The 137,999-nt window shown below is 35.4% G+C and overlaps 2 protein-coding genes across 5 annotated transcripts; one reads left to right on the top strand and one right to left on the bottom strand.

The window, feature by feature from the left end:
• The first annotated feature begins 25,253 nt into the window (after positions 1-25,253).
• Positions 25,254-64,518, top strand: LOC145669602 (uncharacterized). Its single transcript, XM_081737826.1, has 4 exons — positions 25,254-26,140; positions 41,200-41,311; positions 44,960-45,031; positions 62,794-64,518. The coding sequence occupies exons 1-4, from the start codon at positions 25,776-25,778 to the stop codon at positions 62,863-62,865; spliced, it is 621 nt and encodes a 206-aa protein (XP_081593952.1). The 5' UTR covers positions 25,254-25,775; the 3' UTR covers positions 62,866-64,518.
• Positions 64,519-75,785: 11,267 nt separating this feature from the next.
• On the bottom strand, positions 75,786-109,249 carry RpL27A (ribosomal protein L27A). 4 transcript variants are annotated; one of them, XM_081737824.1, is made up of 5 exons: positions 109,168-109,249; positions 97,287-97,350; positions 86,771-86,868; positions 84,407-84,559; positions 75,786-75,957 (listed from the first exon to the last, which is right to left on the bottom strand). In XM_081737824.1, exons 1-5 carry the CDS (start codon positions 109,168-109,170, stop codon positions 75,829-75,831), a joined length of 447 nt encoding a protein of 148 aa, XP_081593950.1. In that variant the 5' UTR covers positions 109,171-109,249; the 3' UTR covers positions 75,786-75,828. The 4 variants fall into 4 exon arrangements, with proteins under 4 accessions (XP_081593950.1, XP_081593951.1, XP_081593949.1 ...); XM_081737825.1 differs by lacking the exon at positions 109,168-109,249 and adding an exon at positions 109,051-109,107; XM_081737823.1 differs by lacking the exon at positions 109,168-109,249 and adding an exon at positions 108,975-109,001.
• Between the last annotated feature and the right edge of the window lie 28,750 nt (positions 109,250-137,999).

The raw sequence follows: 137,999 nt of genomic DNA, 5'->3' as shown, positions 1-137,999 counted from the left end.
CATTCAAAAAAAATAATTAGATAAAAACAGGATTTAAAATCGTTTCTTTATGAATAGGTTATCACATACTATGGAAAAAACATTTCGCAATTATTATGCCTGGCGGAATACGCAATTCCTTTTGTTTCCGTACGTGCATGGTACAAAAATTTGTTTAGGTGATCATACTGTATGAAGTTGCAACACAGTTACATGCGTAATATCGTTGAGTGTACACGACTAGGCGCCACAAGGACAAGTAGCCAGATGAGGAGTGTACTCCGAGAAAACAGTAAATCTCCTAATCAAGTTGGCGGGAATCATCATGACTGATACGGCAACTAAAGGTGTGGTGAAGTAACAAAACGCCTGGGACACTGATGTGGAAAGCAACGTGTAACTACCACACATTTGTTTGCCGCAAACGGGAGGTAAAAAAAAAAAAAAATGTTCGCAAGATAAAAGTATTTTGAAGTTAAAATGACTAGTCGGATCTCTGTGAAAGGGATACCTTGCAAAAAAAAAAAAAAAAAAAAAAAAGACGAGAGCATATACGAGGGGAAGCTATAAATAAGTAGCAGGATTTGTAAGCGTAAAATATGAGGATGGAATCATGATATCATGTACAATTTATAGGAAGGATAAAAAGAAACACGAAAGAAGAGGTGAAGCAGAAAATTAAGTAGATTTGGTGGTGGTGGGACGATAGAGAGGGGAAGCCCGAAGTAAAAATAATAGAATGGTCCATTAAGTAACAAAAAATAGAAAGAAAAAGAAAAGAATGGGCTAAAGATGAGGAAAGACTCTGCGATAGCAAATGGAGGAGGAAAATGATAGTTATGATGTTCAAACTTCCGGCAAATGGTTAGATGCGCAACCAGCTATGAGCTCGGTGCGCCCAGGCCCCCTCCAAAACTAACCTTTTCTATCTTATACAGCAGCGCTGCAGATGAATTTTGGTGGTTTCAAAAAAAATCATCATTCCTTGTCATTTGTCAAGTATCTATTTTTAAAAAATGCAAAGACATAATCACCGTGCGTGAAGAGTGCTCTTAATCTGCATTGAGATATGAGACATCACGTACGAAATATCGTTTTGCGATAGTTTACTGCTGTCCTTTTCGAATAACTGCCTCACCTCTCTAGCCAATAACCCTCTACAGACAAAATGCAGTGTTTTTATGTTTCTCGATTTCTGAACATTTTTGTGAGTAGCTACTGGTTTTGTGCTATGATCCTTCCCTCTACTTAGGTGTGTTCGGGTAAGTGGTAAGCAGTAAGCAATAAAAGTTATTCCGTTTTGTAAAATTTATTTTGGGTATAACTGTGGTATACCTGGAACGTATAGAAAATTGAATTCTTTTTAATTTACTGTAAACTGTACTCAAATTGCCCTTTCATCCTGAAGTTATTACGAAACTAATTTCATCAAACAGAAAGAACTTTTGTCGCTGACTGACCAAACCCACTTTCGGCTTCGGCATGCCGACTTTGTCCCATTAGCATCCTTATAAAACTGTGAAAATTTTAATGCCGTATTATCCATTTAATGGTAAAGACATACCGAAGATACCTCGTGGTCGAGGTCAAGGTTAAAGTCGCGGTCGCTACTTCGATACTGGCATAAACACATGGATTCAAATGGGTAAGCACATCCGAAGATCTACGCTACATCGCGACCTAGAGGTCGAACGACGATAAACAACCGGGTTTGTTTGTACACCGATGGTCAGCGGACGCATCGCTGTGGCTCATATTCTTATTGGTTCTCCCTGAAGCACTGCATGGAATAAAGTCTTCATTTGTTTAGAATTTCGTCTGCAGAGAATTGTGTGTGTCTATGCTCGAGAGGTTTAGCTGCATTATTAAAGTTGATTTTGAAAGACATATTAATAGAAGTAGTGAGGAATGTTCCAGCAATATGGGATAAGAAACACAAACATCATTATAGACACATTTTAAATAGAGGATAGAAGAAAATAGCAACTGAAATGGGAATGTCAGATAAGTTATTCATATTTATTTGAGAATTATACTGTAGCTTATTATTACATAAGGCAGTAGCGGTTACAGGGAGGGAGCTTTCGAACTGAAGTCCGTAAATTGTGGGAATTTCTAAAGGAGAAAAGAAGCTACTGTTAATCATATGCATGCGTAGAAACTCCACGTCTCCCCTCCCAATTCCGAGATTAATAAAAAAAAGGTTTCTTCTAAATTCACTACTATATACGTTAAAGGACCTGTAAAGTCAGGTACGTTTCCATATGGAGGTAACGTCGAATAATGGAATTGCAGTGACGAAACTATTTGGTGCAGCCTCTGCACCTCGAAACCTGAAGACTAAGGATATGCACGAGACGAGTCGAGACAGAATTTTTCTGACAAAATTCGAATCGAGACAAAGCTCTTCTAATAGAGCAATATACATTTTTTGAGTCGAGACATCGCTTTTACAGCACATTTTCGAGACGAGACAGCCTCAAACCTTGTCTCGTGCGCATCCCTACTGAAGACATACCTGTATTTTATTTTCCTGGGAAATGATTTCTCGCCTGAGTGCTGAAAGAGGGCATTTTTTCACAGAAAATTGAGAAAAGGTAAAAGTATTTGATTTATTGATAGAGATGGACAAGAGATGAAACTCAAATATTTTTCCGAAACAAGAGACGAGACTTTCGCATTTCTCATGTCTTGTCTCGCGTCTATCCCTATTTATAAACTGTTTGGTCCTTTCAATTTCAAAATGTGTTTTCGCAGTGATTTTTATGCAGTTGAGGGAATAATTTCACTCGCGTCATAATAATGTTTCTCCTTAAACTGTGAACTTACAGCGAGAGTACGACCTCTTCGCTATGTGCACCCTTCCGAGGAAGCGACCGGGACCTAAATCTCGACCTCGATCCAAGGTATCTTCGGTATGTCTTTACCCTAAGTGTTCTGTTACGGCCCTGATGAACCAGAGAATGCTACAAACCACTCTTGGATTTAAAATCTAAGAAGAACAAGAATCTCAGTTTCAAATTCTTTCATATATGAAGAGCATGGGACAAAACAATGATAACCCTTCATTTAAAAAAAGAATGAGTTAATACAAAAAAAAAAAAAAAAAAACAATAATAACACTCATGTAAGCCGAACAGTGGAAACAGTTCAAGTCGGAGACAATAGTGTAGTGAATATGCTGATGTTTAGAACTTGAACTCTTTTCTACAGTTCAATAATTTACATGAGTGTTATCAGTATTTTTCTGTACACAACTGACTAATTTTTAAAATGAGAGTTACCATTGCTTTCTCCTGTGCTCTTCATACGTCAATTAAAATTAAATGAAATCATTCCGTTTAACGTACCACTACTATGCCCAGGGACGTACGCAGCGGGTGGGTCCTGGGGGTCCGGACTCTCCCCAAATTTCGACTTATGTGTAAATTTAGCCTAATTTCAGGGGCAATTTTAGGAATTTTAATATAAAATACCCTCATATTCAGTTTGGACCCATTCCGAAATAAATTCCTGGGTATGCTACTGATTTATGCCCTTTAGGCTAAGGAACACGATGATTAAGGCAACTGAATGATGATGAAAAATGATGGAATCAGAATGTGGTAGGAAACGGGAATACTGCGAGAAAACCCAGAGACACGTTATTGTTCACTACAAACTTACTTGGTCGGGGGTCGAACTATGGAACCCATGCACCAGAGATAAGCGTTCTACCACTGAACCACCGTGCCCCCTATTTACAATTTAATATGCATATATATAAGCATATTGCAAAATAAGTGTTACAGTTCTTGAGAGGTGACTCCTGCCACTGAGACAAGAAAAAAAGTTCTCTTGAACTTTCGGCTATCGGACATAGTTTCGTATCTACAAGGTGCCGAAAGCGTAAGAAAATGACTTTCGGACGCCAGTAGTTCGGAAACTATCCAACGTAAAGAGGGCGGGTAAAAAATTCACTGAAGAAGTCATGCCTGCTGTATTGAATTTTGCATGTTTCACAATCCTATCATGCACGCGCAAGGGATTCTCCAAAGGAACGTAGGGAGTCCCGCATAATCTGCCAAATGAAATTGGTTTAAATGGATTTGAATTGATAGAGTTTCTACCAGGTAACAATAATTCGTTTGTATTAAGTCGATATCTGAAACAAATACAAAATGGCGGACAACTTCATGCCCGTTGTGTGTGGTTGCATAATCGCCAGGTACGGATGCTGGCCAACAGTGACGTTCTGAGTATTAAGTGTAGAGAATTTGTACTCAAATGTTCTAGAAAGACATCTGGAGTGTCGGTAGAGCACAACAGATGAAGCAGGGTGATTCACATGTGTGGAAACACGTAATGAAAAATGCCAAGAAAAAACGCACTCATACTTAGTAAACGTGAGTTCAAAGCGTCGGAAATGTAAGAATTAGGTCAAGAACATGAAAACCATTTCCAATTCACCAATAATATTCCATGAATCTTATGGAATATGATGTGCACGGTTGCATACCAATAAGGATGCAAAAACTGAGGCCAAGTTGAAATTGTGCAAAGGGACTCACTAAGAAACTGGGTAAACTAAAGGAAAGTCACTAGTGGGATCGCATGATCGATATTGAAATGTGGCCAATGTGTGTGTTTATATCAACATGTAGCTAATGGACAAATGTCAACATGTCCCACCACTGCTGGGATACCGTCCCACGTGCGAACAATAGAAAATAACTACTCGGGCCTTGAATCTGAGGCCGTGGGCTCCCAGTAGGATTGGAAACTGCGACGACGCGAGCGAAAGCGAGCGCTCTAACCCTGAGGCTCGAGGGAGCCTCACTTTCTCTGTATTCATTTCTATGACAAGTACCCACTTTGTTTCGCAAGCACTCTTGTACAGCCTCCCGATATGCTTGTGCGTTTCATTTTGTTACTCCTACTGCACAGTTGTAAACAATCAGAGCTTTAAGACGTTTCTTCCTATTTCTCATGTCGTTTTATTTTCCATATGTATGGTGTTCCAGCTGTAGTGTTACATGTGCCAAATTGGTTCATTTTCGTCTTTGTCTTGGCATGTGTACTGTGTGTAAGATACGAAGTTCTGGAGATATTTTCCTATATTTCGAGTACGTCATATGTCCCAAAAGACGTGGGACATGACACAAGTTTGTTATTTTCACGCTCTATCAGAATTTGAACCATGGATTAAGAGATTTCTTTTCATATGTGTCTACTGTGGGAAAATGTCCCAAACAAAGAGGGATATTGATACAATCATGTTCTAGTTACGTTCTACCGAAAAGTGCACCAGATGTAATAGCAGAATATACAATGTTATTTTCCTAGTTTCCGCACGTGAGACGGTGTCCCAGCAATAGTGTGACATGTTGACATTTGTCCATTAGCTACATGTTGATATAAACACACACATTGGCCACATTTCAATATCGGTCATGCGATCCCACTAGTGACATTCCTTTAGTTTACCCAGTTTCTTAGTGAGTCCCTTTGCACAATTTCAACTTGGCCTCAGTTTTTGCATCCTTATTGGTGTGAACCGTGCACATCATATTGCATAGGATTCATGGAATATTATTGGTAAATTGGCAATGGTTTTCATGTTCTTGACGCTAATCCTTACATTTCCGACGCTTTGAACTCACGTTTACTGAGTATGAGTGCACTTTTTCTTGGCATTTTTCATTACGTGTTTCCACACATGTGAATCACCCTGCTTCATCTGTTATGCTCTACCGACACTCCAGATGTCTTTCTACAACATTTGAGTACAAATTCTCTACACTTAATACTCAGAACGTCACTGTTGGCCAGCATGAAGGTGTCCGCCATTTTGTATTTGTTTTAGATATCGACTTAATACAAACGAATTATTGTTACCTGGTAGAAACTCTATCAATTCAAATCCATTTAAACCAATTTCATTTGGCAGATTATGCGGGACTCCCTACGTTCCTTTGGGGAATCCCTTGCGCGTGCATGATAGGATTGTGAAACATGCAAAATTCAATACAGCAGGCATGACTTCTTCAGTGAATTTTTTACCCGCCCTCTTTACGTTGGATAGTTTCCGAACTACTGGCGTCCGAAAGTCATTTTCTCACGCTTTCGGCACCTTGTAGATACGAAACTATGTCCGATAGCCGAAAGTTCAAGAGAACTTTTTTTCTTGTCTCAGTGGCAGGAGTCACCTCCCAAGAGCTGTAACACTTATTTTGCAACATCCTATATATATATATATATATATATATATAAAAGAGAACGTACAAATCCTTTGTTAGCTCATCACGCTAATACGGCTGAACCAATTTCTTTCATTTTTGGGGGGTTATTAAGATTTGGACCCTAGATGGTTTTTATCATATCACTTTAATTTTCAATTACCAGTGTCTTGAGATAATTGACCATTCAAGTGTCCATAACGTACAAATCCTTTGTTAGCTCATCATAGCTAAATCTAACCGTATTTATATGCAACCCACATGACCGTGTCACTCGGCGGGTTAACATAAATGACAGGCGATATAATGTTAACATTTACTCCAATCTTCTATGGTTTTTATCATATCACTTGAAAGCGAAAAAGTAAAAATTATCTAAGTAACAAAGTTTATTGCGTTCCGGGGTGACCCCAGCAAAGCGGGGTGAACGCTGCTAGTATATATATATATATATATATATATATATATATATATATATATATATATATATATATATATAGAGAGAGAGAGAGAGAGAGAGAGAGAGAGAGAGAGAGAGAGAGAGAGAGGAAGGTTACCAAAGAGCACGCACTTAATATTCATTTTCAAATAGCTTCGAAAGTAATGAAGCAAAAATTATATAAATTGTACAAAATTTTAATTGAAGTTTAGGCTACATTGTAAGAAATAGAAAAGTTTACTAATTGATGTAGAAATGGAGATATACGTTAAAAAGTTAAAAAACTCAAATGCGTACTCTTAAGGACCAGTGTCCCAAAGAGTACGTTTTGCGGTCCCTAAGAGGGCGCACTCAACACCTATCATACTTGAAACCTAAACCCCTTCGTAAACTTTAATTTACCCTAAGGTTTGCTTCCAATTGTTCGTATACAGGCAATTCTAAACTATTTTGCTTTCAACAATTTCTTCATTACACGTCCATGTGGTTTTAAAGAATTTATTATGAACGTACACGAAATTTAAAACATTAGAGAAAATCTTCGTTTAGTTTCACCCACAAATTATGATTTTTATGAGTAAAATTCATGATGATTTTTTAAATTCTTAGTTCGTGGTTTCATTACATTATCCCACCAACTGGAAAAAATCCTGAACAACACCTTTAGTGTATGTCTTTTTTAATTCTTAGTTTGTGGTTTCATTACAATCGTAATCGAAGCCATATTTCACTCAGCATCTTCCTCCAGAACACTTCCGGAATCTTTATTTTGATCATTTCCTCACTACTTAGGACATCATCATCATACCATGGAAGGCAATGGCAAACTATCATGGACCAAAGGCCTACCTTCGGGCAGAACACCACATCATCATTGTAATTTAAGAAATTTTGTGAATTTAAAATACTTCTTATATATGATTTACAGTTGGTGCTTGAATCGAAGACAAACAATTACAAATAATTCTACAATCCATTCAAACATCATATTACACTCCGAGAGTAACTGATGAAAATAACCATAGTCTGTAATATGAATGCCGCTACCCACACACGCTATCAAAGAAATTCTCCCAAAGAGTACGTGCGCGTTCTTTGGTAACTCACTAACGCGCACTCTTTGGGAAACAGCAGTCAACTCGAGTAAAATTCATCCATGTGGCTGCATATGCAAGACCCCCGAAACAAAGCCATGGTAAACAATTCTTCTGCATTCATGTTTCCTACCATGCAACAAAAGTACTGTAGTTAGCTGCTATATCAGAATAATTTCTTAACTAAGAGTATTAAAATATTACATCAAGAATTCAAAAAAGTTATATTTAGCTGTATTTTCTGTTTGCAGCGATCCGTTAACTTCCCTTTTCTTCGTATCAACTCTCACACAAAGGCGCATCAAACAGCGTAGCAATAGCAATTCTGTGTGTTACCACTTCAGTGTAATTGGCACTGCACGCTCTTAGGGCGTGCGTACTCTTTGGTAACCCTCCTCTCTCTCTCTCTCTCTTTCTATATATATATATATATATATATATATATATATATATATATACTGTCTATATGAGTATACAGATGATGTATATCGTATATACATAGTGCAACCACCTCAAAATATATTATGAAATTACTGTATATTGAAAAATCTTGAAGAATCCAGGTAGACTTGAAAACAGGAAGATTATGATAATGATGATGAAAGATTATAGCTGCTGTCTCAATTCGCAGCAAATTCGAAGGTAAATGGGAGGATAAGCCCAGCTGCTACTTCTTAAAACAGTTATTGTTTTATATATATATTTTAGATGTATATATGTAGGGAGAAAAAAATCGTGAAGCTAAAGTTCTTTCCAGACCGGTAGGGGTTTTACTTAAATCAGTGTTTCTAACTACGTGAACAAATAAAGAATTATGGTAATATAAACTTCAAGCAATCCGAATACCAAACGGCAGACATCTTACTCTGTACGTCATGACAATCCCAAATATAAAATGTCACTACTTGCGCTATAGCTTACTTGCTTAACGCTAATATCTGTCGCTACCTGTGCTGTTACCTGTACTCAATGATTTAAATCAATATAATGTTATGTATAACGATGTCCAGCAATAATTGCACAAATACTCTATTATGCATATAATTGCAAAAATATCCTCTTATGCATATAATTGTATAAATACCCTATTATGCATATAATTGTACAAATACCCTATTTATCCATACGATGGCACAAATACCCTATTATGCATATAACTACACAAATACCCTGTTATGCATATAATTGCACATATATCCTATTACGAGGTCTGCGCGGTTATAAAATATCGCATCCGCATCCGTACCGCATCCGCAATATCTCTATCCGCATCCGCAACATCTCTATCCGCACCCCGCATCCGCAGGTAATGGGGTAGTAAATATATACAACTTTCATACTCTATAATAGTCATAATTTCGAAAATATTTTTAAACACATTTTAAAGCCGTACTTGAGGAGTAGCGAAGGGGCCTGTCGTTTCGTTCTGTTTAGGTCAGAGATGTCATTCACTTGCAAAACGGCTGCCAAAAATATTGAAAAGAGCAATAAAAGGACAACTTTCTCGTGTCATTTCTTGACCTTTTGTTGTCACTGAGTCACAAGTTTCAAACACACTTATTTTGATTTTAGTTATTTTTCAACCAGTTTTAAAACTTTAATTCAAAACAAACGTTTCTTAGTGCTCTTTCCATCATTATCACAAATTTCATAGTTTTTTTTTTTTTTTTAAGGTAGGGAAAAGATGTAGGAAACCATATCCGCAACTTTATCCGCTATCCGCAAGGAAAAGAAATATATATCCGCAGATACCCATTATTATGTGGATATCCGCGGATATCCGCATCCGCGCAGATCTCTACCTATTACGTATATAATTGCACAAATACCCTGTTATGCATATATACTAATGGCACAAATACCCTGTTTACATATAATGGCACAAATATCCTATTATTCATATAATTGCACAAATACCCTATTATTCGTATAATTGCCCAAATAGCCTATTATTCAAATAATTGCCCAAATACCCTATTATGCATATAATCGTACAAATACCCTATTATGCATATAATTGCACAAATATGATATACAGTTTGAGGTGTTGGTGGACCAATTCAAATAAATAAATAAATAAATTTGTTAAAAATAAACAATTAACGCTTTTAATTATAAACGAGGCTTGTGGGAATCTGTTGTTATTATTATTATTATTATTATTATTATTATTATTATTATTATTATTATTATTATTATTATTATTATTATTATTATTATTATTATTATTATAAGACTCTTAGCTTTGGGCATACTCAACCTCTTAAAAATGAAAACCTGTGACAAACTGAAGAAGAAAATCAGGCCAGAACATGGAGCTGGTATCACTTGCATGAATGTCAAAGTCAAGGAAGTGTTTAGCCTTTCTGTCCTTAGCTAACTGGATCCAGTTTCTACTTTGTATTTCCATTTCTGTAAGATTCATCTTAATATTGCTTTCCCATCTTTCCCTAAGTCTTCCTAATAGTCAGTGTCATGCCATGGGGGGAAAAGCGGGTCGACGGCCCCGGGCGCCGAAGGGAGAGCGCCCAAAATTCGGGAGGAATATATAATGGAAGGGAAAAAGTAATAAAGAGTACTCAAAATCAAGAAAAGCAGGGTTTATTTTTGAAAATTTTCTTACGCTTCGCGCTAACCAGGGTAGCGCTTTGTGGCTGGTCTGTCGACCTCACTCATATGTACGGGGGCGGCGGCGTTGATTTTCCACGGCACGGCACCGCTAATGGTCTTTCTCTGGTTGGTTTTCCTCTTAAAATTTTGAAAGTGTTTTTACTGTTTTCCATTCTAGCTGCATGATTTGCTTACCTGAGCCTCCTAGATTTAAATAATAAATGTAAATGAAATTTAAAAAAAAATAAATGTAGGTAAGTGAAAAAGCACTTGTATCAAGCAATTCCTCCCAATAATACGGATAAATTCGTTGTTTTAAGCTTTTACAACGAGGGTTTAACATTGCTCCCTGTCTGATTTTTAAGTGATAAAACGTGGTGTATATTATATATTTAACCGACGATCGTTTCACTGGTCTTATCGCTAGCCTCCTCAGAGTCAGACTAGGGATATCAGCATTAGTATTTAGAAATACTGCGCATTATTATTTAGAAAAAACTGAGCATTAGAATTTAGAAATATTGAGCATTAAAATTTAGAAATACTGAACATTAGTATGTAGAAATACTGAGGGCTGGCGTTAGGACCAGTGAAACGATCGTCGGTTAAATACCTAATTATACATGATGTTTATCGCCTGAACGTTACAGAAAGCAATACCAATAAATGTTGTACTCATGTTCAATGGTGGATCATGTCCGGGGCCTAGAAGGTCTATTCCCTTAGATCAGCGTTTCCCAACCTTTTTCAACTTGAGGCACACTACGGGTGTAACTTGAATTCTCGTGGCACACTCATAGATATTATTATTATTTTTATTTGCAAATATAAAATACCATGGTAATTTTTTTTTTCTGTGATTACTGATCATCTTCTCACAGAGATGAAAACTCGATCACTGGTTTTCCCCTATGCTAACTCATTAGGCTTATTTTTTATTCTAATTATAAAATAGAAAACAATTGGAATGAAATATAGGACTCAGATTTTTTAAAAATACGCTTTCTTTTTCAAAAACTGTATCCAACCTTTCACTAAGAACGAAGATCACTAAATAACGAACGAACAAACAAATGTCTTGTAGTTTTAATTTTGCTGTTTTAACCAAAACCGGTGCATATTATTGCAATCACACAGCTTGCGATGCGTCGAAGTCAAAACACAGCTGTTGAACAAAGTGTTGTTTTGTCATTCACGTGCGAATGAGTGTTTTACGAATGTTCACTTGACGCGTACAGTACAAGTGCTTCCATTTCTCGGTGTTAATATGACTCAATTGAAGCGTAACATAGCAGCTAACCGTGGAAATGTGTACGAGCCGAAATACTGTCTGCTACACAGCAATAGATATAGAATAATATATTACAATTACAGTAATTTTTCCATGGTAGAAATTCATAGTAATGTGAAATACAAAAATATACATTTTTTTCCCTATGTCTTGCAATTTGGTTTTGTAGAATTAATAATTTTGTTTCTATTTCCTCGCGGCACACCGGTTGGGAAACGCTTCTTTAGATTTTTGAAGCTATCCATTTATATATTTTTGAAAGTTTATAGTAAGTTTTGCCGTTCATTCTTAACTGGATTTTTTTTTTTTTTTAATAGTTTCAGTTGCAGTTTTTCTGTTACGCAATGTGTAGAATAATACTTGAGGTCCACAGTCAAGTTAAGTTGAAAACTTCTGCAGTTCCCATGAAAATTGTAAATTCATGATATACTAAAAATAGTCTGGGTTCTGGCTGTACCCCAGTTTTACCTTCTGGATCCGCCACTGTTCATATTTGATTTGAATGTTTAATGTCTACTTTTTATGTTATTTATATAATCCGATACTCATATTTTAAAACAGCACTAAACTATTAAGAAACTGATATTTACGTGTAGCTAGATAAAGCCTAGGAACGAAAGGATTAAAAATGATGCTGATTGACGCCTGAGAAAGCCAAATTTACTTAAAAAGTTAGTTACATGATATAATGTATTACGGTTGGCAATATTGTTGAGTCTAAGCAGATGATTTTTCTTTTGCGTAAAGAAAACTATGGGTTATGGATGATTGTGGAAGAACAACGCCCCTTAGGGGATCCCTACTACCACCCGCACGTGCCTCCCACGTGACTAGCATCAACAATCTTCTGGTAGACCGGTGCGAGCTGTCAAAGAGTTAACTAACCACCAGGTAACAACGACCTACACCGGGCCTCCGTAGAGTCTTCGTTTGCGTTGAATGAAAAATGAAAAAAACGTAGACACTATATTCTTTTTTCAGCATCATTATTATTGTTATTGTTATTTTTATTATTATTTACACCGAGCTGTAATAACCAAACCAACCAAGTATTTACGTGTTTTCAGGAGCTCCTCATTATCACTCTTCTTCTTCTAATTATTATTATTATTATTATTATTATTATTATTATTATTATTATTATTATTATTATTATTATTATTATTATTATTATTATTATTATTATTATCATTAGCAGCAGCAGTAGTAGTAGTAGTAGTAATAATAATAATAGTAGTAATATTACATATCGCTTTTCAAAAATTCAGTCACCGATAATCCGGTTCTTTCAGATTTACCCATTTTCAAATTTACCGCATTGACGTGCCGTTGTTTTGTCAGAATTAAAATTCTGAGGATATATTTTTTAAAATTAAAATTCTGAAGAACTATTTTATTTTATTTTATTAAAATTCTGTAAAACTAAATTGTTGAACTAAAATTCTGTACAATTATTTTACTTAATTGGTGAATATTAAAATTCCAGTTGTTCTTTCTTGTTTAGTGTTTATTTTTATTTTTTATTTTTTAATGAAAGGATTATCAGGTAGTTATTTCCTATTCTCGTAAACATATAAGGCCTCATCCAGAATTCGGCATTTCTCAGGTACGGAGGTTGCCGAATTTTTAAATATCAATCTGTAGTAGTAGCAGGGTGCGAAATCATAACAGTAGAAAATTATATATATATATATAATATTTGAACATTATTTGAACATCCATAACTACTGAACTATGTAAGATCAAGGATACAGCTAACCAGTGCCGCCGATTGGACGTTGAAAGTGGGGGGGGGCAAGACATGATCTGAATATTTATATATCAACGTTAGTTTTAGTTTTCTTGGTTGTTTCTAACACTTTCTTTGACGAAAGGTTGTATAACTAATAGAATACTATATTTCTCAGTTAAAATACCGTATATCGTATTTCATATTTTATTAAGTAAATTGCCAAGAGTAACACAAGTAGGTACTAACCCTTTGTACTCTTAAACAACGAAAGTGTAAGAAGAAACTTGATTCCATGCTTATGAAAACCTTAAAATTCTGTTTGGAAAATTGTGTGATCAGATTATTTAATAACAAATTTACAAAACAAATAAATAGAAAGGATAATATTAATCATAGTAATGAATAATGAGGCTTGTTTTGTAGAAGTTATATTGAAAATGAAGATTAAAGAACAACTTATATTTTTAATTTTACATATGCCATTAAATGTATTTTATTACTCTTATAAAATGAAAGACAGTAAATACTACAAGCATATGCTACGACATTTAAAGAAATACGCAATTGCAATATTAATTGCTTTTTCTATAGCAATACCTGTTAGCTTTCTTAACTCCATGGGAAGACAACCAATACATACTCATGCGACGGCAATTATTACATGATACCATTTTTTTCTATTATACATACAAATATTTTACATTTTCTAATGAAACTATATACATTAAGAGGTCACTTCAAAAGAAGTTGGGGGCAACTACCCCTCTTGCTCCCTAATCGCCGCCCCTGCAGCTAACCATAGTTCACCTATTAGTTACATCTGAATTACTGTAATTAATTTGCAAACAATTCAATAGTATATATTTCTATAGTGCTTTTGACAATAGTATTACTTTATTAGTGGGGAATTTTCTTCCAAAAATATTAAGTAGGGGCCCCTCCAAAATTCCCAGGATTTCGCACCCTGAGTAGTAGTAGTAGTAGCGGAGTTAGTAGCTCTGGGGTCTACTTTTCAAAACACCTAGTCTACTAATACTAGAGTGAAACTTTTCAAAATAAAACATTTTACAATTTCATACACAATGGTTCTCAACCTTTTTTGACTGACGACACATCTTTACTGAATATTCAGTGACTTCTATCCTTAGCTAATTTGATCCAGTTTGTACTTTGTATTCCTATTTCTGCGAGATCCATCTTAATATTGTCCTTCCATCTGCGTGTAGGTCTTCCTAATAGTCGTTTTCCTATTGGTTTTCCAGTCAAGATTTTGAAAGTGTTTCTACTTTCTTCCATCATAGCTACATTACCTGCCCACCTAAGCCTCCTAGACTTGATGACTCTTTACAATGTTGGGTAAACCGTATAAATTATGTAGTTCCTCGTTATGAAGTTTCCGCCATTCCCCATTCCCGTTTCTCTTGGGTCTGAATATTTGTCTCAGGATCTTGTTCTCAAATACTTTTAGTCTATTTTCTTCACTCACAATAAGCGACCATGTTTCGCAATCGATTAACGTGGAATCCGAACTACCTGAGCTCGCGCCGGAAATCGAATCCGGGTCTCCCACGCCAAAGGCGCGTACGCTAACCGCTTAGCCACGAAGGAGCTCAACATTCGTTTCATGTCATACGTGTCCATATATGGTACGGAAGAACCAGATTCGATTACCGGTAAGTCCAGTACGAATACTCTACATGTTTCTCGTGTTTTATGCAGGGGTAAAAATGCGGAGAAACGCGGGGGGACGCCATCCTCCCGGGTGACATCCAGAAGTCCTAAAGTGCAGAAGTCCTAAAAGGCAGAAGTCCTAAAAATATGGGCACTAGACCTAAATTTTAGGACTTCTGCACTTTAGGACTTCTGCATTTTAGGACTTCTGCACTTTAGGACTTCTGCCTTTTAGGACTTCTGCCATTTAGGACTTGTGCCTTTATCATTCACTTGCTTTAGTTCTGAAATTCGCCACCACCACACGAAATTGGGACGATGCAGCAACTAGTTGGCAATAATGTTACGAACGTATCTAATTCCAACAGTAACAGCTATATTTGTACTACTAAGATCGTTATTATCACTATCTGTTCTGCACTTATACACGAATTACATAATACAACCTATTTCATTCTAAGAATTAATTACATAATTTGTTAAGAAATTCGTTTCTTTCGAATGGAGATACGAGAATCCCAAGACAAATTCCTAAAACAAAAATAAATAAATAAATAAATAAATAATAAAAAATGTTTAAAAAGCATATTTTACCAGACTTCTGAAACCAAGCAAACATTCAGAATTGCAATATATACTGTGCGGAGCGTATTTTATTAAGAGTAGGACAAAAATCCACCAAAGTTTACTTAATTAGGACAAAAGCTCACTAGACATTTCACGAGTTAACATTAAATACCAACTGTATACATAAAGAACGCAGTAAATTTAAAATTGAGCAAAGAACATTTATTATGCAATACAGTGGGTGACATTAATAAGTCTTAAATGGCACAAGTCCTAAAAATATAGGCATTAGACCTAAATTTTAGGTCCTGTGCCATTTTTGTAGAAATTACTACATAGTCATTTAGGGGTGTAGCCTGCAATTTTTTCTAGGGGAGCATGATTTTTATATATTAAAAGCAAATCAAAAGTTTATTTCCAGATTACGAAAGCTTCAATAAGACAATAAATTTATACATATTACACATGTACACAAATACATAATATTATTATATTTCCAGTTAGTTCCTTTTTGAAACCTGGACCTTGACAGAGCGTAAATTTAAAATCACAGCTTGTGGGAAATGTACGAATCAGGTAGTTATAAGAAATCGGAAACTGTTCATGGAAATCCATTTGTTTGACTGTATTTATCTTCTGTACTCTTATATAAAAGAGTAAAGATGAGTGATTTTTTGGGCATACTACTACAAGTAGAATCGTTAAACTTTAATTATAAAATATAATTTTCTTATGAAAGCAGGACATAAGAAAGAATTTTTGGAAATAAGTATCGTAAAACGGGTGGGGCAAGATTTTTTTAAAGGGTAGTGTATCTCGCAAGTTTCTGAAGCTAGTAAAATGAAACTTGGCATATAATCTTTCCTGTTTAAAAAAAACTGAAAATTGAACACATAAAAAGGAAAGAGCAAAGAGAGCACTTTTTTATGTTCGAATTCCCCATTACTTGCTCAGAAAATATGTAAATAAATTAAGGAAGGATTTGTTTTAGCTAGATGCGTGAAACTCGGTATTTGAACTTTTAACTAAAAGTAATAAAATACTATATGTTTCAGTATCTTGAAAATTACACTTCTAAGGGGAAGGAGGGTCAATTTCTATAATATTAAAATATCCCACTGCTTATAAGATTTGGGCAGAAAACTCTTTTCCTTTAGGCCTCGGTTATTCCAGTTAAGCAAATGAGAGTACAAAGTGGCTAATTAATTAGGTTCTTTTAATTATTTTAACATGTTGACGTAGTTTAATTCTTTTAAAACTGTATTCTTTCACATTCTATTATAAACATCCTTCATTTGCTGTAATTGTTAAACACGTTTAGTAAACATAAAACAGACTAACCCCCGGTCCCGGCCAGGAATGTGTTTTTGGTGTTAAGGCATCATTTGCCGTCCGTAACATAACCTTTGATTTTAACTTGACGTACTCTCAAGACTCAAGTTTCAGAAATGTAGCATATATGAAATATACTACTATTACTACTACTACTACTACTACTACTACTACTACTACTACTACTACTACTACTACTACTAATAATAATAATAATAATAATAATAATAATAATAATAATAATAATAATAATAATCATATGCACTTCTGAAATACGTATGTATATATGCGTTATTAATTGTTTCATAATTTTGAAAGAAACTTTAGATTTGTTTTTAGTTTGTAAAAATCAAGGCCTTCTAGAATAACTTGCTGGCTACTCCCTGAATGACTATGTATTGGTTTCTGTACACGTATTGTGTTATCACTTGCTAGTCTAGTGTTATTTGTAGAACAAGACAATGGTTCTTGTCTTGGAATATTACTAGTTTGGTGTGGTAGTACAGTGATAGAGTGTGACCTATAATTTAATTTCCCTGTAGGGTATGCTATCTGCAATGCAATAAACTGTACATGCTTCTTCTTCCTAACAAGGATGGGCGATAAGCCCCTGCAATTCCATCAAATAAGGACGAAATTATTTTATAAACTACTTGGTGAACCTTTGTTAATATAACGCTATTAGTTCTTACAAACTTTTGGTAATCTTATTTAACAATTGCAAAATGGAATAAGGGAGAAAATATATAATGATGATGATTGTTTATTTACATAAGATATACATACAACGAAAGGGAATCTGTTGGTCACTACTGCGTATCTGCTAAACCAGGGTCAAACTCTGTGTGTCACAAAAGTTAGTTTAACAGAGTTTAAAATAATATATATTTTGTTTGACTTACAAAGATTATCATATTAGCAAAATGATTTGAAATAACACGCCAGGCATAATATAAGCCTTGGGCTATATCGCTTAGAACTGTTTTAAGAGTGAATCTATCATTTATGCATTAAATTTCATTACTGGCTACTTACACGTTTCGGCCTCGTATTGGAAGTCAGCTTCTCGTGTTCTTTTTATATCCCACGATAACTGTTTTAATTGCATACTAATTATAGGCACTACAATTCACTAGATGCGTCACGTCTTTCTCTTCCAAGCCTAGAGTAGCGATCAGGTTTGAGCCCACTACAAACCTCTTTGTATGGCTACGTAGTCGGGATCGAACTTTTGACCTCTAAAGAGAGCATCAGTGGTAGTCCACAGCAAACCTCTTTGCGTAGCTATATAGAACGGTATGGATCTCAGGACCTCTGAGGTAGGCAACAGTCACAGCCCACAGCAAACTCTTTGCGTGGCTTATGGAGCTGAATAAAACTGAATTGAACTCTGGGCCTCTCTCTTCCGAAATTGAGGCAGCTTGTTAATCAAGAACTCCTCGGCAAACGTGCAGTAGGACCCTCCGAGAAAGACCTCCGTGACCTCAAAACCCGAAGTTTAAATACTCCTTACTGTTCTTGGTTTTTCAGGTCACGAACTACTTTCTGTAACTAAATTTTACTTGGGAAGTTAATTTTTAGCTTGTGTTCCATGTCTTAATGCAGCCACGGAAACTTTTCCAACGGTTTCTTGTTAACTTGTAGGAAAACACAGCTTTATTTTGTTTAATATTGGATTTTTTTTTCATTCTCACATTGTATACTGTCCTGATCGTAGGTGATCGTTACATATGTTTATTTTTTCCGCTTATACATCGGGCTTCGGCGGCTCAGTGATAGAGAGTTCACCTCTGGTGCATTGGGCCCGGGTTCGATCTCGACTCCTGCCATGTGAACTTTGTGGTGGACAAACACCGTGTGCGTGGGTTTCCTCGGGGTTCTTCTGTTTCCCCCCACTTACTTCATTTTCTTCATTTCTCATCATCACCGTCTCCTTTAGCCTATCCGGCATAACCTTGGGACGTCAAACTCAAAGATTTAATTTCATTTTTACGCTTTTACATATCAACTAGTAATTATACTGAATAACTTAATTGTCCTTTCAATTTTAAATTTATTGAGCTTTTAATGTATACATCGTTTTCGTACATAAAGTGTGTATTTAATGTTTAATCATAAAATATGTATCTAGTAGACTTTTGTTCTTTAATGTCTAGACATTAAAGCTTTTGGGTGGGTTTTGTCTGCGACCGAATGTATTGCCAGGTGACCATTAACCCTTTTGGGATCTTGTGTTTTTGGGTTATTTTTTAGACTTTCAGTCAAGCAGCTACTGCATCGTCACTATTTATGCTAGGATCATGGTTCATACCTCATTCTCTTCAGAATAGAGCTGGCTTTCAAGTGGTACCACTTACATGCTCATACCATATACCAGAAGCGGGAAAAAATGTCAAAGTGAAAATTCGGAGGGAAATTTTTTCTCGAACTTTGGGCCTCCCTGGACCCCCCCCCCTGTGTGAACGTAGCCATCTAAAAAAATCCGCCTACAAGTTGCGGGGATGCATTTGGATTTAAAGTGCATCGGAAGTGTTACTGTTCATTTCACCGACTCTAAAAACTATGGATTCGACACTAATATCGGTCATTTTCGATCATTTTTATATATCTCTCCGCCTCCAAGTTGCGGAGATGAATTTGGATGTAAACGGCATCGGAAGTGTTACTGTTCATCAAAGCAACCCCGAAAACGATGTATTCGACTATAATATCGGTCACACACACACACACACACACACACACACACACATATATATATATATATATATATATATATATATATACCCCTCACATACTATTTCATATATATACCCCTCTCCTCTGTCCCCAGGTCACGGCGCTTAATTTGGGTTTAAACGGCATTAGAAGTGTCACTGCTCATCTCAGCAATCCCAAAAACTATAGATTCAACACTAATATCAGTCATTTTTGATCATTTTTTTATATATCACCCCTTCCCCCTCCCTAAAGTTTCGGCGTTGAATTTGGATTTAAACTGCATCGGAAATGTTACTATTTATCTCAGTGGCCCTGAAAACTATGGATTCACACTAATATCGATTATTTTCCAACATTTTGATATACCACCCCCTCCCTCAATTTGCGGGGACAAATTAAAATTTTTTAAACAGCATCGAAAGTGTCACTGTTCACCTCAGCGACCTCGAAAACTATGGATTCACACTAATATCGATTATTTTCCAACATTTTGATATACCACCCCCTCCCTCAATTTGCGGGGACAAATTAAAATTTTTTAAACGGCATCGAAAGTGTAACTGTTCACCTCAGCGACCCCAAAAACTATGGATTCGACACTTATAGCGGTCATTTTCGATCATTTTATACATCTTCCTCTCCTTCCTCCAAGTTGCAGTGTTGAATTAGAATTTAAGCTTCATCGGAGATGTCAGTGTTCATCTCAGCAACCCCGAAAACTATGGGTTCGACACTAAGATCGATAATTTTTAATATATATCCGCACTTCCTTCCTCCAAGTTGCACCTTCAAAGTGAAATGATAAAACCATCTCAGGCCCGAACCTCATCTATGTTGAAAGTTTTTGTCGAGATCAGTCTGGTGGTTCAAGTGTTGTTAAGTTACAAATATAGTTACTTTCATTTATATATATATATATATATATATATATATATATATATATATATATATATATATATATATATATATATATATATATATATATATATATATATATATAGAGAGAGAGAGAGAGAGAGAGAGAGAGAGAGAGTTACGTTCTTTCATTTCCAGTCTAGTTAGTTACATTCTAGTATACTTTCATTTATATATATGTTTATAAAAAAACTCAGCTATTGCTTCTGCACTATTTCAATGGTTCGTACTTTAAGACATCCCTTCCTCAACCATGGTTGCGGAATTGATTAAACGTAATGTTCTTGTATTAAATAAATGTATTTTAAATATATATTTCTCATTAATTTCAATTAAGTTGCTTTTCAAAGATCCTCTAAAATTTCAGTGAGGCAATATGGGCTATAAGCCATTAACTTCTATGGCCACCCTGCTACAAACTACAGACTTAAATATTCGATAAAGCATTTCAGTACTAAGTAGTTGCCACAATACCAATATGAACGTATTTAATTCCAACGGTAACAACTGTGTTAGTAACACTAAAATTATTATTAATAATGATAACGAGTAAGAGTTTAGGATATTTCGGTGTAGGACGTTTCGGTGTAGGATGTTTCGCTGTAGGATGTTTCGGTGTAGGACGTTTCGGTGTACGGATGTTTCGGTGTACGGACGCTACGGTGTAAGGACGGTTTGGTGTAAGGACACTTGCTGTAAAGGACGTTTCGGTGTATAGCCTAATATTTGATTGCATTAATCATATACTTGTAATGAACAGGCATAAAGTGTCATAGTGTAGCCACTCTGGAATAGTGTAAACTGATTAACATTGTTATTGAGTCTCATTGTTATTGAGACAGGATGATAATACAACACCAATCCATTCGCAACAATAATTTCTATTCAGAGATGTCCATAGGCGAGTTTTATAGAATAATATCAAATTTACTGCAAAATATTCAGCATTATTTCTAAATTGAAATAAATATATTGTACAAAGTTCCTGAGACACAGTAATAATATATACAAACTGAATAATACCTCAAAGGAATTTTTGGCGTGGGAGACCCGGGTTCGATTTCCGGTGAGAGCTCATGTGGTTCGGATTCCACGTTAATCAGTATGTGGACGTCTCATATAGCCTCACTCCTGAACGAGACGTTAAACTCAGAATCAACTCATCTCAACTCAAAGGAATTTTGTTGAAAAAAATATAATTACATAGAATCACTCAACTAAGAATCTAAAATTGTACACAATTCCTTTTAAGACTGTAATCACATCGTCAGATTTGTAATTTTCACAAACGTTGTTCAGTCTCTTCGTAACACCGGCGTATTTTTTCTTTGTTCTGACTTCATATCCGCCAATTAACTTATTTTTTCCATTTGAACAGCACTAACAAGGAGACTTATGGAAGTGTAATTTACTGATTTGAATGAAACTTTGCATACTTGTAGAATATCAAAAAATAATCGTCACTTTTTTTTAATTTTATTTTTGGCAATGGTGCGGATTTAAGGGTAGAAACCACTCTTTGAACGTTAGAGGTGGCCTCCAAGCATAAACAGAAAGCAATCATTAAAATAGAAGATTAAATGATACGACCAGCTTACTGTCAAGGAGGTTTTAGGACAGGTGATTCAGAACCTGACGTTGAAATTACAAAATTCAAATTGGCGGATCCAATATGATGATTACAATTACAAAGTCTTCTGGTTTGAAATGTTCTGCATTTAGCCAAGAACAATTATAATTGGCAGTGGCTACTGAGAGAAGGTGCAGACTGATTTGAAACCCCTTTTTGTACTTATTTTAACAGGACGTTTGATTAAATCTATAGCCAAAAAGCTAGAAGCCAATGCCAATGCACTTATCGCGAATGTGAAGCAACACATATTGGAAAATTAAATATTTATAACTCTGATCAATAGGTTTAATTTTTAAATGCAGACGGGACGTACTCTAGTGTTTACAGGGACACAAACAGTAGAAAGGGTGGTACAGTCAGTAAATTCTATGGGCCTTATGCAGAGTCGTTTTGATGCGCGATTAGTGCCACACTAAAGAGTACGACTAACATAAGTCTCCTGCAGTAGTCAGTATTTTAGTATGACGCTAATCATACTTCGAAACGACTCTGCATAAGGCGGTATGACTCGTAGCTACATCATACAGCCTTCAATTTCTGCAAATAGTGTTTTGTTATCACCACTTTTAATTGTTTTGTAGGAAAACAATGGAACATTTGGTCTTATAGTCCAACACAACCTCTTTAAATTTGAAGATATCCTTGTAAAAGCATCAAATCCGGAAAAATTAACATCAAGTCTTGTGAGATCATGGTTCCAAGAGATTTTTCTTCAAGCGTCTAATGCAAAGTCCATTTTGTTATTAGTTTCGTGGAGTGGTCACAATTCAACTTTGACCTATTTTAAGAACAAAAGAGTAACTCATAATAGAAACAATTTCTGCAGGAACAACTGGTAGGATTCAGCCTCTTGTTGTGTTCTTTAGGCCGTTAAAAATTTTCTTGAGACATTTTTCTGACACTGTCCTTCTCTACAACTATAACATGAATTTACATCTCCGTAATAATATAATTAAGATCTCATCACTGATTCATAATCAGTTTTCTTTTCCTAGATTTGCTAATCTTATTGGGTATGCATGATATAAAAGCGGTTATTGGAAGAAAAACTATCTGTGTTTGAAAATTTTCTTTCAAAGATTGTGCAGCATTTTGCGGTTTGTGCACAGTTATTGCCGTAATAAGGTGTGTGTGGTGTACACAATGTTTATGCATCACACACTTTTTTACTATATATCATTACCGTAAAACGTTTTCCCAATCAATTAATAATTATAACATTTGAGGATATAAGAAGTTCTGACATAGAGTGAAGCGAGGGGACTCACTATAAATAAGTAACCCTTGCCAATTACAGAAACATTTAATTTTTATTTTATTTATTAATTTATATATTCTACTTCGTGAATTTATTTCTCCCTAACGAATAATTTTCATTTTGAAGAGTGGACGTTTCGGTGTAAACATTAGGACTTTTACACCGAACCAGCCTCACACCTAAACGTCCTTACACCGAGCAATCCGTACACCGAAACGCCCTGCACCAAAACGTCCTACACCGAACCGAAACAGCCGTATCCCAGGAGTAGTTAATTACGAATATGACAATTATTTGCTACAGAAAGACTTCTGTACAAGAAATATATGTGTAAAAATAATTTACTTCAAAACAACACAAGGAAAGCAAAATTTATGACGTACACAACTAAAACACAATATTATGTTACCTATATGAAGTCAATGGTGTGGAAATAGAGAAAAACAGACATTATGAAAGATCTGGAAATCACATTTGGTAGAAAGTTAAAATTTTGTCAACATAGAAATATATCATGGAAAGAGTAAGAAAGGACAATAGGCTTCATTTATTTATTTATTTATTTATTATTTCAGAACGATAGAATATGTATTTATACAAATAACTTGTAAGAACTAAGGCTCTGTAATATGAAACAGTATATCTAAAACTTTGACTAACAGATTGACAGTATTCTTCTTACGGACGCGATGGTAGCGCCACAAGAGATTTTTAGGACTTCTGCCTCGGTATGATTTTTAGGACTTCTGCCTCGGTATGATTTTTAGGACTTCTGCCTTTTAGGACTTCTGCATTTTAGGACTTCTGCACTTTAGGACTTCTGCATTTTAGGACTTCTGCATTTTAGGACTTCTGCACTTTAGGACTTCTGCCATTTAGGACTTGTGCCGCGAAATAATTTTTAGGACTTGTGCATTTTAGGTCTAATGCCGTTTAGGACTTCTGCATTTTAGGACTTCTGCCATTTAGGACTTCTGCCGCCTTCCCGTCCTCCCAACTCCAAAAAAATATTTACAGAGTCCCCCCAGTTCCTAAAAAATTACAATGGGCAAGGATAGGCAGGAGGACGGCGTGACGTCATGCCGCTAGCCACCGTCCCCCCACCTTTTCAAACCCACTTTTACCCCTGGTTTTATGTTATCTTTGAAGTGTACATCTCGTAAGGATCAGCGCTGAAAAAGAGTATTAAACCACAAAGAAAAGGAAATAAACATACGTGGTATGAAATACATGCACCACGCATTGTCTGATTGCCATTTAATATTAAGCATAGAATTTTTACACAAACGCAATATGAAATTGTTATGTTCTTTTATTAGCTGTGTATAATTTAGCTGAAAGTTTAAGATGTTGCTAGTCACAGATTTTTTTTTTTTTTGGTTATATACAAGAGACATTAAGACGTCATTATGTATACTTTTAAGTTTGAAACAACCAACATACACGTTGTATTAAAAAAAAAAAAAAAAAAAGTGCTGCAGCTGCCGATTCAAGTGAAGGTGTTGAACATCGATCAAGAAGTCCTTCTGCAGTTCATTAGTTTCATTTATATGAAGCGCTGCATTATCATCGAAAAGTGATTAGGCTTAACTCATGTTGGCTACAATGTGAGCACAAAGCCCTTGTATCAACCTTCATTTTCTTTTATTTTTTATGCTTGCAGCCTGCCGACCCTTTTCTCACCACCTTTGAATCCCATATCCCTTCCACTGACGCAAGCCAGGTAGAAGAAGAAGAAAACTCAGCAGGCCAGGTGAACATCGGAAATGATTGCTTGACATGACGAAGATATACATTATGCGGGTCACCGATTATCCTATAAAGCAGATCAGATTGGTTTCGCATGCGCCACTTCTGTTTAGTTCTTGTGCGAACGTATTATGGTACATCCATTGTTTAAATCGGGAAAAGAGATTATATTTTTTAACAACCTGCAAAAACAAATAATTTGCATACCTATTTACGAATTGTGTATTTAACGTGCACAAGAAATCAAAAGTGTTTTGTAGTAAATTTCGAAGCAGTTTAATTACGAATTTATTTTTATTTTAATAGTTCAATTTACAGGTGACAGAGTAAAGCATACACAAGATTAACAGTTTAGTCCTGCAACTTCGGTGAATTGTTGCAATGTTGCAAAGTAATACAACTGTGATTTTCTAGAAATTATTGCTTGAATTACCTATAATCATCTTATAAACATTGTGAAAATAAAAACAATACTTCATAATGCTACATAAAAAGAAAAGGACCATCAGGATCTGAACATTTTGTGAGTTAAGTGGTTAGTTTGTGTTTTCAAAAAATTAGGAACTAAAATGACAAATCCGGATGACATTGTTCTGCTCTCATCATGCATGTTCGACCACGGATCGTCAAACGTTTCCTCTCATGTGGATGATAATACATACTCGTCTTGGGATATTACAAGAGTTCCTAATGGTAACTCTGATTGCTGGAAAGTATCTACACCAACGACGTTAAGTTCAAACCGTGGAGTATCTGGAACGACTAGGAGTAAATCGGGAAGAAATCGTAAAGGGAGACCAGTGTACAAGCACGTTCCTCATCGAGAAAAGCCTCCACAAATAGTTGCTCGAAGAAATGCTCGCGAAAGGAGAAGAGTTCAAGCTGTTAACACAGCCTTTTCTCGTCTTAGAAAGGTTGTACCTATTGAGAACAGGTAACGCATTTTGCTACAGTAGTTAATTTATACTTTTTTTAATTTTTTTTTTAACTTTGTAAAGGTCTTTGCTAGTTAATTTTTAGAATATCAATTAAATGGGTTTGAAAGACACACCAGGAATTTCGAAACGATCCTACATTCTTCCTTAAGTTAAAAAAAAAAAAGTGCATTTTATCAAAATAATACAAAATATTTCACAAATAAATTATGAGTGCTGTAAATAGTGGTGGAATTTCTAAATTTTAAAACAGGGCTAAAGTCGAATTTATAAAAGCAGAAGGTTATAATTTCTTTTGTTATTGATATTGTTCTGTGATGTTTCCCCGTCGTGGTGATTGCCCGAACATTAATTTCGTAGGCTTTCCCCGAAAAAAGAATATCGTGGTTTTCTCCCGAAAAGAACCAGTCCGAAAGAACCGAAAAAGAATCAATCGCAGGAGATACTTTCTAATGCACAACATTAATTATCACTGCATTTAAATCTTTACTATTAACAGGAATCTGAATATAGACCGCTCGTTAACTATATAAATCACTACTAACGTAAATGCACAAGCTATTCAGTAAACTTGAAAGATGTAAGCAAATGCTTCTTTTTGATTCGTCAAAGGTGGAAAATGTAAACAAATCCTTACATCTAATTGGCTGAACGCTTGTCCATGGAATTTAAGGGAAACATCAATACCCTATTCCCTTCTATGCGATATTTTCTTTGTTTTCTGAACAGTTTTCCAATAAGGCAACCGTTACATAGATTTAAAACATAATATTCTTCATAATATTCATAGTAACACATTGAGATACAGTACAACCCCTCAAATTCGAACCCCGGAAATCCGAAAACCCGGCAAATCCGAACACGTTCTCAGGAAAAAAAAAATAACTACAGCTGGAAAATGAAAAAAAGCTTTTTTTTTTAGGTTTTACATTTTTAGACTTAATGCTTATTCAAAACGTTATAAAATACAGTTAAGTTTAGATAAAATAGGAAATGGTTTACGTCTACTTATGTATTTCAAAAAATCCAAAACAATGAAATCATTTTAGGTTAACTGGATTACGATTCACATGAAAAATTGCAACACAAGATTAAAAAAACACTGATTTTTCACTTGAAGTCAGTTATCTTTAGCTATCGAAGATTAGAAAATAAGTACGTAATATTATTTCCCGGGTAATCCAAACGCCCCGAAATCCGAACATGCTTCAGCCCCAATTAGTTCGGATTTGAGGGGTTGTACTGTATTTTTAATTAAGGATTATGAAATTAATCAAAGTGCAACTTGACAACGGAGCAATTTGTAAAAAAATCACTAATTTTAGTTACCCATTTTGTTTTCGATTCAGATAGATGCACAGGAGTTCAACTTTAGACTCGGGCTCGTGACATTCGGGGAATAACTACGAGTAGAAAATCATTTAGGGCAAAACCCACGATGGGAAACGCCACTTTGGGCAATACGCACGCAACCTATTAGGCAGTACGTAAGAGAGCACATATTATTATTATTATTATTATTATTATTATTATTATTATTATTATTATTATTATTATTATTATTATTATTATTATTATTATTATTATTATTAAGTTGATCAAAAATTAATATCACTCTTAAATTTCAGAACATTTGACTTTGTCAAAATATTAAATACTATGATAACTAAATCGGAGATTCTCGAAGACCAAAATACAATCGTCCATGATTGGACAAACCCTTCCCAGCTGGTCTACTGGCTAACGCGTGCGCCTTTTATGAACGGAATTTCGGGTTTGATACCCGTGGGAGAATATTGAATTTTGAACGCATTATGGTAGTTCGGATTCCACCTTAAGCTATAGGCCCACCTCTCATCCAGCCTTGGTGCTGTAAAGTGACGCTTAAGTTCAACAAACAGCAATAACAACCATGATTCTACAAGAATGAGAGCTTAATAGACCAAGTAATCATTTTTAATTTTTTAATTATTCAGTTTGCAATGTAACTCAATGTCAAATCAATTCATATTAAACGTTAATCAGGGGTAAAAGTGGATCTGAAAAGGTAGGGGACGTCAGTGCAGTGCCGTGGAAAATCAGCGCCCGCGGCGAGAGTATACAACGGCGCCTCCGTACATACAGGTGAGATCGATAGGCCAGCTGCGAAGCGCAGCACGGCTGGCGCGAAGCATAAGAAAGTTTTCAAAAATAAAAACCCGGCCTTTCCTTAATTTTTGAGACTTTTTATTACCTTTCTCCTACCATTATATGTGCACCTGGATTTTATTCCCGAATTTTGCACCTCCCTTACTTCGGCGCTCGGCGACGGCACGGCACTGGGGGACGCATGACGTCACGCCGTCTCCCGTGCCCAACTTTGCCCATTGCAATATTTTAGGAAGTGGAGGAACGCCATAGATATTTTTTGGAAGTGAAGGGCGTTCCTTCCTCACTTTTACTCCTGTTGTTAATTATACGTCACAGAGGCATTTCATTTCTGTCCTTTAGTAAGAACTACAAGTCATATACCATCTGTCTCTTGTAATGAACTCCAAACCATATTTAAAAAATATACATGACTTTAAATCCTTTTTTTCCCACTTATTGGGGAAAAGTGGAATTTTGTATATGATATACATATTAAATCTATATATATAAAAGAGAACGTACAAAATTTTGTCCGCTCATCACGCTAATACGGCTGAACCAATTTCTTTCATTTTTGGGGGGTTATTAGGATTTGGACCCTAGATGGTTTTTATCATATCACTTTAATTTTTAATTACCAGTGTCTTGAGATAATTGACCATTCAAGTGTCCATAACGTACAAATCCTTTGTTATTAGTTCATCATAGGTAAAAATAAACGTATTTATATGCAACCCGCATGACCATGTCACTCAGCGGGTTAACATAAATGACAGGCGATATACAGCGGAAAATAGCTTGAATCTTCTGTTTAAAATTTTTTAATTGATTTGCTTATTTTTACAGACACTTTTACAATATGCCAGCACCGGGATGACCGCAGCGAAGCGGGGCGGGTTAACATAAATGACAGGCGATATAATGTTAAGATTTACTGCAATCTTCTATGGTTTTTATCATATCACTTGAAAGCGAAAAAGTAAAAATTATCTAAGTAACAAAGTTTATTGCGTTCCGGGGTGACCGCAGCGAAGCGGGGTGAACGCTGCTAGTACAGTATATTTGTAATAGACAATTGTCAATTTTGCACAAACATATTAAAGACATTAAATCTTTTTCTAGATGCATGTAACTAGTGTTGCTTACGAGATTCTTGAAATTTCTCGTCTCGAAAACGAACCGACAAGTGATTCTTTAAATTTCAACGACACGAAAATTTTCAAGAATCTCGTAGGCGATCCTACGATAGATAACACAAGTCTTAGATCTCGAACATTGTTTAAGTGTTATGTGGTTCATAGTAAAAAAAAAAAAAATATATAAATTAATAAAATGATTCTACGAACACTATGAAGAGCATTCATCTGTGTTTTAAAGATACACAATATACCGAACTCTAATAATAAATTTGATTTATATCATGTTATACCACTCCCTTCGTGGACCTGTCGTTGTGAGGAAGAATTCTGATAACTTCTAGATGAAATTAAGAAAAAAGAAGGCATAAAGTTTTTACATATTTAAAAAAAAGCGAGACGAGATAAGCTTTCCGAGAATTAAGACGATACAAGATAAGCTTTACTAAACTTGAGATGAGACGAGATAAGCTTTACAAGAATTGACACGAGACGAGATAACTTTTTCGAGAATTGAGACGATTCGAGATAAGATTTTTCTAGAATTGAGAGGATACTAGATAAGAGTTTTCGAAAATTGAGACGATACAAGATAAGCTTTATCGAGAATTGAGACGATACGAGATCAGCTTTATCGAGAATTGAGACGATACGAGATAAGCTTTTTAGAGAATTGAGACGATACGAGATAAGATTTTTCGAGAATTGAGACGACACGAGATAAGTTTTTCGAGAATTGAGACAATACGAAATGAGCTTTTTGAGAATTGAAACGATACGAGATAAGCTTTTTCCAGAATTGAGACGATACAAGATAAGCTTTATCGAGAATTGAGACGATATGAGATAAGTTTTTCGGGAATTGAGATGATACGAGATCAGTTTTATCGAGAATTGAGACGATACGAGATAAGCTTTTTCGAGAATTGAGACGATACGAGATAAGTTTTTCGAGAATTGAGACGATACGAGATATGATTTTTCGAGAATTGAGACGATACGAGATAAAAATTTTCGAGAATTGAGACGATACGAGATAAGTTTTTCGAGAATTGGGACGATTCAAGATAAGCTTTTTCGAGAATTGAGACGATATAATATAAACTTTTTCGAGAATTGAGACGATACGAGATAAGTTTTTCGAGAATTGAGACGATACAAGATAAGCATTTCGAGGAATTGAGACGATACAAGATAAGTTTTTCGAGAATTGAGACGATACAAGATAAGCATTTCGAGAATTGAGACGAGACGAGAAAACATTTATTTTTGTCTCGACTCGTCGGCAACACTGCATGCAATTGGTCTGTTTTTGATCCAAGGGCATAGACTATTAAATGAAGTATGTTTCATTTTCCAGTGGTTTCGTTATTATGCAGCAGGACTGATACATTTAGTTAGTTGGTTAATATATTGAATAGAGACATTTCAGTTATTTCTTCGTAGTCGTATTATCCAGGGTAACCTTACAACTGGAGTCACAACTCGTCATCATCATCATAAATATTCAACTACCAGCATGGGCGCCCGAAATATAATCTAGGGGGGGCATCTCTATGGTTGCTATATTAGGTCTGGTATATAATTATGGTTTACTATAACCTATACATTTTCGTGAGCAAGGGGGACTGCTTCCCCTTTGGGCGCCCATGACTACCAGGTCAGTTGTTGGAAATTCCATGAACTATAGCCTTTCCCCCGCCCTAAAAAATACATATGTATTGGTTTGGCATTAATATTAACTAGATTTTACAGTAGAGAGAGTACCCGTGCCATCTTTAGTTTATAGTCATTGATCTATACGAAGAATTATTTTTCTGTTTTCAACATGATTTGATTTTACTGATTTATTCTTCAAATCAATTTAAATGTCCCCTTGTTCGTGAAGATTAAATCGTGTTATATAGGGTGCAGCAGTGAATCTTAAAAACGTTATTACTAGGAAATGAAATTTATTTGGAGTTGTTGAGTTGATTTTAGTTTAGTGTCCCGTTTAGCAGCGAGGCTATATGAGACGTGGACCTACTGATTAACGTGGAATCCGAACCACATAAGCTTCTGCTGGGAATTGAACCCGGGTCTCTCGCGCCAAAGGCGCGTACGGTAACCGCTTAGCCACGAGGGAGCTCTGAAATTTATTTGCGTGTAACAAGATGGAATACAAACTAGATATGAAAGTATTTATTTATTTGTGAAATGAAATCACCAAACAGAAACCAGTGTTGCACATAATAATAATAATAATAATAATAATAATAATAATAATAATAATAATAATAATAATAATAATAATAATAATAATAATAATAATAATAATAATAATAATAATAATAATGTACCACAAAAGAAAATTATCACAATGATTTGTTTTTCAAAGATAGATTTTTCTTGTCTGTATGTCAATTCCAGAACTGAAACGTCGCATTCACGTAGAATTTCCAAGAATTCTCTTAGATATACTGCAAAGAGTAAAAATGAAATAAGATCTACGTCCTAGGGTTATGCCGGCTAGGCTAAAGGAGATGGTGGTAATGAGAAACGAATGAAATGGTGAAATGAAGAAAGTGGGAGGAAATTGGAGAACCGCTCACAGAGTGTTTGTCCATCGCAAAGCTCACTCACTTGACGCAAGCTCGGATTCCAATGCATCAAGGGGCCGCGGTGGCTCAGTGGTAGAGCGTTCACCTCTGGTGCTTGGGGTCCCGGGTTCGATCCCAGCCCCCGCCAAGTGAACTTTGTGGTGGACAAACACCGTGTGCGTTGGTTTTCTCGGGGTTCTCCCGTTTCCTCCCACTTCCTTCATTCCACCATTTCATTCATTACTCATCATCACCGTCTCCTTTAGCCTAACCGGCATAATCGTGGGACGTAAAACTCAAAGATTTCATTTCATTTTTCCAATGCACCAATGAACCACGCTCTATTACTGAGCCACCGCGGCCCCTACTGCAAAGAGTAATGGGAGTCTTTAGCAAAAGAGTTACTGACTATGTACAGCGAAATGGCGGTCATCTCTAAGATGTCATTTTTGGACAGTTACGTTTTCGGTGAAACAAACATTATTTCCTTTATTTTGTGCCACACAATTTTCTTTATTTTTGGTGATTTACGTTCACGAATAACTAAGTTCTTTCATAACTAGTTTGTATTCCAACTTGTTACACTCAAATAAATTTTATCATTTCCTAGAAATAACGTTTTTAAAATCGTCCGATTCATTGCCGCGCCCTGTATATAATGTTTGTACTGTATATAAAAGAAGAAGTTCTGAGTGGCTGAATGATTGATCAACCGCTTATTCCAGAAACTTGAAATTTGGACAGAGGATAGGATTTGTGATGTAAGATTCCACTGTGGGAAGATTTTTGGAAATTCGATGGGGAACTGGTAATTATTATCTTAAAATGGCTATATCTCGGAATTTCTGGTAAGAGATATAAAATTTGATATATGGACTTCTCATTTAACATAATTAGACACAAGTTTCAGGATTTTTGAGAATTTGACCTAAAAGGGAAGAAAAGGGTGAGAAGGAAAAAGGGGCGGTAATTACAATTATTATAATAAGATGTCCATGTTTCGGAATCTCTTGTGTTCACGGATATGAAATTCAGTATTTGGACTTCTTATTTAAAATAATTAGGTATATATATACCCTAGAAAGGAAGAAAGGGGGAGGGGAAAAGGGTGGGGTTACAATTGTTATAATTGGATGCCATATTTCGAAATTCGTTAAGGTTGGAGACATGAAATTTGGTATTTTGATATTTCATTTTAATAAGCTTTTCTGTAAATAGGGATGCGCACGAGACAAGATATGGGCTGTCTCGTCTCGAAAATGTGCTATAAAAGTGATGTCTCGACTCGAAAAAGTATATTTCTCTATTGGAAGAGCCGTGTCTCGACTCGAATTTTGTCAAGAAAATCCTATCTCGACTCGTCTCGTGCGTATCCCTATGTGTAAATAATTTCTACAAAAATATTTTGTTTGGAACAAACGAAAAGTTTTTTATTGTTTCTTTACAAAAGTAAGATTTTGTTACGACTTTACGGCTATTATGAATTAATGATATGAGGTGAAATTTAATATATTTTATAACACAAACAGCTATAAAGTGATTGGTGAGCATAGTAGTTCTTAATTTAAGCTATATACTCAGTACTGTAGGCCTAAAATTTTCACAGGATATACGCTATTTTGTGAACATCTATGATTATCATAGAGAAGACATTTTTGAAAATGAACAATGTAAAACGCATGTATTAATAATTCCGTTAAAATATAAAGGCTGTAATACAGTTTTATATAAGTATAAAGCATTTCATGCTTTCTTTTTTTCTTCTTGATACTTCTGAGATAAATCACTCCATTAATAACATAAATTGGTGTAGGTAGGCAGAAGGAACTAACCTACTACGAGAAGCAACAGAGAAAATCGCACTCGATCTACCAGAAGAAATTAAGAAAACTGTAGTGAGGAGTAGAGTGGAAATAACAATATCATAGTTAAACAAAGCTTGTATTGATATTCACTGATCATAGTTATATTGATATTCACTGATCAACATAATATGAATTTCACCGGAGACAGAGCTAACGTAATTTTTACATTTTTCCTTTCTCTCCCTACTTCCTTTCCCCCCCCCCCTCTCTCTCTTTTGTGATTGCAGAGTAGTCAAGTTTTTTTTTTCTTTGCCATGATCGATATATTTGAACAGCGTCTAAGAATAGGTTAGAACAGAAAGTGATATAGCCACTTTATCATTGTAGACATGACCCGGTTAAATAAATAAACGAAGAAATAACTGATAAATGAAACTAAACTACCATACCCCTTGAAGTAAAAGATATACTGTAATGATTAAGCAAAGGGTATATAGGGTATACCGCTGTACACTCTCAATCACAGCCCTGACTGTGTTAATTAAATCTGTGCAAAGAGAGATATGCTTTACATCGATTATTTTTTAATAGGATTAATCAACTAGGATTACTCGCATTGGAATCGGTAGTACACGATGGGGCACCACCGCGACGGGACACCAACTTAACCACCGCGGGCTAATTCTCCGGCTCACTAAAGTACGTTTGTTTTATCTTGGCACGCTTCCCGCATGAAGGATGGATCTGTCTGCAAAGCGTTCTTGCCACGCCACGGTTAAGTTTTGAGTTCCAATACACTAGGAAGCAGCAAAACGCCACACCACTCACAAAACACTGTAACACACTTGTTCGCGTGTGCCAACTAAGCACTTCAAATACCTGCCAAATAGCAATGACTTCATTTGATGGACTGGCTGGCAACTAACGTCACCTACGACAAAGACAATAAGACATCTATTGGATTAAAACGTTCACGTGAGTGCTAGCAGAAAATCTTTAAAAGCTAACCAAATGCACTGGTGGGAAGTGTGCAAGATAGAACAAACGTACTCTAGTAGGCCGCGATCGACGCGTTGGCCACCTCTGCTGTATACGATTGTTGAAGTCAGAGATGATTACAAGAGGGTGTACGCAAGTCCATATATCCTATCATTCTCAATGTAGATTCTCAGTATTTTCGTAATACTTTTCACCCTCAGTGTATTGAAATTTCCTTCTATCCCGAAAAAAAAAATTCTGAAATCTTCACTGGTTGAAGTTATTGTTGTTATCCAAAGAGGGAAATGGAAACGAAAAAAAAAAAGAAGCTACATAAAATAATTCGGTCCGATATTGAAAAAAAAAAACTATAAAGTTTGAAATTCTGTAAATAAAAACCTAAATTGTAGACATACTAATGTTTACTATGTAGACATACTAATGTAGCAGCCATCTAGATTGTTTAATCTTTGATCACATGTTGGATAGTTTTACATATTGGACGCAAAATAACTTAAAAGTAATACAGTCCTGCTCTCACACAAATTTGAGTACGCACAAATTCTTTTTTTTTTTTTTTAAAAAAAAAAGCAAGAATTTCATATAAAATACTGCCATATGACTGACGTCACTTGTAAAGAATTGAAATTAGTTGACAATTTTGTCATCTGTACAAATATTTCACACGCATCATACTTAAAACTGAGTTTACTCACCTCTTCGTGATTCTCTTACATTTTTTTTAATCTTAATTTCACAGTCTTCATATCTTCTGACATCTTGTTTACTTTTCTCTTGAGGGATTAAATACTGTACTCAATATAATCACTAAACCGAACCGATAAATATATCCTAATTTTACGTAGTATTGTAATTATCATATGATACATATTGGTGCACCAAATTTTTGTTTGATGAACAGTGGGTTCTAAATGTGATGATTATTAATCCAAAATATCTCAATAACTATTATAAATTGGATTGAATTTGAGTTTAACGTCCCTTTCAGTAGCTACGCTATATGAAACGTGGACCAACAGTCTAAAGTGCGATAAAGAACCACATGAGCTCCCACAGGGAATCGAACCGGAGTCTACTGTGCCGAAAGTGAACACGTTAACTTTACAGCCGTGATGGGGCTCTCAACTACCTTGTGTTAGAATTGCTCCGACAATCGTGACTTGACTATGATGCAGTTGGTGGGCACGCTAACCATCAATCAAGATTAACCCTCACTATTTAGGCCCTTTCTTACTACATTATATCGCCCCAAGCGAGCTGGATTGGATTCAACTCCATCTGCCCTATGAAAATGGGCATTTTGTTCGGGTACGCGGCACTAGTCCTAAACGGCACAAGACCTAAAAATCATTTCGCGGCACAAGTCCTAAACGGCGTAAGTCCTAAAAAGCACGTGGCGCTACCACTGCGTCCGTGCCAAGAATACTGTCAATCTGTGAGCCAAAGTTTTAGATACACTGTTTCATACTACAGAACCAGATTCTAGCTTAGTTCTTACAAGTAATTTGTATAAATACATATTCTATTGTTCTGAAATAAATAAATAAAGCCTATTGTTCTTTCTTTGCTGTTTGCATGATAACATTTGTGTGGTGACAAAATATTAACCACCTATCAAATGTGATTCCCAGATCTTTCATAATGTCTGTTTTTTTTTTCTATTCCCACACCATTGACCTCGTATTAATGTTGTGTTTTAGTTATATACGTCATATTCAAGTCTTTCCGTAGCAAATAGTTGTTATACTCGTAATTAACTACTCTTACTCTTTACTCGTTACCATTATTAACATCAAATTTAGTATTACTAACATAGCTGTTACCGTTGGAATTAACTATTATATTATTATTATTATTATTATTATTATTATTATTATTATTATTATTATTATTATTATTATAATAATAATAATAATAATAATAATAATAATAATAATAATAATAATAATAATAATAATAATAATAATAATAATAATAATAATAATATGTGTACTTATGTATTTGTGTAATATGTATGTATTTATTGCCTTATTGAAGCTTTCGTAATTTGGAAATATACGTTTGGTATGCTTTTAATATGTTAAAAAGCCAACTTCCCTAGAAAAGTTTGCAGGCTACGCTCCTAAATGACTATGTATTGGTTTCTTCAAACGTATTGTGTTGCACATTACATTAGTAATTTAGCATTATTTGTTGATTTTTTCTGGCTTATACATATCAACTCTATCAAAACACACTGTAAAAACTAGTAACTCCATAGTCGTTATTTAGAGTTCACTTGTGAAATATCTAGTGGGCTTTTGTCCTAATTACAGTGGCGTAACTAAAGGCTTGATCCCCCCGCAGACAGCGTGGTGTGGGGCCCTTTCTCTAGGTCCTACTTCACGATTTGGGGCCCCATAATGGCTTGGCCCTCCCCGCAATGCGGGGTCTGCGGGGCCCTTATTTACGCCTCTGCCTAATTAAGCAAATTTTAGTGGGCTTTTGTCCTACCGTTCGAAAGTTAGAGTGGGCTTTTGTCCTACTCTTAAATTAGATACACTCCACATATATCTTATTACTAGAGAACGGATGTTAGGCAAAACGCCTATTCTTTAGTATTAAAGATATGATCAAAAATAACGTTTTAAAGTTTATATAAGAGGTTATAGTTTCGATTTAAGCCAATTTTATTTTGCCTATTTTGCCTATTTCGACCTTTACTGCCTAAATAATTCCTTTAGTGCCTAATGTTGCCTATTCTATGCATTTTCTTCAAAATAAGCCTTCATTGGGAAAATATATAATTTATATAACATAAATAATACATACATATATACGTATATTAGGTGTTTGTAAACACAAGCACGTGGTACGTTACAATATACACACAGGGTGAACTTCAAAGATGTGCACATACTTCCGAGGTGATTAATGATATCAAAAGAAGACAAAAAAAAGTTATCTTGTAGTTTGTCGAATTCCGTGTCGTGTGCGAGTGATAGTGATGCCAACATGGAATCGAAAATCGAATCTTGACAATTGGAATGGAACAAAAAGATGTGCACACACATTGGGAGGTGAGTCGTGACATGAAAAGAAGACAAAAAGTCCTGTTGCATATGGAATTCCACGTCGTGTACGAGTGACAGGGGTGCCAACTTGGAATCGAAAATCCGATCCTGACAATTGGAGCGAGACATAAAAGTGTGTACATACTTTGGAAGGTGATTCGTGAATTCAAGAGGACTTTTTGTCTTCTTTTCATGTCACGAATCACCTCCCAACGTATGTGCACATCTATCTGTTCAGTTCCAATTGCCAGGATTCGATTTTCGATTCCAAGTTGGCACCCCTGTCACTCGTATACGACGTGGAATTCCACACCATGCAAGAGGACTTTTTGTATTCTATTGATGTCACGAATCACCTCCCGAAGTATGTGCACATCTTCCAGGTTCACCCAGTATATATGGAATGCATAGCAAGCTTCGCTTTTATATATGCAATAAAAGAAGATATTGACAAAGAAGTATGTTTCTATATTCTTTGAGCATTATTTATGACTAGAATCTATTTTTTAATGGTATAGAGTATTTAACTTCATTATTTCGAGCTACATTTTAGTGCCTATTTTACTGCCTATTTTTTAAATTTTTAGTGCCTATTTGCCTGCCTATTTTCTAGGTTTTTAGTGCCTAAACATCCGGTCTCTACTTATTACAATTCTGAGTACTTACTTGGCTTCAGAAAAGTCTGGTAAAATATGCTTTTTAAACATTTTTATTTATTTATTTAGGAATTTGTCATGGGGTTCTCGTATCTCTATTTGAAAGAAACGAATTTCTTAATCAATTACATAATTAATTCTGAGAATGAAATTGGTTATATAATGTAATTCATGAATAACTGCAGAACAGATAATAATAATAATAATTTTAGTAGTACAAATATGACTGTTACCGTCAGAATTAGCTACGTTCGTAACATTATTGCCAGCTAGTTACTGCATCGTCGTAAATTCATGTAGTGGGGGCGAATTTCAGAACTAAAGCAGGTGAATGAAAAAGGCACAAGACCTAAACGACACAAGTCCTAAACGGCATAAGACCTAAACGGTACAAGACCTAAAAATCATTTTGCGACACTAGTCCTAAAGGGCACAAGACCTAAAATTTAGATTCAGTGCCTATACTTTTAGGACATGCCGTTTAGGTCTTGTGTCGTTTAGGACTTATGAATGTTAGCCACTGTGAAGTTTTTGAGTTATACTCGCAATTTGCTTTTCGTTGTTCGAGCAATTATATTTGTTTATACGTTAATATCTTAAAATAGAGTTGATATTCTCGAAGTTCTTTCTTTGAAATCGGGAAATTCAGGCTTTGCATACTAAGTCCAGCCATTCTGATTGAGTTTTTTTTTTTTTTTTTTTTTTTTAAGGTTTTTCTTAGTATCACTAGTTAGTTTCCGATATAGTACTCCTTATGATGCAACACTTGGCCAAGTCCCCGCTCTATATTTTATTGGATTAAAAGATCCAATATATTTCACTGAAAAATTTTCTTGTATGCCTTAGGCCTACATCTGAAGAACTACATACAATGTAGCCAAACCCAAACTATCACTTAACTCAGTATGATGTGTGCTTATTCCTTAGAAAATACGAAAACTCAAGTTAGGGCCGTTCAAATATTTTGTGGCCCCTGATCTAGAAACTAATTATTGGCCAAGATCGCAACCTATTGATGCATTTTTTTCGGGGGGGGGGGGTCGTTTCTAAAATTCTTGGGCAAGATTCAATCTTTTGATCCATTTTTTTTAATCATTTCTAAAATTCTTGTCTTTTCCTTGTTAACAGTTTGTTACTCTGTAATGTTCGTTTTTTCAAATACCATAATTGTTGGAACAATTACTGTAGTTTGTTTGAGTTAATGAGTGTTCGAAAACATTTCTTATTCGAGTATTCGAACTTGTATAGATTATTACAATAATACTATTAATAATACTAGTAATAAAAACAAACATACAAGTAAACATATTGTTCAGTGAAGAAACGAGAAGGTTAAGAATACCTAAAATTTGAGATTAAACAATTTATTATTTAAATTAAACCTTATTGGATATTTAATATCGAATTCTCACGAGTAATCGAACTCGAGGTTAGTCTACATACATTGATCATTTGCAACCATAACAGCAACAACAATAATAAAGTTAATTTTGATAAAAATAATTATAAATTCTCCAGCTTCTTTCTCTCTCTCTCTCTCTCTCACTCACTCACTCGCTGTGTGTGTGTGTGTGTGTGTGTGTGTGTGTACATACTTATACAATAAAAAGTAAATCATACTCAGTGGTGTACCAGTAATTTTTATTAAAAATAATTTTTATGAAGTTTTACGTTTTACCAGTTCTTGGTATATTGTATTTAAATGTTTTACTAGCGTTTATACCTATAAGGCCATTTTACACTGAAGAAAATTAATAACGAAGTCCAAGGCTTTATGAATATTAGAGGTATCATCCCGACAATCATTTGTGCAATTAAAATTGCCTGAAAAATCCTCTGCCAGACGCGGCATTCGAACCCAGAATCTTGGAGTCAAGAACGATATCTATGTATACTTGTTCATGTTTTGTTGTTGTTTGTTTTGTTATATTTCTCAGTTAACCAGTCTTATTATATACTTGTGAAAGCGAATCGCAATAGAATCTAGAGAAACATGCTTTTTTTAAAACGGACTTCTCTATTCTTTTCTCAAAATAATGCAAATTCACGTACCTCGAATCAATGATGCCAACCTGAAACAATGTGAAATCCCACGTTGAGAGGCAAAAAATCCCATTTTACGTGTGAATTTTTCACGTTATACTATTTAAAAGTATGCTATAATATTAAAAATTAAATTTCTTTGTGTTAGTCATTTTTCACAATATCTAAATGAATAAGCCGTAAATTTCGATCTTCTCGAAAAATCCCATATATGCTGCTTATTATCTCTTTCCGAGAAAATAAGGTCAAAAACTCCCACGATATGGGATTTTCCCCACCGATTGACATCACTGCCTCGATGAAGAAGCAATGATGCCAGATGCCTCAATTTCTTACAACTGATAGCTTCTGGGTCAGAAAAATCGGTGAAAGAACTGATTGAAAGAAATGAAAAAACGGGGAAGAATAAAATAAGGAAACAGAAATCAAGGAGGGGAAAAACATAATAGCATAAACTGTTTCTGCAGGAGTTTTTAAATGGCTTTATCCATCTACTCACGAATAACATTATATATAGATAAAATTTAGCTTCTGAAATAGGATAACGGTAAGAAATTGTATGCAGTACATAGTACGGAGCGAACAAGATATTGATTTAGCAAAGATATGTATTGTCTAACAGTATTTCTTATTTTTATTTATTTTATTTATTTGTAGGGGCAAACGTGTTAGCAAGGTGAAAACATTACACAAAGCCATAGAATATATCGCATATTTGAAGAATCTTTTACAAGAAGTTGATAGCTTTTCTCATTCTTGTCATCAACAGGTGAGTGTACGTAAGTTAGTTTCTCAACTTTTTTTTAAGGAAAAAAATCTTTAAAGTGATACTAAGTGTATTACAGTAGAGTTGATGGGAATGACGGTTTGGTTAAAAAATAAAACATATTTGATGTACGGTATATTTTTACGAGGCCAATCCGAAAAAAGAAAAAACGCCTTTGGTTGTCAATGACACATACTCACAGATACAGATTTTTTTATTATACATATTAGAAAAGTACAACATTACATTACTTTTCAACATATTCACCATTCACATTGAGGCACTTGTTATAACGTTTTTCAATGTTTGAAATTGCTTCTTTAAAAAAAAAAAAAAAAAAAAAAAAAAACTCCCGCCTGGGAATAAAGCCACCTGTTAACAGCGTTGTGAAGCGCATTGTCATTGTCGAAGCAGTTGGACACAAGTCATAGTTTCATGTGCCTTCTCAAGAAGTGGTTGTCGCTCGGCGCCAAATCTAGGCTATAGGAAGGACGATCAAAAGCATCCCATTGGAACTGATTCAAAAGTTTCTAAAGTACGTTTAGTTGTCTACTTAAAACATGTAACTCCGTTGATTTATGAGATCTTCACTCATCTCATCACTATGTCGTTTGGTCCGTAAACGCCACACAGTTCGCAATGGATCGCAGCTGCCGGAAGTATTTTTGCACTCAGAAATCGTGATACCGCACACACCACATTTGGCAGGTTTTTCTATTGGAATGTTCAGTTTCAATTGTTATAGCAGACGAGTGAACTGCAACTTAAACCTTCTCCTTTCAATGCTCACTGTCTATTGAACTACTGCACACAGCGCCACAGAACTGGCGTCGCTCTTCCCGGCCATTTCTCGCGCATGCGCAGACCGGAGGTTTTTCGAATTACCCTCGTATATATAAAGGCAGGTATCTGTATAATTGGCAAGTATCTCTTGACCTTTACCTTGAATGTTTATAAAAGACATTTTAAGCCACATCAACAAGTTAGAACAATTAAAACAAATTAATCATCCACTTTGTTATCATCATTTGCGTAACTAGAAGTACACGGATGCAAAATTATTACCTGTACTATTGTATAACAATGTCTGAGTTTGACTTTATTTTTTTCCCAGTTTCTTTCTTTCTTTTTAGCCATTTATAAATCTAAAAAAATCTAAAATGAAACAAATGGACTTCCATAAGTAATATTTCCTTGTGAATAGTATATTGGTACATTTCCCACAACCTGTGATTTCTACTTCAAACACTGTCAAAACTCACGTTTCAATAAGATATCATACTGAAAATATAATAATAATAATAATAATAATAATAATAATAATAATAATAATAATAATAATAATAATAATAATAATAATAATAATAATAATAATAATAATAATAATAATATGTAAGCAGCGTCGGACTGGTACATTCACAGGGGCCCTCGGCTACTATCTGTCACGATCTCCTTCAAGGAAACCCTGGTGTCAAGGTATCTATAACATAACACTAATGCCAATGACAAACAATTTTCATGTAATTAAGTGTGAAGTCGGTTAAGATTTTTTTTAAAAAAAGAAAAAAGTTTTATTACATTTTACAAAAAGAAAACCGTGGTACAGCTTTAAACTCTGAATATCATATCTTCATGGCAGTATAGTATTTCGAATTGTTATTCCTATAAAAGAAAGAAAAAAAAATTACAAGGAAAATTTTCATAATTATAACATTTTCTTTGGTGTACATATTTAATGCAATAGTTGTAGTGTACTATGTTTAAAGATAACACAAAATTACAAATTGATAAGTTGAAACTAGTCACACGATCAACATGAATCTAGAAGTGAGGCAGTGTTCGTAGGTTTCCTTAAGAAAATTTCCCTCGATTGACACGAATTTTACCTTTTCTAATCAAATTATCCCTAGTTTGTTGAGTGTGTTCAATTCCTATGACGAAAATCGTGGTAAGATTAATTTAACTATATTAAACGAAATACCAACCAAATTTGTTTTATTCATTTACTTTTTGCTTCTATTTTCTTTTTTCTTGGGGGGCGCGGTGGCTCAGTGGTAGAGCGTTCACCTCTGGTCCTTTAGGTCCCGGGTTCGATCCCAGCCCCCGCCAAGTGAACTTTGTGGTGGACAAACACCGTACTCGTGGGTTTTCTCGGGGTTCTCCCGTTTCCTCCCACTTTCTTCATTCCACCGTTTCACTCATCTCTCATCATCACCGTCTCCTTTAGCCTAACCGGCATAAGCGTGGGACGTAAATCTTAAAGATTTCATTTCATTTCATTTTTTCTTTTTTCTTTTACCTTCACTTTTTCAACAACAAAAAATCACACAATACAAAGGCACCCAACCAACAATGGATATAAATTATGCTACTTTGAACATGCATATACAAACAACACACACACACACACACACACAAACACACCATATGCGGAACTAGGAATTGTATGCTGGAGGGTTAGTGGGGGGGGGGGACAGAATTTTTGGTCGGTCTCGGAGGTCTTGCTAGGTGGCCATTTTATTTTTTCAAAAAGTTGGGGGCATTGTCCCCCAAGCCATCCCGTAACTCCGCCCATGACACACACACACATACAAAACACAAGCTATTGCTATTGTATTGATTCGTTTCTGAAGAACAAAGAAAAAAATTTGAAAACAAAGAAAAGCATTTATATTAATCAATTACAGTCAGTGCGAGAATTTCCCCTGATTTTCAGGTTTTATCGAAAAAAATCATTTTTTGCTAAATTTACCTAGGAATTTCCCTAGATTTAGGAAATTTCCCTCAAACTACGAACACTGAGGTAAGATTGGAAGGAACATAACATTATATTTTCTTCATATAATATAAAGCTTTAAATATTATAACAGTTCGCGGTGGTTTAGTGGTATACCAAAGTTCAACCATCTTTCTTCTGTCCTATCACCGATCGAAAACGAATATGTAGGACATGAGCCGGGTAGTATTTTCAAAATTGTAATACAATAACCAATATCATTTTCCAAACCTTTTCTTATAAATCAGAAAGGCTGCGCAATTTATGACGTCAGAATTGTTGGAGATCAAAATTTATACACTATCATGAAAACAATAATTCGTGTAACAGCGTTTTGCATAAACTATCTTGCTCAACTTTTAGAGTTTTGATTTTCCTCACTCTCTTTGTTATAAAATAAAAGTCAACAATACAACTAACAAGTGCGCTGTGCTTAGTCAAAAGCTTTAAACATATCAATAATTAATGTAAATATCATAAATAGAAATGCATGTAAGTATGTAATGCAGCCTATGAAAAGAGACTTAAAAGTAAGATACAGTATATTATTATTATTATTATTATTATTATTATTATTATTATTATTATTATTATTATTATTATTATTATTATTATTATTATTATTATTATTATTATTAATCGCCGGACAAGATACATAGTGATTAATAGCCGGCAATATTCAGAGAAGGGAAGAAACCTACATTTTTTGTCTGGTCTCGTTTACGACGAGACTTCAGATATCTTTGCGATATGAGATCGCGCTTTAAATTTTATGTCCATAATATAAGAAAATCTTATTACGAAATTATAGAACCAAGTGAATGGGAACAAGGATTACAGGAGCATGTTTTATTTTACATAATGTTTTCTTACAGGTCAGCCGTGTGGATCCAAGTTTAAACAAAGAAAATAGCGAGGGAAATATTCAATGGACAACATCAGAATCCGTAAGTATTGATATTAGATACTGTAGTAGAATAGTAGATCTTCACGCCAAGAAAAAAACTGTCTATGTTGACTTTGTTGCATTATATGCTCAAAATATAGTTTTGCTATAATCAATGAAAGACGAATTTTTCTCGCTTACAATAAAATTAAGTGGATTTGTGACATGGATCGTGAGCATCTTTGCAGAACTTGACGGAAAATATCCTCCAAATTGCCCACGAAAACAGAAGTACAGTACTTTCTCATATTCGAGACAAGACAAAGTACCTGACAATTCCCGTCTTGTTTACGAGAAATTTCACGAGTCTTGAGGGCAACTAGTTCACCCAAGTCTTACATAGATCTCAAATGCTGTTCTAGTGTTACAAGACTCATACTATAAAAGCTATAAATTGATAAAGGGATTGTAAGAACACAACGAAGAGCATTTAACAACGTTTAAAGATAAGTAAATCATTATACAATATAACCCTGCTCCAATAATAAACATGGTTTAAATATTGTTATACCACTTTTTAAACATAAATTGAGAGCTGAGAAAATTTTCGAAACGAAGCAAGCTTTCCTAGAATCAAAACGAGACAAAATTTCTACAAAATTGATGAGACAGGACGAGAGAACCTTTCTCGTCCCGTGGGAACACTAGCCAAAATGTGAATCTAATGTAACAAATCCTCCGAGACTTTGAAACCGATAAACACAAAATTATGTTCTTTTAATAATTTATTTTTGAAGTTTATATGAACTGACCCTATACAGGGTGGGTCATAAATCGCTTGAGACTATCCTACTAGTTATTCAGTTCTCAATTGACTAGAGTAGCAGTAGCTATTAACGTAAACAATACGTTATGGTGTGGTTTGTGACGATACGTTGTAATAAGTGACTTTACTAAGGATTTATATCTTGTTATATTTGAATTGGGTAAGTTCACAATGACTAGAAAGTTATCAAAAGATGAACATGTGTTCGTACTTCAAAACTGATTGTTACAAGGTCCCCAATCAGCCACAGAAATTAAGAGGCATAAATATGTTAGGGCGCGCAAGTCTTTAAAAGATTTAAGCCGCTCTATATCTATAATCACTGAGATATTGTACGCGTGGTAACCATAATTTTAATTATATAGAGCTTTTCTATTTCTATAGATGTCTTCTGGCGCTGTTATAGATGTGTGCTTTCCCATACCTCCCTCGAAAGAGGAGGGACAAGTTGCTGCAGTCGAGATCTTTCAATTGTTGGATGCGGAAGTGTTACCACTATGCATTATTTCACGGATTTCGCTGTGCTCTGTCTTGTTCGCCACTCTAAGTAACCTACAATCTTCATTCGTTTAGACCAAACGACTGAATGACAAATTGGCAGCACAGCTGAGGTCATTAACTTCTTTTCCCTAAGCAAAAGGACAGTATCCTCCATCAGAGGATGTCGGGGGTGGGTCCGAAGAATGTTTCGCATATTTTTTGATGACACACCTCAAATAGACAGGCTCTACCTTTACCCAGGCTACCTATTATTACTATTACTACTACTACTACTACTAAATAATAATAATAATAATAATAATAATAATAATAATAATAATAATAATAATTCCTTACAAAAAGAAACACTCCTGTCATGCGTAGATTCCTGAGAGACTTCCTGTAATGAAATTCTATTTATTGAAGTATATTGTGTGTATTTCAGGATTTTAGTAGCGCAATGAAACCATTAATTTTCTTTATCAATCTTTAAAGTTTTTTTTTCTTTTTTCAAGATTTCTTTCATCCCAAGTATCAATTTACTGTTCTATCCTTAATCTGGGCAAGGTAACTGTAAGAGACTCTTAATACGAACTAATTGTGTGGCTTATGGAACCCGAACGTTCAATCTCGCATTCATAAAAGCTCTCCATTGACTTCCATCGTTAGACAACTAGATCCAGTTTCTACTTTGTATTCTTATTTCTGCGAGATGCATCTTAATATTGTCTTCCTATCTGCTTCTAGGTTTTTCTAATGGAAGTTTTCCGATTAGCTTTCCAGTCAAAACTTTGAAAACGTTACTACTTCTATTCTTGCTACATGATCTGCCCACCTTAGTCTCCTAGACTTGATAACCCTACCAATATTTGGTAAACCATATAAATTATACAATTCCTCGTTATGAAGTTTCCGCCATTCTCCATTCCCGTCCCTCTTGGATCCAAATATTAGACTTAGGATTTTATTCTCAAATACTTTCAATCTGAGTTCCTTATAGCGTATTCAAGAATTAGAATTAAATAAGGGACATAATGCATCTCCTTGTTTCAGGCCGTTCTCGATGAAAGCTTGTGGACAAGTATTTCCCTATTTGGACTTTGCTTTGGGATTAATTTAAACAAATCTCAATTAATCTAGTTTTTTCGGTATTCCAAATTCAATAAGAATACTGTACAATGTTTTCCTCCTAATCGAGTCGTAGGGCTTTCTGAAATCAATAAATAATTGATATAGTGGAGTACTATGTTCCCACTTCTTTTCTAATATATAATGAATGGAATTCTTTGTACACTGTAAAAACTTTCGAATTTGATAAATTATCATAGTAGTTAGGGGTGGTTACTTCTAGCGCATTTCCTCCTCCCGCCCTAACTAACAAAAACTATGAAGCCGCCACTGTGCACTTTAACACAGAGGGATACCCCAAAGTGAGATTGAATATGCTTTTATGACATTTAAAATCATAAAAACTTACATCTAAAAACTTACAATCTATAATCTTACATCTAAAACTACAACTCTTCTAACTTATAATGACCCCATGGTAGGGTATTGATTCCATCCTTTAAAACACATCTCTTATCATCTACACAACTTAAAGCTAACTTATTTACTTCTATACTGTACAAATCGTGCTTATAACTTCTAATCAAATTCATCTTCTTATAATATTCTTTTTGGCTAATCAAACAGTCCTTATATTCGTTAAATGAAAGTTCTTTATACACAACACACTTCTTAACACCTTTAGCTTTCTTACAACACTTTTCTTTATCGAACTTACCTTTAAAGTCTTTATCTGTTAAATCTATTTGAGGTGCTTTTATACTGTACATCTTACTTCTTAAACCCACAAACTCTTCTATGATTGCACCTTTAATTTCATCCTTCATCTTACCAAGTATTTTCTTATTGATTTGTGGTATCCTATATTTGTTATCTTTAGGGTAATCACTCGTATCGAAGTAATCAATGTAATTTTTCATGTCTTTGTACACATCTTCTGTTTGAATATGGTATATACACTCTGTAAAGAAAAAATAGCGACACCTCAATTCTCAAACTAACTTACACAGAAAACCATAGTTGCAGCCCATTAGAAGAGGAATAGAAGGAAATGAAGAGTGGGATAATTCATTTGCGTTATCTGTGACACCTGTGGTGTAGGACATCGCTTGTCAATTGTTTGTGTATCAGTAGTATTTTCGATAGATGGCACTGAGTGCGTCTCGTAAATTATTGTAGTAAGAATTCTGTATTGAATTTGTGATGTGTAGGCTGAGGTAAATAGCATTTTATGATTGTTCTTTGCTTTCTCATTGTTTGGACAGTGTGTCAAGTGGTGCAGTGTTGTTTGTATGTGATATTGTTGCTACATGTGGACTGTAAACAAATAAGATGGGTAAGAAATGTGAGTTGTGGCAAATCTCTAAAGAAATAGATGGAATTCTGAAAATCCTTCATTCTACGGCAGGAAGAGTAATTCAGAAGTGGAAACAGCATAACAAATCGTCCCTTCGTCAACAGTGTGAAAGAAAAAAACAAAGCATCACCCAGAGCAGACTGCTAAATAAAATCAATTGCACCGCAGATTTAATGAGTGATTTCCCCAAAAATCGCTTTTGTAGTTTGACATGATCTTGGAACTGCAGTTACTTGTACAACTGTATTGTCTTGACTGTATGAAGAGGATATTATAAAGAAAAACCGCGTAGAAAGTCGAAACTGACAAAACACAGAGGACTTCAACATGTAGTTTTGTGAGTCGATATGCAACTTGGACTTATGACAACTGAAAGCATGTCGTTTTCTTCATTGAAAAGAAGTTTAGAATAGTGGGAAACGATAGTGGTGTGAAGTTGTGGATACGAACAAGCAAGGAACTTGACAAGGATTTTGTTTAAGAGATTCAAATATTCAGTTACTGAGTGATGATATGGGCATGGTTCACCGTTAAAGACGTCAGAACGACGGATATATGTGAAGGATCGTTTGATGCACGAAAATATCTTCAAATTCTGGTACGTAAAGTTCTTACAACAGCTAAAGATGACTTTTCTGAAGAAAATATGGACTACTTCCTTTCCCAGGACGATAATGCTTCATGTCACCGAGCCAAAATTGTTAATACGTGGTTCAAGAATATGACTATTTAGAGACTCGTGTGGCCTACAAACTCACCCGACATGAATCCAGTTGAAAATTTGTGGATCAATAGGAGTAGAAATTTCAATAGACAACTATCTCAAATAGAATGGAATTCAAGGAACAGATAATGCGGGTGTTATTCCGTGATATCGAGGTTGCATTTTGCAATAGCTTTGTTACCAATGCGGGAAGCCCATGGTGCACATACAAAATACTAGTTTGGTGTATCGTACTTCTCGATGTTTGCACACAATATGTCTTACCCTAAAGAAATTCCATTTCTTGTTTTCTGCTATTGTTGTTGATCTTTTTCAGTTCTATGAATTACTCTTCCTACAAACGATTTTGCTCAAAACACACATAGATACTTATATATGCATATAAATTCACTAAATTCATGTCAAAAGCCTGAAATTCTGGCGCAAGTATTAAGAATAAACTGCTCATTAGGAATCTGCATTGTAATATTGTCAGGAATTCATGTAAAAATTCATATTGATTAAAGTATGTTGAGAAAACCATATTAGAGCAAGTGTCGCTATTTTTTCTTTACAGAGTGTATAACTATCGGTATCTGTATAACATACTTCTATTTTGTCTTGATATTTTGGTTTCATCACATTATAATGAAAATCGTACATTAAATATTTTGACAAATCTAGAATTGACATACCAACATAAATCGGTTTGTTAAATTGCACTTTGACCTTGTTCATATGAACTGCTACTAAATTTTCCGTAAAAACTGTAGTACTCTTATAATTCGGTTTTGCTACAAGTTTCTCGTATTTTTTCTCATCACTTACAAGTTTGGTATTAACTCTCTTTCTAATATTCTCCATAGTCTTTCCATGGCTCGTTATCCGGATAACATTCTTTACAACCCATAACTTTATGTAACAAACATTCAAAATCAGCATAAATCACAAATGGCATTTTCATTATGTATTGGTAGTTTTTAAATTCAACACATTTACCTTCTTCAGGCATTATTATTTTTACTGGCTCATTTAACGAACAATCTTGCTCATGTTTATTTAAAGCGTTTTGAGAGTAAAAGTATAACAAACATCTATCACATAAATATTTTCGAGCTCTCTTTTTAGTTAACTGTGTACATACTAGTCTGCTTAAATCTTTAATCCAACAATAGTGTGTTTTAACTTGGTCTTCATTTTGTTCTTTTACATATAATAAATTGACATGATTTTCTTGCTTGTTTTGTGTGTGATGTAGTATATAGATTGAATAGTCTTTATCATATGCATAAACATTTATAGAAATATTAAGTAATTTTTCAGCTCTTGGAATATCGCATAGTTTTACAGGAAAATGAATATTTTTTAATTTTTCTTGTAAGTATTTGACGGCTTGCTTGTACTTGGAAGGTCGTTGTGGATCTTTATTAACTGGGTATAGTGCAGAACAAATTGAATATAAGAAACATTTCTCATCTTCATTCTTTACATTAATTACTGCCTTTTTGTTTCGAATTTGTTTAGGTAATTCTATATATGTTGATCCTCTATATGGTGTATATTTGGCGATTGCTAGTTGTAAAAAGTTAATGTTTATAAGAGCCCAACCAGAACCTCTGGCTTGGAACTCATCCATTCTTGTTCTTAATCTTTGTTTCATCTTAGTTATTTCTTCCTTTAGATTACTTGATCGGTATATTTCCTGGTTTTCAGTGTTAAAATAGAAGTTTTGAGTTTCTTCACCTTTTTTATATGTACAACTTATATAAAGATTAGCTTTTAATGAACTATGTTTACTTAAGCTAATTTGTAATCTGTTTGATATGGCTTTAGATGTTGCAGTAATATATTGTTCAAGTGGATCTTGTGGTTTGTAATCTGTTGTAAATCTCCATGTTTCTAATCTTGATTTTAATGCAATGTTCTGGCGTTTTACATCGATTGGTTGTGGTTCAACTTTGATTCTTGGTTCTTCAAATACTTCTTGTTTAAAGGGGAATATATTTCTAATCTGCCTTCTGCTTTGTTCATCGTCATATTGTTTAAGGTCTATCAGTTCTGCTTTTCTTAATCGGGAATATCTTCTGATTCCCCTCTCTTTACATTGTCGTCTTAACTCTACTACGGTAAATCTACTATAATTACTCATCTTATTTATTATATAGAAAATCTTCAATTTTTATCTTCACCGGATTATTTCAGTTCATTTTCATTTGTCCTAGTACAACGCTTAACATTGTACACCCCTGCCATTGTCTACATATTACGCGTTGTATTAGAACACGGCTTTCATGGGAATAACCCATCAAAGTCACATATACACATTAAAATTAAATCATTTTTGTAAACTTACTCATCATCATCATAATCATCACTACCATATTTATATTCATCATCACTACTCAAATCAGATGTTTTTTGTTGCATTATTAATAATTCTTTTTCCTTTAACAGTATTTGCTTCTCTAGTAGTGCTGCTAAAAGTTTAAGATCTTCATGAATAAGGCTAAGTCTATCATGTAATAAATCAAATTCTTTCTCCATATTTATTATATACAAACCAACAAAAATGAAATAAATTTTAAAAATCTAAGAATAAAAAAGAACATGACTACTGCTAAGGAAATATTATCTTACAAACCTGTATTTGATTGTGTATGTAAATATTCAGATATTGGTGGTTATAATGATGAAGACAAAATAAATTTTAGCGTGTCCATAGGTATGTTAGATCATTTGTTCAAGAAAGCCACTAAAGAAAACAACTCATTTCTTATACAAAACATTCTCTATGCGAACGTTATGAACTTGTCTGATGAAATATTAGATTCACTGACTGATGAACAATGGCTATCTATAGGCTATGATGATTATGAGGAGGAATATAACTATGATCACATTACAGAAGACTTCATACGCAAATATCAGGAGAAAGTTAATTTGATTGAAATATGTTTATGGAAAAAGTTATCGGAAGAGTTTATAAGAGAATTTGCAGATAAAGTTGATTGGGAGATTATTTCAGGAAGCCAAGACTTATCAGAAAACTTTATAAGAGAATTTGCAGATAGAGTTGATTGGAAAGAAGTATCGTATAATCAAAAGCTATATGAAGAATTTATTAATGAGTTTATAGATAAAGTTGATTTTCATGCTATATCTTATAAAAACAAACTCTCTGAAGCCTTTATACGAAAACATGCAGATAGAGTTCATTGGTGGTGCTTATCTGGAACTCATCAATTATCAGAAAACCTTATAAGAGATTACGCTGACAAAGTAGATTGGGAAATGATTTCAATGTCTCAAAATTTAACAGAAGGATTTATTGAGGAGTTTAAAGACAAAGTTCATTGGCAAAACATTTCAATTTATCAAGACCTCTCTGTAGATTTTATATATATATTTAGACATTACGTAGATTGGAGAGCCATAATAAGAAAATATCATAATAATCCTGATTTAGGTAGTATATTGAATTTAGCATTCGGTGTTATAACAGATGGTTTGTTTAATGTTTAACACTTAAATTGTACTTTGATGGGTTAACCCATAAAAGCAATAGCATATTTAGTTTCTCGTTTTTTATACTTAAATGTCTCTTAACTGAATAAACCTGTCAACAAGATCTATATCACTTAAATCTGTGTTCATATGCGAACCGTGCCAAGTTATCTTAACATCATATCTTTCTTTAGCTCTGTTGTATAAGTTGACAGAGTTTGGATCGTCGACGTTAAGCAGAATACTCATACTTGGATACTTAAGTTTGAGTTGTTTAATCCTACTTTCACAATTGCATGTTTGTACTCTTCCAACCCAATACTTATATCGTTCTATTCTTTCTTTTTGATCTCGTTCTTCTTCGTCATAGTAAAAGAGTATATTTTCAAGTTGTTCTTTAGTAAGGTTTTTCTTGATAATGAATAGCCTATGTATCTTTCCTGGATCTTCTGTATATGGGGCTGCAACTGTTTTAAGATAATCAACTTTGCTTTCTAGTTCTTGATTGTGCAATCGTAATTGCTCCATTTGTTGTTCTATCTCTTCTACTCTTGTTTGAAGCTGATCGTTGCTAGTAAGGTATAGCTGTTGAAAGTCTTTAACGAAGTAGTTAATAATGATTTGATTACATTTAAGATAAAACTCTGGAGATAACCACCGTGATATATCTAGAATCAATTCTTTACAAACATATGTTCCTCTTATTTCATTCCATGCTTCACCTTTACCTCCTGCTACTTTTTTGATAATTTCTACAGCTGGAATTCCAGCGCTGGAAATGTATGCTATTAGTTCTTTAGAATCTTTATTTTGAAACCAATTTTTAAACTCTTTACCACCATCTTGACACAACTTGGTAGCATTGAAGTATCCTGTACTCTTATCTATAATCAACTTGAAATCACCAAAAATACCATACCAGTAATCATCTTTAATCTGTTCGTAGCAAATATCATTTAGACTAAGTGAACTATCCATACTACTCATATTTATTATTTAAAAATAATTATTTATTTCATTTTTGATTAGCTTTTATGGCTATTATTCCATAAAAGACAAACATTTATATTTACATTACAATCGTAGCCGGCGCCAGATATCCCGCACCGGCTTTGATTTATGTAAGAGACCAACTCTATGCTATGTTTGCTACATTTCCAATCTCTGAACCTTTTACCAGCACTCTGACACAACTTGGTAGCGTTAAAGTATCCAGTGTTCTTATCTATAATCAATTTAAAATCTCCAAACAGACCATACCAATAGTTATCTTTAATCTGTTCATAACAAATATCGTTTAAGCTAAGTGAACTATCCATAGCACTCATATTTATTATATAGAAAATTTTTATTTTTAACTTCATTTTCGTTACCAGCTAGTCTTACTGTGTAAAACGAGTTTCTAAAATTCCTAGCTTCGGAGGAACTTATTTCCCCATGTGCAAGATCCCACACAGCGAAACCAAACTTCTTTATACAAACACAAAACAAAAGAAGCAAGCAGATGGTACTAAATTTCAGAAAATTTTTAGCCCCTCTGTATTCGGAGGTCCAAAATGTCAAGTATTTTCTCGCTGAAAATTGTATGAGGTTGTATGTTTGAAAGAGGTCCAGTGCTGGTGGCCCCCTTGTAACCTTAATTATCAGATAATAATCTATCATACAAGCGATTTATACTGTTAATCAATTCTTCTTCTGATAGTGATGTCCAAAACTCATTACCCTTACCTTTTTACACCTATTCATCTTTTAACTCCAATCCTTTTAATTTTTCGATTACTTCATCATCTCGAATTTCTTCTATAACTTCTTTGATCGTGTTGAGTTCACACTTGAAAAATTCGCCTTTATATTTAAATTCATCTAATTGTTCATGCACAAGTGACTCTAACTTTTTAGCATCATTTGTCTTGTAGGTTTCTTCATAATAAAATAATTCAAAGTCAAGTCTAAACTCATTAAACTGACCTAGGCGTTGTTCAAGGTTTTTTGTATAACCCACTTTATATATATTCTTCTCTTGGTGCTGTTTGGTAGTTGCTATATAAACAAAACCTGACTTATCATTATCTTTTTTCAATTGAGACCATCTTTTTATTTCTTGGAACAAGTCCGGATGAACATATGTACCTGTGATTATCCTTTGTCTTCCTCCTAAAATCATGTAATATATTTTTTTAGACTGATACTTTTCTTCTAATTTTTTTATCAATTCCTTTGATTCTTTGTTCCTTAACCAGTGATCAAACCTTTTACCACCACTCTGACACAGTTTAGTAGCGTTAAAATATCCAGTGCTCTTATCTATAATCAACTTGAAATCACCAAAAATACCATACCAATAATTACCTTTCATCTGTTCATAGCAAATATCATTTAAACTAAGACAATTATCCATAGTGCTCATATTTATTATATAAAAATGTTGATTTAATCATTTTCGGAGTTTTTATCCACACAAATAAATTCTCATTCACCATCTTGTCATATCAAGTATAGTTTTGCTGGCTTAGATGTAAGCCAGCTAATTTTTTGAAAGATTTGATCGGCCCTTGAAATATAATCTATTAGTTCTTTTGATTCTTTATTTCTCAACAGTTATCAAGCCTTTCTCCACCTTTTGATTGTGTACATAGAGCGGTTGGTAGAATCGTTCCCATCGTCTTTTTTGATAATTTCATCTCCTATAATACCAGCGCTGAAAATATATGCTATGAGGGGTAACGTTTCGTTACCCCCTTATCTCGTTCAAACTATCCTTTTATGGCTATTATTCCATAAAAGACAACATTTATATTTACACTACAACATTACTCTTATCTACCCAACTATTATGCGAATCATCAAACCCTAGCCATTTAACATATACTCTATCACCTTTCTTTCTCAACACCTTTTCCACCAAGTATTCATCTTTATGCTTCGTCTTTAATAGTTCTGGTTCGTAAAATCTACCTTGCACATCCTCTTTTTCTAAATCTTTAATTCTATATGTAGGTGGATTGGATGGAATAACTTCACTAATAACAAATACTTCTGTTGACCAATTAGGTGTATATCCTTTCTCAAATAACCCTTTCGACTTACTTATACGAACATGATCATCTAACTTGTATTTGAGCTTAACACGCTTATATTCTTTTTGATACACTTTCTCCAATATTGTTTGCTCATTCTTCTTATTAACTTCTATAGGCTTTAAACCAATTGTTCTATGAATTTGATGATTATACTCTTTAACTAGTGTTGGTAATATCTCTATCCATTTGTAATTCCCTTGTGTTGTGAACCTTTTCCACATGTTTTGTTTAAGTGTTCGATTAAATCTCTCAACAACAGAAGCTTTCTTACCACTATAGGTTGAGTAGTGATTAATCTTATTTTCATCCATCAACTTCTAACAACAATAACGATGTCTTGTACAAATGGACTGGATCAGGGGCAGCGCCTCATGATGGAAAAATAACAATAAAAAGTATGGAGATAAGAATGCCTATTGTTGAATACGAATCTAATTATGAAAACAAGTTAAAGTTGAATATTCTTAAAGAACCTAAAATAATGTTTTCATTCCATACTTATCAATGTGTTCAAAAGACTGTTGTAGGTTCTTTCTTAGAGTTTGATGTTACTACTCAATTTAATTCTAGACAATTTGATATGCCTAATTTCGTAGTTGTAATGTTTCAAACTGATAGAAGTGGCAAACAAACAGCAGATGCAAGTAAGTTTGATCATTGTAAGGTAAAGAATATCTATCTTAAAAATGGGAGGAATGAGGTATTTCCAAAAGAATCAAGAAACTTAGATATTGCTAACAAGGATTATTTTAAGATGTACGAAGATTATACTGCGTTTAAGAGAATAACATGTGGCAACACCGAAATGTACTATGATCCTAAAGAGTTTATAGATAACAGACCAATGTATGTGATTAATTGTAGTAAGAGGAAGAATGTATCGGTAAATGAGAGAACAAACATAAAGATTGTTGTAGACTTTGCAGAAGCTGTGGCTGCTAATACTATATGTTACGCGATTTTAATTGGGCGAAAGAACTTTACATATGATCCCAAGAATGAGAAAGTAGTAGAAGAGTTTTAGATAGTTAACAAAATATCAACGGACATATAGAGATTTTAAGGGTGAGCGTTTTGCTCACCCCACGGTTCAAGAATCTAAGGTCCAGTATTACTGACCCTTTATCAGTTAGCCATATGCGACCATGTAAGAGAAAAATATCAAAAAACAGTATTCGACTTTAAAGGGTATTGAAAAGATACCCTTGCATCCTCAAACTGTTTTCATTAACGATTGTTTTATGGGTTTTTCCATAAAACGAAATTGATAAAAATGATTAAATATTTTTTGGTGAAGATAAAAATTGAAAAGTGTTCATTGATTTTCTATATAATAAATACGATGGCAAAACACGTTGATTTTTTAAACAAGCTTGGAAGTCTTGAACAAAAACAGGTTATTGGATTAAGAGAATTAGAATTAAATACGGAATATAAAATTGTAAAAATGGAAAAGATTAAAACTAAGTTTGGAAAGAGCATTTTGGTCGAGTGTGAGAAGTTCAAGGTTTTTCTTCCACCTAGATTTACAAAACACTTAACAGATAAAATGATTGATGAGATCGTTAAAGATGGATTAAAATTCAAATATACTGGTCTAAAAGGTAACTATCCAACTGTTGAGTTCTGTATGTAAATTTCAAATGAGGATTGGTTTTGTGAATTCAAAAAATAACAAAAATGAACAGAAATATTTTGTCAGAAGTAAAAAATGGAGTGATTAGAATGGACCCCCAAAAGAAGTTTATACTTACTAACAATTTCAATGTAATTGTGAAAAATGTGCAAACCGAAGTTCAAGTTGTTTTTGATATTAACGGCTGTCTATTCAGCTTGAATTATGATCAGTGGACAGAGTTTAAGAAGTCATTGTTTCCCATAGAGAACGAGGTTAGCAGAAGATTTCATTATCAGTATCCGAACTTGTAATTTTGAGTATGTTCTAAGTGTTTTATGGTTATAAAGCCATAAAACTGAGATCTTTAAACATACACAATGCATAAGGAGAAGCAGTACTTTTGAATGTCATTCGAATTTTAAATATCCATACATAAATAAGAGATTTATTTGAGTTTTTAAATAATATCCTTAAAGTTATGCAACCTACAATACATTCAAAAAAATTAAATTTATTTCTCTATTGATTGACGTTTGAATTTTGAAAATCGGTTAATATTTGACGATGTTATAGCCAATTCTAAATTTCGGGAATTTTTACGGGTTTATTTTTGAGTTTTCGGGAAAATGTTATTCTTTAAAAAAGTCTTAGAATTTTGTGTAGATTATGCTCGTATTTTTTATTTTTGCAGTGTTGGAAACTTAGGACCAAATTTGTTACTAGACTTAGTGATTTTTTAATTTTATAGGTTGGCAACACTTATGGGTCAGCCAAACACTAATTGCCAAAAATTAAATATCAACCCTCTATCTCTTATAGGAACCAAGATATCCACAATTTTCTTATTTTTCGTTTTAAATTTGCCGGGCAGGTGAACATATTCAAGCAGTTACTCACCTACTCAATAGATGGCGTTACATACCATTTAGTTTATCACTTTGCTAATAGATGGCGTTACTTGTAGAAGTATTTGTTCATATAAGGACCGATTTTCTCCTATATACAGCGTTAACCCGTAGCTCAGTTGGTTAGCGCGCAGTTCCATAAAGCTTGTGGTTCGTAAACTGATAACGTAGGTTCGAATCCTCGCCATGGAATTGCAAATTTATATCTGCGGCCGGGGTATAAATTTGTAATTTCTCAAGGAACTGTAAAGTGAACTGAGCTATACTGCTGTCTTTCATCACAGATGGTTACAGTGTCCTCACCTCTGACTCATGTGTGGATATGGCTGGGCGTCTCTGTTACTTGGGACAGCAAAAGGTGGGGAAGGAAGGGGGAAGGAAGGGGAACCTGGCGCCAGGGATGGGATGGGATGGATGCAATAAGATTTTGAGCTGTGTGGGTGAATGTTGTGACTCGTATTCAGATAGGTAGCTATACTGAGGCTGGGTGGAAAGCCACAAGTTCGCTTACAGACCTCAAAGGAAGGAAGGAAGGAAAGAAAGAAGAAAGGCACATAGAAATTGAACAAAAAATCCTAGGATCTATCTGGGGGAAAACAACAACATCAGCGCTGACCTCTCAGATGGATCCTAGGATTTCTGCGACGGCAGTTTTGCTGAAATAAACTCTGTTTTTTTAAACATATTTATTTAACCTACTTCTTATGATCTCGTGTTGTGATGTTCCAATGTTAGTACTGGAATCGTTCAAAATGAATCAGTGACAGATCACCTGTTCCGAAGCTATATGTATTCCTTCTTATTGAGTTAATATATTTTGTGTAGGATTCCATTGTAAGTTTTTAGATGTAAGTTTTTATGATTTTAAATGTCATAAAAGCATATTCAATCTCACTTTGGGGTATCCCTCTGTGTTAAAGTGCACAGTGGCGGCTTCATAGTTTTTGTTAGTTAGGAGTGGGAGGAGGAAATGCGCTAGAAGTAACCACCCCTAACTACTTATCATCCAGCAACATTAGTAATGTTGTATGTCCTTCTGTGCTTAAAATACATAATTTGTGCATTGAAAACGAAGGACACTATGAAACTTGATTCAGGTAACTTAACTTAATGTTATGATATACTCGTAACTTCAAATATTTTCATAGTTTTGTACTTGATAAATGGATTGAAGACCTAGGGGGAAATTAATGATAACCCTCAAAATCGTGAAAAATAAGTGAAACAGCCAGCCAAGTAGCCAAGGGGTGGTCCGGACCCCCCCCCCCCCTTCGGAACAAGAAATGAAAAAAATAAGGAAGGATGAAACAAAAACAAACGAGAAAAGATCAGCGTTATAAGAATAAAGTTATAGTAAGCGTTTGGTTACTCTTTCTTATGAGAAGCTTTGTATGGAGAAAACGGGAAGGTCAAGTTGAAAATGGATATTATTGGAACGGAGCATTCCGAATTTCATCTAGCTCCATGCTAATCCTATGGACTACAAATGGCGATCGATAAATGGGTTCCATCAGATATACTCTCAGGTAGAACTTAAGAAATGCCCACAATCACCAATAATATGAACCTGACAACATAGATTCCAGTTACACTTGTTAAAGAAATTTTCAATTTTGCGACAACACTATACTACGGCCGCTGTATCTCTGGCTCTGACAGCTATGCGAAAAAGAAAGCGAGGGTTGATACTACATTGACACACCCCCATAAGGACCAATGAGTGACCGAGCTGTCACCGCTCTGACATGGAAACAAGTCGTTGTTGCCGCTTCGTGTTCTCCCTTTTGTTTGTGCATAGTTGAGTGAAAAGTGCTTTGAGATTGTGTTTGGTTATTGCGACTTTGTGTTTTTCTTTTCTTTTTGTGTGTTTGGGTGTGTTGTTAAGAATATTGTAATTACATAGTGACAATGGCTAGTTCTTCAGAACCGAAGGCAAAAAAAATAGGTGTGTATAAAGGACAAAGCCGAGAATTGATATACAGACTTCGTGAATATTTCGAGAAAGAGCGCGATAATGGTGGCCCTCTTCTCCCTGTCACGAGGGTGGTGGACAGAGTGGCTGACGCCCTTCGTGTGGGAAAGTCTACTGTTAAGAACATAACAAAAGAAAAATGTCCCGAAGAACTGAATTCTCCCTCGGCAGTTTTGGTTACTCCAGGCAAAAAAAAGAAATCGGCCCAATGTTAAAACGTCTCTAGATCGTTTCCAGAATGACGCAATAAGGCAACACATTTATCAATATTATATAAGAAAAGAATTCCCGACTCGCGGTAAGCTTCTGAAGTCCTTGAAAGAAGCAGGGCTTTTCGAGGGAGGGAAAACAAGCTTGAGTGTTATGTTAAGGCAAATTGGTTTTAGGTGGAAGAAATTCTCTGGAAGAAAAGTTCTTATGGAAACAAGCGATATTGTTGCGGCTCGATGCAAATTTCTGAGAGTGATGATGAAAATGAACCCGGAAACCTTAGTGTGGTTGGACGAAACATGGGTGAACGCAGGACACACGAGAAGCAGTGCGTGGACAGACGACACATCCGAAGGGACAATGAAGACGCCTATTGGGAAGGGAAGTCGACTTATTTTGCTTCATGCCGGGACTGTGCGCGGATTTGTACCTGAGGCAATGTTGCTTTTTAAATCAAAGAGCACTCGTGATTATCACGAGGAAATGAATTCCACAACTTTCAAAGACTGGTTTGTTAATAGTCTACTTCCAAATATTAACGAGAATTCTGTAATCGTGCTTGATAACGCGGCCTATCATTCCGTTCAAACGAATAAACCTCCAAATACGAACAGCAAAAAGGAGGACATGATAAGGTGGCTTGAAAAAAATAATGTTCCTGGAGTATCACCAGATATGAAAAAAGCCGAATTAATAGCATTATTAAAAATCTATAAGCCAAGACAGCCATCATATGAAATCGATGGAATTGCTGAGGCTCACGGGCATACAGTTATTCGACTTCCACCATATCATTGCCATTTTAACCCAATTGAGTTAATTTGGGCTCAAGTTAAAGGTTATGTGGCTCAACATAATAAAACATTTCGTGTAAATGACGTGAAAAATTTAGTAATAGAGGCGATCGAGAAAGTGTCCCCGAATAATTGGAAAAACGCCGTTGAACATACGTGGAAAATTATGCAGCAAGCTTGGGAAGCTGAAGGTGTCTTCGAACAAACTGTAGAAGATTTAATCATAAAATTGGGTGATGGTGACGATAGCAGCGACGACAGTGACGATGAAGAAGATATTTCGGCAGTTAACTCTGACGAATTATTTCAAGATTGTGGAGTTCAACCTATCGATAGTGACGAATACATGTAGGCAGTGAAGGTATGTCAGTTTTCTCGATTACTTTATGTTTAATTCTGGCTATTTTTAGTTTGTTTCCTTGCACGAAATGTTTTTAAAATCCATGAAAATTCAGCATTTATTAAGCAATTCATTTCGGTTGTATTTGTTTGCTTTTTCTGTTTATTCTTAGCGTGTGCGGTTAAACCCACGACAAATTGGCAACATTGTTTTGTCCACGTGCAGAAGTGTCAGAGCCAGAGACATAGCGGCCATAGTATAATCCATTTTGTAGGATGTCTTTACTGCCGAAAGAGACCTCGTTGCTATCCTTGACGGCATTAAACGAAGATAAGAAAAAGAAGAAGAAAGAAGACAAGAACCGAATTCAATTCGAATGACCTCGGAAACATCCTTTTCAATACCTTTCATAGTTTTTTCATAGTTTCTTATTAAAATACTTACTAACATACCCTCATTTTATTTTCCTAACAAATCAATATGCGTATGTTGCCACTAAAATAGTTTAGATTCATCGAGCCCCTGGTGTGTAATCACACTATTTCATGTCATATCCCCTACCCATTACGAAATTCTGGCTTCCACTAAAATAGTTTAGAATGACCGAGCCCCTGGTATGTAACCACAGTATTTCGTCACGGACCCCCCTATTACGAAATCCTGGCTACGTACCTGAAACAGCTTATGCTGCTTGACGCCGGTGGATCTGTTATCCCTCAAAGAACTACCGAGTTCGGTCAACAAATGACAGAGATATGGCCAATTCCTTATAGGTTTTTCAATAGTGTTCACTACGTACCCAAATATTCAAAGCTGTGTACCTTAAAATCATGTCAGTGTGGGATATCATTATTTTCCCCTGAGGTCTTCAATTCATTTCAAATGTCTTAATGCCCACCTTGTATATAATACACTGTTATATGCAAAGACATTGTGTTAACATAAAACTTTTTTTCTATTTTTCAGACTTACCGCATAAATTCGAATCCAATGGAATGTTACGACGATCTGTTGGAGGATTTTGATGACAGTTTTTAATTCCACAATGATGATTAAGAATATACCACATTGATTTGCACCCAAAAGTAATACTGATTTGTACTAGGTATTGAGTTTACAATTGCACCACACTGTAAGGACATCTCGGGAATTATGCAGAGTCGTTTTGAAACGTGATTAGTGCCATACTAAAGTTGGACTAACATGTTTCCTGCAATGGTCAGGCCTTTAGTATGACGTTAATCGTACGCCAAAACAATTCTGCGTAAGACCCCTCTTGTTTTACTGTTTACAGAAACAAAGCACTATGATTTGTTTCATAAGATAATGGTTTAGGCAAATATTACTTATGGATGTACTTTATACTCCTCTCTTGGTAGGAAGCTGAAAATAATTTAATTGTCGCCAAAAACGCAATATGCCATATTATGACGGGACGGTTTTACGTCCCGCACCCTGTACTTGTGTTATTTCTATAACTAAAAGATAAGATGAAGATAGAAGCCGCATCTCTCTCATTTTGTACAATAATTAATTAAAACTTAGACTAGTGAACACAAGATAGTAAATTGCTATGTTACGAGCCAGTGGCGTATTTAGGGGGGGGGGCTTCCGGGCTTAAGCCCCCCCCGAAATCTTACTTACTATAGTAAAGTATATGAAATATCTTGCAGAATTTTCACATTTTCAGGCAAAGCCCCCCCCCAGAAAGTTAGCAAAGGCCTCCCCGAAACAAAATCGTAAATACGCCACTGTTACGAGCTTATGAGACATGAAAGTGAACTTAGAAAATTATTTAGTATTTTCTCTACTATCAGGTAGTCTATAAGTAGTGAGCCTTTTGCACACCAGATGGCCTAACCAAATCAGGTTGCAGCAGGTCAGGGCTAATGTCATTCGACAGCTAACAAATGAAGCTAATAATTTGCGAAAAGTGTTGGAATTCGTACAATTTTGAACTCTAAAGGCGCAATACTTTCTAGACAACCTGATAGTATACCTTCTTAGCATTGTGGTAGTCTATTACAAGATGTAGTATGTAGAGTTCATAGAACATCAGTATTTTTTTTTATTTTATTTATTTTTATAATCTGAACTTATGAATCAGAGTGGGCCATCTCAAAATTCGACGGTAATTAAGTTACTGCTACTTCCTTGTGATTCTGTTAGTGGCGGATTTAAGAAGGAGTTTCATATTTCTAGGAATATTTTCTTCGGTTGTATTTACCCTCGTCACTTACATTAGATACTGAACTACTACTCTACTACTAAGGAGATATTCTACTTACATTAGATATTGCACTACAGCGATAATTTCCTTAATTGCACAACGTGACTGAATGTTAGTTCCTCCTACCTCCACTAGGCCCCGCCATGTCATTATAAAGTCACTTGTCATCTAGTGTTACTTCCACGAACTGTTTAAGCACATAACATGTTATCACATTAACGTAAACTCATCGACGAAAAGAAAGTAGTAAGGTGAGACAAGATAATATGCCATGCTTATATGTTCTCATTCTTAAATATAATTCATGATCAAAAGGCGCGCCCGTACTTCATGACCATTTTGAAAAAAAAAAAAAAAAAAAAAACATTCACTCTTACAAATTAAACGATGTACGTATATACACAAGGGTTGGATTTTTAGTAATGGCAACACCGCTATACATATACTCGGGAACAAGGCAATCCATATCAGCGGTAGGTTAGATGCCGACCCTCCCTCAGGGCACATGAACTCGTCTGCCCTCCGCTCCATGCTCGCGCAGCGCCAGCAGTTTGAAGGCAATTCTGAGTGAGTGCTCGTGGCTGGACTACTACAATCACCTTACGTGAGTGCTCGCGGAATACAGTCATGTTTACGAAGCAAGATCAGAGGAGCTGGTTGAAAAATGAATGCACTAGAAGTAGGAATGCAAAACAGTGCTACGAAGTATTGCAAGATGTTTGCGTTCCATTACCATACCGTACAGTAGCGAAGTGAGTCAAAGCCTTTAATAACGGACGTCAAAATGTTACAGACATGCCTCACTCCGGCCATTCTCTTGTAAGTATTTGAATGCAAAACGTGAACGCGTTAGTGCTAGCGGAACGGAACGCCACGATTTGTCAATTAGCCAACGATACAGGACTAGCGCATTCGACTGTGCTGAAAATTCTGAAGAACCAGGGATTGTGTAAAATCACCTCAAGGTGGGTTCCACATGATCTGACTGAACAACACAAGTGGCTGCGATATAATGCCGCTTGAACACATTTGGAGCGATATCAACGTGAAGGTGAGGCCTGGGCCAGAGCGTATGAACCACAGCTGAAACAACAATCAAACGAGTGGCGTCATCATGGGTCACCCAGAAAAACAACAGTTCGAAATACCCCAACCAATGTGAAAGCCATGCACATCATTGCATGCGACTAGGATGCTGTAATCATAAACCATAGCGACTCTCAAGGACACGCCGTTAGTCTAGAGTACTACTGCCATTTTTTGCAAAACAATCTGCGAGCAGCTGTACGACGAAAACAACGCCATTTCCTGACGAGCCCACCCATCATTCTGCATGACAATGCAAGAGCACATTCAGCAGATGCGGCCACTGATCTGTTGCATCGTTGGGGCTGGAAAGTGCTGTATCAACATCCGTATTCTCCAGATTTAAGTCCCTGCGACTACGACCTCTCCCGAAGATGAAGGAACCACTTCGTTGAACACGCTTCCGTACAGTTGATGATCTCTTCCTGGCGACCGATCGCTCCATCCGCACTATCCAGAGATTAGGCATTGCCAACTGCATCGAACCTGGTAAGTACTCTATTTCTCAAGATAGAGCTCCCCCGTGGCTAAGTGGATAGCGTACGCGCCTTTGGCGTGGGAGGCCCGGGTTCGATTCCCGGCGGAAGCTCATGTTCGGATTCCACGTTAATCAGTAGGTCCACGTCTCATATAGCCTCGCTGCTCAACGGGACGCTAAACTCAAAATCACCTCACCTCTATTTCTCAAGATATACCGCTGTTGCCATTACTAAAAATCCAACCCTTGTATATGATGTCAAGGTGTCATTTATGTTTTCATGACGCTAATCTGTTGGATCATACTTGTATCTGCCAACAAGGATTCCTGCTCATTTTATTATTTGCTGTAGGCATCATACTTTCTTCCAGAAAATTTTGTAAGTCCGGAAAGGGGAATTTAAAATATATGGAGGCTACAGTAGGACACCATTTAGGTATATTGACAATAGCAATTTAATTTTTCATATCTCCGGAGGTACAAAGACCTCCCCCTCCCCGAAAGTATACCTTAAAAAACGGTAAGTCATTTTCTGTTAAATATATACAGCACATATAGTATAACAAATCCTGCAAATTACCAAATCCTGCAGTTTCGAAATTCCAGCACTCCCCAGGTACGGAAAACTTCAATTACCGTGGAGGTAATTTCTGTAAGTGTTTGCGTCAACGCAAGAATAATCTGCATTTTAATTTGCAACAGTACCTAGGTAGTATTAGAAGTGACTGATTTATGCATGCTTTGCATTGCGTTAGTCTAGCAACAGTTGCGAAATCTGATACGGAATAAGCTGTTAATGACTCTGAACTTTAGAAGTTAATTTCTCCATAAAACTGAAGGTGGCCTACTTTGGCTCTCAATGATACTTTTCTTGTAAAACATTTCACATTGGCATTGAATTACTTTCATATAAGACCAAAAAACTACAGTATTAATGTAAAGAATTGTAAGTAGCTAGTCAAGACCATAAAAGTGCTTAAATGATCAGAAATTGACATTTGTATTCTAGTCTTTTAAGAAATAAAATATTTATTTTAGCAAGTATTTGTGTATTATTATTAAATAGTCATGAGAACTTGTTACTAGCCCAATTAGAATGTTTAGCACATCCATTTTACGTGAATACAAAATTACCATCATATAGATTAAATTAACATTAAACGAATCACAAACTGATATGGATTTGCAATAACAAAAAAATCTAAAATCACAATGGCACGTTGAAGAAGCAGTTAGTTACGTGAAACGACAGGAAGAACAACTCCAGCTTCCATCCTTCTTCACATTTCTGAATACACAAAAGACCATCATCGTCCTTCTTTCCTCCCCCTCCCAAAAACACACACACACACACATTATATTATATATATATATATATATATATATATATATATATATATATATATATATATATATATATACAATTGTGTTATTTTAATATTTTAACAACCAGTTCCAAGGGCGCCCATGTTGTGGTTTCCAAGAGGGGGAAAGTATAAGCGACATTTCAAATGTAGTCTCAAATTTTACGATAACTATTCTAAAAAAAAAAAAAAAAGTTTTCGATCTTCCGAAGAATAATTTCCTCTAAAGGGGGGTAAGCGCCCTGTCATGCCCCCCTGATGGGCGCCCTTGACTGGTTCAGTATGTATGAGAGAGTCGATGGATAGGTAGGAAAGTAGATATAATTTTCAGGAAACAAACCATAGAAGATAGACGTCAGTATTCTTTACTGGACAACACTAATGGCAAGTAGAGACCTACAGAGCATGCTAATATAAGGTGGTGTGAGGCAATTAGGTAGTACTGCGAATAACTTGAAACCTAAAATAGATGGTTGTCAAAAAGTATTGGAAAGGAATTAATTGATCAATGGCTCGATAATTGTTGATAATGATATAAGTGTTATGCGTTTCAAATATAAATAATCCTCACCCTCATATGATTCCAGCTCCCATTCTTGATATCTGAGCATTTGTGATTAAAAAACACTTATACCTTGTTCTGGGAGATCATGGGCCATATGCAGAGTCGTTTTGACGTATAATTAGCGTCATATCTGCCGTGTCGTGACAAAACGCTGTAACTTTGGCGAAGAAGTTTTGCGAAAATGACCCTTAAAGTTTTCATCCGAAAATGTGATCTGTATCGTGTAGAAATAGTATATCTTGACTTTGGAAACACGTGGTTACATGTAATGTTACGTAAATGCATGTTGTGTGATTAAATTTGGTGAAAATTGATTGGTTGACCATTATTGCCTAGTTACACTGGTTCTACACGATACAGATCACATTTTCGGATGAAAACTTTAAGGCTCATTTTCGCAAAACTTCTTCGCCAAAGTTACAGCGTTTTGTCACGACACGGCAGATATATTGCCTGACTACTGCAGGAAACATATGGTAATCGACCTCTTTAGTATTGCACTAATCATACTTTATGGGGCGTTTACACTTGGTCGATTTAGTCGCACGCCTAAATCGACTCGTTGCATTTGCGACTAAATCGAAGCAACTAGGCCGAATCAGATCGATGGATGTGTTCAATTGTTTCAACCGAAATTCAATGCTGCTTGTCGACTCGCTCTCCTCTGGTCGATTCGAAATCGACTGGCAATTTTAAAGATGTCCAAGCAAGCAGTAATTGGTACAATTTGCGGTGTTATAGCAGAATAAAATAGAATGTCTTTCAATTCAGTTGCCAGTCGATTAGTCGCCTTCGATCAACAAGCGATTAAATTGAAGTCTCGTTTACACGGTCGATTAAGTTGAAAGTGACGCCAATTCAACTGAATCGAACGCAAATCGGCTAAGTGTAAACGCCCCATTAGAAAGAACACTGCATAATTCCCAAGGATGTTTTAAATACAGGATCTGCCCATATGTATCTTCATCGCATTAAATCGATGAAGCCAAAAAACAACCGAGCATCGGCACAACTGATTGGCTACTCTCGTTTCTGCCATTGCCTGATTGGCTACTTTTGTTTCCGCCATGATTGTTGGCTCAAAAACATTGCAATCCTATTGGGCGGAGTGGACAGAGTAGGGGTGGCGAAACTGTGACGTATGACTTCGGGATTTTGTTGTAAGGGCAGATCCTCTATTTTATAAGATCCTTGATAAGACCCCATTGGCCTTATGCCGAGTCGTTCTGACACGTGCTATGTTCCCTGCAGAAGTCAGGCCTTTAGTATGATGCTAATCATACGTCAAAACGACTCTGCATAAGGCGGCATATGTTTAACGGATCTGCGAACTCAAAATATTTTAACAACCGGTTCTAGCGAACCGGCTGAATAGCACCACTGCATATATGTGTGTGTTATGTATTACGAACAATAACCATAAAAACGTATATGTAATAACGCGCTTAACTCAAGTTCATTCTATGGAAATTTAAATATTTCAAACTAAAAGTAATTAAAGGGCGATTACAGGGAGTATACCCTTGTCGAAAGTTTCCGGACAGGCGCTTGATCTTACATTACGATGAACTAATCAACGTATTTTCGATAGGAAAAAAAAAATCGAAATATTATTCCTGTTTAAGTCTCTGTAATGTCTCAGGTGGATAAAGATGTCTCTCGTTTTGTAACTGATATTTGGATCTAAAATGAAATGAAATTCAATTTTTACGTTTCATGGTTATGCCGGCTAGGCCAAAAGAGACGGTGATGACGAGAAATGAATGAATTAGTGGAATGAAGAAAGTGGGAGGAAACGGGAGAACCCCGAGAAAATTCACGCACATGGTGTTTGTGCATCACAAAGTTCACATGGCGCGAGCTGGGATCGAACCAAGGACCCTATGAACCAGAGGTGAACACTTTACCATCGCGGCCCTGATATTTGCACATAGTAGGAAAGAAAGATGATTGAATTATTGGAATGTTGGCGATTAAAAAAAAATAGAAAACGTAATCCTTTTCTCAATCGATTCTGTAAATGAAATGAAATTTAGTTTTACGTTCCATGTTACTGTCTATTTTAGTTTCTATGAAACTAGGGACCTCTCACGTCAGAGATAAAGACTATCACTGAACTACCGCCTACACCTCTCAATCGATTCTCTAAAAATCATTCGGTTACATGTTCATTAACATAAGAGCGTAATTTGAAACATATAAAACTACTTAATAATGAAAACTTTACTAGCTTCTTTATCATATATTTATTTACTTATAAAATAGCAAACGATGATTAATTGAAACAAGTATTAGGGTGCCATAAATTTTCAGCTGAGAATGGGCTTTTTAAAAGTGGTGAGAAATGAGAAACAGATCAATGCGTAAATTAGTTCCTGTTTACCTTAGCAATACCTAATATATTTATATGGTAAAACTATAAAATATAACCAGCATTTAACCTACAATATAGTAAGACATGACGCTCCCTGCATTTGCTCCTTTGCCCTAGCTTAAATCCTTGATATTACGTTCGGTGAGAAGTTGACTCTTGAACTGAAGAATGCCAGAAGTATTTGTCACAAGGGATGTATGCGAACCGTGACAGCTAGATAATGATGAAAATTGGTACACTGACTAATTGTGTATCGCTAATCATCGTGGTGATAGTCACTCAGTGCGGAAATGTCTTATTTACCCGCTACATATAATACATATACCTAGTAGTAACCGGCTGAGGCTGTGCCGAGTTATACCTCCAAAACACCAGGAAAAGGCAGAAAATTAAAAACTTTTGCAGGTTATCTGACACGTAATGGAGGGGGACACGTGGCCAAAAGCACGGCAGTACTGTCACACAAGCAGTGTTGCGTCCCAACACAAGCTTATAGTTTCTTCAAATAGAACGTATGCAATAAAACAATTGTCATAAAACGTGAAAGAAAATAAGCAAAAGGTGCATTATCAATGTTGCCAAATAAGGGAGATAAGAGGCTCTAAACCTGAGGAATTATGGGGTCCGTTCAGAGAAACGAACAAATGTACAGTAAGGAGTAAACTACAGCATGCACAACATCCAGTGACTAACGGGTTTGATACAAGATTTACTCAAAAAGGGCATATTAGAGTAGAAGTAGAGTCCCACGTGACGTAATGCGGAAACGTGAACAGCAAATTTTCGTGTAGGGCAGCAACCCCAATCTCGAACCGTTCCCAAGAGCTATAAAACGAACTGTCTTGGGATTGCAACACTACATAAAATCCTGCATACATTCCAAACATCAGAAATGACGGTTCCAGAATAGAGTACTGAAAAACTGTGGTCGTAAGGTAACAACTCTGTGACAAGAAAGTGCGTCAGAATCGATTCACAAAGATTAATGACCTATGATAGGCGTCAGTCGAGAATATAGGAAACTTTAGCATGCGAGACAACGAGGAAGATACACTGCATTCAGGTTATCAGTAACATACAGGTGCAAAATATTTTAACATAATACACCAATACATACAAGAGAAAAGCCATAGATAGTATGACAAAAATACGTATATTTCTTGTCCTAGCCCCACACAATATGACATATAGTCACTGGATGCTGTGGTTTACTCCCTACTGAATATTTATGCCTCCTGCAGTTTGTTGTTGTTGTACATTTGTTTATTTTATTGTACGGACCCAATAATTTCACAGGTTTAGTCTCATATCTCCCTTATTTGGCAACTCTGATATTCCACGTTTTGCTTGTTTTCTTTCGTTTTATGACATAAAATCGTATATGTTCTACTTGAAAAAACTAAGTTTGTGTTAGGATGGCAACAGTGCTTGTGTGACGTGTTCTTGGTCATTTGTCCCACTCCCGTACGTATCAGATTACCTGCACAAATTTTTTCTGCCTTTTCAGGTGGTTTGGGGGTATAACTCGGCATAGTCTCAGCCGGTCACTGCTTGGTATATGTATTATACGTATCGGGTAAACAGGCATTTTCGCACCTAGTGACTATCACCACGATGATTAGTGATCCACAATTAGTCAGAATACCAATTTTCATACATATCTAGCTGTCACGATTCGCACACGTCCCTTGTCAGAACAACTATCTTTTTGAGAAGCTTTATTTGTCACTAGTCTTTGAAGTATGTTCAACAAACAAGCAACTGCTAAAACTTTTGCTGCCTTTCAAGCAGTACTGCGAACTATTGATTATGTTTAACGTATGAAATTTTAGTTAATTCTTGTCTCTCTTTTTATTAACTATTAATACGGTTAAAAGGAATACAAATACTGGGTTTATTTACTTCTTTCCTTTGCATAAAAGGGGACAAATACTTTTTTCCATCTACTGACGGGAGCAAACAACTCTTTTGTCCATTCATTTTGAGCACAAAGACGTAGACTGGCTGTTTAACGGAAGCTTCAAAATATGTATACCGAAGACCGAATTATTGACCCACTGTGAGTGTTGTCCGTCCTAAACCTACCTTATATGACTTGAAAATCGACTATTTTTTACTTGTTGGTATTTCATAATTTTGAATTATAAGCATAACACTCATTATTGTCTGGGGCTTCGCATGTTTGTCTTTACAGTAACATTTCAGTGCTAAATCAATTTAAAATACAGTTAGAGAATATTTGTTTGTTCCCTAAATACCAGCCAAAACGTAAACGTACATAAGATGTTATTAAATTCCGAAATTATTTTATTTTACTTTAAAAATAATATGAATATGAACGTTGCAAGCAAACAATGAATCGAAATTCTACTGTGAATTATTATTCTTGTCTTGTGTGTGCGCGAGAAGCGCAATAAAATCCAGCCCACTTTGCTTGGGTTAAGTGTACAGGGTGTCTACTAAAATTCCAAAATGAATTTTTGTGACCTTTTCTTTACCAATCATAAAATTTTCTAACATTTTGAAGAGCGAATTCGGCCGAATTTTCATCCATGCGATAGAAACGTACTTTGCTTGCGATTTGGTAGCGTCTAAACCCAACCATAGACATTTTTGGTGGTGAATTTTGGCGTTTTATAGAATAAAATTTTCCAATCTGTACTTACATTTGTAGTTTAAAAAAAATCGTGACCCAAAAGCTAAATTTCGTGACTTCCATGACCGTTTTCTGATTTCGTGATCGATAGACACCCTGGTGTATCACCACGGCCACACAGCTTAGGCTCCCCCAATTTCCCTATTTCCCGCATTCCCGTTTGCCGGCCGAAACAGACTCTTCTTTTGCAAAAAAAAAAAAAAAAAAAAAAAAAAAAAAAAAAAAATCGTACGTAAGTGCAAGCGTACAAAGGGTTGCTTTCAGAGGCAAGCGATTGCTAGTATTAAAAAGCCAGAACATGGACAGAAAGTACCATCAAGCATCGTGATTTAGACTGCGTTGTCAAATCTCTCCCACATCAATCATGGTTGCAAACTCCATATCATTTTTTTTCTTTAATCGTTTCTCATTCATATACAGGAATAATCAATATCTTTTATATTTTTTTCGTATTAACTGTGAGAAGGCACGTACTTATGAAAGTTAACGGATCCGCCCATATATATATATATGAACTTACGAATAACTACTATTTTCTCCTTTTTGAGAGCTTTCTATTTGCACTATACAAGCAAGCAGCGACATATTCTGCTACATCGCCCTACAAGCACTCAAGTGGGACCGAATTACACTGACAAATAAGAGGATCCCATGCACACTCATGTCCAAAATGACTGTCGCACACATATAACTGTCTTGTTGTGGGACTATACTTGAATCAGTCATTTCGAAAAGACCATATATCCATAAGTGAATTAAGGAGAAAGAAAAACTGGATTACAAACTCGACATGTACAATGTCATCGATGATATTGAGGCAAATAGTGTAGGATATGTAACATAATGTGACCAGACACTTAGTCTTTTCACAGGGGATGCGCGTTTTTTTGCGTATGTCTTGAATTTGCACTAAAATGGGGATGAATATATGGCCTTTTCGCAACGACTGATTCAATTTGATAGTGATTTTGCAGGGTCTTACTACTATGTGTATAATCGGGAAATTTATATTTATGGTAAATTTCATAGGAAAAGAATTATAAATACGAAAATTAGAATAAGTAAAACAAAATGTTGGTAAATGGACACGAAAGTTTTTTTTCCCCGTTATTCATATTTACTACTTTTTTGACAAAATTTACCACATACATTTCTTTGCCGATTATACACATACTAACACAAGAAATACCAGGCGAAATCGTCATCAAAGTGTATTTCTACAGCAATATTTATAGATATGCGAAAATCATTTTGGACATGACTGTACAGTCAGCAACAAACGTTCTTTGTTCGATTAGATTAGTTTCCTAAATAAGGAATGGAAAGACAATTTAAGGTTTTCAGTAAATTAGGAAGAATGTAATGTTTTGTACGTTCCAACCATACCACTATTATTCCCAAAGTTAAGTTTTACAAAACGGAAAGAACTTTTGTCGTGGACTGTAGAAGGATATACAGCGTCAGAGAGAGAGAGTGATGGAAATTAAGTTTGAACGAACATGACTACATGGCTAAATTGTATGAAGGTATCTGCGGGAACAATATAAATCGAGTATGATGTCAAAGACCTAAAACAACCCTCTTTTTGTGTTTATGTGACACAGTTCGCTGAGTCCTCTCGTTCATTCGCCTACACTGTACCGTCTGTCGATATAATACACAGGATTGTGAGCAGAGAAATAACCAAAGTACATTCAGCAGATAATTCCTCCGAGGACAGAAAATAAAAAATGTCTGCAATATGTAGGTAATAGCGCTCCGTTCTTGGAATGTAGGTGAACCAAAAGACTGTGACATACGCAGACTGGTATAAAAGCAGATATGTAAACAGTGAGCCACAAGCACTGCCGTGCGGTGAGGGAAGGGGGAATGGCCCCGGGCGCAAATTAGAGAATGAAAAGAAAAAAAAAATGAAATGAAATCTTTGAGTTTTACGTCCCACGATATGCCGGTTAGGCTAAAGGAGACGGTGATGATGAGTAATGAATGAAATGGTGGAATGAAGAAAGTGGGAGGAAACGGGAGAACCCCGAGAAAACCCACGCACACGTTTTGTCCACCACAAAGTTCACTTGGCGGGGGCTGGGATTGAACCCGGGACCCCAAGCACCAGAGGTGAACGCTCTATCACTGAGCCACCGCGGCCCTTCAAAAAAACTTGGAATATTTTAGATTAACAGAAGTATTTTTCAATCTAATATTTAATTTGTATGTGAACATACATAAAATAAATAAAATAAAAAAAAAATTAAAAAAAAAAACAATAATAAGTGCTCAAAATCAAGGAAAGTTTTAGTTTTGAATATTTTCTTACGCTTCGCGGCTGGTCTGTCGATCTCACTCATATGTACGGGGTTCGCCGTCGTATATTCTCGCCCCGAGTGCTAATTTTCGAGGCACATTGATATGATGGCAACAAGTACCGTAAACGTGGTTAAGGGGGCTAGTGGAATGTTAACCACGAACACTAGGAGCAACATTTAATTAATGTAACTTTAAGAATGACACACTGCACTCACGAAGAGGCAGGGACATTAACATACTGGATGCAGCGTTATTAGACGAAGTGCACAAACTGACCACCACGACCTATGTAGAGACAGGCATAAACACAATCCATCATGGATGCACGCACATGTTTCAAGACACCTGGTGCTGTGGCTTTGAACGATGCGTTTCTTCAAATTGTGATAATTGTTGACAGGCCATGAATAGACAAGAGCTTACAAGTAGTTTCAAAAAATAAAATTCCGACGTATTTCTTCCCCTCCTGCCATCAGGCAAGCGTATTCTCGAACACCCTGTACATCTCCGGATTTATATATTGATACAGGCTTGTTAATGGCCTGTTCTTAGAGAAATCACCTGCTGAAGTTGAAACACATTTCTAGCAATTATCCTGTGTCGCCAAAAGGACAAGAAGTAATATTAACACTGGAAGCTTTCTTTGAAACGGCTAATTTGTTTAATTTAATTCCCTTCCTAATTATTAAACTTGAGAAAATCTCCTGGGCTGATCCTACCACCTAGCGGCAAATTTTCATTTTGCATTGTAGGATATGAAATTTTCTATTGGCAGGCAGTTAGAGAAAGTGAAGAAACGAGTTAATCCAACAAGCAGCAATACATTATAATCCTCCAAGTACACTTCACACTTATTCAGCACCATCACCAAATAATTAATGGAACACAAACTGAAAATCCATTCACTTTTAACATCATTTTTATTTGGTCCCTTTATACAATACTTAGGCTTGCAATACGCAACATCCACCGACAGATTTTATCTTTTCTTCAGCCTGCCTTGAGAAAAATTTCGCTCGAACAATGACGGGCTGATTGGGCAGTCGGCCTTTTCCTAGCACCTTATAGTAACCCTGGAAAGAAACAGAAATGATTTCACTCAATTAGTAACGAGACTGATTTAAATGTAAATATGGACTTAAAGAATATCATAACGAATTAACAACATATATTCAATAAATGAAGCATTTATATATAACCCTGTCATTCTTAATTTCATGGTTCGACATCTAAAATCTCACACAATGCTTCTCTTCTATGAATTTGCTGTAATTTACCTCCTAGTGTTTGATATAACTCGGGGATAAATTTCTTTAGTTAGTAAACTAAATTGTTTCACCCATTCAAAGTTATTGATCAAAGATACTCTATCCATTTATAGGCACATATGGTCAGTCATGAACATAATTCGTCACTTTTAAGGGGTCTGTCCGCCCGTTCAATTCATCATTCCATATGTAACATACTCAACTACAAAAGTATCACAGGAGAAATGAAGTATTTAATGAAATTCAAGAAAAGAATACGTAAAGTAGAAAAAAATATGGCCATTTTTGTCATATTTGTTATAACTTGTAAATATAAGCATATTGATATCCCCGTGTGTTTCTCCATATTAAAAATATATTGCATCTGGTCCACCAAGCATAACAGCATGAGATGTTTACATTGTGGAGAATCACTATACCGGACAGCCTCGTGATGCTTATGTTCATAAGATGCAATATGCTAATATATATTGTACCTATAGAGAAAATTCCCATTCATCCTATCTCCACTATATCGTGACAATGATAATTGAGAAGGCAGCGAAACTTTGTTTGTTGATAGTTTCCTAAATCCATAACACAGAGAATAGCAAGATGAATACTTTATTACGGATTAGGAAATCTCTTCAAGTGGTTTAGGTACATAACAAGGAATATATTAACGTTTTTTACATTTGACTAATTATTAAACTTTGCTGGCAAATGCATATTGCACTATTTCCAGCTACATATGGTCAGTTATGAACGTGATTCGTCACTTTTAAGGAATATGACCGCCCATTTTGATTATGGATCTCAACGTTCCATATGTCACTTACTTTAGCTATAAAAAAAATAAATAAACGTGATACTGTACTAGCTGAAATTGAGAGTGAAAATAAAGGATGTGATGCTATATATATACAGTAGTTGTTTTACCAGAGCCTTCGGCCGGTATATACATTAGGTTAAAATCGTGCTTAAATAAGAGTTCTGTTTACATTTATCAAAGTCATGTTTTTACAACGATCATCAACAAATTGTTACGCAAGGCTGCATAACATTCTAGGACATTGTAACGCACTGACTGTTATTTCTCTTTTATAGTTATGATACATGAGCAGTTCGGGGGAAGACAATAGTAAACGCCATTTCCTAACTCGAATAAACTTGAAAAGAAAGTGCAACATTTCCCCATGCAATAACATATACTAAATAAGTTTCCCCTGTCGTATGAAGTGCAATTCCGAACTGTGTACATACTGTTCTGTGGTCCGAATCGAACACATTCCATCTAATAACCCAATTTCGCCGGAAGTGGCGCTTACAACAGTCCTTCCCAGAGCCCTGATATGCAAGGAGCAGTCAAATAGTTCCCGGAATGAACTTTGTACAAAACAATCCTTGGGTTACCTAATTATGAATTTGACAAGTGTGTAAACAACAAGCATAACAAGTGGTGTACGAGTAATGTAGTTGAACGGAGGAGAGAGTAATCAGTTGACGCAATGTCGTAGTTCGAACAACATTCAAACATCAAGTGCATGTACAAATTGGGAAGTTTGCTTCAGAGACTTACTAGGATAGCCTTAAAAACAGTTCATGGTGACGATGCTTTAAAGCAAACAGCAACGATACCCATTTTGCCACCATAGAAGAGATCAAAACCAACGCTATAACTCCATCAATGGCAGGAGCGGTGGATCTAGTGTATGTGTTTCAAATGTGTCTACTTTGAAGGCCACTAAGTAAATGTGTACTGATATTGTGGTAATAAAGAGCTACAAGAAAAATTCCGGGAACTTTTTGACTGCAGCTCCGGATAAGAATGTATACATAGTTACGTATCAATTTAATGGAAATGCTTGAAAAAATTGCAATAGATTAATACGGCGTTGGACCATCTTGCGCCGAGTCATCAAGGTCATGGACGGTAACGAATAGAATATTATTCCATCCTGCCTGCAGCCCATTACTCAGCTCCTTGACAGAAGATGAAAACGAAAATTCGGATTCGTATCTCGTAAACGGACCACAGATGTTAAAATTATATTCAGGCCACGGGAATGGGTGGCGAGGAAAGGTATTCAACCGTATACCAATGTTCCTCACATCATGCCGGTACGTGACGTTTCGGCGCCGCCGTTTGGGCACTGGACGTTTGGGCGCCAGACGTTTTGGCGCGAGTTAAATTAAAAAGTCATTATGTTAGGCGTTGAGTACTAAGTTCGAATCAAGATATCACAAAGTGTCTACTGTAGTGGAAGTCCTTGAATTATACTGGATTTTGTGTTACATACTAGAAATACTGTAATTTCAAAATTCTAAAAACTGAATTAACAATTAAATTTTGTAAATTTAAGTTTCATCCAAAGTTAAGTGTGCTTTTTATTTGATAACTTTTCAAGCGAAAGGTAAGTAGACCAGACTAGATATGATTGACTGCATTACATACATAGTGAGCCTATTCCATTAAAAAACTTAAAGTAGGCAATAAGTGTGAATGTCAAACACATTTCTAGTGGCTAAATGACCAATATATGTACACTTAACTATTATTTTTCACTTTGAAATCGTTATTTTTTTTCCTTTCGTCACTTTCTTTAATGGAGATTAAATGCTTACAATGGAACGAAAAAAAATGTGTTAAGTTTTGATTTTTATATTAGAATATTATTAAAAAAAAAGTGATACCAGAAGTACGGCATACTACAGTTCCTAAACTCAATGTCTTAGACACCCTGTATGCGAAATATCTTTCCCACAACTCGATTAGGATTTAGGATTTTTAGATTTCTGGGCTCTCGGCATCTAAGGCCATTTAGCCCGTCACGTTTGAGGGAGCACACTATCCGGGGAAAGGAAAGGAAGAAAGGATTGGGGAAGGAAGGAAGCGGGCTGGACCTATAAATTAGGTATCACCCCGGCATTTGCCTGGTGTGAATGAGGAAAACCTCATTCAGGGTGGCTGGCCTGAAAGAGCGTATTATACTTTTTCGACCGAGTGCCCCCACCGGGAATCGAATCCGGGACCGCTGGCACCGAAGGCGAGAGCGTTAGCGACTACGCTACGCAGGGCCACTTCCCTCAACTCGAGTGCGCGGAAATTTTTTATTAGTAGTTCTTTATTGGACTTAAGGAAGACAAGAGTTTGGCAAACGTAATACGAAAGAAAACAAATTTTAATATTCATAAGTATGTAATTATCACCTTTTTTAAAAATACAAAAATTAAAATCAATATGTTCTAGTTAACATTAAGAAAATTATTAACAGTTCGTCTGATTCCTTCGTTTCCTATCTTTCTTATATAATACGAAAATTAGATCAACATTAGATCAGAAGTATAAGAATCGTGAACAAGCGAAAAATCAATCCATCACGAGGTTAGGCAACAAATGTCACAAACGCATTAAACTATTTAATTTAGATGAATAAATAAGATAGAGTTAGAAAATATACAGATAAATGAGGTGAGATAAAGATAGAAGTGTAGGAAATGTATATATCTTGATTCGCGCTTAGTTTTCAGTGCCTAGCTTACTTTATATGTCGTAAATTGTGATTTTTACTATGTACCTCGCGCCCAAACGTCTGGTGCCTAAACGGCTTTACGTCCAAACATCCGGCGCCCAAACGTCCTGTCCCGCATCATGCCATATCATCATCTGTGTCCGAAAACAAGAGCTGGACCATACAATCCATATTATTGTTCCCTAAAACGATGACAATCATAGCTTGCGACATGAATGTTAAGCATCTGCACAGGATCCACTGAACATCAGGATATTGCGATCCACGGCATTACCGAGCCGTCGCAACGTTTCACGGTTGGGCGGAGAAACTGTGGATCACAGGCTTCTTTGGGGGTCCGCCACACATAAACACGGCTTGTGGTTGGAAGTAAGGTAAACAATTACTCTTCCCGTCATACCACACATTTCTCATCATCAGCGGTCCATGTTGCATGTTCGTGGGACCATTAGTGTCATGCCAAATCGTTCTGTCCCTTATTAACGATTTCGCCCGTGCAACACCATCTCGCATGTCCATGTAATGTAACTTCCAGCAGGGGCGATTGTCGACTGACTGGGAGGTGATACTTCAGCTCCTCTGTTCCTTGCACAGCAGTCGCACAACGGTTTAGTAACAAATCAGTTTTAATGTTCGAAGGGACCTGTCATTGAGGGTTTCCTTCCGAATATTGTTCCTCTTTGCCGGGAGTTTTATAGATCTCATCTTGGACACTGTCTCTTGCGATATACCCAACATACTTTCACACAGTCTGCTCAGTTCATTACACACCGCCGTTCTATTCTTCCTTAGTACAACACACTACCACTGGCACTACGATTGCCGCCAGATCGATGCAAACTCAGATACCTGATGTATTTTCAATAAACTGATACAAAGATTGATTTCCCGATGTACAATTCGCGGCAAAAAACCTGCAACATGAGCATATAAGTTTATTGTGAAATGACGAAGTCTTTTGCTCCAAAATAAGTGTGCACGGGAGGAGGCCGAGGTTTATCCTGGCGTGATTCGTTCCACTTAGACGTTATGTTCATTCCCTGTGTTGTTAGGCGTAGTTTCACAATAAACTTACATCCTCATGTTGCAGGTTTTTTGCCGCGGATTGTACAATGCCGGCATTTTTTTTTTTCTTTCTTATGTACGTATATTTGTCCATGTGTGTATTACACTTGTAACTTGCAAAATAACCATATCGAAGTTCTAGTGCCTGTTTCTCCAAAGTAAATATATTTTACATCTGGTTTATTAAGCAGAAAAGAAGCACAATGGCTTGAGATATAAACACTGTGGAGAAGTACCACACTGGAAACCTTGCGATACTTTGTAAGTTATAGTACGTTAGTATTATTATACCTATGTCGTGAGTTACCATTCATCTAATCTGCATTAAATCCCGTTCTTCTCCCCTGCGTCTTGACAATGCGGCTAGATTTAGATTTCTGGGCTTTCGGTATCTATACCACGTTAGCCCGTCACACATATAAGGGCTGACGTCCCTCGGCAATCACACTAGCTGGGGAAAGGGAAGGAAGAAAAGACTGGGGATGGAAGGATACAGCTTGAAACCTATATATTAGGTATCACCCTGGCATTTGCCTAGAGTGAATAAGGAAAATCCAAGAAAACCTCATTCAGAATGGCTAACCTGAAAAAGCGTTTTACGCTTTTCGATCGAGCGCCCCGACCGGAAATCGAACCCAGGAATGCTGCTAGAGAAAACAGCAAAAAGTTCGATTAATACCTTTCCAAAATCCCGTAACACAAGAAAAACAAGGCAAGTACTTTCAGTTTTACGGGATCTCTCTAAGTGACTTACGTTAACAACGAATATACTGTATAACGTTCACCAACATTTGTCATTTTGCAGTCGTCAGAGAAAGTCAATACACGGCTAAACTTAAAAACTTCCGAAACAATTCGTAATACGCATAGAAAGTATGATATACCTCAGAGACCAATTTCTTTAGTTAGCATCCACAAAATTGAAGTATCTATTCGAAGTTATTGATCAAAGACACTCCATCCATTTATAGGCACATATGGTCAGTCATGAACACAGCTCGTCACTTTTAAGGGATCTGTCCGCCCGTTCAATTCATCATTCCATATGTGACTTCTTTTTGTACAAAAATTATCATAGAAAAAGAGTAGTACTAGCTGAGATTCAACGAGTAAAAACAAAGAATTGGAAAACAGATTACTTCCTCTATTTCTCGTACGAATAGTATCGACAAATTACTTTCTCCATACCAAAGGACTATAAATTTTTTTTTTTTTTTTGCTTACATACGTATTCAGCCAAATATTTTTACGTGTTGATGTTTATTACACAATAGGCACAGGCAGCTATACTCAACAATAAAAAGTAAATTCTGTCGAAATATATCTCTGAAATATTACATCAAAAGTATTATTTTTTAAAAAGTAAAGAAATTCGACCTGAATTTTTGTATCAGTCTAGATTGTTAAGCATATGTACTCATGTTTAAAATGATTGTCGCATACATATAACTATCTTCTTGTAAGAATATAATATCATAATGATTTTGCAGGGTACTTTTAATACTATGTGTATAATTGGGAAATGTATATTTTTGGTAAATTTCATAGAAAAAGAATTATATTTACAATGTTATTTATTTCTCAGGAACAATGCTACACATAGTAATTCGGTCGGATACTGGGAAATTTACATAAAGTATTAAGATCATGAGTGGCAGCTCTTGAGGAAAGACACGTCGGTAGAACTTGTGAAAATAAAATAATAAAAGAAAAGCATTTGAATAATCAAAATAAACATAGAGGAGGAATACCGTCAAGAAACACGGGAAGAAAACGAGAGTCAGAATTTGAATATGACTACCACAGCTACAGATGAAAACAAACTAGTGCTGAATGGAAGAGATTACAGTGGCATCTACCGGAAAGACAAAACTTCAGCAACAATACCTGGCGGAACCATAGGGGAACGAGTTCGAAATGTACGGGTAAACACAAATTAACACGAGTGTATTTGGGATTTTATATTGTTGATAAAATTAAATGCCTGAACATTTCGGGCTTTAATGTTAAGAAGTTAACGACCATTTGGATGGTTTAACGTACAATGCTATATAAAATAATCTTATACATTCAACGCAGAACAACTTGGTACGCACACAACTACTCTCACCAAGTTTAATTAGGTTTAATTTATGCATTTTGTTTTCTTGATCCACATACAAAGAACTTTAAGTAAAAGCAGTCTTTCTGACAACACTCCCATTTGCAATTTTGCTGTCTGTAAATATATTAGGCGCGTAACACACATCTATAGAAAGTATAGTATATATTGAATCTTCTATTTCTTACTACCCATTCAACTATATTTGCTCAAGGCCAGTCATTAGGTTGTCCATGCACAACGAAGTTTTAATACAGGCCTTTTAATATGACTTGGTTGAACACCAATTCAATAATAGAAAAAAAAAAAAAAAGGCTGGTTTGGATACTACATATCGGGCTTTATCCCCGACTCAATCACACGTTTTTATCCTACACTCTTTGAATTTCATAATGCTAAACTGTAACATTCTAAGATGTTTTAACGTTATTTAAAACACAAAATAAATGCGGAAAAGTCAGTAATAATAATAATAATAAATTAACATACCTGTATATTATCCTTATTTAAGGGGATAATGATTTCGGCTCCTATTTTACCTGGAGCCTTTGTCGACTCCACTTTTCTTTTGTTGAAAGACAAGCTTATTTACCTACATTTTAGATTTTTATTCTTCTTAATATTTTGAAATTTCTTCAGATGCTTGTTCATGTTAATTTGTTATTGTATTTAATGCATGCATGAAATTCAAACACAATCCTGAAATGAACGCATGAGTGGTCTTACCATAAGGCCCACTGTCTGTAAGCAAGGTACCATCTCATTATCGGAACAATGTTGCCAAGCAAACAGTCAGTCTGGTTTTGTGATTTTAAATTAGCACGAACTTCACCTCTTGATGAAAAATATGTTGGATTAATCCTATAGTTTCAGCTTATGTTCTTTGTTGTTATGAATTTTGAATTTAAGCTTCCAGTATTTTCTCGAATGTTTGCTTCACATACTTCGAAAGTTCATATTTCATGTGTTAAATTGATTCACTGAAGATTAATATGTAAAGCATTCGGGAATATGTAAACTAATAAAGGCTGGATTTCATAATTCGTAACAGGAAATACAAAAAAACATACGCTGAGACCACAGGATTAACACTTTTTTTTTTTTTAATCAAGAGATGGAGTTCATGTAAATTTGTGACACCGCAAAATTTAAAATCACAAAACCATACTGACTATCGGTTGGCAACATTGTTCCGATAATGTGATGGTAGCTGATTTACAGAAAGTGGGCCTTTCCATTCCATTCCTTTCATTTCAGGACTGTGTTTGAATTTAGTGCATGTATTAAATCCAAAAACAAATTAATACATGAATACAGCAACAAACTAAAGACATTTCAAAATATTCAGACCCATAAAAATATAAAATGTAGGTAAATAAGCTTGGTCTTTCAACAAAAAGAAAGTGGACTCAACAAAAGCTCCAGGAGTCGAAATCATTGTCCTATTAAATAAGAATAATACGTTGGTATATTATTAACTTCTTTTATTTATATAAATATGCATTATGCAAAAAATGAAAATTAACGTTTTACAATAAACAAAGGTCTAAGCGTTGAAACCTGTACAAATACTTACTGCTTTCACAACATCAATTACTGGTGCTTTTCCGTCTGGGTTATCCTTATACTTCAATCGTGTTTGATCACTCACAAGCGTCCATAATTTGTCCAAATTAATAGCTGGGCACCACTTTGTGTTACGCCTTAAATGATAATTTCTCATTCCGACCTATAAAATAGAAGTCAAAGCTACCTATTAAACACAAATAGATATCAGAATATTTCTTGCCTCTAATAACTAATAACTCTAAGACTCATTGTCAGTCAAAAGTGTTTCAACAAAATTCATCTGATCGCCGGTGAAATTAAAAGAAACTTCATCATCCAATGGGTCTCATCTATACTAAAATTACAAAACACCGTTGTTGAGTTGATTTTAGTTTAGCGTCTCTTTCAGCAGCGAGGCTATATCAGAAGTGGACATACTGATTAACGTGGAATCCGAACATGGGCTCCCGCCGGGAATCGTACCCGGGTCTCCCACGCCAAAGGCGCGAGGGAGTTCTAAAAAAAAACACTGAATCGTTGCTAATGCATGCTAATTAAGTATTAACCTTGTATTCGAAAAACATTTACTATATTCATTAAATTATTTGAAGTTTTCTTCAGTAATTCTCCTATCGCTGCTGTGCTTATTGTTGAATGATCCACGTAAGAGACATTTTTAAAAAACTAAAATTAAGAAAATGAAGAAAAACCCATCAACTGAACCTTTGTCGCATCAACCATAAACCATAATTTTACAAGCAAAATTAGGATCCTCTTCCATCTGTGCAAGAAACTATTACAAAACTGGTTTGCTCTGTCTGGGTCCCGGGCAAAATACGACTTATGCTTGTCCTACTCATTCCTGCTTCATGTGTACATTGTTGTGTTGATTTCTGTAGTGAGCGTCTCTGAATGCAGTTATTACCCATGAAGAAAACGCTTCATTTGTGACTGTGCGAGGCCGAATGCCTATTCATCACGTTCCTTCCCTTTCAAATCTATGGCGCAAGCAAGCAATGGCTTAGGTGTATTGACAGTTCAGTTTCATATTCCTGCCTCCATTGTAGTTGTACTTCACACTCATTCTCAAACTTCCAATACTATTTCAGAATGCTTTTTCGCTGCTCAAGAAACAGCCGCATTTGCCACATTGATACTTTCTCAACTGAGTTATCGCATCAATTAACAGTAACGCCATCTGTTGTTGCTGAGCAATAGTACTATACATTTAACCGAGTAGCCAACGTGAATTGAAACATATCATATGCATAACATCATCTTGAAGTGCGTTTACATTTATTCGAGAAGCCCGGTATTCTTTCATAATAGGGAATATCACCAACATCGTTTTACTGATCAGTGACCAGTTTGGTATTTTTCTAAACACAGAGAAATCCCCGTATTATTCTTTAATTTCAGCAAAAATTTGAAATAAATGAAGGAGAAAAGACGGAGAAGGAAGGACAGAGACTGATGACCATCATTAAAGACATCCTGTACAATCCGCGGCAAAAAACCTGCAACATGAGCATATAAGTTTATTGTGAAATGACGAAGTCTTTTGCTCCAAAATAAGTGTGCACGGGAGGAGGCCGAGCTTTATCCTGGCGTGATTCGTTCCACTTAGAGGTTATGTTCATTCCCTGTGCTGTTAGTCCTAGTTTCACAATAAACTTACATCCTCATGTTGCAGGTTTTTTGACGCTGATTGTACAATTTCCAACAAGCGATCTGCTAAATTACAATCAAAAAATATCATATACATGGTGCATCACTGCATCGAGTGATTTGGTAGGTTTTTTTTTTTTTTTTTCCTGGATTCACTCGAGAGAAGTGAATGCTACTACTGCTACTTAGCAGCCCAACTCACAAGCATTACAGCTGCATGAAGCCGCAAACAAAAACAAAATGCTTTCACTACAGAAAGCGATCTACAAAAACAGACAGAGCTGAATGCTCGCTTAGCGTGAATTTCGGAGTTAGGATTCATCAAAATCGTGCCCTTCCTTCAATCCATGTTATCAAGACGTCAGCTCGGAATTCTCAGGCTACTGTTCTACATTAAAGAAGAAAGGTGAACAATAAAAACAGTACGGTACATCCGAAAGAGTCCATGAGGAAGAGACCGAGTGCCTACAGAAGAACAGTGGTCATCAGAGGATGTTTTCAGACAATCTTCAGTTTTCAGTAAGTTAAACCGTGAAAACTATATATGTGTACACTGTATGCATAAGTGCTGTAATCAAATAAATGCTACCATTTATTGTTCATACGAATTTCAAATCACCCGATTCAATGATGCATCTGTACTTGAGGAGAGGAAAAAGATTTGATTTAATCAAGCTTGTATTAATTTTATTTTTACTTTTTTTTTTCTTTCTTTAAGACTTACCTTTCCAAAATAACCTGGATGGTATTTATCGAAATTTATTCTATGATGGTGCATACCACCGGCATTACCTCTACCACCAGGATGCTTTCGATGTTTTCCTGAAAAATAATTAATTAGTCATTACACAAACTGTGTTTCACATTTTTCAACAAAATAACAAACATTTCACAAAAAAACATACCATGAATAACTACTCACGACAAAACTTACGGAAAAGAATTCCCCGATTTTTCCCGGTTTTCCAAAACGTTTTTTGAAATTTTCCCTGCTATGTACTCAGCCACACAGACTTTCCCGTGTTGATGAATAAACGCTCAGTACGGAAAAGTTATATTTTTAAAGCACTAGCTTCACAAGTAGAAGTTTGGGAATAACCATGTTATCTTCTTTCAACACACCTGACAATTTGATAGCTCGATGTGCACAAAACTTTCTTACCCTTCATGACACATTGAAAATACAACATAATATACGGATAAGTATTAATGGTTCCTTGGGCAACTATTATTTTAAGCCCAATACAGAACAAACTACACTAGAAAATTTTCTGAGCCGCTATTGGAGTGTACTCGGCACGGCGTGCTGGAGCATCCTTAAATGAATTATGCCAAGCTCTTAGAAAGTCAATTATTCTCCAGTACGTTACCTAAATTGCAGCCTTAAATGCTCTACGCAAAGTAACCAACCCCTAGCGTTCTGTAGGATCATTTGACAGTGTCTTGATATCTGGCGATAACAAACTAAAGTGTATGATATTTTGTCACGTTGAAGCTGCATTTTCCCATCAATCTCAGGGTCTGAAAACACAAGCGATACTTTCACATCTTTAACAGCAGCGCGCATTAATGTATGCCATTACACTTGAAATACCCATAATAATTCTGCTTTTATAACGCTACCTTTTACTAAGAATCCTTGTAAACTGCTTTGTTTCGTCCTCGAACTCGTATTCACTTGTAGAATCCACATTTAAGTACGCAACATAACCAGAAAAGTTTAAGTTCTGTACAGATGAAATACAAATGGGATAACACTCCAACCCACAAGGTTCGAGCACGTTTTCTTGATTTTTAAATTTTTTTTTTATTATTATTTATTTTATTTTAACCTTTCATGTGACTACAGTAAACAATTCAACACAATCGGAGGCTTAAGACACGAAAATAAAGCATATACACTTATTCTCAGGTTGCTATTTATTCATTTGGAATTTCTTGCAAGATCATTACTACTACTTTGTATTAACTATTAGATGCCCACATTTCGGTGTATCTATATATAAAATCAGCAACGAACATTATTGCCAAAGTAAAATAAATTTCCACGCCAGAAAGCGGGTAGAAAACAGCTTATTATAAAGTCTGGTCCCGGAACATTATTAACACGGCTGAAAGAAGTCAATCATTGCGAATTCGTAGTTTCCACAATTCTTGAAGGACCCTTACGGTTATTGACAGACGAAAATCAATTACTTAACATTTATATTTCACATTAATGCATTAGTTTAATGTCCCACATACGAGAAAGGAATTACGGAGTTGATGATGTAAGAATGAAAGGAATGTGAATAGGGGACAAACTGAAGAATTCCGACAAAACACGTCCACTCGTGTTTGTTTACAAGACATATCTCCCTCCCACGATTTGAACGCAGAATTTCGATCCCAAAATCGCTCTACCAAGTACTCTACTGAATGCACAATATCTCACATCCGCAATCACATATGATCGATCGCCTGGATCAGTTTCCAAAATTTTCACTAAAGCCAAATAAGAGTAAAGGTTCTCTCTATCTGTAATATGTAAAAGAAGTCCTGGGTGGCTGACTGTTCAATGCCTAGACCAAACTGCTTAAGCTTGAAACTTAGTACGGAGGATTTGTGAAGAAAGAAACAAAAAAAAAGGGGGAGAAGTGTGAAATAACGTTACTATTACAATAAGTTGTCCGCATCTCGGAATCCCTTTCTTTTTTCTTTACTCTATATATATATATTTGACCTATAAAAGAAAAAGAGGTAGGAAATTCAACGTAAAAGGGGTGAAATTGGGGGTTGTATTTATAAGATGTCTGTATCTTGGAATGTCACAGGGTCACGGACATGAAATTTGACATTTTGACCAAGTTTATTTAAAATATAATCACACAGGTCTTGCAGTACGGTGTATTATATATGAACTACAAGAGTTAAATAAATAAATAAATACAGAGGCAGTGGTGATTGAATCATTAAGACTCATATTCCAGAGAAATGAAATTTCGTACTTCGACCTTTCATTTAAAAAGGGATTCACTAAGATGGTCATATGAGGTGTTCGAATCCCGTGCTAAACTTCCGAGCTCATACGGATAGTGTTAGTATAATCGATTGAGTGTTCATGTCACTGTTCGGGCGGCCATTTATTTGTAACCATCTAGAGGTCAAGTCGCTGTTCGGGCGGAATTTATTTGTAACCAACTAGAGGTCGTGGTCCATGTTCGGGCAGCTATTTATTTGTAACCGTCCTCAGTTCGTGGTCCATTTATTTGTAACCGGCGTGGTTCTGTTCGCTGTCCTTGGCTCGTGGTGTTACCAATAAGTATACTCCTGATACTTTAACTTACCTGGACAGGACGACGAAGACCTCTCCAAAGAAGATTACAAACTGTTTCCCAAAAAGCTCGTCGGTCTCAATAATGAGATGAGCATTAGGCGCCGAGAGGTTCGGGTGTCTCGTCTCGAAAACCTCACGGACGATCAGACGGTCATCCAGACCATAACACACACAAACATCACTCATACACACAACGAAAACACACTGGATTAATTGACACTATACTTATTTATTAGAACACTATTTTGAAAAAAAAATAACGAAGAGAAATGAATACAACACTGGACACTAATAAATTTTGCCGCTGAAATTACGTTTTGCCCTTTACGGGAAATATAGCCCTTTCTATGTATATATGATTATAATTCAGGTATCACTATAAATACTTTGCTCACACCATGAACACACTTGGGGGATTCACACTGGGGAAAAGTTGTCTGGATCGTCCCACGATGAACCCAGTTGTTACGCTGAACAGTCCTGCAGCGTAAAAGTAAATCTTGAGTAAATAAACGAAAAGAAGGTCTTCACAGTTGAATTCTGATATTGGAGGGCGCGAATATAATTTTTGAAACGCACAAGGTCTGCGGACCTGGGATTTCACTGATTGGGGCTAGCCGTAAGAAATCGTCCTTCATCGGCTAAATAGCTTGTGCCCCTTAACACAACTTATGTTTGAAGTTCAACGCGAGATGCGTGGTTGCATCTTCCAGACCTGGAGTCAAACTCCCTGAGCGTCCAAGCTCAAGCTACGGATTGCAATGGTCAACAGAAAAGTGTTGGCAGTTCATTTCAAAAATTACTCAGTTAACTCACCTGTATGCACATACAAACAGAATATAGAAAACAATTTCTGTTAATTTTAGTCAACTGCCCATAATGCACTAGACACGGCGATAACACTGGCGTGAGAAAGTACAGATAACGGGCTACGAAACAACACAGTTGGTGCCACTTTGGTTACTCAAACATCTGGTCAGCCCGTATTTCTCCAATCTATTATAATGTTTCCATAAGCGATTAAAGAAAACACTTAATTCAGTTCCCATTAACTATAGAATATATACTATGCATATAATGAGTCAGGGAGAAACACTGAAATAGTTAGTCACTAACTGAAATGTTCTCAGCAAAAGCAACGTTTTAAATATATATATGAAAAAACGATGAAAGACTTCTTTGTCCAATTGTGTGGGAAAGAAGCAATTCCCACCAAAGAAAGAACTTATGTGCGTTGCAGAATAAAGTATAAATCGAAAATAATAATCACTGTCTTCACGAAATATACAGGGCGTCCACAAAAAATACTTCTATAACCTGGTGGCGGTTATAGATTGGTGTCCGAAAGTGGAACGACCTGTCAAGTGCACACGTAGACAGGTTGAGAACCCTTGGCCGTCTGACGAAGTATGAATAAAATTAGGTTTTTCACCTGAAAATTTAAAATAAGTTAGTTGGCAACACTGTCATATGGTGTGAGACTTACGTGTATAAACGATGAATGGTTTTTCACCTGAAAAAGGGCTATTTAAAATAGTTAAAGAACTTGTTCACTCACTACAACATGATGAGGTTCCTGCATGAGCAATGTCCAATCCAAATGTTCCATAAAGTAATAAGATCCTCTTGAACAATTGGTGCAGTTGGGTTTCCTTATCTTCCGTTTCTTCCATGTTGAAACCATACTGTCTTCCTGTGTGAGTATCCTCCATGATTCTCCAACGATGAGTTGATGAGGGGAGAAGGGGAGATTTTTTTTTTTTTTTTTTTTTTTACACTGGTGTGAGAAACGAGGTACGGTTGAAACACCTGTATGATAACTTTTTTTTTTTTTTTTTTTAAGTTCGCAGAAAGCGTTTGTAGGGCTATTAAAATTCCTTTTTTTTTTTTTTAACACGCAAATACTTTTCGTAAAATGTTTAAGTGTTCCGTTTCGATCACTTTATTTGACATAATATGAAGTAAATACGTTATAGGGCTATTTAAATGCTTTTTTTTTTTTTTTAAACACTAATGAATTCTTTTCGTAAAATGTTTAAGTGTTCCGTTTCGATCACTTTATTTTGTGCAATATGAAATAAATATACACACACGATAACTATTCATGAAAACATCGACTTAAAGAATTATCAAACATCTCAATAAAAATTATTAAATATACTGATATCTATATTTAAAATATTAAAATTATTGTCACAGTTTCAATATTACTATAATATATTTGAAAAATATGAAAATCATTGAAAAAGTACAATGAATGGAAATGTAAACACATGATAAACTGACAATATATAAACAAAATAAGATTTTCACCTGTATGTCCTTTTTTTTTTTTTTTTTTTTTTTAACTGTGCCTCGTGTTGTTTGGCAGAAAAGAACGAAAAATCGTTTTCCAAAAATAAAAAAAATAAACTTAAGTGTCAAAGATGACGTTCATAGTAATTCCAAGAAATAAGCATGATTCTATATATCAAAGAAAAGATCGTGATTTCGTTGACATGTATGAAGGAAATTTGGCACGCCATAAGATCAAATGCCATCTGCTCGTCGAGACTTTAATTCAATAATGCTCAATGCAACAAATGGTTTCATTCTGAAACAAAATTATTATTAGCTTAGGCCTAGAATAATGGTTGTTGCTCACTTCCAAAACGTAAACATTGTAGGGTTACCAGAATAGATGGGTATTATCTGCAAGAGAACTTATTAATAAAGCGTTGAAAACTATAAAGTGTTGATCCAAGTTTTTCAAAGGTCTGAATCAAGGAAGTTGACTCACTAGTCCAAACATTCCTGAAAATGAATGATCATTATGCTATGAATTGACCAAAACCATAGGTGGGAAAAATGTGTAATACTACACGTACTTACACACAAAATATGCCATCGACACCTGCGAGGCAAGACTAGAAACGTGGAACGGCCTGCAACCATAGGCACTTACAAAATGTTTCTATACATAACTGAAATATCAACACTAATATTCAGTAAAATACACGTATGTTCCCTGGAACATAACGTACATCATCCACCTGGAAAAAATGTGTAAACACACAAAATACAAATGCCCTCGTAGCATCATAAAATATGTCTCTAAAAGACAAAATACATGAGACCTATTAAAAGAAAAACATGAGATACAAACAAGAATATAGTCAACGACATTACAACTTTCTGGTCAATCTAAAACATCCAATTAAATTCCCTACAAAACAGCTGTAACAAGCTTCCTTAGGCATCTTCGCTACAAATATTCAAAATGGTCTTATTAACGCAAAAAAAATTCAGTCATCGAGCATACGAAATAATTAACAAAGTAATTTTTCATAAAACGTTATGGCTTCATGCTGTTGGAAAGAAAATAAGTTTATTTTTCGGGATCTATATCAATATTTCTGAGACGGCTGAAACCTCATAAATAATGGGCCATGTCGATTTTTGAAGAAAATCATCCGTCATTGGCAGTATGGCTGAAACCTAAAGATTTGTATTCCAAAACCTTTGGCCATGTTGATTTAAAAAATCCTCCATAACAAAAACAATTTTACTAAAAAAAATTCCAAATAGTTTTGGGACATACTGTGATTAAAATATAGCTTTCTGAAAATTAATAAAAAAAAAAAAAAAAAAATTACAACACCTTAACATACAAGTACACAATATAGTTACGATTCATTAACATTAAAACATTCACTAGAATATTACTAGACGTATAAATATACTAAAAAATTTAAATTAAGAATACACATATCTAGTTACAGGTTACTATTAAAATAAAAACGAAAAACTAAGGTTAACACTGAAAAAGAAATTTAACATTGATTATAAGTGTAAAGTTTCATATTCTACGCATGAGATTACATACTAAGTTTCATTTACAAATACAGAAAGATATACGTAACTAACAACTAAAAATTTTCTTATCCTGGGCATCTCGATACATTTTTTTTTCCTAAAAGAAAATCAAACATTAATTCTAAATAACATGTAATAACATATTTAAGAATTTCGAAAGTGGGAAGGGATCCTAAAAGTTTTTTTTTTTAATTAAAATTTTAGAACACAATAAAAATATATATATTATAACGCCAAAACATCTTCCCACTAGCTAAGGTACGGATATCTCGCCAAGATATCAAACCGTTTTTGGATAAATACGGTCCCTCTACGTATGTGATACGTTAATTATTTACTAAAAGATCTAAATTCAAACATCTAAAATGAAAACAAGAAAAAATTAATGACATTAAACTAATAGTAAGTCAATGATAAGGTTTGCAACACTCATACACAACTGGTTGAAGTATGAAGTACTACACGGAGCAAAGACCAAAAGAGGAAAAGAATTAATCAGCTGTGTATCACCCGTTATTCGTAACCATAAGCACAGGTGGTCGAGAATGCAGCGACTATCTTTTCAAAACAAAGGAAGAAAAACGTGTTATCTATTCTTTGCTGAACAGTTAAAAGCTAGAAGCAAAAAGGAGTATTAAAAGAAATGCGTAATTCTTCTTTTCGTATCCAGGTGTTCTATCAAAAACTAAAAGCAAAAAGGAAAAAAAATGAATACGTGTTTATCGCTTAGAAATGCGTCGCTCTCCTAGGAGAAAAATTTGTATCAACACACAAATTCTTGGTTACTTTTTTTTTTTTTTTTTCTATGATTACTGTTTCTGCCTTGGTAACTGCAGTCTGTTCGTTTATTTCTACGATGGTTACCTCTATGTACAAATCTATGCTTAATGCCACACAAATTGCGGTTCCTGTCTAGTATGTGATAACTCAGGTTACGTGGCCGTGATTTACGACTCCTTCTGTTTCTGTTACTACCTTTTCGAGTGCGGTCTTGGTTCTGATTCCCTTTAAATTTCGTGTTGTTTACGATCTGAACTTGGTATCTTTGCTTATTGCTATAACTGTAACTTCGTTTACGCTTTTTCTCTCTGTAGTTTGTGGTAGTTGTTTTTGTGCGCTTACGACCTCTGTCGTCTACAATCATATGTTCGTGATTTTCACTACTACTACTGTGACTACAAGTGGTGTTACTAGATTCTGAATGAATAAAATCATTATCGGATTTGTTACGAGGTTGGCTGAGACTACCTGTCTCTGGTTGGAGTTCAGATTCCTGCGTTTCCTTTTCATTAGGAGTATTAGTTTCTAGCTCAGGTTCCAATTCCAATGTTTTATTTACACTAGGAATATCAGTCACTAACTGAGGCTCAAATTCCGGTGTTTTGCTTTCGGTAGGAAAATCTGACTGTAACTGGGATTCACATTCCGATGTTTTGCTTTCAGCGCTCTCTGTTTCTTGGCTATTTTCACGAAACACGTCCCGTAAAGCGTCTATCTTTTGCCCTAATTCGCTCTTTACCTCAGTAAAAGTCTCTCTATTTTTATCCAGTTTTCGTTCTAACCTAGCAAAATTCTCTCTATTTTCCTTTTTTAAATCTTCAAAAGTCTCTTCAAAAATTAACTTTAGTTTCCTGATTATATCTGCCTCGTTGTATGCCATCTTATACAAAATAGAATAGACTATTAGTAAAACATATTTTTAAAATCATCTGAAAGAGAAGTTTTTTTTTTTTTTTTTTTTTTTTCAGATTACTGGTTCCAAGCTGGAAAAGAAGTGATATATTAAAATATTTATCTTATAAATATTCGAGCACCAACGGTCTCGATTCGGGTCGGTAGTTCGGGCGTCATTTATTTATAATCGATTGAGTGTTCATGTCACTGTTCGGGCGGCCATTTATTTGTAACCATCTAGAGGTCAAGTCGCTGTTCGGGCGGAATTTATTTGTAACCAACTAGAGGTCGTGGTCCATGTTCGGGCAGCTATTTATTTGTAACCGTCCTCAGTTCGTGGTCCATTTATTTGTAACCGGCGTGGTTCTGTTCGCTGTCCTTGGCTCGTGGTGTTACCAATAAGTATACTCCTGATACTTTAACTTACCTGGACAGGACGACGAAGACCTCTCCAAAGAAGATTACAAACTGTTTCCCAAAAAGCTCGTCGGTCTCAATAATGAGATGAGCATTAGGCGCCGAGAGGTTCGGGTGTCTCGTCTCGAAAACCTCACGGACGATCAGACGGTCATCCAGACCATAACACACACAAACATCACTCATACACACAACGAAAACACACTGGATTAATTGACACTATACTTATTTATTAGAACACTATTTTGAAAAAAAAATAACGAAGAGAAATGAATACAACACTGGACACTAATAAATTTTGCCGCTGAAATTACGTTTTGCCCTTTACGGGAAATATAGCCCTTTCTATGTATATATGATTATAATTCAGGTATCACTATAAATACTTTGCTCACACCATGAACACACTTGGGGGATTCACACTGGGGAAAAGTTGTCTGGATCGTCCCACGATGAACCCAGTTGTTACGCTGAACAGTCCTGCAGCGTAAAAGTAAATCTTGAGTAAATAAACGAAAAGAAGGTCTTCACAGTTGAATTCTGATATTGGAGGGCGCGAATATAATTTTTGAAACGCACAAGGTCTGCGGACCTGGGATTTCACTGATTGGGGCTAGCCGTAAGAAATCGTCCTTCATCGGCTAAATAGCTTGTGCCCCTTAACACAACTTATGTTTGAAGTTCAACGCGAGATGCGTGGTTGCATCTTCCAGACCTGGAGTCAAACTCCCTGAGCGTCCAAGCTCAAGCTACGGATTGCAATGGTCAACAGAAAAGTGTTGGCAGTTCATTTCAAAAATTACTCAGTTAACTCACCTGTATGCACATACAAACAGAATATAGAAAACAATTTCTGTTAATTTTAGTCAACTGCCCATAATGCACTAGACACGGCGATAACACTGGCGTGAGAAAGTACAGATAACGGGCTACGAAACAACACAGTTGGTGCCACTTTGGTTACTCAAACATCTGGTCAGCCCGTATTTCTCCAATCTATTATAATGTTTCCATAAGCGATTAAAGAAAACACTTAATTCAGTTCCCATTAACTATAGAATATATACTATGCATATAATGAGTCAGGGAGAAACACTGAAATAGTTAGTCACTAACTGAAATGTTCTCAGCAAAAGCAACGTTTTAAATATATATATGAAAAAACGATGAAAGACTTCTTTGTCCAATTGTGTGGGAAAGAAGCAATTCCCACCAAAGAAAGAACTTATGTGCGTTGCAGAATAAAGTATAAATCGAAAATAATAATCACTGTCTTCACGAAATATACAGGGCGTCCACAAAAAATACTTCTATAACCTGGTGGCGGTTATATTAGCTCAGTGATAGAGCGTCTCCTCTCTGGCAAGTGAGGTCCATGGTTTGATTCTAGTTTCAGTCAAGTGGGCTTTGTGGTTGACAAACACTGTGCGTGGGTCTTCTCGGAGTTATCCCATTTCGTTCGTTAACAATGCCGTCTCCCTTAGCATAAAAGAATAAAAAAATCAAAGGAACTGTACATGATAATTATGAAACGTGCACATGAACTCAAAATATTGCTCCAGGTAACGCGTGAGGGCATTTGTTAGTTTATTATATGATACCACTATATAGCCTGCCAGTGTCTACATTCAATTTAGGGACATAATGTGCAACACAAGGTAAGTACAGGTGCAATCCATTCTAGGGAAGTCACTATTATTCAATTACATGTAAGTGCATAATATGTACACCTTATTATTACATATTCAAATATGAACCAGCCTTTAAACAAAGCGCATATTACTGAAATAATAAGAAAGGAAATATATATATGGCACAGTTCTGTATGGTTGGTGAAAATCGTAACATTCATTTACTGTTAGCATCAGCCCGCCGTTAATGGTACATCATTTCATATGTAAATGAACTCTTATACGTTACACACAAGCTTTCGTCTCCTTAAGTAAAATAAAGGAAAATAAACAAAAATTAGTCATACCAATTCGGCCATGTCCGTGGCTGACGTGACCTCTCAACTTTCTCGTCTTCTTCTTGTGTGTAGACTGTAAAAGTAAAATAAAATTAAATCATACTCTCCATAATAATTATCAGTAAATTACACATGTAGAGACGAAACTTTTTCGCAAAAATTTTGATACTTTGTAGCATTAATTATCACAATTTTCGCATTTATTTTTTTAAATATAGCGCAATTTTTTATTTTTTTAATATGGAACTTGTAAACAGTATATTTTTGGTAGTAAAGTGTATATCTAATAACAAAAATGAGAATATACCTTGATTAGGTGCACATTGTAACTAATGTATTCACTGAAATATAGAAATTAATGCAAAAATTTAAACTCTTTCTTTAACGGCATCCTTAGTTACAGAATAACATTACCTTTTTAAGTTTGTTCTATCAGTAACAATCATATTATACTTGAGAAAGAATCTCTCGGCATCAATACTCGAGACTGGCAACCATATTGAACGTAACGAGCTGCCAGCAAAAGACCTGTGGTTAACTTTTAAATTGTTTAACAATGATACAATGTCAACTTCCATATCCTCACTGTTGAGAACTTCAATTCCTTTACTTTAAACCCATTAGTGCCCACAATTCCCCACTGGTATTTTGAAAAGTTTTTTTTTTTTTCGTCTATTTGGTCCCAAGAGTAATCTAAAATAGATAATCTAGTAATCTAAACTATTTTATTTTTTTTCTTGTTTTTTAGCCGGGCAACTTAAGTTGTCAACAACAAGCACATACATATTTTTTAAAAAATTAAAAATTTACAATTTTGAGGGGGAAAATACAATGCAAAAAAATAGCTTTTAACATCAAATTAATCCTTCCTCTACAGACTTTCAAACCTTCCTTCTAGAGTCTTTCAAGACAATCCAGTTGAGTTTTCTCCTCAAAACGCATCGTACCCAAAAAACAGTGCCATACAAAGAAAATGTAACGATGCAATGACGAAGTAGACTCCAAAGTTACTTCACGGGTTAAAACCAGTAATGACAATCCATGAGTTTCTGCGCTATGACGAAAAATTGCCGTGGTAACTTAAGTTGCCAAGGGAACGCAATGGGTTAAATTCACGGTAAGCAATCAACAAATCATGATTTTTTTTTTAAGTCACAAAACACAGTCAAGGATTTAAACAACAGTCCAGTTTTGTTGATGTCTACATCTTTATGAAGGGAAACTGTTTCTGGATCAAATAACTCGCAGAGCTTTTTCGTAGTTGCAACATTTTTTAAATTAAATAATATACGCAATTTTTTAGCGTTTCGCACATATCACATTAACGAAAAAGTTTCGTCTCTATATATACGGTTATTAGTTAGAAAAAGGACACTAATGTTTTAGGAAGATCTGTAAAAAGAGATTTTTTTTTTAAGTTATATTGGAGTTTAAAATCCCTTTTTGCACAGCGAATATATATGGGACTATGAGTTCTAGCTTAAAGCAACGTTTACTGGCACTCATAAAGCAAGCTAAAAGAAAGGGATTCGATTCTCCAGAAGTTGGGAACGGATTACACCTTTTCACAATTTACGTATTACACCTTTCACCAAATTCCTTTAATAACATTTATGCTTAATAAAAACTACATACAATGAAATAAACAATTCAGCCACAATAATAAAAATCTCTTTCGGTTCATCATGGTCAGTTATGAACACTATTCAGCAGCCAAATTGAATCAGTCCGCCCGTTCATAATCATCATACCATGAATCACTCTTCATCACTACAATGTCGTGTGGAAAATGTCTGACACGTCGTTCTTCATGAAACACAATAACTAACCTGTATTATATCGTAATATTTAACAAGAGATGATTTTGAGTGTGTCCTGCCCTCTTCATCTATCAACGAATGTCACATTAATGTAATGTCAAAGAACTAGCATTCTCTAAGAAAAATATTAATGTGAGGTCTTCGACATCTGCGTTAATGTATCGAGTGATAGATGAAGACAGCAGAAGTGGCATAATACAAATTATGCTATACTGATCCCGCGGTATATATTGTATTTACCCCACTAATCTGATTATTTTTGACTTTGTTATTGTCTAAAAAAAATGACCCCTTGACTTACATTCGGTACCGTTCACACGGTGGAAAAATTTCCGAGAAACATTACAAAAAAATGTCACTAGGTCCTAGTATGAAATACAAATTTTATATTGCTCATATCTGGATTTAGCAAATATTACAAACATCCACATTAAGAAAAATATTCATTAAAAATATATCACTTTATGCATTTTGCCATAATATGAAATAAAATAATAAAATATTAGTTTAGCAAAATTCAATACCATTTATCATATATCAATTTATTCCTTAGTGTGTATACTTCAGTAAAAAATTCAATTTATATTTCTATTTGGATCATTCACCCAAAATTGCACGATGGTGGTTGACAGTTTCTGAAAATGCTGATAATTTGCACATATATCGGTACATATTTCGTACGCTCACGTAAGTTTCAGAATTTCCACAGAACTTCCCCACTAGATATATTCACGTACAAGAATTAGTAAAATTTCGCTTGTGGTTATATCTGATGCCTTATAAAATAATAATTCATTATTTGTACCACCACCTATTTCGTCCAGTTGTACATTGTGTGGAGACAAATACGAGGTTCATATAGGACATTTTGGGGTCAAAACTTTCTCAGAAATTTCGGGGCTTAAAATGGTAATTTGGCAGATGCTTACTTATGACTTGGTGGCACTATTTGAGCGGTACGTGACGTTTGGGCGCGAAGCCATTTGGGCACCAGATGTTTGGGCGCGAGTTAAATTAAAAACTCGGTATGTTACGCGCTGAATACTAAGTTCGTATCGCAAGGTGTCTACTGTAGTGGAAGTCCTTGAATTATACTGGATTTTGTTTCACATACTACAAATTAGAATTTCAAAATTCTAAAAACTTCTAAATTCTAAAGTCCTGCACAAGCCGACTCAAATATATAGGGGGCCTCATTAAAAGTATCGAAAATTAAACAAAACAACTGAAGTGTTTTGATTGGCTGTTTGTCATGAACAACGTGTTCTGACTGGTCCTAGAGAGCCAATCAAAGCTTTCTTTGCTTTCTCGTCTTGAACAGCTTTTAGTTAGACGAGATGGCGCAACAAATGCAATTTTAAAAGATAAAACTACATGATTTTTATTTAATTTAGATGAATAAATAAGACAGATAGAAAATAGACACATAAGATAAAGATAGAAGTGTAGGAAATGTGTATATATATCTTGATTCGCGCTTAGTTTTCAGTGCCTAGCTTACTTTATATGTCGTATATTGTGATTTTTACTATGTACCTCGCGCCCAAACGTCCTGTCTCGCCATTTGAGATACCTGAAATTGGAGTGGTAGCAAGCTTTTAGCATTACATTTAAAGTCGCTTCATATCCTTTCCACTGGTATTTGTGTCGTATCTGTATCCCTTTTAATTTCTGAAGTATTGTATTTCGCGTCCATCCTGATTTTCCCATGATTCGCTACACGCCACATGGAACAGAATCCGATCTCTAATCGTATCAACATTTTTACGAAACATACACCAATATACGTGCAAATTATCTAAATTTCCAAAAATGGTCCGGTGATTTTCGGTGGAATGATTTATTTTTGTTTTTGATTTAATTCGGCATTTGGTTAGACGTCGCGGGATCGGTTTATAATCGAATAAATTGTGGTGCTTCTGATACTCTATAGAAACGCAAATAGCAACATTATGAAGTGCATAATTTTTGTAATAACACTTTATAAATGCGCTACTACATACTAATTTTTGTTCATAAAGAAAACTTACTGTCGTTTGCACGATGCAAAGAATCAATACAGCAAGCTGAGAGAAAGGATTCGATTCTCCGAGAAACAGGATATTATACATTGGGTCAGAAAGAGAGGGCTCTTTTTCCAGGAATTCTAAAAACCCTGTTCACCACTCTGGACCTTCCTCTATTAGTCTTCGCGACACGTGGTAGAGATTTATGATCTCTTCTGGCTAAAAACCAATGTTGCCTCGATTCCTTTTCCTTTATCCTAGTTGAAATATTTTTTAAAAAAAAATTTTGTTGTTGTTAACTGATAATAGGAAGGAAAGCTTTCTCCTTATTTTGCCGGACTTTTAACTCCACAAGTGGATCGGAGGTACGGCAACACTGAGATCAGTAACAGCTTATACGCTCGAGAGGACTAATTGAGGGTTGTGGGGGTGAAAAGAAGCAGTGGTTGGGGAAAGAGCCCTTTAAAGCTGTCCCAATGTATAAACTTTTAATCAAATATGAAATTCCCAAGACCACCCAGTACCCAATGACACGGTTATGTTTCATGAAAATTAGTTGTTGCCTCCTCCTCCCAATCCTCGGCGCGTCAGATAGGAGGCACCGCAGTTAGCGACAATCATTAGCTGACTGAACTATTAGGAATCAGAGTGACAAACTGAGGCTTCTTGCGTCTATAATAACGATTAACAATATCTAAATCTTTTCGTCTAGATTTTTATAGAACTATTAAATATTTTGAGATTTTCATATAGAGATTAACAACAAACTTCAGGCTTCATGCTTTTATCATAAGGATTGTTACACAATGAAATAAACAACCCAACCAAAATAATATAAATCTCTTTCGATTACATCATGGTCAGTTATGAACATTATTCAGCAGCTAAATGGAATCAGTCCGCCCGTTCATAATCATCACACCATGAATTACCTTCATTGTTACAATGTACTAAAAAAACGTTATTTATGTAACGCAATAACTAACGTGTATAATGCTATAACATTTAACAAAGGGATATGATTTCAATCCTCTCCTGCCCTCTTCGTCTACCACTCGATGATATATTAACATAATGTTGAATAACTAGCTTTCTCTTACAAAATTCCTTATAGGAGTTCTTTGATATCTGTGTTAGCCTAGTATCGACAGGAACGTCTCTCTCTTCAAATTATCTCACCTTGTTAAATATTACGAGAGAATGCAGCTTACTTATGGTGTTACCTTAATAATACTGATTCTATGGCATATACTCATAGGCTTTCAAATAACGAAATACATTTAAATAATCCAAAGGAACTTGTTTATTAAAAAATTTATGCATGCCCCACTATATTTTGTTGCAAGAACTACTTATAAACTATCACTACATTAGAACAAAGTTTCAGCTTATTTTTACCCAAATTTTAGGCCTGGGTTTTTCGTTGTCATTGCATGCTAAGTTTAAACACATCAGAATTTGGAAAATTGATATCTAAAATTCAGTATTCAGGTAGAAAAAAGACGTATTTACAAGGAACAAGCAACTTCATCCAATTTGCACATCAATGAAAGTGAATACAAATACGAATCATTTGAATTCTCTTTAGCTTTGAACCATTCATACATACAATAATTACCATAAGTCTGGGAGTACTACTGATTTTTCAGAATTTTCCAAATAAACTGCATGAACCCGTTTACAATAAGATACATTTATTGATGAAACCTGTTTTGCAGTAACCAATGGACAGGCAACTAATTCCACTCTGGTGATGCATCCTTTCAACGATATCTAGTGGTGTTTGTACGAACCCTTACCAGGACATACGTTCATTATCACACACAGTTGTATCTGCGCTTTTGAATCGTGTCGTGTGTGATTAAAACTGGGTGTGAATCTGTGGCATTCGACTGTACTATTTTTACTCCTGATTTAGTAAAATAATGGGAAGAACATGTACCGGTATTACAAAATGCAGAAGAAAAACTTAATTAAGTGTCGACTCACGTGCTCAAATGGTTATTTTGAGAAAAGAAAGCTATTACCCGTGCAAAATCGCTCAGTAGTTGCAGATATCAATCGGGGTAGTGCGTCGTACTCTTGAAGAGTCAAACTGATGTAAACATTGTACGGAAACAAAGTGGTTGTCCAAAAACAACAACTCGTAAGAACAAATTAATTAGAACAAGCAGACGGAATAGACGTCTAACCGCACCGGATGTAGCAACAGAAAGCTACGAAAGAGCCTTTCCTAATCAGTATTACATAGAACGTTAGTCCGAAGCCTGTAAATTTTTGGTCCTGGAAGTGTGGTTGAAATAAGCGAACTATTCCTTCGAGCAGAAAATAATTCAAAATGGCACTCTCGGGCAAAAACATCAAGACAGTGCGGATGAATAACGGAAGAAAGTGTTCTGGACTGACGAATCTAAATTTTAACTTTTCGGTTCCCAACGCCCGATGTTTCTGCGTCGCCCTCCCGAAAAGCGCTTTCATCTCTACAGTGTAATGCCTACAATAGAACACGGAAAAGACAGTGTGTGGAGATGTTTTAGAGCCAATTAAGTTAGTGATTTAGATCAAATCAACAGAATAATGGACAAAAACGTCTATCCAACATTCAAGTGTGGCTGCAATTCTGAACGCAGAGCTTGAGCAGTCCCTTAATGATCTAAACATTCTCAGTTATGCAATAATTATCTGCAAAGACTCATATCATAGCAAAAACACAATTGCCGCCAATGTCCGGATTTATTACTTACCGAGCTCTCCGGGACTAACGTCACATGACAATCTCTGGAAGGCTCTTCAAAGTTATTGGAGTCATGTATCTTTACAAAAGTTGGATAAATTGATCAAACAAATACTTCGAATTTATAAAGTTCTTATTAAGGCTGAGGTTCGGCACTTCAATATCTTTTTCTCAATGGAAACAGAGCAGTGTATTTCTAGCTTACATGACAATAACTGTACATATGCAGTAAATACTTTTGATTGTAATAAATCGCACTCATGATTCCTGGGTTTATAATGTATGAGGAAAAAAAAAAAAAAAAAAGATTGTCTGTGATATGAGGAAATGTTACCACGATGTCGACACTTTTTGTGGTTCAAACCATCCACTCTTGGATTTTACATAAAAGTAACACAGAACATGAACCATTATTGTATTATTACAACGTAGGTCTCAATCAGAATTCGCGGAGTAATGACAAGGAGGAGGTTATAGTTTTTTAACAAATTTTAATAACACTGACACAAAGGGACATTAATCTTTCTCCTACAATAGGAAGACGGCTATGTTCTGTGCACATTGAGATTGGAATCATGTGTTGTCCATTCTATTATATTTCATATGGTTTTGGTTTGAACTCATTATCTTTAAAACTAAAAAGTTACAGCGTTTAACGGAATCCTCTGGAAAGTTTAAAATGCGCTCAGGTGCCTATACAAAATGGCCGCTACGACAAAACCTGCGACAAATAAATAAATACCCGTTTTCAACTCCCTCAATGTGGTACAAACTTACGTTAAAAAAAAAAAAAAAAAAACTAAATTTTGTTAGCAACCATCATTGGTTGATTTCATTTGGATTGTCCCTTATATGTAAAGACACAACAACGCCATCTGTTACTATACACTTCTAGCTCAATCTTACTTTTCTTGTTTGTGTACGGATAATAGGATACTACTTGAAGCGTGTAAATGAACCGTAAGAAATTTAGTGAAGCATTGCCTGACATTAGATTACACCTATTTGATAAGAATGATTGAGAACGAGAAAAAAAGAATGGTGTTTTCTTCCTTTAAAAAAAAAAAAAAAAAAAAAGTAATATCATGCCTTACAACTCATATTCTATTACCTACTTTAAAACATTTTGCAAACGTATAGGCAAAGTTGTTTGAGTTACTAAGTCCATGTAATTAACCTCTTTAATGGGGAACAAGAACTATGCTGGACAAACGAAAGGGACTGCATTTAGTATCTCCCCCCAATCCATCGATGGTTCCGAAGCCAGTACTGTGACTAATATTAAGCTTATAAATGTGACCTCGTTTATGTGTATACCAACCATTGCTGACGCGCCTGCTCCCAACGGCTGCACCAACTCGCTACCGCTCGGGCTTCCCTGATGCGCTCCTGCTCTGACTCGTTTAGATCGCATTCGTGCTTTTGAGTCGCTACCTACCACAAGTTGGTTCGTGTTTTATACACTGTAGTCTCTATACCACACGTCCACACTCTATACTTATCACAATTACAAATAACGAATCGTAATCACTACGAAGTGAGCCAAAGTCACTACCAAGCAGGGATGTTATAAAATAGAGGATCTGCCCGTATGTATCTTCATCCTTTTAAATCAATGAAGCCAAAAAACAACCGAGTATCGGCAGGTCTGATTGTTTCCGTTTCCGCCATGATAGTTGGCTCAAGACATTGCGATCTTATTGGGCGAGTGGGCAGAGTAGGGGTGGCAAAACTGTGACGTATGGCTTCAAGATTTTGTTGTACGGGCAGATCCTCTATTTTATAACATCCTTGCTACCAAGTAATTTAGGGGACAAATTAAATAATATTCCTACACTTCAACAAACGAACAAACGATCTAGACGCTTTTCTTGGGCATTATTTCGTTTTTCACCCAATTCACTTGCTAGCGACTCTGGCCCACGTGGTAAAGACTATGGTTCATTATTCTGATAAGTACAAATACAATATGGACGCATGGCATAAAAACTACAGTGCATAAAGGACGAACCAACGTGTGCTAGGTGGCCACCAAATGGTGAACGCTGAGTCAGAGCAGTTCAGCAGGTGGTCGAGCCGTAGTGAGAAGGTGCGTTCGTAGGAGCAGGCACGTCAGCGACGGTGAGTGTGTGCACAAACAACGTGGTTTACAATGGCTCTTTCCAAGGACCGTTCATACATCTGTGGGAGATACTAAATGCCATCCGGTATCTATTATAGGGTAGTGGGAACTTCAAACAAGACCCTGAAACGAAATGCCGCAATACACATTTAATTTCACTAGCCTCTACAATAATCACAAAACATCTTCCCTTTCGCACAGAAAAAGTGTTCTATGGCATATACCGCATTATTTTGCGGAACTGTATTTCAATATGAATGATATATACAACTTCTCTATCATGTGACTATGGGCAAAACAAGTTTTAAGTATCTATACAGGTATCAGTCTGAAGCGGGGGCAGTTCATCTGGTGCTGGCTTAGAAGATATCGTATGGTGTAGACTATTCCTTAAGGAGAGTAAGATCATGACAGTTCCTTCTCTGTATGTTTATAGATGCCTTCTGCACATTTAAGATGGTAAAATCACAATAATGTTCACTCACATAATATAAGACAAAAATAATTTAAATACTCCTTAGAGTACGCTGAATACAACCGAAAATCAAATATGTGCAGAAAGATTTTACGGATCCACACATTTATAAAATTTACAGAAGGAATCTTTGAGTTTTACGCCAGACGGTTATGCCGGTTAGGCTAAAGGAGACTGTGATTATGAGGAATGAATGAAATGGTGGAATGAAGAAAGTGGGAGGAAACGGGAGAACCCCGAGAAAACCCACGTACACGGTGTTTGTCCACCACAAAGTTCACTTGGCGGGGGCTGGGATCGAACCCGGAACCCCAAGCACCAGAGGTGAACGCTCTACCACTGAGCCACCGCGGCCCCAAATTTACAGAAGGAATTCGCAATAATATAGTAGTGTGTACGTAAACAAAATATGGTGTGCTCTTACCTAAAAGCTTGCTTACTTGAAAATATATTAATGAAAGTCGAACCTGGTATGCACGTATTCGCCCATAACGTTAAGTAGTGGTAGATTAATAAAGGACAATGTGATATGCGACGAATTTAACGAGCAAATGATTTTATCTCTGTATGGTGAAAGCAAGGTTATCCACAATCCTCGCTTACGCATATACCCAGCATCACTGACGTGCCTGCACCCTATGGACGCATCTCTGCAAGGACTCCTGTCCTCACTTGGTTAGAGAGCATTCGAGCTTTTCAGTGACCACTTACACAGGTTTTTAGTCCTTTTGCACAAGATCTCTTAAAAAGAATCTGCACCGGGGAATGCAAGTACACAGCTGAAAAATGACTGAAGGTACGGAAAGTGAATGCAGAGAAAAAAGTATATATTTCATGAATTTCTGTATGGATCCGTATAAGCTATTTGCACTTAAATATCTGGTATGAAACTGTCCAATGTATTATCAGTACATGTTCGAGTAATGTGTAATGATTTCGAGAAAAGCATTGCACACTACTTTTCGTGAATAATTATAGTATAAATGATTTAAAAAAAAAAAAAAAAAAAAAGTTTAAATAGCACGTAATCTAAACCAATGTACAGAATTGTCTCTGCCTATTGCAACATATTGACAAAAATACGCTATTTATTCTATTCACAACCCCGGTAATTAAGAGACGCTGAATAAAATAAATCTCTATAATGTATTATGCGGCATAGAATCTTCGCAACATGTATCCACGCGGATGGAGGATACTTTTTATAGATACAGGAGATGTATTAAACACGGACCTGTAATGTTCATGGTCTAATAAATAATAAAGATGGGAACCTTTCACTGCTTTGTATATCTACTGAAATTCAAAGAAAAACTCAAACATGTGCAAATCTGTATATGCCGTAATACAAGTGCGCGATCACCGAAAGGCATATTGAGTTAACTCGCGTTTGTATCTCACATTGCTTTATACTTATCACGGAAGAAGGCATCTATTAGTGTTCGAAGTACTTATTTTGCCCAACATATGTTTGTAGTATCTAGCAGCTTTGTACTGCAGCGTCAATGACGTATTTGTGTTGAATTTTATTTAGGTTTTTCTGTGAGTCTCATTGTATCGAGAATAATCAGGATAAAAATCATGATACTAAATAGGAAATTAGAAATTTTATTCTATGCTATTAAGTTTGCACACCACATCATGTATATCATTTAGCAATAAATATAGTCTCTGCACGAATATTTCACCTACACGTCCCTATAACTTCTAATAGCCCATGGGAAGAGAAAAGATAAGGAGTCGCACGACGTAAGGTCGTCCCCCGCCTTCCCCTTCATTTTCACCCTGCCAGAGAACTCAGGATATAAAAAAAAATCAAGTTTCTTAGCTTTTCTACGCACTAGCAAAGATCTATGATCAGGTATTTTTATTATGTATTCTTCTACAATTAAAACAAGCAATAATAAGAATTTTTTTCAGAAAATCTCCTGATAAGTCCTTACAGGGTAAACACACGTGTTTGTATATAGCCCCCACGTGCTTGTCAGGCACCATTACTTTATATGGGTGTTTTTGCCATCCCTAAATACCCAGTATTTGCTTGTTTAGCAAGTAACCTCCTATTTAAATCCTTTTAAAGTAGCACTAGCTACTCACACAAAATACAAGTTTATGAAGCAGAAGGCAACAGTGTATATGTGTGCACGATTAGTTTGGCCGTTCTCATCACCGTATTCCTAGACGATTGCCTACAAGGCTAAAATGCTTCGTTTGAAATTTGCACCCACAGAAGATTGAATAGGAGTGAACCAATCACTTCACAACAAAACCTTCAAATCTGAAAACGTTATAGCTTGTAAATAGACACAAATTCCAGATTTACTGGAGAATAACATAGCCCGACATATCCTATTCATTACAAATTTAATTACATGCAAGTGCAAGGGCTATATCACTGAACTACAAGTGCCTCTGTAGATACACATTACTCGTTTCAAATTATTTCACAATTTTATATTTTGTTTTCTTCGAGGTTTACAGTAATATGAAGTATTTAACTATACATAAGAGCCCCTTTCAAAATCACGACTACCTCTCACCACAGCAACCATGAACACATTGCCCACTCAACAGAAGTCAACCCATTTTTGCTCTACTATCGCAAAATTATATTACCATCTGCTAACGCAAATGCTTAGACAATTAAATCAATTGCTATGGACTTAATAAAGATTACGATGACTGTTAAGTATACGGAAATTTCACTCTACACTATACACAAACAAAACTCACCATGTTTATTAGCCGGAAACGGAAGAAAGCACGCAGCGCCACATCACGTAAATATCTACACAATATTGCCAGGTACGTATAAACTTCCAATGAATTATTTAATTATAAAAATCCACTTCCTTCAAAGAAAGTTTTTCTGTGTTATTATATTAGGCAACTCCTTTGTTCAATATTATGCAATGAAGACGACGGAAAATTTCTAAGAATCCAGTGAAGAAAATTGCAGCATGAATTTATTTCACATTATTTACTTACGTTGAATCATACCATTACGGTTTGCGTCAAAGCAATGAACATTTTGCGATAATCATTATAGAAGTTACCGTATAATTATTTTTAGCATATCGTGCGTTGTGTTGCACCACTCTCGACAAAGTTTGCGAAGACTGATATCGTAAGAAATTTAGGACCGATAACTTACGTGGTCGCAACGCAATATTTGCGATCAGTTTGTCATCAACAGTAACTAACAACTATATGTGAAATCGACATGGATCATTCCCTAGATATTTCAATTGTAAATGGGCGTGCCAAGTTTGGTCAGTTTCTGGTAGCAAGCATAGAAGATAAAATTGATTGTTTATTTAAAGTTGATTGTTTCTTAAATGGTGGCTTCCAACAATGAAACTAACAACAATATGTGAAATTAACAGGTATGATTCCCTAGATATTTCAGACGTAATACAATGGATGTACCAAGTTTTGACAGTTTCTGGCAGAAAGTATAGCAGATAAAGTTGATTGTTTATTTAATAATGGTGGCCTCCAACAACAAAAGTAACAACAATATGTGAAATCAATATGTACCGTTCCCTAGATATTTCAATGCAAGACCCAGACCAAGACCCGGGTGGTCTTGGTCTTGGTCTTGTACATCCGGTTTTGGTCTTGGTCTTGGTTTTGGTCTTGCACCGGAGCCCTTGGTCTTGGTCTTGGTCTTGCTCGCAAGAGTCTTGCAAGTCTTGCTTTTAAGAAATCTTAAGCTTTCCATTGGCGAATTTTACTCTAAATATAAGAGATAATAGATTATACAATGCGCCAATAGTAACGAAAACGCAATTTAGGTTTCTAAATGTAATATACAGTTTTTCTTCGTGTAAATGTGATGATTAGCTCTTCTTTGTATTGAACAAATTTCCAATTAAATATTGAGATTTTGTTTTACTGTCTCCAAATATGTACTCTATGGGGCAGAAACATATACATTACACAAAAGTAATGAAAAAAATTGAGGCTTTCGAAAAAAGGGGATTGAGAAAAAAAGGAGATAACTGAGTTGAATGGAAAACGAACGAGAAGGTGTTAGAAATAGTAGCAGTACGGGAGAGAAGAAGAATTTTAGATGTAATTAAGAGGAGGAAGAGGTACTGGTTGGGACATTGGCTGAAGAGGAACTGTATTATTAGGGACGTGCTAGAGGATATGGTGGAAGGAAAGAGAGGGAAAGACGAAGGAGATTGTAGTTGACGGGAAACATTAAAACAGAAAATTGCTACGTAAGACGAAGAGACTATCTGAGGATCACCGTGCATCGAAGCTTCTTAGTTGCAGCAATGACCTGCCAATAATGGCAGAATAGCTATGAAAATGATGATGATATGTTTAGCAATATTGGCCAAAAAGAGAGAGAGAAATTTAAAATAATATTGATTATGATCAAACCATGTCAGGCCGGTAGCCAGCCCTAAAATGTAGGGAGCCGATCCAACCATATTATACAGAGTGAATTTTCTTTCTTTCTTTCTTTTTTTTCTTTTTTTTTTTTAACTCACGGATTTATTTGAGTCTAGAATTTTGAACTGAAGTCCGATTTTCATGCGGTTTGTGGCAAATGATCAAGGGAGGATGGGACATTTATGGGGCTATACTTACTTGTTTAAATTCATTCGGTGTAACATCGACCACGCCTCAAAAGAAACAGCAAATATTCGCCAGTGCAGCTTACAATTCGAATGAGGTCTTGGGTTTTTGAAGTGAAATTGCAGAATAAAAATTAAGTGTTAGTGAGAATAAAAATTAAGTAATAGTAGTAAGAGCCATAAATCACATGTTGAATAGCTATAGCCATCTTTTTGCAACAAACGACGGAGAGATTTCTTGAGCGACCTAACAAGTCGATAATTGATATCTTCCACAACACCCACCTGCGCGGTCCGATGCTTCCTTGTCTCTCTCAGAAGCGACCCTGTTTCTTCCAATTTATACATTTGCTACCATATGATATTCCTGTCTGCGGCAGACAGGGAAATTTGTTTCTAAATACCCTTTGGTAGCAACAACAGATTCCGTTCTCTTTGACGATGAACTTTTAATGATGAACTCATGTTGCTTCAAAGAGTACGCTACTGTATACTCTTACTGTGTCCTAATGATATTCATACAGTACCACAGAAGTATACAGTTCAATTCCCAATACAACGAAATGGTTTCCTGTTTCTTTTTGTCCTTGGCGAGATTGCCATCTAACGAAGAAAACAAAATCTCAGTACCGCACCGCATCTAATTCTAATTGTAAGGTACACTGGCGAATATTTGCTGTTTTTCTTGAGACGTGGTCGATATTACCTCGGATGAATTTAAACTAGTAAATATAGTCCCATAAATCTTCGATCCTTCCTTGATCATTTGCCACAAACCGCATGAAAATCGGACTTCAGTTAGAAATTCTAGACCCAAATGAAATCCGTGAGTTTTAAAAAAATCACCCTATAATTCATTTGCAAGCCTACCGTGAAACTTTTAGGGGGCCGGCAAAAATTTAGAGGGGACCGTCCCCTAGACCTCCCGTGGATACTACCCTGAACCAGGTTTAAAGAATATTTCGAGTTTGCTGCTGCTTTAATGGAAATAGTTCCTGCGCTTCGTTCTTATGCACTGATAAGTGATGTTTTTTCAGGCCTAAAGTGTTTCTGTTTTACATTTTTATTGCCACTTTGCTTCGATTTTTTTTTTTTTTTTTTTTTTTTTTTTTTAGTTCGCATAACTCTTACGGATACTCCCCACTTCCCGCAACAACTTTGAAATACGCATGACATTCACTTTTGTGCGCTCACCACTCGCATTTTTTACTTTGCAAATTTCCTCTTCCTGGACATTTGTGACGTTTGGGAGCAGGAAAATTCGGTGTAGGAAAATTCGGTGTAAGAAAATTCGGTGTACAGAAAATTTGGTGTACGGAAAACTCGGTGTGGGGAATGCTAGGTGAAAAGAAAGATTCGTTGTAGTAGACCGTAGGATTTATTAAAAGCTCAACTTTGAGGATAAATGAGTGTATTAGTTTGAAGTTCAAATTTTTTGTAGAACGTACTTTTACTGTCTACTATCATTTTTACTGTTACTGTCTACTTTATATTGCTTTATATTGAATTGTGTTCCTGAAATTATTGGAATTCTAGATTTCGAGGATTTTAACATTTTATGGTCCTTACATGACGAGAAATTTGTCCTCCAATCAGACACTTTAGTCCTCAAAGTCCTCCAATCAGACACTTTAGTTTGTTTACCTTAAGGCAAACAAACTAAAGTGTCTGATTGGAGGAGAAGTCAACTATTTGTACAACTATTATCTGATAAAACCATCCTGCTTTATATTTCCCTTTCCACTGACTTTTTTGATCAATATATTTTTGCATCTTACATATGTATATACAGAGTGATTCTTTGAAAACTCACGGATTTCATTTGGCTCTAGAATTTCTAACTGAAGTCAGATTTTCATGCGGTTTGCTGCAAATCATCAAGGAGGGATGGGAGATTTATGGAACTATGTTTACTGGTTTAAATTCATCCGGGATAATATAGAGCAGGCCGCAAGAAAAACAGCAAATATTCGCCATTGTACGTTACAGTTCGAATGAGATATTGGATATTTGAAGCGAAATCACATGTTGAATAGAAATTTCTTGGGTGACTTAGAGTCGGCACCTGACATCTTTCACAACATCCGCCAGCGAGGTCTGATGCTTCCCTGTCTTCCTCAGAAGCGATCCTGTTTCCTGCAATTTATTCACTAACGACCATATTATGTTCCTGTTTGGGGCAGAACGTGAGGCAAAGTTGCGTGCAAATGCCCTTTGTGTAGCAACAACAGATCCCGTTCTCCAAAAACTTTTTAACGATAAAATCACGTTGCTCCAAAGAGTACATTATTGTAACTGTGTCCTGATCATATTGGTACAGTAGCACAGCATAATTCTCAATACAACGACCCAGTTTCTTGTTTCTTATTGACCGTCACGAGGTTGCCATCTAACGAAGAAACTCAAATCTCCACACCGCACCTCACCTAATTCTAATTCGATACAGTGGCGATACAGTTTGCTGTATTTCTAGAGGCGTGGCCGATATTACCCCAAATGAATTTAAACCATAAATCTCCCAATGTTCCTTGATCATTTGCCACAAACCGCATGAAAATCGGACTTCAGTTAGAAATTCTAGACCCAAATGAAATCCGTGCGATTTAAAAGAATCACCTTGTATATGTTCTATGATGTACTATAGGAAAAGTGTTTTTAGTTGTTCCTATAACTATTCTCTGAACTTATAATTGTTTTATTTCTGACAAAAAGTGTCAGCTTCATTGTGTGATGAAAAGTAGTTTATAGTAATACCCCGCGAAAGACATGCAAGAGGTAGTGGATTGAAGGCAAAAAAAAATAAATAAATTTGCTTTTCTTGAAATAGGAAATAACATTTTATTCGTTACGTTTTATGGTTTTCGTTTTCACAATATGAAGGGTCGTAAATAATCGTAAAGCGGTAATATTCCATATGTATTACACCGATTCTACCTTACACCTAAATTTCCCCACACCGAGTTTTCCGTACACAGAATTTTCTGTACACCGAATTTTCCTACATCGAGTTTTCTTACACCGAATTTTCCTACACCGAAATTTCCTACACCGAATTTTCCTAGACCCGTGACGTTTCGTCAGCAGACTGTTTGAGGCAAAGCAACTGAAGGGTGAAAAACAAATCCCTCTTTTGCTATATTTATCCTAGGTCGAGTCGACAGAATTTACAAGCTCGAAGGTGAAAGGTTTAAGTTTACTCCAGATAACACACACCTGTAGAACAGTGTATGATTTCCCGATAAGTAATCCTCATTGTTTAAAAACGCAGGAATGCATCGTAATCCAGCACCAATGACACATTTCTTTCTGTGCAACAAGCTTTGATTAGATTGACACCTGTGTGGCTTGAAAACGAGTAATAACTACAGAAAACAAGAACAACCGGCTCACAAAACGATACACTTGTAGCTATATGTTGCAGGGGCATATCGACTCACACAGATTGCATAAACTAGTGGAGACACATTCACTCCAGTGGCATTTTTACTGAAGCCAAGAAATTCAAGTGAAAGATGTAATGATTTTTCCCCCTTTTTACATTCTATAAAATAATTCAAGTAGTACAGGTACTTGTGTAAGAGTCTTGGTCTTGGTCTTGGTCTTGCATCGGGATTCCTTTGGTCTTGCATGCAAGACTCTTGCAAAAACTGCAAGACCAAGACTCTTGCGCTCATCACTATTTGAAATCGACAAGTACCATTCCCTGGATATTTCAATGTGCCAAGTTTGGTCAGTTTCTGGTAGAAAGTATGGCAGATAAAGTTGATTGTTTATTTAACAATGGTGGCCTCTAACAATGAAACTAATAACAATATGTGATATCGGCATGCACCAATCCCTAGATTTTTTAACGTCTATTAACCAGACTGTATCCGTTTTTGCTTAGTTTTTGAATTATTCATTTTATTTTTGATTGTTTAATTTTATTAGTTGAATATGTTAACATTGGTGACGGCTGTGCCATCTACCGTGTTAGGCACAAACTATTTGGAATTTAAAACTAACTTTAAATAACATTTCCGATGCGACTAGCAGCAGTATACATGATTTCACCCAAAGTAAAATTGCGAACCAAGAGCAGAAATATTCCGCCTTATGCAGAGACGTTCTGAAGGGTGATTAGTGCCATACTAGAAAGTTTGACTAACATATGCTTCCTACAGTAGTCAGGCCTTTAGTATAGGGTGGCCAGACGTACTGATTTTCCAAGTAGAGTACTGTTTTTCAAAGAGCTGTCCTGCGTGTTGCGAAGACGCCTAGAAAATCAAGAAGTGTCCTTCTTTTTTAAAATGTCCTGCGAAATGTCCTGAGTTAACTTATTTGTAATATGTTAATCTTTTATTCTTTATTCACGACATTTTGAATCTCAGGCACTCTTTTCCTGAATAATAATGAACTTTTTATTCAATACTCCTCAGAAGATTAGGGAACTAAAACTATCAATAATTTTGCAATACATTGTTTTCACTGAGAATAGCTTGTTAAGATATGGGTAAGGTAGGAAAAGTTTGTTTTTCAACTTATGACACAGATGCTAACCAAGTTAAGTAGAAGCTCCCTCGCGCCGGTCTAAATTTTTTCTCATTCCTTAAAATAATACCACGCTTGAATAATCGATAAGAAATAGTCTTTAGCCCAACACTAAGTTTCACTGTATACTCATGTCCAAAATGATTGTCGCATATCTATAACTGTCTTCTTGTAAGAATATAATTTGATAATCATTTTGCAGGGTACTTTTAATACTGATACTATGTGTATAATCGGGAAATGTATTTTTGTGGTAAATTTCATAGGAAAAGAATTATAAATACGAAAATTAGAATGAGTAAAACAAAATGTTGCTAAATGGACAAGAAATTTTAATTTTCGTTTTATTGTTTTTATTTACTGCTCTTTTGACATGAAATTTGCCTGCCACATAAATGTCTTTGCCGATTATACACATACTAACATTATAAGATATACCGGGCGAATTCGTTATCATTTTCCTTTTAACAAAAATTAATGATAAACTTAAGGTTAACGTTAAATTAAATAAGAACATGCGTATTGCCGATTCAGTAAACTATCATATACTATTATACTTGTGTCCTACTTTTCGCATGACGCTAATCATACGTCAAAAAGACTTTGCATAAGGCTCATTGTGTTTCGCTGCGATAGTAAAGTTGCGAAGACACGATATTTTCGAACTATCGTACGGACTGAGCATATTAATCAATGTATACCATGGCATTAAATATGGTGTTATTTGAAAAACAAACAAACAAACGAAATCAAAACTGAGTTTAACGTCCTAGAATTATGTCCAGTATGTTAAGGGAGGTGAGTAAATAATTGAAGTGAATGATCATAAAATAATTAGTTAAATGATAATGTACGAGGTACAGGGTTGTCTGACGTACGGTTTTTAACCGGATCGTATAAATTTTCAAAAAGAAAATTGATGTTCTCCTTTGTAAGTGAGAAACCTTTGCTTCTTCCTTTCATGACTTCAAAATATCTTTTGTCAAAATTTGAGGATCTTAGCATTAAACGCTTGCAGGGGCATGGGTTAAGCTACTCTCAGATTATTCGGCAATCAAATATTAATTAGTTTGGTGTTTGTACTAAAAATTAAATTATATACTAAATTTTGAAATCAAGCTTTAGGATTTAGGATTTAGATTTCTGGGTATTTCGGCATCTAAGGCCATTTAGCCCTTCACGTTTTAAGGGATGACGTCCCTCGGCGAGCACACAATCCGGCGAAAGGGAAAGAAGAAAGGATGGGGGAATGAAGGAAGCGGCCTGGGCCTATAAGTTAGGTACCACCCGGCATTTGCCTGGTGTGAATGAGGAAAACCCAGGAAAACCTCATTCAGGGCGGTTGGCCTGAAAAAGCGTTTTTACACTTTTTCGACCGAGTGCCCCCACCGGGAATCGAACCCGGGACCGCTCGCACCGAAGCATTAGCGGGAAGAGCGTTAGCGACTACGCTATGCGGGACCACTAAATCAAGCTTTACCACTTGAAGAAAAAATGGAATAGGAGAATTAGAGGAAAGTGGGTGAATACCGCGCAGGAGGGTAATACCGCGCATCAAAGTTTCTCTATGATGTCGCAGAGCGTGATATTTGTAATGGCAAGTGACAGGTAGCGAACAAGGAATGAAACAATACAACATGTAACAGTTGGCTGTGCGCGCCATAATAACTGCGCAGTTTATGTTGAAAGACAAAGTGGGAAGGTGCTTATAATTTGAGCAAAGACATTAAAACGTTGTGTGTTGGATGTGTTTTGAAGAAGAACGAAATTATGTTGCTAACGTACGTAGGATACTATGTTCCTTTAAAATATAAAACAACTACACGGCAATATTAGTATGTTATATTTTCAATTATTTTTTTTTCTGTGTGTAGGTGCATATGGGGTAATGGCGCGCAATGTATTCCATTAGTGCGCAGTTTTCCCCCTCATTTTTTTTTTGAGACAAAATATATTCAAAATGTTCTTCCCCTCTTATTTTCTCACATGCCTAATAAAGACAAACGTAAAAGCTCGACAGAAGAAACATTGTGCAAGTAGACTTGACAATAGTTTGTGTTAATGCTTGCAGTAGACCCTATTTCAAGTTTTACTTCAAGTATTTCATTTCAAATATAGTAATTCAAGTTTATTGTCTCTGTTTTGAGTATTTCAAGTTTATAGTATGTAGTACATGACGTAATGCAGTTGACATAATAGACGTTTAAAGTTAAAGGATATGATTATATGTTCCTGAGTTTTTAGTCATTTTCATCCCAAAATGTCTGCGTACGAGTGCGCGGTATTCACCCAGTTTCCTCTACTGTGTGATACCAATATGAGGTGTAGTTGGGGAGCGTTTTAGTTTGGTTGGTCAGTGGGGGAGGCGCTAAGGCGAGTTCTTGCCCCGGCGACAACTAGCCTGGTTACGTCGCTGTGACTTTCTACACTATACGGAAGACTTCTGGAAACATTTGACAATGAAATTAAATGAAATCTTTAGTATGCCTTCATACTAGATCCTGTGCGCCGCTCACGTGAACTGCAGCTGCTAGCTTTTACATTGTCTTAAATGTACGCCTTCACACACGCGGTTGAGTGCAAGTGAGCCGTGGCTCTGAGCTGCTATGAAGATCACCCCGCCAGTAGCCGGCTCGAGCAGGCTGCTGGCGGGGAAGAAAATAACACGCAGTCTTATGAGAGACTTCACACTTGAGCGTGAACTCAGTTGCAATGAAGAAAAGTGTACATATATTTGATATTGAAAATTTTCTCATTTTGATGTTACTCTGATGAAATGCACAATTAATACTATCATACGGTTCGTTAAACGAAAATATAGACATCCTGAAATAATTGAAATTTTTTTCTTTCATCTTTTGTCAGTTTAGGAAACAGTCTGTTACAACGATAATCTCTATTTACGTTGTTTATTTCATTTCATATGTAGGGCAAAATTGTTTTAACATATGCATTTGTTATACAATAGAAAAGAAGGAGAAAATGATATATCATGAATAATCTTATTTTATTTCCAGTCGATATATATCAATGTTTGTTGATTCGTTGCTTCACTTCCTCATCTCTCTGGTATGATTTAAGGGCGAGAAAACTAGTTATTTCCAATTCTAATGAGAGTGAGTGATTTTCAATCACACTCTACAGTTACTTAAGGATAGTAGTACAGTTATTATGATAATAATTACGTTGCCAGACTTATTAATCTATGCTTGTTACAAATATAATGCAAGAGGACGCCATGTTATTATGCAGAAGTTTACTGGATCGCTCTGAAACAAATAACAAGTATTCTGAAATATAGTGCATTTAAATGATTGCAAATAGTGTGTAATCAATGTATACTTATCGTAATAAGAGCAGTCATATATTTATATATGAGTAGTACTACAAAATAAAACCGAACTCAGGCAAAACAAAACGTTCATTATACAGTAAAATGAACATTCTTCCAGTCTTAATCAATTATAGGATGAATCCACATTGTTCTATATCTTTCTTTTTTTTCTTGCAATTTATCGCTAAGATTAAGCTGAAGCTTCTTCTGGCTCTAACATGGCTGCCATTTTGGTATGACGATCTTTTGAGCGCCTCAGAAGTATTCAATGCCTTCACACTACAGATTCACATGAGCGGCTCACAAGATCTAGTGTGAAGGCGTACTTAGTTTAATGTCCTACGATTATAGCTTTTAGGCGAAGGGAAAACAATGGTTAAAGCAAATGAATGAGGATGGAATAATTGGTGGAATGAAAAAGTGGGAGGAAACGGAAGTACCTCGAAAAAATCTACGGACACGATGGTGCTCACCACACTTACTTGGCCAGGTATCGAACCAGGGACCACATCAGGGGTAAGTGCTCTACTATTGAGTCACCACGCCCCTTAATTATTCGTTCATGTAATAGAGTTTTATAGATACTATCTGGGTTACATTCTACTTTTTTATTTTCTGAATTGTTATTTAAACTATTCACTATAATAATAATAATAATAATAATAATAATAATAATAATAATAATAATAATAATAATAATAATAATAATAATAATAATAATAATAATAAAATTAGCGAAGAAACAACTTTCACTGTAGCAACACCAAACTGAGCGTGAAATCAGAAGTGCGATGCAATTCCGCATCTAACTGCAGTATGCCGTCAGGGATAATGCTCCTTGAAACGAAAGCAACTTCATTTAAGCTATTGTAGTTAGTTTTATTTTTATTTTGCATTAATTTGGCTCTTAGTAAGAAAACCGCGTTAGAACTGTCGCAGTTACGTTATCATAAGTAGTTCGCGGACCACCAATTAACATCCCGTTTTTCAGGAGGTATGAGTCACATTCGTAAATCTTTCTGCGCTTTTCGTACAGCTCCACATTTACGCTTTCACACCTGACACCGTGTAATAATTTTCCTGAAGCGTTATAACCAACAGTAAACGGCTTTCACAAAAATCTCTTTTCCCCCTTGTATGTCCCGCTCATCTAACCATTCTGTTCCGTGGGTGGGATTTCGGGCGGGGGAAAGACAGGCAAATTTTAGCCCCTTCTCGCGTTTCTTAACGCGAGCCAAATATGGCAACGGTGAACGTATGCCTGCTTTTTCTTTCTCTTCTTTGGAGGCCCCTGCCATCATGGCTGCTTGTGCACTTCCATTGGTTCGAAGAGCGAGAAAACTCGGTCTAGTTATCCAAAGACACACACAGACGCATACGAATATGTGCGCTTGCCTGTCTTAAAAATCACAGCATACGTGCGGAGATGTTCAGTACTATCTTTGGAATAAATGCTTCATGCCAGTGTGATTCGAGAAAGCTAGTGGAGAAACTCGCGCTGCTTTCACTCTTCCTCTAGTCAGCCAGCCTATATCTGTTCCAGAAACAGAAAAAGAGGAAGAAAGAAAATGTGGAATATGTTTCAAAAGTTAGACAGATCACAGACATCAAAGGAATAAGTTGGTCTACTTGAGAAATTCAAACGCAAATCAATTTATTCTTTAAATATATTTAAATATCCATTACTTCGTTTAAAAAAATACTTTTATTTAATGTTAATATTTAATAATCGAATTTAAGTAATAATCCCGGGCCGGCTTTAGGCAATTTGACACCCTGTACAATGGCATCATTAGCCGCACACCTTTCTCCAGAAAGAACGAATCTTAAAAGTCTCGATTTTAACTATGCTTCCCTATCATGAACAACGAAGGGAAGGGAAAGTGCATTCGAATTTAGAAAGGCGTAAACACTACAAATACATTTCAATCTCGTTGTGTCTATTTTTTTTCTTTCTTTAAATAATAACCTGTTATGTTAGTGAAAGATAAAGCAAATACACCTACGCTACAGAGGAAAGATAGTAATCCCTTTTTTATAGAATTCAATATCGAACTTCAGTCTCAATACATCAGTTTCCAATTTCAAAGCAACTAGCTCTTTTATCTTTATTTCTTGATTTTCCTTCTACATCTTTTTTTTTTTTTTTTTTTAAGAACTTGTTTCTGACTTCAATGATAAGGAACTTGTATGTAACAAAGACAAGACTAGTTTTCATATCAATACTGTGACAACTAACTAAAATGGTGTTCGGTACGGCTCGAGAATTGAGTTCTTGTATTTGACAACAATCACGCAACTCATGCTGGGAATTTGTTAGAACATTTGCTTTAGCACTGTCCATGTGACCTTAAACTAATGCAACCTAAACACGATTTATGAATGTAATATTGAAATAGAAGGTCAGATTAGTAAATTTAACTACCATCATCATGAAGTCTGTTTTCAACAAGAAATATTTATTTTAAATAGTATAGTTATGACAGATTTTACAGCCCCTTGAAACTTGTCGCTCCGTGCAAATGCACATGTTACACATATGGTAGATCCGATCTGGTAATATCTGTGTATGAAATGCATATTCGTTTTGAAAAAACAAGGGACATTTAATGAGAACTGTAGGAGAAATAAAATCACATAATTAAAATTCCAACACGCTTCAAAGAAAACGTATATAATTTTCCACATAAATCAGTAGCGTACGCAGGAATTTATTTCGGGGGAGGGTCCAAACTCAATATGAGGGCATTTTATATTAAAATTCCTAAAATTGCCCATAAAATTAAGCTAATTTTTTTTACAAAAATCGAAATTTTGGGGGATCCGGACCCCCAGGACCCACCCCCTGCGTACGTCCCTGACATAAATCAATGGGCTAAAGACAAATATGGCAACGCCGTTAATTATATTCCTTATAGAAAAGGAATGAAAGGATTAACATTCATAGAATATGTTCCTTGTTCGTTCTTGTTTTCATCTTATTTTATTGTTGAAATTATTTTATAGATGTTTTAAACTTCTCTAAAATCATACGTCCTGCATTCTGTTCAATCTGCCTTCTTTCTTAATTGATTTAATAACAGTGTTACATGAATCCTATGTGAAGGAGTTTGATTTGTATTAGGGCTGTTCCTAATTCCGGAATTCCGGAATTTTTCGGAACGGAAATTCCAATTCCGGAATCGGAACACAGTTTCAAGACGTTCCGGAATTCCGGAATTTCGGAACATTCCGGAATTTCGAAACATTCCGGGATTTCGGAACATTCCGGAATTTCGAAACATTCTGGAATTTCGGAACATTCCGGAATTTCGAAACATTCCGGAATTTCGGAACATTCCGGAATTTCGAAACATTCCGGAACTTCTTATTGAAAAAATAATTTTTGCTGTTACCCCGAACTGAGAGGTGTGCGCAAAGCTTAGCTTTGAAACTGGATATTGATTCCGCTGTGCTGAAGGAAGGAGTTTTGGTCCACGGCAACCGGTTTGTTTCATTCTCTAGATCCGTTCACTGTGAACGATTGCGCATAAGATTTGAAACTTTGTCTGGTTATCCATAAAGTCTCAATCATAAGTGATTCAGTGTAAATTCCGTGATCTTGTTGCAGAAATCGGAACATAGAAATTCGAGCTAGTTTTTCCCTTTAGTTTGGTTTATCTTCCGAGAAACACCTTTTTTATAAACCACTTTGTATATTCTTTTTTAAATGAATATTGACTGTACCTTTTCCATTTATACGAAGCAACCCTAACAAGAAATTGAACTGCATATCTTTTGATGTATGGCCATTGTTAAGTATAAGTACCTGAAGGAGGGGCAGATAATCATTTAAAAGAAAATACGATTTTCAGTAATTAAAGGGATAGGATAGTCTGAAATAAAAATGTACAATTATTATGCTGCTGTCCGTATTATGTAAAAATATGCATTATTGATATTACATGAACTTTTTGGAAACTAGAATCAGTATTTCATATTTCAGGTTCAAATCACGCAAAGCTAAAATTATTAATGCATCGCTTGTATTGTATTTAGTATACTGCATGCTGCAAACAGCAAAAAATTTCTTAGAACAAGGGATTACTGTTTAATGTTTTTTGTAACTTCTATAATCATGATGCTACTGCTGTTTTTTTAAATGAAAGCTTTATCAAGCATTATTTGCATAACTTGTCAAAATGTACAACGAGAGTAAATCGAATAGAGGTGCAAACTTTACATAATATCTTATAATTATTCACATGTACGCGCTACTCTTTTCTTGTCCTGCGACACTTATTTGAATAACTAACTAAATAAAGGTGTCTATCAGTTAAATACTAAGTATTGGAACCTACGTATGAAGATTAGTTCTAACTCTACTAATCAAAATTTTATGCAAGGTGATAAATTAATTGTGTGAGTGAAAAACATTTAAAATTGGTTTTTGAGAAATTGTATTAATCACCAATATATTATCAATGTTGTGAAATTCTGATGTAAAAGCATGTTACTTTCTTTAAACAATTACATTGATACAAGCCAACAGAATATGTACATTTTCATACAAAGCTGCAATATGAAGGGTAGTTATGCATTCAGATGAAAGGGTCTGCACCAATGACTAACTAACAACAAGAAAGGTAAATGTTCAATTAGTATACCCGAAATTGTGAGTAGCGATGGTAAAAGTTAAAAATGAAAGAAATCATTTCGTAAATGTTAATATTCACATTAAAAGTATTAGCCTAATGTTCATATTTCGCTCTTACGAAATAATTAATTTGTATCAAAAACTATTCGTACTTCGCGTAAATTGATCTTTACAAAAATTGATGTCTTACTTTCCTTGAGTAGAAAAGCTGGCGAAAACTTTCTTTCTCCTGATTTGTCAAATAAATCAGATAAAAAAGATCAATGAGATAAAAGAAGTTTGTTAAGCTAAAAGTCCCTAAAACCCATTTTATGCGATGCAATTTTCTATGCAATCTTGCATGCTAAGAGTCATGCGTTCAAATTATTCCGTGTAATAATAATTAACATTCAACTTTCCATAGTAAATTGCACGTATTTCACCTTGTTCGGAGATAGAACATGTGCAATCTACCATGGAAAGTTGAATTCTAATTTTTATTACAGGAAATAATTTGAATGCATGTCTCCTAATTTTGCATACATAATTGCCTTGTCTAATATCGTCTAAAGTCTACTTTCCCCTAATTTTTAAAAAAATCATCTGGGCATTTATATGAAAATTGACATTTAATACATGCTCTTATAATATTTTATCCACATCATTGTTCTCTAACAGTATTATTTTGTAGCACAGAAATTTTGCTTTTTCTTTCAATAGTAATTTACATTTACATTTTTGTTGCATTATTTGATGACGTCTCAGGTAGCATCAGTTATACCATTTCAGGGTTTCAGTTGTCAAAATTTTCACAATTATGTATTACTCACGTGTACTCCTTGTACTTTAGATTAAAAGTTCATTAATATAATTCCAAATGACATGACTACAAATGTTTCGTGTGCTCTTGTATTGTTTGCTTAATAGTAAAACAAATATTTTGGAATTAAAATGCCAAACATGTAAATTGTTTCCTTGTTGGTACTTCAAAATACAATATGGCAATGATTGAAAAAAAATGTAAAAGATAAAGATAAAATCCTGTACTTTATTCCAATAATTGTAAATACGAGAATGCATAACTGTTTAAGACATGTTGCTACTATATTCCATAGATACCAAAGTGAAAACGAGAAAGTATTTGCGATTAAATTTGTGGGATTAAAGCCTTGTAATAATGTTTGAGAACCATTGCCTCAGGACTGTTTCGAACTTTTATATTCAAACTTCGAACTAATATTAATATTACGATTCCAGAATCAACAGTGAGCTTCAAAATTTCAGTCTTGAAAACAGTTCCGAAATTCATACTTTTGAGCATTCCACAATTCCAAACTTTTGGAATGTTACGGAATTTGCGGAACATTCCGGAACTTCGAAACGTTCCGGAATTTCGGAACATTCCGGAATTTCGAAACGTTCCGGAATTTCGGAACATTCCGGAATTTTGAAGCGTTCCGGAATTTCGGAACATTCCGGAATTTCGAAACGTTCCGGAATTTCGAAACGTTCCGGAATTAGATGAATTCCGAATTCCGGAATACGAAATCGAATTCCGAACACCCCTAATTTGTATGGCGTGATATTTTCTCAATATAATACTGAAACCGGAACAGGTAGCAGTTTTCTACTACTTCCGGTTTTAGTAGAGAAATTAAAATGGAGATGGAATATAGCCTTGACATGCTTGACTACTTACAGAAAGCCGCTTTTCGCTATATATTACCGTTTTCAATCTATAGTAATGAATGTTATATCCGGAAATGGTTTATTTCTACCACTTCCACTGTTAATGGAGAGATTAGATTGGAGAAGATGGAATACACCATATTCTCTTGACGCTTAATTGTCTATCTTAATTGACTCTCTTAATTGTCTTGACGCTTAATTAACCAAGATGCAAGTGGCTTGCACAAAAACTAAATTTCATGCGTATATTGATGTTGTTGTGGGAAATGGGGAGCATTCCTATGGGTTATGCAAACTATGCACACAAAAAATCGAAGAATAAAGTGTCAATAATAATTAAAACAGAAACACTTCAGGGCTTAAAAAAAAAAAAAGTGCATAAGAACGAAGCGTAGGGATTATTCCCATTAAAGCAGCAGCAAACTCGAAATATTGCAGGGACGTAAAACTTAAATATTTCATTTCATTTTTTCGAAATATTGCGATTTCTTTAAACCTAGTTTGATTATAATCGCTATAATTTTAATTTTTCTTTATTTTTGGCCAATATTGCTAAACATATCATCATCAGCAGCATAGCTATTCTACAATTATTGGCAGGTTATTTGTTGCAATTCAGAAGCTTCGATGTACGGTGGGCCCAGTGGCGGCTTTAGCGGGTAGGGCAGGTAGGCACGGTCCTATCGCAAAATTTTGAAAAATATATAAATGCTAAAAGATACAATAAAGAGTTAATATATTTCCCACTATTTATACTAATGGTAGATAATTATTTAACAAGTAGCACCAACCACTACTGTAAAAGTAATTTCCTACTGTAATTAATCAATCACATGTGCATTATTATCCATAAGCGAGGGAGCGGGCCTACCTAAAATTAAAATCCTGAAGCCGCCTCTGGGTGGTCCTCAGCTAGTCTTTTTTGTCTTGACGTAGCAATTTGTTGTTTTAATATCTTCCTTCAACTAGTCTTCTTCGCCTCTCCCTCTCTTTTCTTCCACCATACTCTCTAGCATGTCTCTCATAATACAGTTCCTCCTCAGCCAATATCCCAGCCAGTTCCTCTTCTTTCGCTTAATTATGCATACATCTAAAATTCTTCTTTTCACCCCTACTGGTACTATTTCTAACACCTTCTCATTCGTTTTCCGTTCAACCTAGAATTATCTACTTTTTCCTCCATGCCCACGTTTCAGAAGCCTCCAATTTTTTCATCGCTTTTGCGTAATGTCCATGTTTCTGTCCTATAGAGTACATATTGGAATCAGCAGAACAAAATCTTAATATTTAATTGTTCATTACAAAGAAGCTAATCGAGGTTCAAAAACAAAAAGCTGACGCCTTAAGAGTGTCAAAATAATTTTAAAATTCATATTTCAGTAATCTGTCCCGACTTGATTTTCTTTCATGTGTCTCAGGAGTAGCCTCTCCAGTTTGGGAACCAGTGGAGTATTGGATCTGTAAAAAAAAAATATATATATATATATATAAAGATTGCGAAACGCTGTGATTTATCTTATAAATAGTGAAGCGTAAGGCACCCATTAAAAAAAAAAAAAATACAGGTCATGGCCTATGTTGCACACTATCATCATACTTACACGAAGGTAAACTATATTCCATTTAGAAACACATCGTTATTTCCGTTACTATTCGGGCATTGTAGAATTTATTATTCCTTACATCTAGAGCAAAATTTTCCTATAAAAAGCATAAGATTTCTTAAAAGCAAGACTTACCAAGACCAAGTCCAAGAGTCCCAGTGCAAGACCAAGACCAAGACTGGATGTGCAAGATCAAGACCAAGACCAAGACCAGCCTGGTCTTGCATTTACTCATCACTAGCTTGGATGCTTTCGCTGAGCAAAACAAACCGATTTTTTATTAGAAAAATAATTTCGTGTAACAATTTCGGCAACTGAATCGGCAAATTGGCTGGAGCTCTCGCTGAGCAAAACAACCGATTTTTATCAGAAAAATTATATCGTGTATTAGTTTCAGCAACTAAATTGACAAATTGCTTGGATGCTTTCGCTCAGCAAAGCAAACCGATTTTTATTAGAAAAATAATATCATGTAACAGTTTCGGCAACTAAATCGGCAAGTTGGCTGGAAGCTCTCGCTGAGCAAAGCAAACCAACCGACTTTTGTTAGAAAAATAATATCGTGTAACGGTTTCGGCAAATAAACACTTTTTGGCTGAAGTATTTGACGAAGTCAGAGTATTTAGTTGACGAAACTGTTACACGATATTATTTTTATAATAAAAATCGTTTTTGCTTTGCTCAGAAATTAGTTTATTATCTAATTATAATATACTAGCATCAATTACCTGCTTCGTTGGGTTAAATTAAGAAAAAATAGTAATATGTTTCGTTAGTCATTTTCTACTATTACTAATGCGCTCCTTGATATTGGTCATTTTGTTGTTATATATATATATATATATATATATATATATATATATATATATATCCCTCCCCTCACACAATTTTTGCGGGGCTGAATTTGGATTTAAATAGCATCAGAAGTGTCACTATTCATCTCAGCGACCTCAAAAAATATAGATTCGACACTAATATCGGTCATTTTCAATCATTTGTAAATGTCTTTCGCTCCTTTAAGTTACATCGTCAAAGTGATACGACAAAAATCATCTCATGTTCGAACTTAATCTTGGTTGAAAATTTGATCGAGATCAGTCCGGTGGTTCAAGAGTTATTAAGTTTTAGTTATTATTATATATATCTCCCCCTCCTACCTCCTCCCCTATGTTCTATCGTCAAAGTGAAAGTAAATACCATCCCAGGCCCGAACCTTATCTATGTTGAAAGTTTGATCAAGATAGGTCTGGTGGCTCAAGAGTTATTAAGTTTCTTCTATTTTTATAGATTTCTCCCCTCTCCTCCCCTCCATTCCCCTAAATTATACCGTTAAAGTGATATGATAAAAACCACCTCAAGTTCAAACGTCATCTATGTTGAATTCTTTTTTAAGATCGGTCGGGTGGTTTAAGCGTGATGAAGTCACAAAAACAGTCACTTTTATTTTTACTTTTTTCACATATATCTTCCCCCTCCCTTTCCCTTCGTTGCGCTGTAAAAGTGAAATGAAGAAAACATCCCAGACCCGAACTTTATCTATGTTAAAAGTTTGATCGAGATCGGTCTGGTGGTTCAAGAGTTATTAAGTTTTATTTATTTTTATAGATTTCTCCCCTCCTCTCCCCCTCCCCTAAGTTCTACAATTAAAGTAATATGATAAAAACCACCTCATATCTGAACCTCATCTACGTTGAAAATTTGGTTAAGATCGGTCGGGTGGTTTAAGGTGATGAAGTCACAAAGACAGACACTTTTATTTTAACTTTTTTGACATATCTCCCCCTTCCCCCTCGGTGCACTGTAAAAGTGAAATGAAGAAAACATCTCAAGTCCAAACCTTATCCATGTTGAAAGTTTGATCGAGGTCGATCTGGTGGTTCAAGAGTTATTAAGTTTAATTTTTTTGTCCCCCTCCCCTAAGTTGTACCGTCAAAGTAAATAGCTAAAAACACTCCCAGGCCAGAACCGCATCTATGTTGAAAATTTGATCGAGATCGGTCGGGCGGTTCAAGAGATTAAGAGTCACAAACATAGTCACTTTCAATTTTATAATATAGATAATAATCAAACCTAGTAAAATGGAGAATATTATCGCTATTGGCTTCAGGCAGGTAGCGCATGTAGTGAGCGGCGAGTGTTAACCATTAGGAATACTTACAGACTGAGCAGTCCTCTTTCTTATAAGTTATCCATCGGTTTTAACGGAAACAGTGATGATGAGATGAATGATAATGATAGAATGACGAAACAGTGGTTGCCCATCAGAAAGCCCACTTGGCGGGAACTGGGATCGAACTTGGACCCCCAGACACCAGAGGTAAACACCCTGCCACTGAGCAATCGTGGTCCCCATTTTCTTACTTACTCATATCCAAATAACTTTTTCAAAGCAAAAAGCTACAACACGAAGCACCACCAAATGACATCGAGATAGGCATTTATATGACAATAAATAAAGAGAGTGACGGGGTGTGATTACATCAAAAACACAATAAGTAATTTTGCCAAATTTGAGATTGTTAATTGCCAAATTTTCGATGTTAATTTCCATTCCATACAATTTTCCGGTGTCAACTATTTTGTCAATTGTCTCCTGTAGTCCTCCTTCGGTTTTACGTATCATCTGCATGCCTGATCTTGTTAATGATCTGTCCTCCAATCTCGAAGTCTCCAGTTCCCATTAATACTTCATTCATTAAACATTCACTGTAAATGTTGAATAATTGGGGCGACAAACTACATCCTTTTCTGACTCCTCGTCCAATCTTCACACTATTGGTTTCTCCTTCATTCAAGCGCAACTTAACTCGTTGTCCTATGTACAGGTTTTGAATGAGTCGTCGAATTCTCAGGTTGACTCCGATTTCTTTAAGTATTTTCAGAAGTTTCGTTCAATTGACTCAGTCGAAAGCTTTTCACCAGTCGATGAAGCAAAACACAACTCTTTCTTTACATCAAGAATTCTTTCTGATATAATTCTCATCAATCCAATAGCATCTCTGGTGCCTTTTCCTTTCCGGAATCCAAATTGATCTTCTTCTAACCTCTCATCTATCTTGCTTTCCAGCTGCCTGTTCAGTATGCGTGCAATGATCTTTCCAGAGTGGGGAATCAGGCTAATAGTTCTGTGATCGCTGCACTTCTTTGCTTGATTTTTTTGGGCAATGCAATCATTGTTACATCTAGAAAATCCTTTGACCATTCTCCAGTCAGGTAAATCTTGTTAATAAGTGTGGTCAGCACTTTCATTGCATTATCTCCTAATTCCTTGAGCAAATCTACTGGTTTGTCGTCGTCTCCAGTGGCCTTTGTCCTTCGCATGTCTTTGACTGCTTGTACTACTTCACTTTACAATATACTGGGTCCTTTTTCATCATCATCCATCTCTTCTTCTGCTTCGATCGCAGTATCTTTGGGGCGGTTCTTCTGATCATACAGATTTTTTTTAAAAAATGAACCATAATCCTACGATAAATATTAAGGAAGCAGTACATCGCTGCGCCTCGAAGAACCACTATGTGTTAAAACCACAACTTTTCAGAAGCAAAACATTGCAAACTCTTAAAATTTTGCCAAATATACACGGAAATACTTGAAAATATTGGTTCTGCATATAGACCTGTTATACACGACATTGTTGTAGCTTGCTTCAACAATATTACATTACTACTTTTGTGTTTACGTAGTACATGTCAGTTTACCTTTGGTGCCTTTATAAGCACATAGAGGATTTGTATACATTAATAAATACGTACGTGATGAGAACCTGAAGCCTGTAATTTCAATCTATTATTTTTTCATTGTTGTGGCGAAACAATTTAATATTTACTTATCACATTATAAGAGACACTGCCTGACAGCTTTCAGATTTATTTGCACGGCATAACTAATTTTCGACAAAAAGGTTACATAGCGGTCCTTCGAGGTGCAGTGACTTTAAGTGAAAGCCTAAAATTTACCTCAAAAAGTGGAAATCTTAAAAGGGTTAAATGTTTCATTCTTCCAGCAAAACTACCTTTAGTCGCCAACATATTGAAGTACTTGTCGTTAGGTGCTTTGTGATATTTTTTTCTTTCAGAAATATCAGAAGCCAATGACTTATTTAACATGTTATTTTTAAAATAATGTAATATGTGATGTTCTTCTACTTAAGATGTTTTACAGGAAAAAAGTTTTTCAATCATTTCCTAGTAACATTTATTGAAGAAGCGCTAATTTTAGCACTGCTTATATGCTACTCTTATTTGTTAAATCTGCATAATAAAACTAAAATCATCACATTTTGATTTTGATTTTTTTTTTTTTTTTTTTGTCTAAAGTAAACACTGGAACAGTTTAACATTGATAATGTAACTGAAAAATAATTGAAATCAGGACTTTAGAAACACGAGTTACAAACCTTACTGTCTAACATATCTTATTGTATTATTATTATTATTATTATTATTATTATTATTATCAGCGGCACAAATCTGTCTTCAACATTGGGGGGACGAGTAAGACCGTTTTCTTTTTTCTTTTATATATATATATATATATATATATATATATATATATATATATATATATATATATATATATATATATATATATATATATATATATATATATATATATATATATATATATATATATAAATATATAGCGATGTCCAAAATATTTATGAAGTTGAAAGACAAACACAATGCTGTGGAGGATCAAGGGAGCAGAGTTGCCTTCAACATTGGGAGACTGGCAGATTTGAGGCTTATTCTGGGGGACATCACTTTCATCTCATTTCCCTTTGTGGCAATCGCACACAAATCATCATATTTCTTCCCCCAAAAAACACATTTCAAATCGGATTATTGGGGGAACAGCCCTCCCCAGTTCCAAGATTGGAGGGGATATGTCCCCCTCATTCCCCCGGGATTTGCGACAGTGATTATTATTATTATTATTATTATTATTATTATTATTATTATTATTATTATTATTATTATTATTATTATTATTATTATTATTATTATTATTATTATTATTATTCACACTAGTACAAATATTGGTTAACCTTTGGGGGACATCAATTTCTATTAGAAAGAAGAAAATTTAAAATAAAATTCATTTGAAAATTTATTCAAATTTATTGCATATTAAATATAGTAGCGATTACGGCCTTGGAAAATATAGGAATAAGAGTGTCGTGTTACAGTGTAAGAAGTCAATCGATATTGGTAGCACAACTCGAAACGCGAAATATTGAGAAGAGTGTCAATGTCTTATATTATAACAATTTAAAATGAACGTATGTTAGGAGAAACAATAGAGCATTTTTTTTTTGTTTACAAAAAATAAACTGTTTTAACTTTATGACAAGAGACTTAATTTTATTGTTATTATGTGTCTTCCGAATATCTTTCGTTATTAATATTTTATTCAAAGAACCAATCTTTTAAGTGAAAATACGACGTTAAGTAACCAGTATCTTTTGCATACCGGATATGAAATTTTACGCAACATTGACTCATTCTTTAAACGATAGTTAAATAAAGCTTTAATTTCCATAGATCTGTAAATGGTATATTATGATATTGACTGTTTCTATTTTTAATCTTGTTTTATAATTACCTGACCTCCTGACAAGGGCCTTAACCTAGTGATATTTATTCTATACTACAAATTTTTTGGTCTGTTTTAAAAGATTGTATTATGGTTTTAACATAGTGTTGTATTTTTGCTAATGAGCTATTCACAGCACTGAAAATAAAATTATTATTATTATTATTATTATTATTATTATTATTATTATTATTATTATTATTATTATTATTATTATTATTATTATTATTATTATCTGGTGGTCATAGGATAGGAAGAACGAAAATTATCTCATTAAAAAGGTTCCGGTTTCCAAGACATATCTTGCAACATAGTTAACCTATTGAGAAATTCGAAATAGTCGAAATACTGACTGAAAATTATATAATCAGAAGAACAGAAACGAGACCAATATTACGTAAAGAATGAGAGAAAGGGGAAGACGGAAGTGAAAAGTCAAAATTACTATAAGTTACGGCTTACATTCATAATGGATGACATCGAGACGAAAGATTCATAACTTGAGGAAATATTCATCAAAACTTGTATGAGAAAACATACTGGTTAAAATCTATCACGAATAAAAGAAGAAGTAGAAGAAGAAAGGAGACTACACTGTGAGAAAATAAATATACAATGTTACACCAGGCTTCAAACTATAAATAGGTGATCCTTAAATAGATCTGTATCGTCGTTTAAGGCTGACTTTCATTCTCCTATATGCTAACATTTACGTATGATTTACTGACAATATTTTTTGCAGATTTTATAACACACGAGCTACAATTGACAGTACAAAAAGATGATTTTGAATGTGTTCATTCGGAGATAGAAAAAAATAAAAGGGGGCCGAATATGCGCAGACAATATCTTATTTTTAACTTGAAGCACAGAGCTGAACTCAGCCTAGACATACCAAACGAGTTTTCACACTTAACTTTGCCCCCGTTACTCGGAGTACCCATGTACACTAGTAATTTATTTCACTAATTTACAAATTTTCACATGTATGTTAGATTTGTGTCACTAATGGAAAACAGTCTATTACAAGAAGTAAATTTCTGTATTTGTCGTCCTTTGTAAGAGAATTGAACGGATCAGGAATTGAATTTAGTGTATACTAGTCAGGGTTTTCGTTAGTAAAAAAAAAAAACACATTTAACGTTTAATAGCACTGAAAAAAATATTTTGAATGAACTTCTCTTCTTCATGTTTCAAAAATTTTATTGACTACAAACAGTATGCGCCATTCAGAAACTTAAACAATCTTGACACTCTTAGAACAGATAATCAGATACACAGTACACTTAATTTAAGATCAAATCAATTCAAGAGCAACTTTTGTCGACAAACGCCGCAGTTATTTTATCATATAGCTTTTCTGTATGGTAAAGATACACAGGAATAACAGCCTAAAGCTGACTTTCGCCTGCTGAACAAAGTAAATAAAATTCCTCTACTGCGCCATGTATGGAATACAGAGTATTAAACCGCTTTTATGTTCCCGCATTTAACGTTTTTCTTCTTTTACATTTCGTGGTCAATTAAAAACTCTAATTCTTTATATTTAACAAATTTTTATTTATTTATTTATTTATTTATTTTTTATTTACTTCCACCATGATAAAAGGTATGGTGGAAGTAAAGGAGAAAACATGAAGTAGGCTGCAGTTGATGGGTTATATTAATATTAAACATAATATATTTCTTACGTCGAAATGTATATATTAGCAGACGGCTGTAATGCATGGAAATTTCTAAATTAATGGAAGAGACTTGCCAGTGATGTCGGAATATCTAAGACAATAATGATTAGGTAATGACTACTAAATTTGCTGGTGGGATAAGAGTTGAGCTGTCTAGTTTCGAAAGGGTGTCGTACCAAGTGATGTCTCATCTCGGAAAGGTGTCGTATCCAGTGATGCCTCGTCTTGGAAAGGTGTCGTACCCAGTGATGTCTCGTCTCGGAAAGATTGTCGTACCCAGTGATGCCTCGTCTTGGAAAGGTATCGTATCCAGTGATGCCTCGTCTTGGAAAGGTGTCGTATCAAGTAATGTTTCATCACAGAAAGGTGTCGTACCAAGTGGTGCCTCCTCTCGGAATGTGCATCTATTTTTATTGCAAGAGTTCTGTCTCGTATGGTAACTTTTAACATAATGTAACAAGGTCATTCAAAATTACATAAATAAATTTATGACTCAACGGATTTAGACCTTATATATGTCTAAAATCTCTAAAGAATAAGAAAATAAATTTGTAACGAAGTAAATGTTTAGAGAATTGCAACTAGATGAAACATGAAAGTGTATTGTAACATAAATATCACAATTCAAGATAAAGTAAATAAAACAGAAAGATTCATTATTGTTATGATATACCATTAAAGAAATGATTATAAGAAAAGGTATAGACAAGGTATTGGAGTACAGCTACGCAGTAGAAAGAAGTGTATGCGTTGTAAATCGTCCTTTGGACAACCTTGTTACAGAAATCTTCTGTTGAGAAGAAAATTAAAGGCATTCTTTCCTTTTGTCTCATCTCAGGGGCTAAAGAAAGTAAGGAAGTAAAACTGAGCGACGGAACTTCGAATAAAATGAAGGGAGGGATCAGACACACAACAGAGAGGCATTCCATTCGAGCTAGAAATAGATCTTACTTGAATCCCATGCTGATGATGCTTGCTCCGGTGTATAAAGAGTCTCTCAGATCAACCACATCTGTAGCTGAGGTTACGAATGTTTCTGTATCTCAAGGCTCATAAAACACAATTCGAAATTCATACTTGTAAGCTATTTCGTTCATTAACCTTATTATAAACCTAACCATACTGTAAATTTCAGTCACGTACAAACACACACATATCTAAAAACAGGAAGTAATAATAAGTAACCATCAATTAACATGGCATATGTCAGCAGGAGACTTTAATGTATGATCTTGATTTCTCAAATACAGATAATAAGTGAACTATCAACAAAGGTGCACTGACGCCAGTGTTGCCAACCTGAAACAATATGAAATCCCATGTCGAGAGGCAAAAAATCCCATTTTATGCGTGAATTTCCCACGTTGTACTAATTAAAAGTATGTTGTAATATTAAAAATTAAATTTCTTTGTGTTAGTCACTTTTTACAATATCTAAATGAGTAAGCCGTAAATTTCGATCTTCTCGAAAAATCCCATATATGCTGCTTATTATCCCTTTCCGAGAAAATAAGGTCAAAAACTCCCACGATATGGGATTTTTCCCACAGGTTGGCATCACTGACTCACGCTGGGGATCTACCGAGTCCGGAACCCCACCCCTTCAAAAAAAACTTTGCACACTTTTCTAATAAAACTATACTTGTTTAGCAGAGAAACAATTGATGTAGCATAAAAATTTGATTTTACATTTGGTATGTGCTCTTTCTTTTCTTACAAAAAGAATTTAGTTCTATATATGTTTTTTTTTTTCAGTACTTAATAATTGCTAATCGTCTTTTTGGGTGCAGAATAACACTAGTTCAATATTACATAGACGTAGTACCTTATAGCATTGGACCCCCAAACAACAAATTCAGAGTGCACGCCTGGCTATTAATGAAGCTAGAATTATATGATGAAGACTAAACACGTGTTTCTGGATTTTTAATTATGCTTGTCTAGCTCAAAGTCTGAGTTTTACAAAAATCAAACAATTGTTTTCACTTTAACCCGTCAATAACTTTAACCCGCTTTTTAAAATGTTATCCGTATTTCTAGCAGGGGCGGATCCAGGACCGACTTCTAGGGGGGCGGTGAGTTGTCATACTGCTACTTAGAGCTACTTTTAGGAGCTTCGAACTCTGGGATGGGATTTATTTATATATATAAAATAAGAAAGTTTCTTCTTCTGGGGGTAGCGATCGCCCCGATCACCCCCCTGGATCCGCCACTGATTTCTAGTAACTTTTTTTTAATATAGTAGCAAGTGAGTATTGTTTCACATTGTCCTGAAAATAGTATAACTTACCTACGAGCATCATTTCAGATTTTTCCAAAGGGGGGCAAGATTCTTTATTCATATAAGAATTCCACGTTTTTTAAAAATAAATATATCAGTATAAAATTGATTAAAACATATGTATTTCTCAAACTCAGAAGGGGAAATTGCCCCTCCTGCTTTCCACAAATGACGCTCCTGAATTTACCGTTTCAATAGAGGAATAAGATCAGAAATGGAACCTTTTTCCTCCGGATGCTGAGATCATAATCAAAAATAGTTTCTTGCTATCTCTGCAATTACTGCTATCTAGGAAACAGTATTGAAACCGGAAATTGTACTAGTTTTGTACTATTTCCGGTTTGAGCACAAGAATAAGAGTTGAGATAAAATCTGTTGCTGGGATCACGAATCAATATTTAAAAAAAAAAAAAATGCTTCTCTATGTATACTACCATTTTCTCATTATAACGATCAGTATTGAAATCGGAAATCGCAGATTTTTATGATTTCCAATTTTAATAGAGGAATAAAGATCGAAACAAAACTTGTTCTTTTGCCTCTGAATTCTTATCGAAAAGTCATTTTTCGCTATATCGTCCCGTTTTTGCTCTATAGTGTTCAATATTGAGTGGTATAGTAAATTTATACCACTTCCGATATTAGTACCTACAGATATGAGTGGACATGAAATCTATTATTGGGACAATGAATCCATTCCAAAAATTGCTTCTCGCTATATATACAGGGTGAGTCAAAAGTCCTTGGACAACTGCATAAGTTTGAAAATCGACGGGAAAAGTAAAAAGTGATAATGGGAACAGAGGTTTGAAGAGGGGCCGCAACTTTTGGAGTGTATGTCATTCATGGCCGCCATCTTGAAATCCGCCATTTTGGATTCAAGTCATTTTTTAATGGGAAGGGGGTGTATGACACATCAAATAACACTAGCTTCAGCTCAGGAATTTAGTGGTGTAATTTGTTTTTTCTAACTTGTACAGTTTAGAAGTTATTAATGTTCAAATGTGGGAAATTACCTTGATATTGACCCAGTTCTCTCTTCGTTCCAGATGATCTACAATGGGTCTGACACGTGAACAGAGGATCGAAATCATCCTTATATCAGGGGAACGCAGCTACCGAACAATAGCAGCTGACTACAACAGACGGCACCCAGACAGAGAACCGGTATCGCACAGCACGGTGGCCCACGTGATCACCATTCACCAAATTCTGGGAGACGGGCTCTGTTCAAGATAGGGCACGTAGTGGGCGACCAAAGACTGCCACTAATGAGGAAGCTGCAACTGCGGTTGTTGCGTCGTTTGTGAAAAGTCCTAAACGAAGTACCCGTCGTGTGTCCCTAGCATGTGCAATAAGCCAATCCTCCGTTGTCCGGATATTGCACGCCAATCAGTGGCATCCTTACAAGCAGCACATTGACAACCCAGCCACTTAGTGTTTAATTGGGGATGCAAAGTTGAGTGTAACTGGATGTTTTCCACTTACCATTTAGAATGAGTGGGACAAACTTTGATATTAATTTGCGAGAGGTTTTTTATTTGGGGATAATTTAAATAAAGAGACGTTTACTTTATTAATATAAGATTACTGTATTTTGTTATGCTTATGAGTGTATTGTACGATTTTAGAACGTT

The sequence above is a fragment of the Thermobia domestica genome, chromosome 14, assembly GCF_964235325.1.
Source record: "Thermobia domestica chromosome 14, izTheDome1.hap1.1, whole genome shotgun sequence".
NCBI classification, from domain to species: Eukaryota; Metazoa; Arthropoda; class Insecta; order Zygentoma; family Lepismatidae; genus Thermobia; species Thermobia domestica.
This window is presented reverse-complemented; position numbering and strand designations above follow the sequence as displayed.

Coding starts and splice junctions, on each gene's coding strand:
- LOC145669602 (XM_081737826.1), top strand. CDS start 25,776: ATGACAAATCCGGATGACATTGTTCTGCTCTCATCATGCATGTTCGAC. Junction 26,141..41,199: donor GTTGTACCTATTGAGAACAG/GTAACGCATTTT, acceptor ATTTATTTGTAG/GGGCAAACGTGTTAGCAAGG. Junction 41,312..44,959: donor CTCATTCTTGTCATCAACAG/GTGAGTGTACGT, acceptor GTTTTCTTACAG/GTCAGCCGTGTGGATCCAAG.
- RpL27A (XM_081737822.1), bottom strand. CDS start 105,251: ATGCGATCTAAACGAGTCAGAGCAGGAGCGCATCAGGGAAGCCCGAGC. Junction 86,869..97,286: donor CCACGGACATGGCCGAATTG/GTATGACTAATT, acceptor ATTATTTTTCAG/GAAAACATCGAAAGCATCCT. Junction 75,958..84,406: donor TAATTGATGTTGTGAAAGCA/GTAAGTATTTGT, acceptor GTTTCTTTCCAG/GGTTACTATAAGGTGCTAGG.